The following is a 144,179-nucleotide window of genomic DNA, read 5'->3' on the forward strand; positions in this document are numbered from 1 at the left end:
GAAACTAAAGTGACCGTGACCTGAACCTGACACAACACTGGAAGTAGCCGGGGAGTGTTTCCTACGATGCCCTAGACACCACGCGCCAGCCGGAGATCTAACTACCCCTATCAGAGGAATATACAGGCCTGCCTTACCTCCAGAGATGAACCCCAAAAGGAGATAGCAGGCCCCCACAAATATTGACGGTGAGTCAAGAGGAAAAGACATACGTAGGATGAACAGCAGATTTAGCACAGTGAGGTCCGCTTACTAGATAGCAGAAGTACAGGAAAGAGTTACTTCACGGTCAACTTCAAAACACTACTCAAAAACACCATCCTGAAATTACTTTAAAACTCCAGTGACAACTCATGCCACTGGAGTGGCAATTTCAGTCCACGAGAGCTTCCAGCTGCAGAGAGTCACATTGCAGATAGCTGGACAAAAAATAACATTAACTAGGAACAAAATTCAACTTAGCTGAACTGGAACTTGAGGCAGGAGAATGCAACAGAATGCTACTGATACATTGTTGGCCGGCATCGGACCAGCAGCCAAGCAGCCTTAAATAGGAAACTCCCCTAATGGGTGTCAACAGGTGATCAAGGATAGAAGAAGGCAAATAAGTGGCAATACCATAAAACACCACCGGGGGAGCCCACAAACAGAATTCACAACAGTACCCCCCCCTTAAGGAGGGGGCACCGAACCCTCACCAGAACCACCAGGGCGATCTGGATGAGCACTATGGAATGCACGAACCAAATCAGGAGCATGAACATCAGATGCTGTCACCCAAGAATTATCCTCCTGACCATAGCCTTTCCACTTAACCAGATACTGAAGTTTCCGTCTGGAAACACGGGAGTCCAAGATCTTTTCTACCACATACTCCAACTCACCCTCAACCAGCACAGGAGCAGGAGGATCAGCAGACGGAACAACCGGCACCTCATACCTCCGCAATAATGACCGATGAAAAACATTATGAATAGTAAAAGATGCTGGGAGGTCCAAACGAAAGGACACAGGATTGAGAACCTCCAGAATCCTATAAGGGCCGATAAACCGAGGCTTAAACTTAGGAGACGAGACCTTCATAGGAACAAATCGAGAAGACAACCAAACCAGGTCCCCAACACAAAGACGAGGACCGACACGCCGATGACGATTAGTGAACTGTTGAGTCTTCTCCTGGGACAACTTCAGATTGTCCACAACCTGTCCCCAAATCTGATGCATTCTATCAACCACAGCATCTACTCCAGGACAATCCGAAGATTCCAATTGACCGGACGAAAAGCGAGGGTGAAACCCTGAATTACAAAAAAATGGAGAAACCAAAGTGGCAGAACTGGCCCGATTGTTAAGGGCAAACTCTGCCAATGGCAAAAAATCAAGCCAATCGTCCTGATCAGCGGACACAAAACACCTCAAGTAAGTCTCCAAGGTCTGATTAGTACGCTCAGTCTGGCCATTAGTCTGAGGATGGAATGCAGACGAAAACGACAAGTCGATGCCCATCCTGGCACAGAACGCCCGCCAAAATCTAGACACAAACTGAGTACCCCTGTCAGAAACTATATTCTCAGGAATACCATGCAAACGCACAACATTCTGAAAAAATAGAGGGACCAGCTCAGAGGAGGAGGGCAATTTGGGCAAAGGTACCAAGTGAACCATCTTGGAAAAACGGTCACACACCACCCAGATGACGGACATCCTACGAGAAACAGGAAGGTCAGAAATAAAGTCCATAGAGATGTGCGTCCAAGGCCTCTTAGGAATAGGCAAGGGCAACAACAACCCGCTGGCCCGGGAACAGCAGGGCTTAGCCCGAGCACAAACATCACAAGACTGCACAAAAATACGTACATCTCGAGACAAGGAAGGCCACCAGAAGGACCTAGACACCAGATCCCTGGTGCCAAAAATTCCAGGATGACCTGCCAACGCGGAAGAGTGAACCTCCGAAATAACTCTACTGGTCCAGTCATCAGGGACAAACAGTCTACCAGGCGGACAGCGATCAGGCCTATCCACCTGAAACTCCTGCAAAGAGCGCCGCAGGTCTGGGGAGACAGCTGACAATATCACCCCATCCTTCAGGATGCCAGTAGGTTCGGAATCACCAGGCGAGTCAGGCTCAAAACTCCTAGAGAGGGCATCCGCCCTCACATTCTTAGACCCAGGCAGATATGAGACCACAAAGTTAAATCGAGAGAAAAACAACGACCAGCGCGCCTGTCTAGGATTCAGACGCCTGGCTGACTCAAGATAAATTAGATTTTTGTGGTCAGTCAAGACCACCACCTGGTGTCTAGCACCCTCAAGCCAATGACGCCACTCCTCAAATGCCCACTTCATGGCCAAGAGCTCCCGATTTCCAACATCATAATTTCGCTCAGCGGGCGAAAACTTTCGAGAGAAAAACGCACATGGTCTCATCACTGAGCAGTCAGGACCTTTCTGCGACAAAACTGCACCTGCTCCGATCTCGGAAGCATCTACTTCAACCTGGAACGGGAGCGAAACATCAGGCTGGCGCAACACAGGAGCAGAAGAAAAGCGGCGCTTAAGCTCCCGAAAGGCCTCCACAGCCGCAGAGGACCAATTAGCAACATCAGCACCCTTCTTGGTCAAATCAGTCAAAGGTTTAGCAATGGCAGAAAAACCCGCTATGAATCGGCGATAGAAATTAGCAAATCCCAAGAATTTCTGAAGACTCTTTAGAGAAGTAGGTTGTATCCAATCACAAATAGCCTGAACCTTAACAGGGTCCATCTCCATAGATGAAGGGGAAAAAATATATCCCAGAAAGGAAATTCTCTGAACCCCAAAAATACACTTTGAGCCCTTCACAAAAAGAGAATTAGCTCGCAAAACCTGAAAAACTCTCCTGACCTGTTGAACATGAGATTCCCAGTCCTCCGAAAAAATCAAAATATCATCCAAATACACAATCATAAATTTATCCAGATATTCACGGAAAATATCGTGCATAAAGGACTGAAAAACGGAAGGGGTATTCGCGAGACCGAAAGGCATTACCAAATACTCAAAATGGCCTTCAGGCGTATTAAATGCGGTCTTCCACTCATCCCCCTGCTTAATCCGCACCAAATTATACGCACCACGTAGATCGATCTTAGTGAACCACTTCGCCCCCTTTATGCGAGCAAAAAGATCAGTCAGTAAAGGTAACGGGTACTGGTATTTAACAGTAATCTTATTCAGAAGTCGATAGTCGATACAAGGTCTCAATGAACCATCCTTTTTACCCACAAAGAAAAACCCTGCCCCCAATGGAGACAAAGAGGGGCGAATATGACCCTTTTCTAAAGATTCTCTGATATACTCCCGCATAGCAGTATGTTCAGGTACAGACAAATTAAACAAGCGACCCTTAGGAAATTTACTACCGGGAATCAACTCAATAGCGCAGTCACACTCTCTGTGAGGGGGGAGAGAATCAGTTTTAGGCTCCTGAAAGACATCATAAAAATCTGACAGAAATGCTGGGATCTCAGAGGGAGTAGATGAAGAAATGGGAACCAAAGGTGCATCCCCATGAATCCCCCGACATCCCCAACTCAGCACAGACATTGATCTCCAGTCCAAGACTGGATTATGAATTTGTAACCATGGTAATCCAAGTACTAATACGTCATGTAGATTATATAACACAAGGAAACGAATAATCTCCTGATGGTCTGGGGAAAGATGCATAGTCACTTGTGTCCAATATTGTGGTTTATTGCTAGCCAAAGGTGTAGAATCAATACCCTTTAAGGGAATAGAAACCTCCAGAGGCTCTAAATCAAACCCACAACGCTTGGCAAAGGACCAATCCAGGAGACTCAGAGCGGCGCCAGAATCCACATAAGCATCCACAGTAACAGATGATAAAGTACAAATCAATGTCACGGACAAAAGAAATTTAGACTGCAAGGTACCCATAGAAAAAGATTTATCAACCTTATTATCAACCTTCTTTATGCGTTTAGAGCATGCTGATATAACATGAGCTGGATCTCCACAATAGAAGCACAACCCATTTTTGCGCCTGTAATTCTGTCGTTCGCCTCTAGACAATACACTATCGCATTGCATATGCTCTGGTGCCTTTTCAGAGGTCACCGCCAAATGATGCACAGGTTTTTGCTCAGAAGATACCGCCATATGGTGCACAGGTTTTTGCTCAGAAGATACCGCCATATGGTGCACAGGTTTTTGCTCAAAAGATACCGCCATATGGTGCACAGATTTTTGCTCAGAAGATACCGCCATATGGTGCACAGATTTGCGCTCCCGTAAACGCCGATCAATCTGGATAGCCAATTTCATGGCATCATTCAGACCTGTAGGCACAGGGAACCCCACCATGACATCCTTCACGGCATCAGAGAGACCTTCTCTGAAATTAGCTGCTAGAGCGCACTCATTCCATTTAGTAAGTACCGACCATTTACGAAATTTCTGGCAGTATATCTCAGCTTCATCTTGCCCTTGGGAAAGAGCTATCAAGGCTTTCTCAGCCAAAATCTCTAAATTAGGTTCTTCATAAAGCAACCCCAAAGCCAGAAAAAACGCATCTACATTTAATAACGCAGGATCCCCTGGCGACAATGCAAATGCCCAACTTTGTGGGCAGGGCCGGCTCCAGGTTTTCATGGGCCCTTGGGCGACAGAACCTCAGTGGGCCCCCTTGTGGAGCAAATCATGTGGCGACAGTAAAACAGCAGGGACCACAGAGACCCAAATATTTTATTTAGAAAAAAACTATGTAAACTTTATAAAAACACTAGTGCAAAATAGAGAAAGTGCAATATATCAGGGAAACTTTTGATAAATTTGCTTCTCTGTAAGTTGTAAACTTCTAAACAAATTTAAACAATTTATGCCTTTTGCTAGATCTTTAACAGTAGTTACTTTTCTTAGGTGCTCCTTTAAACCTTTCTTCCCCATCTATTCCCTACCTACAAAAACTCCCCACTCTGTGTGCACCTGCAGTGTGGACCACTGACCCCAATATTTAATCAATTGTGTCATTGCTAGGATTACTCCCACCCCCCAAAATCCCACAGAAAGTAGTAATGCCCCTACTGTGCAACGACATGTATGGGCCTTTGAAGGATATAAATATATAAATACAATTGTAAATGCATTAATTTAAAAAAACCCACAATACTAAGTGCTATTTACATGAACTCTGTATTTACTGTCAGTGTACATGTAACACAGTGATCACTGGTGACATTATACACAGGAGCTCTGTATATAGTGTCAGTGTACAGGTAATACAGGGATCACCAGTGACATTATACACAGGAGCTCTGTAAAAAGTGCCAGTGTACAGGTAATACAGTGATCACCACTGCCAGTGACATTATATACAGGAGCTCTGTATATAGTATACAGTGTATAGTGTCAGTGCACAGGTAATACACTGACTCACCAGTGACGTCTCTAGCTGAAGTCCTTCATCTTTGCTTTTCTCATTCATGCAGCACAGACCGCCATCGCTTCTTCCAGCCAGGACTCGCCTCTGCATAAAAAAAACACAGTTATCTAGAGCACATTCCCCACTTTTTCCCTTTCTTCTACACTACACATCTGAATACAGAGGTCCACCCACAATCAATATATAATTGGTTATTATGCAACCTCATAGATTGCAAGCTTACGAGTCCCCCATCATGTGCAGTCCCCCTTACCTCCCACTTCATGTGCAGTCCTCCTTACCCCCACTTCATCATGTTCAGCCCAACTCCCCCACTTCATCATGTGCAGCCCAACTCCCCCACTTCATCATGTGCAGCCCAACTCCTCCTTCATCATGTGCAGTCCTCCTTAACCCCCAAATTCCATCATGTGCAGCCTCCTTTAACCCCCCAAATTCCGTCATGTGCAGCCTCCTTTAATCCCCCCAAATTCCACCATGTGCATCCTCCTTTAACCCCCAAAATTCCATCATGTGCAGCCTCCTTTAACCCCCCAAATTCCGTCATGTGCAGCCTCCTTTAACCCCCCAAATTCCACCATGTGCATCCTCCTTTAACCCCCCAAATTCCATCATGTGCAGCCTCCTTTAACCCCCAAATTCCATCATGTGCAGCCTCCTTTAACCCCCAAATTCCATCATGTGCAGCCTCCTTTAACCCCCCCAAATTCCATCATGTGCAGCCTCCTTTAACCCCCCCAAATTCCATCATGTGAAGCCTCCTTTAACCCCCCAAAATTCCGTCATGTGCAGCCTCCTTTAACCCCCCCAAGTTCCATCATGTGCTGCCTCCTTTAATCCCCCCAAACTCCATCATGTGCAGCCTCCTTTAACACCCCCAAATTCCATCATGTGCAGCCTCCTTTAACCCCCCAAATTCCATCATGTGCAGCCTCCTTTAACCCCCCAAATTCCGTCATGTGCAGCCTCCTTTAACCCCCCCAAGTTCCATCGTGTGCAGCCTCCTTTAATCCCCCCAAACTCCATCATGTGCAGCCTCCTTTAACCCCCCAAATTCCATCATGTGCAGCCTTCTTTATCCCCCCAAATTCCATCATGTGCAGCCACCTTTAACCCCCCAAATTCCATCATGTGCAGCCTCCTTTAACCCCCAAAACTCCATCATGTGCAGCCTCCTTTCACCCCTCCCCACTTCTTCATTTGCAGTTACCCACCATTTAATTTAAAAAAAAAAAAAAAAAAAAGGTTTTTTTATACTTACATCACCACTCGCTCCCTTGCAGCGCCTCTCCGCTAGCGTCCTGGCCGGGACATGTCGGCACGTGCGCGATGACGTCATCGCGCACGCCCGACACCTGACCCGGAAGCATAGAGAGATATCATGGAGCCTGGAGGGAGCAGGAGCTGTGCAGCCATCAAGCTGACAGCCGCGCACAAAGCTCCCGGACCCGGCGCGGACGTGTGCGCCGACTGTGACTGCTGCCGGCCGCTTCACAGTGCAGCGCACACGGCCGCGCACAATTTGATGCAGCTTTGCACACAATTTGCAGCTTTACAGCCACCACCAGGCGGCCGGCCCTGATCAGCTGCAGGGGGAGCGGCCCGGGGGGCATTTGCATCTTTGCAACCCGGCCCAGTCCGCCCCTGCTAGGGGGGCCCCCAGAAGTCAGGGGGCCCCGGCATCTGCCCGACCCTGCCGTCCGCTGACGCCGGCCCTGTTTGTGGGTCACCCCGCAATAGAGAAATAACAATTTTAACCTGTTGCGCAGGATCACCAGCAGAGTGAGATTTCAGAGACAAAAACAATTTACAATTCTCTCTGAAATTCAAAAAACGGGATCTGTCTCCGGTAAAAAATTCAGGCATAGGGATCTTAGGTTCAGACATTGGAGCACGTATAACAAAATCTTGTAAGTTCTGGACCTTTGAAGCCAGGTTATTCAGACCTGCAACCAAACTCTGTGGATCCATGATTCAAACAGGTGTAACCAAAGCCATTCAAAGATTAAGAGGAGAGGAAAAAAAAAAAAAGGCTGAAGACTGCAGTTTAAGCAAGGAGTACAAATAAGCACTAAGGTGCACTTTCCAAACACAGAAGGAAAAAAAAAACCTTTTCATATCCTTTCCTGCTTTAGTGCATAGTTTTAACACATGTTGGTCCAGCCAAACTCTTATGATTTTCCCAATGGCAGGGAAATCAAAAATAACAAACGGACTAGCTCTCGGGTGATGGAAACTAAAGTGACCGTGACCTGAACCTGACACAACACTGGAAGTAGCCGGGGAGTGTTTCCTACGATGCCCTAGACACCACGCGCCAGCCGGAGATCTAACTACCCCTATCAGAGGAATATACAGGCCTGCCTTACCTCCAGAGATGAACCCCAAAAGGAGATAGCAGGCCCCCACAAATATTGACAGTGAGTCAAGAGGAAAAGACATACGTAGGATGAACAGCAGATTTAGCACAGTGAGGTCCGCTTACTAGATAGCAGAAGTACAGGAAAGAGTTACTTCACGGTCAACTTCAAAACATTACTCAAAAACACCATCCTGAAATTACTTTAAAACTCCAGTGACAACTCATGCCACTGGAGTGGCAATTTCAGTCCACGAGAGCTTCCAGCTGCAGAGAGTCACATTGCAGATAGCTGGACAAAAAATAACATTAACTAGGAACAAAATTCAACTTAGCTGAACTGGAACTTGAGGCAGGAGAATGCAACAGAATGCTACTGATACATTGTTGGCCGGCATCGGACCAGCAGCCAAGCAGCCTTAAATAGGAAACTCCCCTAATGGGTGTCAACAGGTGATCAAGGATAGAAGAAGGCAAATAAGTGGCAATACCATAAAACACCACCGGGGGAGCCCACAAACAGAATTCACAACAGTTTGCGTTTAGTTGGACCATCATTTATTTTTCATCAGGACTATGACCCCAAACACACCTCCAGGCTGTGTAAGGGCTATTTGACCAAGAAGGAGAGTGATGGGGTGCTACGCCAGATGACCTGGCCTCCACAGTCACCAGACCTGAACCCAATCGAGATGGTTTGGGGTGAGCTGGACCGCAAAGTGAAGGCAAAAGGGCCAACAAGTGCTAAGCATCTCTGGGAACTCCCAAGATTGTTGGAAGACCATTCCTGGTGACTACTTCTTGAAGCTCATCAAGAGAATGCCAAGAGTGTGCAAAGCAGTCATCAAAGCAAAAGGTGGCGACTTTGAAGAAACTAGAATATAAGACATATTTTCAGTTGTTTCACACTTTTTTGTTAAGTACCGTATATAATTCCACATGTTAATTCATAGTTTTGATGCTTTCAGTGTGAATGTACAATTTTCATAGTCATGAAAATACGGAAAAATCTTTAAATGAGAAGATGTGCCCAAACTTTTGGTCTGTACTGTATATATACTGCTCAAAAAAATAAAGGGAACACTTAAACAACAGAATATAACTCCAAGTAAATCAAACTTCTGTGAAATCAAACTGTCCACTTAGGAAGCAACACTGTTTGACAATCAGTTTCACATGCTATTGTGCAAATGGAATAGACAACAGATGGAAATTATTGGTAATTATCAAGGGGCAACGTTTCTCCTTATGGAGAGTGACATACCATTTCTGGCTTGTCAAGGTAAGGAGGCTTATTCGCCGTGCAATGCTCCTCTGCGAAATTAAATATGCAAATTGCCTCTTCTGAGAAAAAGAGGACTTAACTCTATAGCGCCACCTGTTGGAAGTAGCGATCCTACAAGTCACAATCAACCCTTTAACGAGTCAATTATCAAGACACCCTCAATAAAGGAGTGGTTCTGCAGGTGGGGACCACAGACCACATCTCAGTACCAATGCTTTCTGGCTGATGTTTTGGTAACTTTTGAATGTTGGTTGTGCTTTCACACTCATGGTAGCACGAAACAGACTCTACAACCCACACAAGTGGCTCAGGTAGTGCAGCTCATCCAGGATGGCACATCAATGCGAGCTGTGGCAAGAAGGTTTGCTGTGTCTGTCAGCGTAGTGTCCAGAGGCTGGAGGTGCTACCAGGAGACAGGCCAGTACACCATGAGATGTGGAGGGGGCCATAGGAGGGCAACAACCCAGCAGCAGGACTGCTACCTCAGCCATTGTGCAAGGAGGAACAGGAGGAGCACTGTCAGAGCCCTGCAAAATGACCTCCAGCAGGCCACAAATGTACATGTGTCTGCAGAAATGGTTAGAAACTGACTCCATGAGGATGGTCTGAGTGCCCGATGTCCACAGATGGGGGTTGTGCTCACAGACCAACACCGTGCAGCACGCTTGGCATTTGCCACAGAACACCAGGATTGGCAAATTCACCACTGGCGCCCTGTGCTCCTCACAGATGAAAGCAGGTTCACACTGAGCACATGTGACAGACGTGACAGAGTCTGGAGATGCCGTGGAGAGCGATCTGCTGCCTGCAACATCCTTCAGCATGACCGGTTTGGCAGTGGGTCAGTAATGGTGTGGAGTGGCATTCCTTTGGAGGGCCGCACAGCCCTCCATGTGCTCGCCAGAGGTAGCCTGACTGCCATTAGGTACCGAGATGAGATCCTCAGACCCCTTGTGAGACCATATGCTGGTGCGGTTGCCCTGGGTTCCTCCTAATGCAGGACAATGCCAGACCTCATGTGGCTGGAGTGTGTCAACAGTTCCTGCAAGATGAAGGCATTGAAGCTATGGACTGGCCCGCCCGTTCCTCAGACCTGAATCCGATTGAGCACATCTGGGACATCATGTCTCGCTCCATCCACCAACGTCACGTTGCACCACAGAGTGTCCAGGAGTTGGCGGATGCTTTAGTCCAGGTCTGGGAGGAGATCCCTCAGGAGACCATCCGCCGACTCATTAGGAGCATGCCCAGGCATTGTAAGGCGGTCATACATGTACGTGGAGGCCACACACACTACTGAGCATCATTTCCTTCTTTTTAAGGCATTTCCACTGAAGTTGGATCAGCCTGCAATTTAGTTTTCCACTTTGATTTTTGAGTATCGTTCCAAATACAGACCTCCAATGGTTAATAGATTTCATTTCCATTGATGATTTTTGTGTGATCTTGTTGTCAGGACATTCAACTTTGTACAGAACAACGTATTCAATGAGAATATTTCATTCATTCAGATCTAGGATGTGTTATTTGAGTGTTCCCTTTTTTTTTTTGAGCAGTGTATATCTTCCTACATACAATATGTGCACGTGATGATAGTGTTATAATAAACCTTATACTTTACCACCATTAACATATTGAGAAACCCTAGGTCTATAGCACTCAGTTATTCTATAACTGCAAAAATGTTGCAACTTTTTAATATACTGTGCATTCATTTCCCATTTTGCTGCATTTCTGCTTGCCATCAGTGAATGGAAACATTTGTTCACATTAAGAAGCTAAAAATCCCCACTGACCTAGGGTCTCAAAATTTTGCCTATAATGAGCAAGTCGATTAAAGAGAACCTGACGTGTTGAAAATGACTGATAATGACATCTGATCTGCAGTTAGTGTGTTATAAAGCAAGAGGAGCGGATCACATATCTATTTGAAAAATGTCAGTAAAACTTGTATTCTTATTCATTGAAATCCCTGATGACATTTTTTCCTTGTCTGAAAGTGCATGGAGAGATAGCTGTCAATCACTGAGTAAGACCGCCCACTGGACTCCTATGCATACGAATCCCAGGGATTTCAATGCGAAATGAGATGGGATCTGCTGACAAAAAATAAAAGCATTTTGCTAATTTGTGAGCCATGTTTACACGGACTAATGATCGGGAGACGATGTTCTCACATGCGTTCGTGGTCCTTAAGAGTTTGTTACAGCATATTAGTATAGGCACTAGTGATGAGCGAACGTGCTGGGATAAGGTGTTTTCTGAGCATGCTCAAGTGCTAACAGAGTGACTTCGGAGTGCTCGAATAATATGTTCCGAGTCCCCGCGGCTGCATGTCTCAGGGCTGTTCCACCGCCACAACACATGCAGCGATTGCCTAACAAACAGGTATTGTGACTGTCGAACAGCGGCGAGACATGCAGACATATTTTTCGAGCACGCCGAAGACACTGTCAGCACCCGAGCATGCTCAGATAACACCTTATCCCAGCATGTTCGCTCATCACTAATAAGCAATCATTCCTGAGCAAAACACAGCAGCACAAATGTTTCTCAAGCCTTGACCTCAATGCTGATTGCTTTTGTTTGGGTTTCATTCATGCTTATGTTTTGTCGCAGTTTCTATAAAAAAAATAAGTGCTGTGTTTTGACACACTCGACAGACCCGCATCCCTCCGAAAGCTCTGAGTTCTGAGAACAGTCATGGGACTGCAGACTTGAACGTCAAGCCTGGATGACCCCTTTAAGGGCAGGCCATGTTCACATAAAGTTCTAAAAGAAACTGCTTCCGGAAACTCTCCTTTATTGTAGGAGTTTTTGTTTTCCTGAAATGGCTCCTTAAGACATTATAAACAGTTTTTATCTTTTTCCTGAAGCCTTCTTTGCAGCCTTTTAATTGGACAGTTTTCCTTTAGGATCTTCTTTTGAAAAAGTTACTTTTTTTAATCAATACCTCCTTAGGAAATAAAAAAGCTAAAAAAAACCTCCTCATATCCTCGTTTTTTTTCAGGAGGATTTTGGAGAGGATTAATTACAAAAAAAATAATTTAAGGTTTCCTAGGTTACGGAATTGCAATGTATCCGTAAATATCGGATTCCATACTGTCTCTGTGTGCCATCTGATTTTTTTATACACCCATAGACTTGCATGGAAAAATTGCTCATCTGCACTGCCCCATTTAATAACATTGGTGCTGTCCATTTTTTTCACGGCCAGTACTCGCACCGAAAGTGCGAGCCTTGAGGGCAAGGGATGAGGCTACAAAGAGGAGTATTTACTGCCAGAAGGATTTAAGAGGAACCACGAAACCGCGATACGCCTTCTCCGTCCCCCCTGCATCTGGAACAATTAGGACATAATAGAAGACGCGAGTTTCGAGCCATGATAAGCATTATAATCGTCAGATGATAAAATAATTCATGTAATCTAATCAGAAACACAAATTGCTTTTGGAAAATGCCTACTTGTAATTACCGTGCTCTATTTCCTTGATATTGTTGACTATTAAATAAACACGATTACAGTGAAACCTTTCCAGACCCCCTCTTAAAGGGTCAGTCTCATGTTCTTTAATTGGTAAAAAAAACTTAGCAATTTGTCTTGTATTAAAAATTGTCTTTGTTCTTGAGATACAGGAGATTTTTCATTGTAATTGTTTAGTAATACTTGTCTAGGACACTGGCCACCCCTGCAGTCTATCAGAAGTGGCCAGTTTACTAGGCAAAGAGCGCAGCGCTCGAAAGCTATTCCTACCAGAGCTTGTAAGCGCTGCTCTGAAATTGGACAGATCGCTGAATTCAGCCAGCCTGAATGATTCTGCATTCCTCCGATGTCAGTGTCAGAGCGCGCGGACTTTGTGCCAGCGGCGCTGCCATGGGCCCAAACGGTCATAACCTGTCGACACCTCTTGCGATTTGTAGTCCTGGTGTGATATCATCGCTGCAGTGTGACACATTCATGACAACAAATCAGAAGAGGAGCTGGGTAGGCTGGCAGGTAGGTGGTGACTCGTAGGCCTCTGCTCCGACAGACACAGACAGCTTACATGGCCGCTAGAACATGAGCTTAAAGATTGATTTGCACATTTCAAGTATTTACGGTCCAGCATCACATTGCCTGATCTAAATCCCCATCTATGCATGTACTGACACTGCGGTGGTCTAGTGCCTGCACATGCAGTGTCAGTGTGTGCAAGAGATTTATCATCATCATCCCCCTCCTGTGTATAGCGGCTGCTTGCTACATACAGGATCACAAAGCAGCGATGGCTAATGCTGAAAGGAGAAGATGAGAACACGCACAACGCAAGTGTGTGGGTGCTGTTATCTCCCTCTCCGGTGTGTAGCGGCTGCACGCTGCTTTATGATCCTGTATGCAGCGAGCAGCCGCTACACATAGGAGTGGTGGATAAGAGCACACACACTGACATGCAGAGGGCAAGTGTGACGGTGTCAGTGTGTGAGCGTTCTCTCTCTCTCCTGGCATCATTGGCTGCTTTATGATACTGTGTGCAGCGAGCGGCCGCTACACATAGGAGTTGTGGATAAGAGCACACACACTGACATGCAGAGGGTGAGTGTGATGGTGTCAGTGTGTGAGCGTTCTCTCTCTCTCCTAGCATCATTGGCTGCCCACTGCTTTGTGATACTGTGTGCATCGAGCGGCCGCTATACACAGGAGAGGTATGAGAACTCAGGCCCTGTACACACCAACACTGTGTGTACGCACTCGGCTTCTGCAGAGTCAGTATGTCCAGGTCTCGAGATTCAGATCAAGCAACAATCCAAATCAAATGCTATCAATCATCACTATGGTAATCGATGGGGTAGAACTGTGCACCGAGCACTTAGCAACACCAAGAGTGAACCGAAGACCCCTCATTTACATATCTAATAAAACTGTTTTCATACAATAAATTTACTCAAATCTACAGACCAGTATGATTTTTATAGTGACTAAGTCCCCTACATGAATATCTAAATTGTTCAATTTCAGTTTTAGGGATGACTGACCCCTTTAACACGCTGGCTGATCACTTTGTGTTCACCTTTAGTCATTTTATAGTTTGCAGCTTAATATGTTTTTTACAAGATGTAACTTCATAAAAGAGTCACTTTACTCATCCTGTACTTTCCCTAATTACAACCTGTATATGACCCAATGCAATCTGGAGTACGGTCACTACTCCGCAGCGCTGCACCAGTGAGGAGCAGTGTGAGGATCTCGTGCCTGTGCATGGCTCACCTCCTCCACGGGGATGACAAATCAGGATATTCCTTATCACACCGACCAGAGACCCCTATACAATGAAGTTAGGAGGTCTCGGTAGATGTTAGGACTGGTGGCAGCCAAGGTCGGAGGGCAGGACTGGCAGTGTCGCTCTCAGTTGTACTGTACCAGTCTAGGACCTTTTTGGGCACTGCTTGGTTCTTCAGAGGACAAGTCCCTGGGGGGCCCGATGTGTCGGATCTTAGAAGTCTTGTTTCTATAAGGAAACACAAACGGGCAGAAAGTGTGAATCATGTTCCCGGCCGCGGTAGAATTCTAGGACAAGGGCTGACTATATAGAGGAAAGGCAAACAAGTCAAAGTGCAGATGTGGAAAATGCATAGATATCTACGGCCCTCCTCCCCATCAATACACTAGTTGCATTAATGCCACTCGGGTGCCTACAGCTCCACGGTACAGAAGTATTGCCCTACGTACTGACTCCCACAATAAGGAACTTCACACTGCAAACAATAAGTGCAGGGTCGTGATGTAGGGGAACATTTATCTTTTTTCTCCAAAAAAGGCCCAAAATGCTAGGATCGCTGTGACTGTACAGTGGGTACGGAAAGTATTCAGACCCCTTTAAATTTTTCACTCTTTGTTTCATTGCAGCCATTTGGTAAATTCAATAAAGTTCATTTTTGTTCTCATTAATGTTCACTCTGCACCCCATCTTGACTGGAAAAAAAACAGAAATGTAGAAGCTTTTGCATATTTATTAAAAAAGAGAAACTGAAATATCACATGGTCATAAGTATTCAGCCCCTTTGCTCAGACACTCATTTAAGTCACATGTTGTCCATTTCCTTGTGATCCTCCTTGAGATGGTTCTACTCCTTCATTGGAGTCCAGCTGTGTCTAATTAAACTGATAGGACTTGATTTGGAAAGGCGCACACCTGTCTATATAAGACCTCACAGCTCACAGTGCATGTCAGACCAAACGAGAATCATGAGGTCAAAGGACCTGGCCAAGGAGCTCAGAGACAGAATTGTGGCAAGGCAAAGATCTGGCCAAGCTTACAACAGAATGTCTGCAGTACTCAAGGTTCCTAAGAGCACAGTGGACTCCATAATCCTTAAATGGAAGAAGTTTGGGACCACCAGAAGTCTTCCCAGACCTGGTCGTCCAAACTGAGCAATCATGGGAGAAGAGCCTTGGTGAGAAAGGTAAAGAAGAACCCCAAGATCACTGTGGCTGAGCTCCAGAGATGCAGTAGGGGCATGGGAGAAAGTTCCACAAAGTCAACTATCACTGCAGCCCTCCACCAGTCAGTCCTTAATGGCAGAGTGGCCCGACGGAAGCCTCTCCTCAGTGCAAGACATATGAAAGCCCGCATAGAGTTTGCTAAAAAAACACACGAATGACTCCCAGACTATGAGAACTAAGATTCTCTGGTCTGATGAGACGAAGATAGACCTTTTTTGGTGATAATTCTAAGCGGTATGTGTGGAGAAAACCAGGCACTGCTCATCACCTGCCCAATACAATCCCTACAGTGAAACATGGTGGTGGCAGCACCATGCTATGGGGGTGTTTTTCAGCTGCAGGCACAGGAAGACTTGGTTGTCTTTGAAGGAAACCTGAATGCGGCGAAGGACAGAGATATCCTGGATGAAGACCTCTTCCAGAGAGCTCTGGACCTCAGACTTGGCCGAAGGTTCCAACAAGACAAGGACCCTAAGCACACAGCTAACATAACCAAGGAGTGGCTTCAGAACAACTCTGTGACCATTCTGACTGGCCCAGCCAGAGCCCTGACCTAAACCCAACTGAGCATCTCTGAAGAGACCTGAAAATGGAGTACACCAACGTTCACCATCCAACCTGATGGAACTGGAGAGGATCTGCAAGGAAGAATGGCAGAGGATCCCCAAATCCAGGTGTGAAAAACTTGTTGCATCATTCCCAAGAAGACTCATGGCTGTACTAGCTCAAAAGGGGCTTTACCTCAATACTGAGCAAAGGGTCTGAATACTTATGACCTTGTGATATTTCAGATTTTCTTTTTTAATAAATTTGCAAAAATTTCTACATTTCTGTTTTTTTTTGCAGTCAAGATGGGGTGCAGAGTGTACATTAATGAGAAAAAAAATGAACTTTTTTAATTTACCAAATGGCTGCAATGAAACAAGGAGTGAAAAATGTAAAGGGGCCTGAATACTTTATGTACCCAGTGTATATACTGCTGATCGGTCCTTAGAAAAGGTCAATATCAAAATCGGTGACAGTCATCTCCCCAGCGATCGGCTGTTTGCAGCTCCCGCTGTGGCCGGATGTGCACAGTGTATGGAATAGTGGAATGCGGAACACCACGGCGCCGTACACTGTGTAGTGGCCACACACAGGTACTGCAGCTCAGTTCCCAATCACTTCAATAGGAGCCGAGCTGCAGTTCCTGAGAATGACCTCTACACATAGAGTCAAATGATGGTCACTCACTGATCTGATACTGATAGGCTATCCTAGGGGCGCAGTCAGGCGGCCGTATAAATCAAACGCAGTGCACGGACTGGCTGGCGACTCTCCCGACCCATGCGTGACAGCTTCCTGTATTTCTATCATGTTTGGGCCATGTCCGTGCACTGCATTCTAACCTCGGTCCGATTTATACGGCCGTCTGACTGCAGATTTGTGAATCCTCACAGTGCGCACAGTCAGGATTCTCCGATGCCGGGAGCGATTTGCATTCTTCTGGCCACATTCCGACTAGACATGTCCATTCTTCTGGCCACATTCCAACTAGACATGTCCATTCTTCTGGCCACATTCCGACTAGACATGTCCATTCTTCTGGCCACATTCCGACTAGACATGTCCATTCTTCTGGCCACATTCCGACTAGACATGTCCATTCTTCTGGCCACATTCCGACTAGACATGTCCATTCTTCTGGCCACATTCCGACTAGACATGTCCATTCTTCTGGCCACATTCCGACTAGACATGTCCATTCTTCTGGCCACATTCCGACTAGACATGTCCATTCTTCCGGCCACATTCCAACTAGACATGTCCATTCTTCCGGCCACATTCCGACTAGACATGTCCATTCTTCCGGCCACATTCCGACTAGACATGTCCATTCTTCTGGCCACATTCCGACTAGACATGTCCATTCTTCTGGCCACATTCTGACTAGACATGTCCATTCTTCTGGCCACATTCCGACTAGACATGTCCATTCTTCTGGCCTCATTCCGACTAGACATGTCCATTCTTCTGGCCACATTCCCACCACATGTCCATTCTTCTGGCCACATTCCCACTAGACATGTCCATTCTTCTGGCCACATTCCGACTAGACATGTCCATTCTTCTGGCCACATTCCAACTAGACATGTCCATTCTTCTGGCCTCATTCCGACTAGACATGTCCATTCTTCTGGCCACATTCAGACTACACATGTCCATTCTTCTGGCCACATTCCCACTAGACATGTCCATTCTTCTGGCCACATTCCGACTAGACATGTCCATTCTTCTGGCCACATTCCGACTAGACATGTCCATTCTTCTGGCCACATTCCGACTAGACATGTCCATTCTTCTGGCCACATTCCCACTAGACATGTCCATTCTTCTGGCCACATTCCCACTAGACATGTCCATTCTTCTGGCCACGTTCCGACTAGACATGTCCATTCTTCTGGCCACATTCCCACTAGACATGTCCATTCTTCTGGCCACATTCCCACTAGACATGTCCATTCTTCTGGCCACGTTCCGACTAGACATGTCCATTCTTCTGGCCACATTCCGACTAGACATGTCCATTTTTCTGGCCACATTCCGACATGTCCGGCCTAACTCAATTCACTTGTACTGAAAGAGGCCACACATGACTATTCAGTAAGTGACCACATGTATGAAAGTCGCACAATAGTGATTGCCTGGGAGTCGCACGATCCCGAGCACACCGCGTCCTGCTGCCTCAGCTGCTTCTCCTCCTCCTGCTCCTGCTCCTCCTCCCGCACGCAGGTGCGCTCCTCCCCGGCTCCCGCTGCTGACCTCACCGCCCCACCTTCCTGCTCCTCCCGCAGCCGCCGCCGGTGCCACAAGTTCTGCCGCTGCTGGTGACAGTTGTCCCGGCCCGGAGCTGGCACCGAGACCCCGCACAGCCGCAGCCATGTCCCGGGACCCGGAGGCCGTGGCCAGAATCACCGAGAACACCTACAAGGTGAGGCGGACCACTCTCCTCCTCCACTGCTGCGTGTCTGCTCAGGACCTGCTGGGAGTTGTAGTTCCCAATCTCAGACAAAACGCTATGCGGCTTGGTCAGGACACGCTGGGAGTTGTAGTTCATGCACACTTACCTTGACTTCCTGGGAGTTGTAGTTCTCCTGAGAAAGCATTTTGGAACATAAGCCGTATGGTTTAGCTGGGACTTGTAGTTTCTCTGCTGACGGGATTTAGTTTCTGGTGCTTGTAGCTCCCCTGTTTTTGTAGTCTGGGCATGATGGTGCTTGTAGTTCCTCTGGGCTTGGATTTGTTTTCAGGTTGGCTCTGAGCGTGCTGCCCTATGACTTATTACTCTAGGCAGGGGATGCTGGTTCTTGTAGTTCCTCTGCTGCTTTGCCTTGTTACCAGATTCTCTCAGTCTTTAGTCTAGAAATGATGGTGCTTGTAGTTCCCCTGCTGCTTTGCCTTATGTTGCCATATTGTCAGTCTTTAGTCTAGAAATGATGGTGCTTGTAGTTCCACCTGTGCTCCGGTATCTTCTTTCATGGTAATAATTTCAGTTGTGTTTGCTGAGACTTGTAGTACTTTCTAATTCTGAGTTTGTCTAGGCAGGGCATGCTGGTTCTTGTAGTTTCTGGGATTTGTAATATTTCTCTAGGACATATTTATGGCTGCTGCTCTAATGCTGAGAGTTGTAGTCCTACATGCTAATTCCGCCTATTGTCCCTATGGTCAGAGTTCCTCCATTGTTGCTGATACTTGTAGTCCTATATTATGTCAGTGTGTGAATGGTGACTTTCTATTGGCCAGAGGTGTGCTGATGCTTGTAGTTCCACTAGAGATCTACTTTAGAAACTAGCAAAACATGTGGGAGAACATTGCTGTCTGTATTTGGGGTATGCTGGATCTTGTAGTTCCTCACAAGACAGTAAATGCCTAGATTATATACACTAGTTACTTTGCATATGTCTGCAGTTTGTGGCTGTCGGGATGATGGGAGTTGTAGTGCCCAGCGCATGAAGAACTTTAGTTCCAGACCCCTGGTAAACACCATCCGAGGAGGGAGATCGATAATGTTATAGGAGCCAGGTGGGCAGAATGTGGGGTGTTAGTAGGTGGCGCCACTCTGAGTGTTGGCGCAGTAATGTAGAATTCGATGAAATTCCTTTTTATTGCTAGAAGATTGCAAGGGTTCTGGGAGCCGGACCCGTGATGATCCGCTCATCTCCTGGGGTTCTGGGAGCCGGACCCGTGATGATCCGCTCATCTCCTGGGGTTCTGGGAGCCGGACCCGTGATGATCCGCTCATCTCCTGGGGTTCTGGGAGCCGGACCTGTGATGATCCGCTCATCTCCTGGGGTTCTGGGAGCCGGACCTGTGATGATCCGCTCATCTCCTGGGGTTCTGGGAGCCGGACCTGTGATGATCTGCTCATCTCCTGGCGTTCGAGGAGCTGGACCTGTAGTGATCCGCTCATCTCCTGAGGTTCTAGGAGCTGGACCTGTAATGATCTGCTCATCTCCTGGGTTGTAGGTTTCGGACCTGTGATGATCCGCTCATCTCCAGGGTTCTAGCTTTCGGACCTGTGATGATCCGCTCATCTCCAGGGTTCTAGCTTTCGAACCTGTGATGATCCGCTCATCTCCAGGGTTCTAGCTTTCGGACCTGTGATGATCCACTCATCTCCAGGGTCCTAGGTTTCGGACCTGTGATGATCCGCTCATCTCCAGGGTTCTAGGTTTCGGACCTGTGATGATCCGCTCATCTCCAGGGTTCTAGGTTTTGGACCTGTGATGATCCGCTCATCTCCAGGGTTCTAGGTTTTGGACCTGTGATGACCCGCTCATCTCCTGGGGTTCTGGGAGCCAGGCTTGTGATGATCCACTCATCTCCAGGATTCTAGGTTTTGGACCTGTGATGATCTGCTCATCTCCAGGGTTCTAGGTTTCGGACCTGTGGTGATCCGCTCATCTCCAGGGTTCTAGGTTTTGGACCTGTGATGAATCCGTTCATCTCCAGGGTTCTAGGTTTCGGACCTGTGATGAATCCGTTCATCTCCAGGGTTCTAGGTTTCGGACCTGTGATGATCCGCTCATCTCCAGGGTTCTAGGTTTTGGACCTGTGATGATCCACTCATCTGGGGTTCTGGCCGCTGGGCCTGTGATGAACTTCTGATCTCCTGGGGTTCTAAGTTTCGGACCCGTGGTGATCGGCTGGCCTGTCTGTTGCACTGCTCCTATGTGTTACGTGTGATCTGTGATCAGTTTTTATTGATTGATACAATGTTGCTATTTACCCTGGAGCTAATTGAGGGCGACTCACTAATTCACCTTGTTGTCAGTGATCATCGGTTCCAGGATGAGCGATTGTTTACACCATCACACTACACACGATGAGTCACATATTATAACTGAGGCTTAAATGGATTCTCCAGGATTTTAAGTAAATGTAGCCAGCAGCGGGAAGGGTAAAAAACAAAAATAAATAATAATAAAAAAAAAATCCCCCCCCATTCAATCCCTGCAGCTCCAGCAGCAACGCTCCTCTGGGCGTCAGGTGATCGATGTGTCCTACCATGACATTCATTCATATGACTGCTGCAGCCAATCACTCAGCATGAGTGCTCAGACTAGTGATTGGCTGCAGGGGTCATGTGATGTCATCGCTGCCTGGAAGTAAACAGAGACCAGCTGTGGCCTTTGGAATATGTGCACATTGCCCTTTATTTGCCCGTTTCGCTCTGTGCCCGGCTGCCGGCCCTGACTTTAGATCAGCAGAAGCCGCGGGACAATAAAGGAAATGATATAAAGATTCCTGGGATTACGACCGATGTCACCGACAACCTGGATGTGAAAGCTGTAAAAACTATACATTTTACAACGCTGTGAATCATTATCTTTTTGCAATAATTTCCAGTGCATTCAGTTTGACAATTTTGCTTTTAATTCCTGTTTTGAAGATCTCTGCTCGCTGTCATAGAACGAGAAAAGTACAAAAAAAAAAAAAAAAAAAAAAAAAAAAAGAAACTTTGTATTTTCCCGAAAATTGATTCAAACCTGTGGCTAAAATTTTGTTTGAGTCTGTTCATACCTGCATTGGATCCTATATTGTGGAGTAGGTGTGTTATGCCAAGTGGGTGTGGCTCACAGGGTAATAATGCAGAGCAGCATAAGACACGCCCTCAGAGAATCCGGCGAGCCATGCCCCCTTGGCAAAGACCATAAAAATTAGCAAAGCTGGTCACTTTTGACCTGGTGACGGGTCCTTTTTTCTGTTAAGGTGGGCTGACGCCATTGCAGGGGGCTGCACCGCCTCCTCCTCCTGTATACAGCTATTGCCGGCCATTTTGACCTGTTGGACAGGGATCCCCGTTCTTCCGCTAGGAGAAGCTATCAGAAGTGGAACTCTCATCTTTATACACGGCAGAAGTGTCTGAAGTTGGAAAACTTTCTAATTCTAAGGATTACGCCTGGTAACATATGCCCTTGAAAATAAAATAGTCTACGTATTTGGCCCAGATCTATCGGCTTAATGGTAAACACGTTTACAAAGTGTTTTTTACCCTTTAACCTATAAAGCCGGGAAAATATGCGGGGATTATAGTCGTGGCATCCAATGCTCAGAGTAGATCGGCCATGTGTTCAAAGGGTCTTGGAAATATGGTCAGACTGGATCCCAGTGTCAGCCCTTATCCATAGGACAGGGAATAACTTCCCGATTGCTGGGTGTATGACCGCTGCTTGGGACCCCCACCAATCCCGAGAATGGGAGCTCTTGAATGGAGCGGTGTTTGACTGTGCTCACTGCCGCGCCATTCATTCTCTATGGGACTTGCGTAGATTGCAGCGTTTGGCTGGTCCTTTGGTGCTCTCTATTTGGTCCTTTGGCGCCCTCTGTTTGTCCCTTTTGGCGCCCTCTGTTTGTCCCTTTTGGCGCCCTCTGTTTGGCCCTTTTGGCGTCCTCTGTTTGGCCCTTTTGGCGCCCTCTGTTTTGGCCCTTTTGGCGCCCTCTGTTTTGGCCCTTTTGGCGCCCTCTGTTTTGGCCCTTTTGGCGCCCTCTGTTTTGGCCCTTTTGGCACCCTCTGTTTTGGCCCTTTTGGCGCCCTCTGTTTTGGCCCTTTTGGCGCCCTCTGTTTTGGCCCTTTTGGCGCCCTCTGTTTTGGCCCCTTTGGCGCTCTCTGTTTTGGCCCCTTTGGCGCTCTCTGTTTTGGCCCCTTTGGCGCCCTCTGTTTTGGCCCCTTTGGCGCCCTCTGTTTTGGCCCCTTTGGCGCCCTCTGTTTTGGCCCCTTTGGCGCCCTCTGTTTTGGCCCCTTTGGCGCCCTCTGTTTTGGCCCTTTGGTGCTCTCTGTTTTGGCCCTTTGGCGCTCTGTGCGGCCAGGCCTTTATTCAAGAGCCCTGGTTCTCAGGATCGGTGGGGTCCCAGCTGTTGATCCCCCAGCGATTTCCTATTCTATGGATAGCGGATAACTTCCAAACTTAATACAACCCCTTTTAAAAGAGCTTGTCCCATTTGGAGAACCCCCTTCTGATATTATTTTACCCCCCGGTCGTGTTTTTGTCATCAGCTCTTTGTGGTCAGACCTCTATTCTTCCACTGCAATGTGCAACCTGCTGTCTGCCTTATCGGCCTTTATTTACACTGGTTGTTCCTGGGCAAAGTCGCCTTGGAGTATTAAGGCCCCGTCTCACTTAGCGATTTACCAACGATCACGACCAGCGATATGACCTGGCCGTGATCGTTGGTAAGTCGCTGTGTGGTCGCTGGGGAGCTGTCACACAGACCGCTCTCCCCAGCGACCAACGATCAGGGGAACGAGTTCGGCATCGTTGAAACTGTCTTCAACGATGCCGAAGTCCCCCTGCAGCACCCGGGTAACCAGGGTAAACATCGGGTTACTAAGCGCAGGGCCGCGCTTAGTAACCCGATGTTTACCCTGGTTACCAAAAAAACAAACAGTACATACTCGCCTTTCGGTGTCCAGGTCCCTTGCCGTCTGCTTCCTGCTCTGACTGACTGAGCCGCCGTACACTGAGAGCAGAGCGCAGCGGTGACGTCACTGCTGTGCTCTCACTTCTCACTGTACGGCCGGCAGTCAGTGAGAGCAGGAAGCAGACGGCAAGGGACCTGACGGACATCAGAAGGCGAGTATGTATTGTTTGTTTTTTTTTACATTTACGCTGGTAACCAGGGTAAACATCGGGTTACTAAGCGCGGCCCTGCGCTTAGTAACCCGATGTTTACCCTGGTTACCAGTGAAGACATCGCTGGATCGGTGTCACACACACCGATTCAGCAATGTCAGCGGGACCTCAACGACCGAAAAAAGGTCCAGGCCATTCCGACACGACCAGCGATCTCGCAGCAGGGGCCTGATCGCTGGTACGTGTCACACATAGCGAGATCGCTACTGAGGTCGCTGTTGCGTCACAAAACTTGTGACTCAGCAGCGATCTCGCTAGCGATCTCGCTATGTGAGACGGGGCCTTTAGTCTGATAGTCGGGACTTGCTGAATCATCTAAAGGTACCTTCACACGAAACGACATCGCTAGCGATCCGTGACGTTGCAGCGTCCTCGCTAGCGATATCGTTTCGTTTGACACGCAGCAGCGATCAGAATCCTGCTGTGATGTCGCTGGTCGCTGAATAAAGTCCAGAACTTTATTTGGTCGTCCGATCGCTGTGTATCGTTGTGTTTGACACCAAAAGCAACGATACCAGCGATATTTTACACTGGTAACCAGGGTAAACATCGGGTAACTAAGCGCAGGGCCGCGCTTAGTAACCCGATGTTTACCCTGGTTACCAGCGTAAAAGTAAAAAAAACAAACAGTACATACTCACATGCGTCCTCCAGCGTCTGCTTCATCACACTGACTGAGCTCCGGTCCCTAAAGTGAAAGTGAAAGCACAGCGGTGACGTCACCGCTGTGCTGTTAGGGCCGGAGCTCAGTCAGTGTCAGGAAGCAGACGCTGGGGGCGCGCAGGTGAGTATGTACTGTTTGTTTTTTTTACTTTTACGCTGGTAACCAGGGTAAACATCGGGTCACTAAGCGCGGCCCTGCGCTTAGCAACCCGATGTTTACCCTGGTTACCCGGGGACCTCGGCATCGTTGGTCGCTGGAGAGTGGTCTGTGTGACAGCTCTCCAGCGATCAAACAGCGACGCTGCAGCGATCGGCATCGTTGTCGCTATCGCTGCAGCGTCGCTCCGTGTGAAGGTACCTTAAGGGTGCTGTGCAGAGGATGCCCCTTAGCTGCCGGCTAATCCCACACCCCCATCCCCATGTGCATGTCCACTCTGCTCGGCCAAGCATGGACTGCTGCCGGCACTGCTGATCTGGCATGTTGAAGTTCTAGATGCGTGACCCTTCTTATTGCCGTATTATGGAGACACTTCTTTGTAATGTGCCATGCAGTGAAGCATGTCACGATATGTATGAGATTGAAGGCCAAAGAAAATCCAGTATTTGTGGCCCCTTAGACTTCCAAGGGTGTCCTCTTACGGATCTGAACAGCTTACCGTAATGTTCTCAAAGGCATCTGTCACCAGGTTTTTGCTGCCCCATCGGAGAGCAGCATGTCCTGATTTCTGCAATGTGTCACTTACTTGTTGCCGCAGTTTTCATTAAATCGCTGTACTCTCTGCTGCAGATCTAGCGGTTCTCTGAATGCTGAGCTCTGTCTAACCCCCCCACACCTCTGATTGGCAGCTTTCTGCCTAGGCACAGTGCACACAGAAAGCTGGGAGTGATGTGGTGGGGGCGCGGTTGTTCTGATTTGTTCCAATATGGTGTCTGGTGACAACTGAAACTGCGATGGAAGGTCCCAATGGAGCCCCCAACACAGATGTTAGCTTGGCCTTAAGCCGCCATACACATTCGATAGCTGTCGCCCATGGCCAATCGTTTGGCCAGCCGCTATCTCCCCCGACTCTCCCATACACAGAAATACTCACTCAGCCAAGGAAGCCCCCATAATCTTGTCCTACACAAAGCCTCCTATCTAGGTGTGACCCATCTTGCCATTCATCCTGATCCCCCTGGTTCACGAAGTGCAAACATTCGAGAGGTACCTTTGTATATTTTGGGCTACTTCTGCAGCTTTGTGACCTAGTCTAGGCCTCAATGTATACATGGCCATGATGGCTTGTGTGAAGCTATAATGAGACGTGTATAGAAGTCTATGGACCCTACTGTTGTTCCTCATGGCTCCTGCGTCCTAGAACATTGTGATATGTCCCATTCGATACTTTATTATAGCAAAATAGAATTGAAAATCCTTATTCCCTTTTGCAATTTTGTTAAATCCCTGCAAAAAAATCTTTGCATGGCCACGTCATGTGAATGTTCCCTTAGGGCATGCAATAAATGCAATTTAATGATGCATAATTGAGAATCACCAGTGGAAACCGCAAATGTGTTCCGTGCAGAGCGTTAGGATGGAGGGAGGATTCCCTCGTAAATATACAATAGACCGTTTTATTGGAGTTTCCCTTTAATGATGGCTTTTCAGCACTGATTGGTGTAAATGAGTCTTCCTTCACATGATTCATGGATTGCCGCTGTCCATAATGTCAGTGTTTATGTAGATCATGGCCTCTCCATGGACGGCGCTACATGTCCAGTTACTTTGTGCAATTGTATTGTTATCCCCAATGATCAGGAATGAAGGTATGGCAATTTCTGCAATGAAATGCCGTCTATTTCTCCAGCTTTCTTAGAGCATCGGAGCGTCAAAGCTGTAAAATATCTGAATTTTATGATATTGGTATAAAATCCTGAGAATGGAGTTGATGCTCCATAGGGTTGTCCCAGGATTTAGAGCGTTATTCCCATCTCCTAGGATGGGGGATCCCACTGATCCTGAGAATTAAGGACTGACAGTGAAGTCTTCCTTGACCCATGGAGCCCTGGCCACCAGGTTATCCTGCAGCTGGCCCCGTTCACTTTATTGGACCATGCTGTAGTTCTCCTATAAGCGACTGATTGGGGATCCGCTGTATAAGGAAAACAATAGAAGGGTAAGCAGCGCTACATGCCCTTCATTCCCCCAGATCGGTGGGGTTACTAAGTCGGTAAACCAAACCTCCGACTCCTCAATTTCCATAGCTCCGACTCCCCCAAAATGAGCTTCGACTCCTGCCAGGCCTGTGGAGTCGGTAAGCCAAACCTCTGACTCTTCAATTTCCTTGACTCCGACTCCACTAAAAGGAGCTCCGACTCCTGCCAGGGCTGTGGAGTCAGTAAGCCAAACCTCTGACTCCTCAATTTCCATGACACCGACTCCAACTCTACCAAAGTGGGCTCCGACTCCACAACTCCCGACTCCACAGCCCTGGTTCCTAGAGGTCAGATCCTTGCTGAACATAGTGATGGCATATCATAGCAAGCATAGCGGTCCGACACCCAGCATCCCCACTGATTAGCCATTTCCGGCACTGGCGGCAGACTGGTATAAACTGTCTGTGGAGCCGTGTACTGAGTAGCGATTGTTCTTGGGTACTGAAGATCATATCCTATAATCTTCAATGGGAGCTGGGCTGCAGCCTGAGAAGGGCCACTACACCGTTACGGAGAGGTGCTGTTCTAGCCAGGGCTGTGGGGTCGTTAAGCCAAACCTCCAACTCCTCAATTTCCCTGACTACAACTCCGCAGCAGATTCATCTCCGCTAACAGCCCAGATCCTTAGATCGGGAACAGTGCAGATATTTATAGGACACTTCATAACTTTCCCAAATTATGAAAAATTTACAGCACATCCAGGATCGTACTACATTACCCAATTTATTATATATGTTCGGAGTCTGCCCATTTTATACCGACTCTGACTCCACAGCCCTGGTTCTAGCTTTGCACATTGTTTACATATGGTCAATGCCAGGTGTCCGATCCCCATCAGTCTGATATTGATGACCTATCCAAAGGTTTTGTATATCTAACCAATGAACAACCCTTTCAAAAGTCAAAAATGACCGTTCGAATCATCAAAACAGTTGAGTAGTTAAAAAAAAAAAATTCTGCTTAGATGTTTCCATCTTGGAAAGTTAGGTGGTAGCCGTCATGGCCAACTTTACCACTCGGACAGGGGTTGCCACCTGTATTTCCTAGACTTCTGGGATACGAAGTGACCTAGTCGCGCAAGACGAGATATATTTGTGTAATCAAAGTAAAAAGATCTGCCTCATGGGCTGGACACCACCGGTGGACGTCCATGGAGAGCACCACTGAAATGGACGACCTAGGACGCCTTGTTTTTCAGCAGAGAACCCAGCGCTTGGACCTCTGTCTCTCACAGCTTTGTAGCCATAAAACCTGATCTGTGGTTAAACCCTCCTAATCGCCTGACACAAGAAGCCGACTCTTACCAGCGACAGAGTATTCCGGGATTTCCCTGTGTATTAGGGTGGGTTCCATCTTCTGATCCAGACCATACTGCAAGCATTATACACATGGTGTTTGCCGCCCGGAGGCGATGAGTTATTTTGACTTTGCCTCTAATTATGGGGAAGCGTTGACTAATGTGGCTTTTCTTTATGTGGCAGTCTGTTGGTTTAAGACCTGGAAAGAGACTTTGGAAAAAAAAGGTCTTGTGTGCTATAATAAAGCCTGGATATTACTGTACAGTGGCGTGCAAACTAATACTGCCATTCAGAAGAATTCATATATACCACTTCTACAGGTCCTTCTCAAAAAATTAGCATATAGTGTTAAATTTCATTATTTACCATAATGTAATGATTACAATTAAACTTTCATATATTATAGATTCATTATCCACCAACTGAAATTTGTCAGGTCTTTTATTGTTTTAATACTGATGATTTTGGCCTACAGCTCCTGATAACCCAAAAAACCTGTCTCAATAAATTAGCATATTTCAACCGTCCAATCAAATAAAAGTGTTTTTTAATAACAAACAAAAAAACCATCAAATAATAATGTTCATTTATGCACTCAATACTTGGTCGGGAATCCTTTGGCAGAAATGACTGCTTCAATGCGGCGTGGCATGGAGGCAATCAGCCTGTGACACTGCTGAGATGTTATGGAGGCCCAGGATGCTTCAATAGCGGCCTTAAGCTCATCCAGAGTGTTGGGTCTGGCGTCTCTCAACTTTCTCTTCACAATATCCCACAGATTCTCTATGGGGTTCAGGTCAGGAGAGTTGGCAGGCCAATTGAGCACAGTAATACCATGGTCAGTAAACCATTTACCAGTGGTTTTGGCACTGTGAGCATGTGCCAGGAAGCATGAAGTGCTCCAAAATCTCCTGATAGCTAGCTGCATTGACCCTGCCCTTGATGAAACACAGTGGACCAGCACCAGCAGCTGACATGGCACCCCACACCATCACTGACTGGGTACTTGACACTGGACTTCAGGCATTTTGGCATTTCCTTCTCCCCAGTCTTCCTCCAGACTCTGGCACCTTGATTTCCGAATGACATGCAAAATTTGCTTTCATCAGAAAAAAGTACTTGGGACCACTTAGCAACAGTCCAGTGCTGCTTCTCTGTAGCCCAGGTCAGGCGCTTCTGCCGCTGTTTATGGTTCAAAAGTGGCTTTACCTGGGGAATGCGGCACCTGTAGCCCATTTCCTGCACACGCCTGTGCACGGTGGCTCTGGATGTTTCCACACCAGACTCAGTCCACTGCTTCCTCAGGTTCCCCAAGGTCTGGAATCGGTCCTTCTCCACAATCTTCCTCAGGTTCCGGTCACCTCTTCTCGTTGTACAGCGTTTTCTGCCACATTGTTTCCTTCCAACAGACTTACCATTGAGGTGCCTTGATACAGCACTCTGGGAACAGCCTATTTGTTGAGAAATTTCTTTCTGGGTCTTACCCTCTTGCTTGAGGGTGTCAATGATGGCCTCCTTGACATCTGTCAGGTCGCTAGTCTTACCCATGATGGGGGTTTTGAGTAATGAACCAGGCAGGGAGTTTTTAAAAGCCTCAGGTATCTTTTGCATGTGTTTAGAGTTAATTTGTTGATTCAGAAGATTAGGGTAATAGGTCGTTTAGAGAACCTTTTCTTGATATGCTAATTTATTGAGACAGGTTTTTTGGGTTATCAGGAGTTGTAGGCCAAAATCATCAGTATTAAAACAATAAAAGACCTGACAAATTTCAGTTGGTGGATAATGAATCTATAATATATGAAAGTTTAATTGTAATCATTACATTATGGTAAATAATGAAATTTAACACTATATGCTAATTTTTTGAGAAGGACCTGTATATGTGGAGAAAGCATTTAGGCTGCCTTGCACATGGCTGGAGGCTGGGTTCACATTGCGTTAATGTGTGCACGCTAACGGACAGCGTTGCACGGCGAAAATGTCGCAATTAACGCCGTGCAACGGGTCCGTTAGCGTGCCCATTGACAGCAATGTAAATTTCTCCTGCAGCGCATCACTAGCGCGTGCCTTTTTCGGCTCGCGCTAGTGATGTGCCGTTCTTCTGTGACGCGCCTCGGACGCTGCTTGCAGCGTCCGCGGCGCGCCCGAGGTCCGTTCCTCGCTAGTGCAGATCGGGGATCTGCGCTAGCGGGGACACCGAACGCGGACCCTAGGGAAGCATTGCGTTAGCGCAACCCGCTAGCGCTATGCGCTAAACGGATTGCCCTAACGCAATGTGAACCTAGCCTTATGTAGATTAATCTTCTAAAATTCTACCCTACTTTGTGGACTTCATACAGTCCATTGGAGCCTGTACAACAGTCTACAGAGGTCATGTGGCTCCAAAATGGCGAGCTGTACCGCCTCCATGCTCCGCCCTAGTGACTCCAGGCACCGCCCCACTGACTCGTGCCGCTTGATTGTTGGTTGGGATACACTGGCAGCATTGGTTGATCTGTGGTTGTCTGTTTGTCCTGCAAACCCTAACTTCTTAGTAATGTCCGCACTACTGTATAGAGCTGGCATGTCAGCATTCTGGAGGCATCTACTGGTACTTTTTTTGTTCTTTTTAAAAAAAATTCTCAATTTAAAGATCATGGGGTCATTTTTTTTTTAATTCCCAGATTTATATACTCTGTAAATTGGCCAAAAAGGTCTTAATTATAGTGGCTTTAGGTGGCATATTTAGTGGTCCAACCAAAGGAGACTATATGTCAATAGTATGGGTGACCTGACTTCTAACAGTGGGTCACAGAGAAGATCCGTCTCATCATCCATGGTGACGGACAAGTACCAAAAGTATTACCAAGTCCTTTTTACTGCATATTTACTGTGATCATGACAATGATTCGTGTCCTGGCCGTTCAGACTTGTCGTAGGAACGTTGGGTCAAATCACCACCAATTCCATTGTCGAGTCAAGGTCCCTAGGTGGAACTGGTCTGACATGTAATACATATGGGTGGGCTCCCGACTATGCCCTGATATAATGTCAGGAATGAAGGGTCCACCATGTAAAATTTCACCTAACTCCCCATCTATATGAGTAGCTTTAGGGTTAAGCAGCTCTCATGAGAAGCGAATGGGACATATGGGAACGGACCTGTTTCCCTATTGTTAGGTATAGGTGTGTCTCAGAAGTTGCAGGAAGGGCTCCTTCCACCATGGGCCGTCTCTGATCAGCCTCGCTTCGGTATACCTGTACATTCAGTCATCTGTTGTGACATTGCAGCCAGGTAATAGTTTTTTGCTGTCCAACCTGAGGCACACCTTCACTTTCTGCTGAAGACGTGTCCGCCCTTCTCCTCGCCTTTCTTCTTTCTTTACCTCATCATGATTCATCCAGCTATATAAAAAAAAAATCTGATCATTTTGTCAATATACTTTGGTTGTGTAAACTTAAAGTGAACTTGCCAATGTTGTACATTATCTGTGGACGGCACGGAATAGTGGAGAAGATGAGCTGATTGGTACGTAGGCTTGTTGGACAGATTCAGCAGAAGTCCTCATCCAGATGTATCAATGTTGGACATTATCCGTGGACGGCTCGGAATAGTGGAGAAGATGAGTGGAATGATACGTAAGCTTGTTGGACAGATTCAGCAGAAGTCCTCATCCAGACGTGGCAATGTTGGACATTATCCGTGGACGGCTCGGAATAGTGGAGAAGATGAGCTGATTGGTACGTAGGCTTGTTGGACAGATTCAGCAGAAGTCCTCATCCAGATGTATCAATGTTGGACATTATCCGTGGACGGCTCGGAATAGTGGAAAAGATGAGTGTAATGATACGTAAGCTTGTTGGACAGATTCAGCAGAAGTCCTCATCCAGACGTATCAATGTTGGACATTATCCGTGCATGGCTCGGAATAGTGGAGAAGATGAGTGGAATGATACGTAGGCTTGTTGGACAGATTCAGCAGAAGTCCTCATCCAGACGTATCAATGTTGGACATTATCCATGGATGGCACGGAATAGCAGAAAAGATGAGTGTAATGATACGTAAGCTTGTTGGACAGATTCAGCAGAAGTCCTCATCCAGACGTGGCAATGTTGGACATTATCCGTGGACGGCTCGGAATAGTGGAGAAGATGAGCAAAATGATGCATAGGCTTGTTGGACAGATTCAGCAGAAGTCCTCATCCAGACGTATCAATGTTGGACATTATCCGTGCACGGCTCGGAATAGTGGAGAAGATGAGTGGAATGATACGTAGGCTTGTTGGACAGATTCAGCAGAAGTCCTCATCCAGACGTATCAATGTTGGACATTATCCATGGATGGCACGGAATAGCAGAAAAGATGAGTGTAATGATACGTAAGCTTGTTGGACAGATTCAGCAGAAGTCCTCATCCAGACGTGGCAATGTTGGACATTATCCGTGGACGGCTCGGAATAGTGGAGAAGATGAGCAAAATGATGCAAGGCTTGTTGGACAGATTCAGCAGAAGTCCGCATCCAGATGTGTCAATGTTGGACATTATCCGTGGACGGCTCGGAATAGTGGAGGAGATGAGAGGAACGATGCGTAGGCATGTTGGACAGATTCAGCAGAAGTCCGCATCCAGACGTCCATACGGATACATAGAACGCGTGTTTGTGGTCCTCTATGAGTAGTCCACGTGTTCGTTTTTTATTTCTTCAGACCAAGTCCATACAGAAGAGTGGAGACTTGTTGGATATTGATCCAAGTGTTGGATCCAACTTGCCAATGCAAGTCTATAGTTCCTTGAAAAACTTGGTCAGCACTCTGATGCCATCCATGTACTGTCCGTTTTTCATGGACTTCCATATGAGAATCTTGAGAAACCTTCATCTTCCTTCAAGAAAAACGAACGGTAAAAACCTAACTCTGACATTCTGACCAAAAACACTGATGAAACTCGAATCGTTTTTTTGCCTACGAGAAAAATCGCCGGCGTGTGAATGAGCCCTGACTTGCATCTTATTGATCAGAATCAATGGTGTTTACATGAGCATGAGTCCAGTGGGTGGTCCTACTAGTAGATTGACAGCTGTCAATCATTGCATAGGACCGCCCATTGGACTCCTATTCATACGCGCACCAGGGAGGTCAATGAATAAAATGCAAATTGTACTATAACATTTCCCACACAAAGGTCGAACAATCTGATCGGCTCCTTTTGCATTAGAACATCCCGCCTGCAGATCAGAAACCATTTTCAACGTGGCTGATTCCCCTTTTAAGGATGCTTTAAGCTTAAAGTGGTTGTCTGCCCAAAACAAAAGATCAGGAGTATAATAAGAAATAATACTTGCCTTTCCTGTCCCCCAAATGATCTAATTCAAACGCTTCTTGGGTCCCCCACTGTTTTTTGTACTTTCGGCTTTACCTGGGTCATAAAAAGGGGTATTTCTTTCTCCAAGATGCTATCCCTATATGTAGTAGGTGTAATATCATACTAGTAAATGTCTCCAATTAGAAATATAGTATAGTTCTTCTGATTAGCTATGTCTTTCCTCATGTGCAGGCCATTGCAGTAGCCTAAGTATACATGGCTACGACCACTAGCAACTAGCTGTCATTATATGAGTTGGTCCTAACCATGGATTCCTATGAGGAAAAGTGACATAGCTAATCAGAAGAACTTGTACATGAAACGTCCTGAGGAGCGATGACTTCAGTGGGTTCTGTGGATTTTACATCAAGTGGATCCCTCCGATATATTTTGACTATAACGCTTCTTATAACGCTAGTGTCTTGGACACTACTTTTAAAAAGTCATTATCCGGTGATAAGGATGCCGTATGTCATGGCGGGTCGGTCGCCGAGTAAACAGATGTAACATGCTGAGTCTGATGCAAGGTTTTCTGTCAGCCGGAACCAGAAATGCCGGTATCGCTACCCACCCTTTTTCATCATGTGACATCACCAAATTTCTCCAGCGTACGTTGTCACCCCCCGGGCTATATTCATTGTTGCTAGGCAACAAACTAAACCTTTTTCTGTCTCAGAAGTGGCGTCACTGATTCTAAGCGTTTTTTGCCCTTTGGTCTCCTATGTAATATGTATTTAGTTTCCGGTCACGGGTCCGTTCCGTTTTTCCAATTCTCTGTTCCGTCAGTTTTGAAAATGGAGGCATTAATTACATTTACTACAATTAATTACAATCCAGATTATAGCTATGCTTGGATGAACAAGCAGCTGGGCCCCCGTGTGATAAGCCCATCATCAGGGGCCCCTTGTAGTCCAAAGCGTACAACCCCTTTAATTTCTATTGTGTTACACAAAAGAAACCATTTTGTTTCTCATGGCAACCAATCACGGTGCAGCTTTCATTTTACTAGAGCGGTTTAAAAAATGAAAGCTGCGCTGTGATTGGTCATTATGGACAACAGACAGTCTGATAAATGAGGCCCAAGTGTGTTCGCAACTGCAGACACTGGGGGTCCTAGATTTCTTAAAGATACATTACATGTGCAAAAGTATGTGCCCCTCCTCATTCCACCTATAGGAGGTTTTATGACCTCCCATTCCAGACCCTTAGTCATTAATATGGAGTTGCTGCTACAACAGCCTCCATTGTTCTGAGGAGAATTTCAGAGGTGTTGGTGGAGTCTTTGCCCATTCATCCAAATGGACATTTGTGAGGCGTAACTGATGCTGGAGGACAGGGCCGGGATCACAATCTCTGTTTTAGTTCATCCCAAATGTGTTGGATGGGGTCAGGGCTCAGGGGCAAGCCCACCATCTCCCCCCGCCATGCCTTTATGGACCTTGCGTTGTGCCATAGGCAAAGTCATGGGAAACAGAAAAAAGCCTTCACCAAACTGTTCACGCAGAGGTGGAAGCTACAAATGTCCCAAATGTCTCAGTATGGGGCTAAGGGCCTGAGGCCGACCCCTGAAAAAACAAGCCCATAGCATTATACATCCTCCACCAAAAGTTTACAGTGGGCACAATGCTGTCAGGCGGGTAACTATCTCATGGCATTTGCCAAACCCAGACTTGTTCACTAGATGCCAGATCAGAGAAGTGTGATCCATCACTCCACAGAAGTGATTTCCACATCTCCAAAGTCTAGTGACTCTGACGTGCATCATTGTGCTTGGTGATGTAAGGCTGCTGCTCTGACGTGAAGCTCCAGGCGGGGGCACAGTGTGATGTTAATACCAGGGGAGGCCTGTACTCTGCAGTTATGGAGTCAGCAGAGCGTTGGTGACTTTTCTGTACTCCGCTCCTCAGCACTCAGCCCCCGCTCTGTAACATTACGGGGTCTCCACTTTGTGGCCGAGTTGCTGCAGTTTCTTCCACGTCTCAATAATATCACTCACAGGTGATGGGGGAAGAAATGTCAGGAACAGACTTGTTAGACTGATGGCTCCTATTACAGGACCGCGCTGGTATCACTGAGCTCTGTACCACCAGCCATTCTGTCACAGGTTAGTAGAGGCAGACGGCATGGTGGGGGCTGGATGTTATACCCCAAGGGTGAGGGGGTGAGATGTAATACCCCAAGGCCGAGGGGTTTGGATGTTATAGCCCAAGGACAAAGAGGCCAGATGTAATACTCCAAGGACAAGGGGTTGGATGTTATACCCCAAGGCTGAGGGGTTCGAATGATATACAACAAGGGCGAGGGGCCCGGATGTTATACATCGGGGGCAAGGGAGGCTGGAGGCTGTACACCAGGGGGGTTGAGGGTGCCAGAGGTTATACACCCTGGGGGGTGAACAAGCCGACGCTTATATACCCAGTGGGCGAGGGGGCTGGTGGTTATACACCAGGGGGGATGAGGGCTCAAGAGATTATACACTCCTGGGGTTGGTGAAGGGCCGAAGGTTATAGACCCCGTGGGCGAGGGGGCTGGAGTTATACACCAGGGAGGTTGAGGATGCCAGAGGTTATACACCCTGGGGGTGAGAGGGTCGAAGGTTATATACCCAATAGGCGAGGGGGCTGGAGGTTATATACCAGGGGGGATGAGGGCACAGGAGATTATACACCCCGGGGGTTGGTGAGGGGGCCGAAGGTTATATACCCCGTGGGCGAGGGAGCTGGAGGTTATACACCAGGGGGGTTGAGGATGCCTGAGGTTATACACCCTGGGGGTGAGAGGGCCGAAGGTTATATACCCAGTGGGTGAGGGGGCTGGAGTTATACACCAGGGGGTTGAGGATGCCTGAGGTTATACACCCTGGGGGTGAGAGGGCCGAAGGTTATATACCCAGTGGGTGAGGGGGCTGGAGGTTATACACCAGGGGGTTGAGGATGCCTGAGGTTATACACCCTGGGGGTGAGAGGGCCGAAGGTTATATACCCAGTGGGTGAGGGGGCTGGAGTTATACACCAGGGGGTTGAGGATGCCTGAGGTTATACACCCTGGGGGTGAGAGGGCCGAAGGTTATATACCCAGTGGGTGAGGGGGCTGGAGGTTATACACCAGGGAGGTTGAGGGTGCCCGAGGTTATATACCTTGGGGGGTGAGAGGGCCGAAGGTTATATACCCGGTGGGCGAAGGTGGCCGAAGATTATACAACCGGGGGAGGCGATTGGGTCGGAGGCTATGGGAATAAATGTGGAACCTGAGCTCTGTAATTAAAGGCTGTGTCCTAATATTTTGGCACTGTGGTATAACACCTCGAAAAATGGAGTCTGATCCTGTAATTTTTATTGGACTTCTTAAATAGTGTCATGGACTAGTTGAATGATGGCCGAACGCTATAGCTATGAAATCAAACTAAAAGCTAAACTTATGGCTGGAAATTTCCAGACTTGTCCCTCTCTGATTAGTTCCAGAACACCCCCCTCTTCTCCCTCGGGGGTCACTGCCAAATGTCTTGAAACCAGATTCTGTGAAACACATTTGCAGATTTCTGTTGATCCTTCTGAGGTCATCTTGGAAATCTGGCTCGCTTGAGACGAAAAACAAGTTGTGCTACCTGAACCAAATCTTTCGCAATTTAGAATTGCCGTTCACTTCAGACTTGAATGTTCCCAGAGACCTTTTTTTTTTTTTTTTTTTCTTCTTCTTTTTTTGTTTTTGTATAATAAACAATAAAATGGAATTTCCTTTCTCAGCATTTCCAGAAATTAGAGTCCTAGTCATGGCTCGTGGCATTGAGCTACCTGCAGTGAATCTCCAGGCGTCCGTGCTGCTAACAACCTGCGAGCCCAAAACAAAAAAGAACAAACACATCTATCATTGCCTTGGAAAAAGTACTGGCCCAAAATGAAAAACTTATGCCACTATGTAATATCCATGTTTTTATTTGTGTTATTTGTTGCCTTTTTTGAGACAAATTTTCCAAAATGGCAAACGTCATTCGTGAATTTTTATTGGTCTTTACCTGAGTCTTTAATGTTTTTTTTTGTGAGCAGCATAATGTAGAGACGGAGATCCTGATTCCAGCAATTTGTCACTTACTGGGCAACTTGCTGTAGTTTTGATGCAATTAAGATTTATAGATTTATCTCTGCTGAACTAGTAAACCTAGAACCAAAAGAATCTCAATAGGATATGGGCAAGATCACTACTGTGAAAATACATAAAAGTACACAATGACTACCAGTAAAAGATAAATGCCCAAAAAGAACCAAAAATGAGAAAAAAAGCGGGGTATTAATGCAAATATGTAATTTTATTGCACACATAAATGTACAGACACAAGGTGCATGATGAGGTGAGACAACCAAAGACTGTCGGCAGTATGGAAACAATGTGCCAACTAAGAGAAAAATGAAAGAACTGTGTGGTCACCGGTGTAGCAGCACTTGGCGCAATGGAAATATATGCGCCACAATACCGCACCAATCTGATAAGGATGCAGAGCAATATAAATAATGGCTGTGGTGAAAAATAGCTAGCAATGGAATCTTAGGAGCATGCTGGACACCAAAATTAACGGAACTAATACCACAAGTGAAAACGAGATATATGAATCGTCCACCATGAACAGCCAAAAAGATAGTTACGTCATATTACCTTCAGACATGGTGCGGATGATGTGCTGGAACGCCGGTAAACCACACAGAGGCCTCGACGCGCGTTTCACCGTCAGGAGGCGAACTAGTAAACCTGTAGTCCTCCATATTCCTGAGTTCTGTATAACCCCGCCTTTACCATTGATTGGAAATTTTCTGCCTATACACAGTGCACACAGAGAACTGCCAATCAGTGATGTGGGCGGGGTTATACAGAGCTCCAGAGAGCAGAGAAAACAGAGATTTTATCGAAACTACAGCAAGTCCCCCAGTAAGTGACACATCGCTGGAATCAGGTTCTCTGTCCCTACATTATGCTAGTCTCAGATGGGTGAGTAAAAATCCGCTGAGACTCTCTTTTTAAGCTTTTTTGGAATGGGTCCGCTCCAAAACACACCTGAAAAATTGCTCAGGAAATGCTTAAGACTCTTCCTAGTCATTTCTATTATAAAACCCCTTAGTTCTTCACATTTTCAGGCTTTTAAATGTTTTTTAATCACTTCAGATTTCCAAAACCCTAAGCAGTTTACAAGAAGTGACCGGCCATTCTCTGGACATTTTCCTCTAAGTCAATTGGAAGGATATTTAAAAAAAAACAACAAAAAAAACCTTTTAAGATTCCTTTTTGTAAGCATTTTAAGGTCACAAAATGACCTTTATTTCTCTGACTAATGTAATTTTTTTTTTAAAATTTGAAGATCATTTATCGAAAACTCCAAAGAAAAACATTAAGGAAATTCTTCAGCGGTAAAAAAAAAAAGCCAATTCAACCTGAAACTCATGGTTTTGCCTACCTGAAAAAAAAACCTCATGTGAAAAAACTGTAAATTGCACCTCATTACGGGAATCGGAGCCGACAATGACAGCTCGACTATACTTTCCATGCGGATGGCTATCCCAATATCTATGGCCACCATTACAAAGAGTCGACACTTGGTTTTCTTAGTTCTGTCATTAATCATTTCTTAAACATTGACTCCATTTCTCATCTTTTATCTTAATCTTATTTCCTCAGTGATTTCTTAAGGTACCTTCACACGAAATGACTTTACAACGAGAACGACAACGATCCGTGACGTTGCAGCGTCCTGGATAGCGATATCGTTGTGTTTGACACGCAGCAGCGATCTGGATCCTGCTGTGATATCGCTGGTCGGAGCTAGAAGTCCAGAACTTTATTTGGTCGTCAGATCGGCGTGTATCGTCGTGTGTGACAGCAAAAGCAACGATGCCAGCAATGTTAAACATGGAGCTAACGACCTGTGAGAACGATAAGTGCGTCACCGCTACGTCACAGGATCGCTCCTGCGTCGTTCTGGAGCTGCTGTGTTTGACATCTCTACAGCGATGTAAACAGCGACGCTGCAGCGATCAGATCGTTGTCGTTCTCGTTGTAGAGTCGTTTCGTGTGAAGGTACCTTAAATCAGCGCGGTGTGGGATAGTAGATAAGAATCGGCTGTACGGCACGTATTGGCTAATACTCCTGATGAAGTGAGGTGGAGATGACAAATGTCTTATAACTGGCAGATATACAGAAATTGCTTAAAGGGGTTGTAGCAAGTTTTTCAGTTATCCTTTATCAGTAGGATATCTCTTCCAGAGAAAACTGAATGCTATACTCGGCTGTCTTCGACAGTCACACAGTGAATAAATGGAATGGAGGTGAGCATGCTCGACCGTTACTCCGTTTAGACAGGGCTTTGCAGAGACCTCTTTTAGGGATTGCTGGAGTAGGTTTGGGAGCTCTTTTAGGGATTGCTGGAGCAGGTTTGGGCCCTCTTCTAGGGATTGCTGGAGCAGGTTTGGGCCCTCTTCTAGGGATTGCTGGAGCAGGTTTGGGACCTCTTCTAGGGATTGCTGGAGCAGGTGTGGGAACTCTTCTAGGGATTGCTGAAGCAGGTTTGGGCCCTCTTCTAGGGATTGCTGGAGCAGGTTTGGGCCCTCTTCTAGGGATTGCTGGAGCAGGTTTGGGCCCTCTTCTAGGGATTGCTGGAGCAGGTTTGGGCCCTCTTCTAGGGATTGCTGGAGCAGGTTTGGGCCCTCTTCTAGGGATTGCTGGAGCAGGTTTGGGCCCTCTTCTAGGGAGTGCTGGAGCAGGTTTGGGCCCTCTTCTAGGGATTGCTGGAGCAGGTTTGGGACCTCTTCTAGGGATTGCTGGAGCAGGTGTGGGAACTCTTCTAGGGAGTGCTGGAGCAGGTTTGGGCTCTCTTCTAGGGAGTGCTGGAGCAGGTTTGGGCCCTCTTCTAGGGATCAATCACAAGGGATCTCGGGATCAATTTGTAGAAGGTAATCTGTCACCAGGTATTTCCTGCTCTATCTAAGAGTAGTGCAATGCCGGGGCAGAGACCCTGATTCTATTGATGTCACTTACTGAGATGCTTGCTGCTGTTCCGATAAAATCACTTTGATTTCCTTCAGATTTAGCAGTTCTCTGAATACTGAGCTCTGTTTATAGGTTGGGGCGAAGTTACAAGGAGCTCCTAAATATGGAGGACTACGTGACAGCAGGTTTACTAGTCCTCTAGTAATATTTGATTTAACTTTATCAGTACTACAGCAAAAAGCCCAGTAAGTGATACATCGCTGGAATCAGGGTCCCTGTCTTCTACTTAACGCTCTTCTCTGATTAGGAGTCCAAAACCTACTCACAGATTTCCTTAAAAACCATTGTGTGCAGCTCCGTATATCAGGCGTAGTTTGAAGACTGTTAATTGTAAGGACAATCTGGAGTAGCCACAATCCATACAGTAGTACCCTATGGTAATCGGCCAGAGATTTAAGCAACCCCTTCAATGATGAGGTGTGTCATTGGGGAATCATTTTCTTATGTATGACCTGAATCGTTTACATGCACTGACCATTAGGCTATGTTCACACGTTGCGTTTTTGCTGCTTTTTTTTTTCTGCAGGTAAAACCTGCTCCTGGCAGTAAAGAAGCTGCTTACAAAATGCAGATTTTGCTGTTGCGCTTTTGCTGTTGCTTTTTTTACTGCCGCTTTTTTTACTGCTTGGAACATTGTTGCCAAATTATAAGGACCCCATGCAGTGTTAAGCCCACCAGTAATACCATGCGGACTGTGTGCTGCCAAACAGTAGTTATGAAATTAGGAACCTGGAATCAAGTGTCATACATGGCGCCATGTACATTGTGAGGACACTAGTGCGAATAATACAGTGCTGACCCTGGTGAGAAGAGTCCATCTTTGGATGCCGAGGCCATAATGAACAAGTATATGTATGAACCCGTCATTTTGATGCCAGCCTCCTAGGACCTCTCGTAAGACAATAGGAGAGGAGAGGTCCTCTTACAGAAAGCATAGACTGCCATATGATTGCTTATTCCACGGCTCTCGCACTACAATAAAAGCCGTCTCGTTTTACCCCGTGGGCTCCTTTGAAGAGGAAGTCTGAGAGATCCCATTTTACTATTTTGCAAATATGTTGCATTCATGATGTCGGGCATTGAATGTATTTGCATTCGGAGAATTTTCGGCTTGTGATGGTGAAGTCTCGGTGCAAAAATCTTCAGCCGTTCCTACTTCAATTTGTGTGATCCTTTGACTATGATAGAGAATGAGCACACAAATTTATGGAGGGGATGAGAGGGAAGAACTGTTGGCCAAAGAGCTTTCAACGAAGCTGGAAAATCGGGAATTCAAGACCACCGTTTAAGATTTATGACTTTTTTTATGCATTTTTTTGGCACGGGTTTTGTAGCGCCAAAAACACAATATTTTGCTACACACACATTTTTTTTTTTTTTTAATTATTAAAATCGCACCAAAACCACTCTGGAAAAAAAGTTTCGAAAAATGCAACTACAATGTGTTTGTTCTTCCAAAATCGCAACCAAGAATATATACCGGTATGTTAGAGGCAGTTGTTAGATGTGGATTTTTCAGCCAGAAAAATTCATGATAAAAAAAAAGTTATGGTAATTGTGAACATACCCTTGCACAGAAATCCTGGAGTATGTACACACTTCGTTTCTTAAACCCAGGTGGACCCCATAAGTTTTCCAAGCAGTGGATGCTTTAGGAATCTTTTTGCTTAAAAAAAACTGTAGCAAAACTCTCTAAATGAAGTTTGGGACGTCTTAATGACATCTTTCAGAAACCTGAAGCAGTTAAGACATTCAAAAGCCGAACATGTGCACGGCGAGTCGTCTTTACATAGAAATGCATGTGTTCATTTCTTTTTCATATTCCGCCTGAAAAAGTCGTAGAGTAAATAGTTTTTCAAAGCGTTTTTGGAGTCTTTTAACTATGTTTTTGGAGAGGAAACTGATCAGAACCTCCCCAAGTTTTTATTTAAGGAGGATTTGAAGAGCGTCATCTCGTTTATTTTGATTCAAGGTCTTCTCAAAATACTCCATGTGCACTTAGCCACTGAGCAGAAACTTGGCGGAACATTTTCAGATCTCAAAACTACTAAAAAAAAAGCTTTGAGTTTCAGCTCTGAAAACATGGTAAAATAGTCTAATAAGGTCTTTAAAATAGGTTTTTGAAACAGGACAGCCCCTTTTCAAGTAAAAAACTATAAATACGATATATATATATATATATATATATATATATATATATATATATATATATATACATATATACATATATACATACATACATACATACATACATACATACATACATACATATATATGTATATATATATATATATATATATATATACACATACACACACATACACACACACACACACACACACACACACACACACACACACACACACACACACACACACACACACATTTTGTTTTTGTCTTAGTTTTCCATAAGTCGGCCATTTGTGAACAGCTGTCCTGTATGTATGTTGCTATATATACACACTGCTGTATAACACCTGCCCATATGTTTGTTTTTCCTATAGAAATATTGGTGCGCTACTGAGCGATGCTCTTGGGTCTCGCTGAACAGACTGCAGGCTGTGTGCCGATAGCGGTTTGAAAAGTGCAGTTGACTTTCCTCACTGCTTCTACCCTTCTTTCACAGTAATGCGGCATTCTGTATGTTTAACCCCATGACCCTACATATACATCATGTGTGAGTGTGAAAGAGCATTTTGTATCAGCGCCTTTAGCTTTTCGGGTAATATGATGCATAAGGGTCCAAGAATGTTAATGGTCACAAGTTGGGAGTTCCAGAAAGTTAAGCTAAAAATAATCTGAGGCTTTAGTCATGTCGGTCTTTTTTTTTATTTTTTATTATTATTTCCAAAAATGTTGTCACATCGGTCTGTGGGCTGTTAGGCTGCAATACCAAACACGACCTGTACACAGGTATGACGCCGTTTGTATAAATAAGTAAGCAGTCTTGTTTTTTTTCTAAGGCTGGCGCTACACACTGACTTTGGGTCACATTAGCCTATAATCTCGGTGTACCGCGGGTGGATTGGGTTGCGACCACGACAAACAAGTCTGGAAACAAATCCAATGCAGCAGTGGCACAGAGCAATCCTTGGCAATGTGTGTCATCTTAATCCCGGGCAACTCCGAAATGGACAGGTTAGGTTACTTTTAGTTTAGGTCTAAATCCCAGGAAACCAGGTAATGGCTGAGCTTAAAATTTGTGGGTTTATCTATAGACGTTTCTGGAAATTCATGTGGTTTGGCGCTAATGATGTTGACTATCGTCGCGCAAAAAGACTCATTGGACCACGTCTGTAGTCCACCGTACATGAGCCTACAAACCTTCTGTCCACTGAGATCCCTGGCGCCCCTCTTGGCGTCACGCCATGCCTACTAATCTGAAGAGGCGCTGGGAATGCCGCCAACTAGGAGGAGGTTCGCCATGGCCGCAGGGGCTTGTTACTCAACTCCAATGGCGACTGGCTAACTATTTTGTCCACTAAGCGCCAACATTGTGGCACTGATTTGTCTCCTACTAAGTGAAGTCCTTGTCTACTTGCAGAGATATCTTTTGATTTCTTTTCTGATTTTGCGGAAGGTCCACCAGTGAATCTCCATTGTATATCAGCTTTTCCATACAGAATCTGCATTACGGCGATTATTTGGCTGAATATCAGTGGATTTGATGAGGATTTTGGAGCGTAATCCATACCCGAATCCTTACCAGATCCTGAATGTGTGAAGGTATTCTAATTCTACTATTGTCCTTTGGGTTCGTAGACCTCTTCTCCATTGAAAAGGGCCAAATTCTCTTTTCATGTTTGTGGGTTTGTGTTGAATTACAAAAGTAATGATCATTTGACAAATTACAAAAAACGAAAAAATTCTTCTAAGCACGTAATGTTGAAACCTCAAAAGCAAGGCATGGACATAAAGTAAGGAACATATCTTAAGAGCGTATAATAAGCTCTTGGTATGCCAGGTATGATAAGGATGAGGAATGGAATATGTAAGCAAAATTTATGGCTTCCCCTTTGCTCCCTTTTACGTTTATGTTGCGACTTTAGAGAATTTTTAACTTTGTTTCTACCTATTTTAAGCATATAGCGAAGGTTCTCAAGCTATATTGCCCCATGCGGTCCACAGCAACACATGCGAAGCTCCTGCAATACATTTTGTTCCCAAAGTGGTGATGTAGGTGGGCCTAATCTCCTGAAAAATAAGGTCAGGTGGGGCCATAAGCTTTTAAGAACAGCTGATATTATCTAATAGATTTTGTAGACTTGATGAGGCTGATGTACTGCTAATCCATATCACAATGGCTGTGTGATTATTTCTCAAGGTTTAAGCTCAGTCTCTGCTCTGTTCACCTAGCTTGATTGACAGCTCCTCAGTGTCCCTCCGACCTGTTGAGAACTCTCACTACTCCGGACAAGCTGCAGCTGTAAATTAGGCTGGGTGGGCAGAGCCTGAATACATTTGAACTCATTCTTTAGCTGGACTCATAAAATGCTCATGATTATACAACCATTTTGCTTTATGTAGTAAGTACACCAGTCTCATCAGGTCTAGAGATCTATTTCTGGTGACAGATCCGCATGAAAATTCATTGACTGGAGAAGTCTTTAACAGGTTTCAATTTTATGTCCTACCTTACTGTCGTTTACATGATTGCAAAATTTTGAAGAACTACTCAGGCCATTATAGAGGGGCGTGCCTCCAGGAGGGGTGGAAAGGATCCATCTGGTTTCCATTACTTTTGAGGACAAAAATAGTGCAGCTTCCCTGATAATGGTCGGTGGGGACCACCCATCACCCTTTTAATTTGTTGTGTGACTGCTTCGTCATGGCTTCCCTTATAAACTGAAGCTCGGTGTTATTGTGAACCGACCCTTTTAGCCAGATAGGTCCTGCAGATGTATGTGACAAGTATGCTTGGAGTTTGGACAGCGGTTGCTTCAGCTTGGGAGATGGACATCTATGTAAAGCATTGCACTTGTCCTGGCTGAGGCAGGGAAAATTTGCAGTAAGAGTTTAGTTTTCCTGCAGCGCTCCCAAAGGGGAAAGAAAGTATTACACCGTTCTCATTGAAGTGAAAGGTCCCGAGTCCTCCACGGTGAGAGGTGCTGATTGTAGGCCCTCTCTGCTCTATTAGAATAAGATCTTGAATGAAGAGACCTTTAAAATGTTCTAACTAAATGTCAGTTCTTAATGCGACAACCCCATGCGCTCCCTGTTGGTGCAAGATGGTACAACGTGTGAAGAGCACGTGGTTCTTCGCAAAGCTTTGTCTCCATTTGAGCGGACCACCAAACACACCCAAATTCCAATGGGACCATGTTGCTTTCTTGACTAACCTAAACACTAAGCCTTAAGTGAATCTGTCACCCGACTTTTGCTACCCCATCCTAAAGCAGCATGATTCCAGAACAGAAATTCTGATGCCAGTGATGTCACTTACTGGGCTGCTTGCTACAGCTTTGATAAAATCTTAGTTTTTTCTATTTCAAATCTAGCAGTTCACTGAATGCTGAGCTCTGTATAACTCCCCCCCCCCCCCCACACACTACTGATTGGTATGTTTCTGTATACACTGTGCATAGGCAGAAAGCTGCCATTCCATGATGGTGGCTGGGTTATACAGAGCTCATGAATATGGAGGACTATTTATTGGTCCTATAGTGATTTTTAAATCAGTTTTATCAGTGGGATATTATCAAAACTACTGCAAACAGACCAGTAAGTGAAACATTGCTGGTATTGGGGTCTCTGCCCCTACTTTATGCTACTCTCACAATAGGTGAGCAAAACCTGGTGACTGATTCCCTTTAAGTGACCAAGATAGATGTGGTTGGACCGGTAGCAGGAGGCAACTTATAATTATTTCTAGATTAAAGATTACTAGGGTGGCATTAATCAAAATGAGCGTACTCCAACAACCAGACAAAGACTGCGTTAGATGGGAATTCTACCGCTTAGCTGCTCTTACTGCAAAGAACCCTCTGCTATATTGAGAAGTAAACCAGTGGCCTTCATACTGTTTTGAAGATAGAAAAAAATTCCACAGGACGAGCCTTTGTATTATCTTCTGTGATCTATGCAGAGACTAATGGTTACAGTAAATACTTTCTATGTATAGCACTGGTAGAATGTAGTAGTCAAGACTGCCTTCTCGATACTCCACCAGGAACTTGTAGACCACTCATGAGACAATAATGAGGAAGTATCACCTGCATTCCTTAAGATCCGGCAATTCCTCACCTACACTTACATGTATTTCTTGTTTGCTAAGTGTTCGGACACCTGCTCTATGTAGTCATACCACGAATGTCCTGACTCGTGGAACATCTAATTGGCCAAAGTTTTCATGTGTGGTACTTTAGACCGTCAATGTCAAGTGGCTGAAGGACACATTGGTCAAGTATGTGTATCTGTCGTGTTATAGATGTGGTATGGTCCACCACGTAGAGTCCTAACCATGAGATGCTTCCCATTGAGGCTTTACTCTTCATTCGAGTGGTTTACTATGCTGCCATAGAACTTTTTAATGGCGTTTATATAGCCCCTTCAGTGAGGAAGAGAATTTGATCTCTAGCACAATCTCTCTCATGTAGAAATCCTGAAAGTTAATATTGACCCTTTAATGAGCTTTGCCACATCACTTAGGATAAGACACCAAACTAGAAGCCCCATTTGCAGACACGTGTTTCTGGGTGTTTGCTCCTCCTCAGTGCAAAGCAGGAAATCTGATTTGGCTAGATGAGACTTCTGAATGGGTTCTAAGGGGGGCCTTTTTACCTTTTGGAGAGTGCCAAGACAATGTAAGGTGACTTTGCATATTAAAATCAATGGGTTGTCTGTGTAATATAGGACAGAACAAGTCCTATAGAGCGAAACACCCAATATCAGTAGGGATGAGGTCATCCTAGACTCTATAATAGCGGAATGGACTTCTTCTATGGCACATGTAATATCTAGCTTTAAACATGGCTGAGGAGTCGGTAAGCCAAACCGCCTACTCCTCAATTTCCATGACTCCGGCTTCACCAAAATGGGCTTCAACTCCATGACTCCGACTCCACAGCCCTGTCAGTCGGTAAGCCGAACATCCGCCCCTGGACTCCTCAATTTCCATGACTCTGACTTCACCAAAGTGTGCTACGACTCCACAGCCCTGGCTTTAAATAGGCTTTCCGGCCTTATAGTGATGACCTACCGGGATCTGATCTGGCAGGTCTTAAATCTAGTTCTGGTCAGCTGTGGTCAACTTCTAGTCTCTTGGCCAGAAGCTGATGTACAGTTCTCGGCAGCAGATGCTATACGTTAAATAGAGGTGTGCTGTTTACATCCGACCGCTACTGGAGCTGATAACAGATCAGTGGGGGTGTCGGATGGTTAGATTCCAACCGATCTGATATTGATGACTTGAGTTGGTGTGAATTTCTTCGCACATCCCGTTCCATCGGCCACGAAAGAGGTGTAAGACCGCTAGACGAGAGATGGAGTACCTCCTCTTACTCGGTAACGTCGGCAGATCTCCTGTTGACCAGCCGGCCGGGCGTGATGTGACTTGCGTGACACTCCGCAACGATGACGTCGCACCGAGCTGGCTATTCAAAAGAAGTCACTGGATGGTATGCGCCGGTATTCTGTCTCCCATCCATGACTGATGGAATAGGATGTGCAAATTGATTCGTACCAACTCTATTGTTGGCTTATCTTGAGAATAGCTCCTCAGCATCATAAGTCCAGAAAAAAAACCCTTTATTTTGCTCATACACTCTTTCCCTCAACTCCCACATGCGAAATTGAAAATATTTAATCCTTCAACATCTTCTGTCTGGAGAGTCAGGACATCTCCTTTCACATTGGATTGTCAGGCAGTCCCTCTAAATTTGAAGCTTTGCTCAACTTTGATTTGCAAACCTTTCCCCAGAAATAGCGCTACTGCTGTCTATGGCTGTGTCTGGTATTGCAGCTTGGCATCATACTTTTTTTATATATATATATATATATATATATATATATATATATATATATATATATATATATATATATATATATATATATATATTATATATATATTTCGACAACATACTATGGAGGACAGCTATGTGCATTTTTGGACTTGTTCTCATGTACATTTCCTCTTAACTCTTACAGAATGTTATGGATCAATTCAACCCTGGGTTAAGAAACCTTGTTAATTTGGGAAGAAACTATGAAAAGGCAGTGTCTGGTAAGTCTTCTTTATGGCTATCAATGTTTTGTATTTAGATTATAGATGGTGAAGCTGATTTATATAGCAGCTAGCTTACTGTAGCTTGTATTCAATTATCCAACAAGCTGAGTGAGTATATTGATCCTATATTGATGAATAATGAGCGATCATGTATTGCTAGTCATATTACCGATCATTTAATGATGGCCTATCCTATGTTGATGGCCCATTACTGATCCTATGTTGATGGGCAGCACGGTGGCGCAGTGGTTAGCACAGCAGCCTTGCAGCGCTGGAGTCCTGGGTTCTAATCCCACCTTGGACAACATCTGCAAAGAGTTTGTATGTTCTCTCCGTGTTTGCGTGGGTTTCCTCCGGGCACTCCGGTTTCCTCCCACATTCCAAAGACATACTGATAGGGAATTTAGATTGTGAGCCCCATTGGGGACAGTGATGATAATGTGTGCAAAAACTGTAAAGCGCTGCGTAATATGTTAGCGCTATATAAAAAAAAATAAAGAAAGAAATAAAGATGGCCCATTACTGATCCTATGTTGATGGCCCATTACTGATCCTATGTTGATGGCCCATTACTGATCCTATGTTGATGGCCCATTACTGATCCTATGTTGATGGCCGTTTACTGATCCTATGTTGATGGCCCATTACTGATCCTATGTTGATGGCCCATTACTGATCCTATATTGATGGCCCATTACTGATCCTATATTGATGGCCCATTACTGATCCTATATTGATGGCCCATTACTGATCCGGCATTGATGGCCCAATGTTAATCTTATATTGATGGCCCATTACTGATCCTATGTTGTTGGCCCATTACTGATCCTATATTGATGGCCCATTACCAATCCTATATTGATGGCCCATTACTGATCCGGTATTGATGGCCCATTGTTAATCTTGTATTGACGGCCCAATACTGATACTATATTGATGGCCCATTACTGATCCTATATTGATGGCCCAATGCCGATTCTATATTGACGGCCCAATGCCGATCCTACTGTATATTGATTAGTTGTTCCCAAAGATGAGGAAATGAATTTGCAGATCCCTGATCCAGCTTCCACAGCAGTATTCCGTGGCTGCTGGATCAGAGTCCTGAAAACTGCCTTCTAGCTGCTGGATTCTCTAGTATCTCTTCTCATTAGTAGGGCCGGAGGGACTTCATCTTTCAACTTGACGCATGCTTGAAGTTGCACCAGACCTACTAATCAGAAGAGTTGCTGGGGTTATCAGCGGATATGAGGTGGCATGCAAGGCGGCCACTGGATCATGGTCCTATAAATCGATTACAAATCATAAATTAAACATTTATTACTGATCAGGTATTGATTGCCTATTTCTGATCAGATACTGAAGGCCTTCCATTTATTGATGATTAATACATAAGATGGTCTGTTACAGAGCATACATTAAGGCTATGTGCACACGTTGAGGATTTCTTGCAGAAAATTCCTGAGAAAAACCTGAAATTTTCTGCAAAAAATCTGCATGCGTTTTTGACGCGTTTTTTTCCGGACATTTCCCAATGCATTTTATAGTGGGAAATCCGCCAAAAAAACGCAAAATTAATGAACATGCTGCGTTTTTTTACCACGATGCATTTTTTTTGCGGGAAAAACCGCATCATGTGCACAAAAATTGCGGAATTCATTCTAAATGATGGGATGCATATTGTATGCTGTTTTTGTGTGGTTTTATAGCGTTTTTATCGTGAAAAAACAGCGAAAAATCAGCAACGTGTGCACACAGCCTAATGACTTACTACCGACTGTGTATTGATGGCCTAAGCCAGAAGTCCCCAACGTTTCTGACCTTGAGAGCCACATCCAGCCTTGAGAGAGGGTCGTGAGCCACATTCAGCTCCCGCCCCCTCACAATAATGGGAACCAAAGCGTTTCCACAAAAAATCAATCACCCAAAAGCAGTATACAAGGATCCATGAGTTCCTATAATACCCTCATTCAGTGTTCTCCTATAAAGCACTCCCAAGACACTGTCACCTCCAGCTTCAAACATCTCTTCTGATAGGTGGGGTCATCTTGTCTCCAGCGTACCATACTTAATTCATCTCAAAACCCCTAAGACCAGTATATGTGCATCCAGATCTGCTCTTTTGTGCAGGGCTGTTCACAAAATTTACCATTTTCAGATGTGCTCTTCATAACTGTTTGCCAGCTTGATGCAATAGCTCCAGGTGTAGCAGACAGCCACGAGCCACAATTTATGGGACCGTGAGCCGCATGTGGCTCCCGAGCTACAGGTTGGGGACCCCTGGCCTAAGCTAATGTAAGATCCTGGAAAACTACTATACTCCTTATTCGAAGCGGTAAGCTCGTTGTTAGTATTTTTGAAGAATCACAATCAGTTAATCTAGCCCCGGCTTACCTAGAGCCGTAATGATCTGTGACTAAGGCTCTTCCTCTGTGCTTTGCATATCTTTCAGGTATTGCAGTATGATATTGTCTATGTGGAACATCCAATTTTCATATTTTTGCTTATGGATTAGGCCTTAACCCCATCTCTGCTTCACAAGCAGCATAGCAACATTTTAGGAACAGAAAAATATTTCAAGCAAATAAGATAAATGTAAAAACAAAAAACGGAATATTAAGGAGAGCAGCTGGAATAAAGTAAGGGCAAAGACTGGCCTCATTTGCCCTGGCTACAGGTCCTCTTTAAAGGGTTTTTTCTCTCTTAGATATTTATGCCTTAATATCCCGATTGGTGCGAGTCCAAGAGTTGGGATAATGGACGTCCTGTAATTCTTATTTACTAATTCACAGTTCTTTGTAGTCCTTTTTCTCCATTAAATGGGAACTATCGTCATAAAAGTTATACTAATAAAATTAGGTTTTAGTGTTTTAAATTTATTTTAATTCATTTTTGGCTTTTTTTGTGTTTTAATATATAGATATCACAATTTGTATTAACAATAAATAACAGAAGTCTTGCTTCTTGCGCTTTTTCACACTGGCTACTACAGCTTTTTTAGGCTCATACTTCTTGTTTCAGGAAACAATACATGTACTTAGCCATGTCCTATTCCAACCCTATCTTTTGAATTGATGTGTCTAATGTGTGCGCGCAAAGGTCATTGTGAAGGGTGTGAAAGCAGGGACAGATGTGACATCAGGTATTTTGAGTGGTGGATCCTGTGTTATCAGCTGTGTATAGAGGTGTTACCTGTCATTGTAATCCTGCCTCGGATAAGAAAATTCCTGTAAACTCTTCCTGAAATGACAGGATATACCATATACCAATCTAAAAAGCACCTGTAGCTAATTTTGGATATTGCAAGATTAATAAATATCGTGAAATTGAAATAAAAAACACAAAAAGTCATTTAAAAAAAAAAAAAAATATATATATATATATATATATATGTAGCAGAAAAACCTTATTTTAAAAAGGTCACTTTCGGATAAAAGCTTGCGTTGGGACCTGGACTGATTTATCGAGCAGTTATGATGTATTTTAAGGGTAATTCATAAATGCCGAGGACTGGAAATCCCTTTAAAATAAGTTTCCGGTGATCATCAGATCTAGGTGTATGTAGGGTTATTGCTGACACCAATGATCCAAGTAATGTCCCTTTTACAAGGCAGACTGCTATCATAACCGGGCGCCCCTGTTCTTCAACAATGATAAGTGTCCTGATAACCAGGAATATTTGTATATATGCAGTTTACAAGCGTCCATTAAAATAGGATAACGTTTACTTGATAGCCAAATTCATTTTATTTAGACATCTCCACCCAGGACATGCTAATAAGTGTTATAAAAAGAGAAGGTCACTTGGCTCAGACTGTCTCTCTGCCAAATTAAAGGATCGGACGTTGGAATTCCGACAACTGGATCCTTCTCTCCCGACGTCATCTGCCAGGGTAGAGTCTCGATACCCCATACACAGTAGACTGTTGTCCGATCCTGACGTTCTTCCAAATGTATTCTTATGTGTACAGGGGCCCTAAGACCGGCCATTCACCTTGGTGGATACCTAAGAACATTCGTCCGACTACTATCTCTTCCCACCCTTCCACAAACATGTCCACTCTGCTTGGCCGAGCATGCATGTGATCTCCGTAGAAGTGCTACCAGAGACATCTAGCGGCAACTTATCTCACAGAAAGCAAAAGGATCAGCCAGTGAAGATCCTGTTGCCTGATCCTTATCTCCCTTGAGGTCTGCTTCCGAAGCTAAGGAAATCCGGAGGGTCTCATACTCCATAAATTATTGGTCAGACTGATGAATATAGGACAGCCGTATGACGTGGCATGGCTTCTAAAGCTGGCACAAGGCTGGAGGTAGAAAAAAAGAAGATTCCCCTTTAGACCCAAAACTTGTGGTCAAAACGGAAAGAGCTTAATAAAGCCGCTCTGCATAATTGATGGCATCCTGTGCTCTCAGATAGGTAGCGGCATGAAATGTGATGTGCGGTATCAAGTACCGAAAGCGCGCACTGCACATAGATTAAGTGTACAGAGCTTCTCACCAGGACTTTCTAAAATAGCCATCTACAGATCCTTATTGTCTGGGGGCTCTTTAGGAGAATTTTGCTTACCGCCTTTTGTTTAGGTTACGCACTTTATACTAATTGGATGGTTTTAGATTTTTAGTACTATGAATTTAATTGTGATCTTTACTGAAGGTTGCAAAAGTCAAGCTATCTCTTTCTATGTACCAGCGAGATCGCCACAGATTTTCTTTCCAAGATTCAGACAGCCACAGATGCAATATTACTTAAAGGGAACCGGTCACCCCCAAAATCGATGATGAGGTAAGCCCACCGTCATCAGAGGCTTATCTACAACATTCTGTAATGCTGTAGATAAGCCCCCGATGTAACCTGAAAGAGGAGAAAGAGAGGTTAGATTATACTCACCGGAGCGGACCTGAGACACCCATCGGAGCTGGTCCGCCCCTGGGTGAGTATAATCTAATGTCTTTTTCTCCTCTTTCAGGTAACATCGGGGGCTTATCTACAGCATTACAGAATGCTGTAGATAAGCCCCTGAGGACGGTGGGCTTAGCTCACCGTCGATTTTGGGGGTGACAGGTTCCCTTTAACCATGAAAAAAAACATTGATAAAGCTTATACACTATCTGGAGAAAAGTATTGGAGCACCTCCACATTACACCTTCAGGAGGTTTTATGACCTTCCATCCTAAATTCATAGCTATTAACATGGAGTTGGTCCCTTCAGTTTCCACTCTTCTGGGAAGGCTTTGTGGGAGATTTTGGATTGGAGGGGCCTGTGAGAATTTTTGCTTAATAATTTAGAAGAACATTTGTGAGGTCGGACACTGATGGTGGATGAGGATGAGAGGGCCATCAATCTAGGATCAGTAATGGGCCATCAATCTAGGATCAGTAATGGGCCATCAATCTAGGATCAGTAATGGGCCATCAATATAGGATCAGTAATGGGCCATTCTAGTTCATCCCAAAGGTGTTTCGATGGGGTTGAGGGATGGGCTCTTTGCAGTCGGTCATGTTCTTGTGCATTAGTCAGCCATAGGTCACAGAAAAGGACCTTCCTCAAATTGTTCTCATTAAAGTGGAAGCATTAATTTGTCTAAAATGTCTTGTTAAGCCAAATAATAATAATCTTAATAATCTTTATTTTTTATATAGCACTAACATATTCCGCAGCGCTTTACAGTTTGCACACATTATCATCACTGTCCCCGTTGGTGCTCACAATCTAAATTCCCTATCAGTATGTCTTTGGAATGTGGGAGGAAACTGGAGAACCCGGAGGAAACCCACGCAAACACAGAGAGAACATACAAACTCTTTGCAGATGTTGTCCTTGGTGGGGTTTGATCCCAGGACTCCAGCGCTGCAAGGCTGCGGTGCTAACCACTGCGCCACCGTGCTGCCCAAAGCCAAAGCATTGATTTCCTTTCACTGGCACAAAGGAGCTGTGATTAACTGCTGAAAAACAACTCCAAAGCAGTACTTCAACTCTGTATTGTGCCACATGTAATTAAACAGGTAATGTTCTTCTGCGATTTGCCAAACATAGACTCATTCAACAGATGCCAGACAGAGAAGCCTGAATTGTTACTCCACAGAACACATTTCCACTGCTCTGGAGACCATTGGTGGCGGCTTTACACCACTTCATCCAACACTTAGCATTGTGCTTGGTGATGTAAGGCTGCATGCAGCTTCTCAGCCGTGGAAACCCATGCCATGGTGCTCCAAGTGCACAGTTTTTGTACAATTTATAATACCAAAGGAAGTTTGGACTCTGCAGTCATGGAGTCAGCAGAGTGTAGTTGACTTTCATGCCCTTTGCCAGACTGTTATATCTTGCTGGTGAATACTTTCATGCCAAAAACTGTTTAATTGGTGGAGAAAGGTTGAACTTGAAGAACCTAGGTCTTTTTTCAACCTATGTGACCTTTTGCCTTCATCCATTCGTCTAGATACTTGTTCACAGTTGTTGAAGAAACTCTACAGGAGGTTTTTCCAAACATCTTTGAGAACTAACCACAGATCTTTTGTGGATGTCGGCTTTTGCGAATCCTTCTGTCTCCTCGTGTACTTCCAGGCTCTCCATAATGTTGAAATCAGGACTCTGTAAGGCCGTATCACTGCTTCCAGTACTTGTTCTTTACACTGAAGAGACTCCTTAATGACATTTTCTGTATGTTTGGGGTCGTTGTCCTGCTGGAAATTAAATTTGGAGCCAATCAGACGTCTCCCTCATTGTACTACATAAAATAAGTATCTGCCTATATCTCTCAGCATTGAGGACATCATTAATCCTCACCATATCCCCAGCTCCATTTGCTGGAATGCAGCCCCAAATTATCAAGTACCGGTACCCTCCACCATGCTACAGTGTTGCCTGCAGACCCTCATTATTGTAACGCTGTCCAGCCTTCTGTTATAACCAAATATTTCACATTTTAGCTTTGTCCTGATCACCTGCTGCCAGTTTTTATGTTTTTGTGCGTAGTTGAGTCACTTTGCCCTTGTTTCCATGTTGAAGGTCTGGTTTTTTTACAGCAATTTTTTGATGAAGATCACTTCTGGCCAGACTTCTTTGAAGAGTAGTTTTGTTGGCCAACCACTGCGTCTACGGTCCTAGAAACACACCCCAGTTTCTATGTTTTGGTGCCTAGTTGAGTCCAGGGCTGTGGAGTCGGAGTCCATTTTGGTGGAGTTGGAGTTGGTGTCATGGAAATTGAGGAGTCGGAGGTTTGGCTTACCGACTCCATAGCCCTGATTGAGTCACCTGCCCTTGTTTCCATGTCGAAGGTCTGGTTTTTGACCGCAATTTTTTGGTGAATATCACTTTTGGCCAGACGTCTCTGAACAGTAGTTTCATTGGCCAACCACTGCGTCCATGGTCCTAGAAACGCACCCCAGTTTCTATGTTTTGGTGCCTAGTTGAGTCACCTGCCATTGTTTCCATGTCGAGGGTCTGGTGTTTTTACCTCAATTTTTTGGTGAAGTTCATTTCCGGCCAGACTTGCCTAAACCTTAGTTTCTTTGGCCAACCACTGTGTCTATGGTCCTCAACGTTGCTCATTTCCTGGTGTCCTCAATGCTGAGAAATACTTGCAGATGCTTCTCCATCATGCAGTATCATCAGGGAGGGAGACATACAGGATATAAAGCCAATGTCTTTTACGGGAACCCTAAACTGCCACCATGTCTGTATAGCAACCTTTCCCTACGTTCTAAGAAGCCCCTTTATATGGCTTAGCGATGTTCCCTAGGTTTACATATTCTACACTTCTCGGCATGACATCCTTGGTTTTATGTAAATGTCTCATCGGTCTGTGCACCTAGGCAGACCATATTTATTTTTCCACCTGTAATTCTGGATGTCTTCCAAAATTGCAGGTTTGCATTATATGTGCTGAACACAAATGATAGATTTTACATAAAGTATACATATATATGAGGCAAAAGAATGTTTTACGTAGCCTGGATTTATCCCAACGAGTGCACCATAGATCACCTTACTGACCACACGGCTCCAGCTGTTGTGGATTGCCAAAAAAATGATTTGTCCATGGTGACAATCTGATTGTATGGATATCTCATCCATTGGTCTGAAAGTTTTTGGATATATGTAGGTTATCTGAGCTGAATTATACCAGTTCGAATAACTCTACCCCCTTCTTTACCAGCGAAGATGAAGGCTTTATGGAGGAAGCTAGTCCGTTACCCTCTGATTTAGCATTTTGGGCAATGTACTTAGTGGGTGCAATTCCACTTCCTTGTCGAGACCCACGTATACTGACTGTAGATGTAGAAAATGCAATCTATTTGTAAAAATATTGGGTTCTAAGTGTGAATGGGGGAGAAATAGATTTAGGGATTGTGATTGCCTTTCATAAAATGTGGATTTTATTTTTCAGCTTAGGGCTCATCTAAGGTTAATAGAAAAAAAATTGGAGTCCGACTCAACAGGACTGGAATTTCCTTTTGCTTTTATTTTTCAAAAGAAGATATATGGTGCATACAAAAGAAAAATGTACATGGTCGACATGACCCAGTCGACGCATTTCGACTGCACTAGGCAGTCTTACTCATGAAAATTCAGTCCCGTTGAGCCGGACTCCAATTTTTTCTATTATGCTTGATGTGAGGCCGGTGTCTGAGCCCCAGGTGGATGAGCGTAGAGCAACTGGGTGAGCTGGAATCAAGTTTCTATCACAGCTAAGGTTTTTGACACTGACCAATCCAAGTTTTTCCAGTTTTAGAAATTGTTTCTTTGTTGGAATTTTTTTTTTTTTTTTACTGAAACAGTTTTGAAGACTTCTGTAGGATTTTTTTTCAGCTTTTTGTTTATGATTGTCTAACTTGGAACAAATTCCTCAAGGATCCACTGTAGAAAACGGACATTCACTTTTTTTTTTTTTTTTTATTTCTCCCACCAGGCGTTCTTTCAATACGCAATACGTCTTCAGAAAAAAAAACCTCTAAAACCTTCTCAAGTAGGTTTCCTGTAGAAAAAAAATAGGTTGCATTATCTAAGTGTTTTTGAGAATTATTTTGGAGCTGGTCTGATTAAAAAAAAAAAGAAAAAAAAAATATCCTTTTGTAGCCTCATACTATTGATGTTGGGAATTCATCTTATCATTCAGGGTAGCGCATCCTGGAAAATTGGTGCAGCATGAGAAAATTCTTCTAGACAGGACCGGGATGTAGATAAGTCTTACCTTGGCTTTAAATAGGAACATTTTATTTTCCTGGAGGATTTTTTTGTTTTCAGCTTTGAACAAGATATCTTCTCATGTATTGAATTAACTATTGTCATTTTGAAGCCTAAGGCAAGTGATGGACTATAGGAATAATGGCTGCCTGTTGTGCCTATGGTATTAGAAGAGGAAGCATTTCCCTTTCATTATCACAGTGCCTGTATATCGAACTTTGTTTTATTTTATTGCGTTTTATCCGCCTGTTAAATGTTTTACGGCTACAGCGCGGATTGTAATGTCTGCTGTAAGAATCATATGATCAATCCTGGGAAAGTGAATGGACCGCAGGCTGCATCCCTTCTGCGGTCCTAGTGACAGGTAATGTATCTGAGCATATGCATAATGCAGCATCACCAAGCGTGCAGAGGTTTCCTCTCCTGATTTTGCATTGTGTTTCCTTTTGACCTGACATTGAAGGTCATTTTTTACATACAAAGCCCGACATACTTGAAGAAGAGAAAAGTGCAACTTTGCTTCCATCGTCTGTTACTAGACTGGTTTGGGAGACACTGACTTGATGGTAGAACAACTCGAAAACTAAGGCAGGAAAAAGCCGCTTTTTACCCTGGTCCTCAATGTTGAGTCCTCCATGGATCTCCAGAATGGCGGAAGCCGGTAAAACAAAAACTTTTGAGGATGGGCTTCTTTTCTTTAAACATGATCCTCGAAGCCTGGGCCCCATTGTTTAGCCCACCTGTAATTCAGATTCCTCGTGTTTAAGTGGTTTGCACTTCCTTAGGGCTAGACTCGAGATGTTCTGGTTCACGGTGTAGTCCGCTGGGTTGATCTGCAGCTGTCCCCCCTGTCCTATGCTTCATGTGCGTGGCGGCTGTAACTCGTTAGGTACATGACTGCTGAGCGGAGCAATCCTCAGGTTATTGAGATGTCACGTTGTAAAGTCACCATTTAATACATCTAGAGAATGTTAAAAATTTATAGGCGATATCCTAAAAAAATAAAAAATAAATACATTTTTTTATTTCTAGGAATGTCTATGGGCTGTATCTAGTATTGCTGTTAAATCACCATTTCACATGTTGATTATGATGATATTATTGTTATTATTATTATTATTGCACCATTTATTCCATAGCGCTTTACATGTGTTAAATGGTTATTCCCAAAATATTAAGTGATTCCTCATCCATAGGATAGGCCATAATTTACTGGTCGCCAGAGGACCTGTTTTAGAGAATTGGGCTCAACCGATCCCTATCTTGAAAAAAGTGGAGGTGTGCATGCTCAACCTCCACCTTTTCCGGCAGTCCCATAAACCTTGAATGAAGCGGAGTGCTGCTCTCGGCTATTTCCAGCACTCCTATAGACATTTGATGGTGTGGTCGTCAATCGCGTGCTCCTCCACTATGTGTAAAATGTGAATCTGCAGAACTGGGTTCCAGAGCCCCCAATCTCACGATCAGGCCCTGAATGATCAGGAAATAATCCCTGAACCACAGGATAAGGGATAACTTACTATCCGGGTATGACCTTTTAAGTCTGTTGAGACTGTTGAGTCTGTTAAGAATGTTAAGTTTATCAGCATAGCTGTTCGAAACAATAGGTCAAAGGGACTCTGGGGTCTGCAGGGATCCCACCGCTACCGATCATAAGTCTATGGCATATTCTAGTGTTATCCAATAACATCAGAGAGGCATTTTGTTGGGCCTATTTCTAGCCAAAAACGAGAACCCATCAACTATATAAAAGTCGCTGAGCACTAGTCTGTCACCGTTCACACAGACTGAACAAACCATATGGGCCCTGCATAATCGCTAGTATGATCATTCTGTCCCCTTGTGGTATGTCCATCATCAGCAGTGCATTCTCTAACACGGGGCAATGTGCTGCCGACAGTTGTAATTTCATATAAACCCTTGATGTAGGTGTCGGGAACATTCCCCGTTTGTATACTGTAAACTGAGCCTGATCCTAGCCCCGGGCCCTGACTACACAGCAGCCTGTGGCTACCCTCTCCAGGATCGCCGATCCCACCTTGCAGAAAGCCGCGTGCCTATGTGACCAGACAACTGCTTCTTGATTTCGGCTGTATGAGTGTGATCCTTCTGTCGCTGCTTCTGAGGACTCTTATCGGCCCCCTTGAACGTGGCTACACACCTGATACTGACCGGAGCGGCTGCCATTATGGCCAGCTCGTAGCTATGAATCCATACAGGGTTTAATGGAGTTCTGGATTCTTTACTATAAGTAATTTGTACATTGAACGTGGTCAAGGATTGATATTTTGGATCCAGTCTGACTTTGCTTTTTTTTTTTTTTTTTGCAGCAATGGTACAAGCAGGAAAAGCTTATTATGACGGAGTGGCCAAGATAGGAGAAATGTCCCGAGTCTCTCCGGTCTCTAAGGATCTGGGTAAGTCATTTTTGTGAGGACTCTTACCCATTCACATGTAGCGTTTGTGTAAGTCAGAAAGGGACCTGGTGGGTGATCGTACTTGCTGCGTCTCTTCTGCACTCCAATCCGGGAAGAAACCTAACCATACCCATCCGTAGGCTTGCTACGTTTCGCTCCGTAGGCTTGCTAGAGATCGCTGTGCTGTATTGCATAGGCCTATTGAAATAAATGGCCAGTCCACCAGAGTGAGTGCCATGGCTAGCAGTTCTTGCCGCTTTGGCTCTTGGTAAGGGTCCAAGCAAAGTGCAAAGCCGTCAACATATTGATGACCCTAAACTGCTATATAGGGGGCTGGAAAGACATTTCATGACCTATCAATGTTCAGCAGCAGTAAAAAAAGAATACCGAATAAAAAAAACCACTTGTGCAAAATAATTTCCAAGTTTGACATTTCTTTGCCGAAAATAGTGGATGACACAGACGCCATAATAAATTGAGATCGCAAGACGCTTGCCAGCTGGAAAAAAAACAAAAAAAAACGCCCAGCAGACGCTTGTCAAATTACTCACAAATGGCACCTTTTTATTATTGCTGCTATGTCTGAAACGTCTCATTATCGCCCCCCTTCCTTCCTATATAACGGTTTAGGGCAGGGGTGGACAATTAATTTTACCAAGGGGCCACATTAGAGACTATGACTGTTGTGGAGGGCGATCCAATAGGCTGAAATTGATGCTGCAAAATTGAGCATGCTGACAACCCCCTGTATACAGTATGAGCCCATACATAGCCCCCTATATACAGTATGAGAATGCACATTGGCACCTTATATAAAGTATGAGCCCACACAGTCCCCCTATATACAGTATGAGCCCATACATAGCCCCTATATACAGTATGAGCCCACAGTCCCCTATATACAGTTTGAGCCCATACATAGCCCCTATATACAGTATGAGCATGCACAGAGGCACCTTATATAAGGTATGAGCCCACACAGTCCCCCTATATACAGTATGAGCCCATACATAGCACCTATATACAGTATGAGCCCACAGTCCCCCTATATACAGTATGAACCCATACGTAGCCCCTATATACTGTATGAGCATGCAGAGGCCCCTTATATACAGTATGAGCCAAGACAGTCCCCCTATATACAGTATGAGCCCATACATGACCCCTATATACAGTGTGAGCCCATACGTAGCCCCCTATATACAGTATGAGCCCATACATGACCCCTATATACAGTGTGAGCCCATACATGGCCCCCTATATACAGTATGAGCCCATATGTAGCTTCCTATATACAGTATGAGCCCATACGTAGCCCCATATAGTGAGCCCATACGTAGCCCCTATATACAGTATGAGCCCATACGTAGCCCCTATATACAGTATGAGCCCATACGTAGCCCCTATATACAGTATGAGCCCATACGTAGCCCCTATATACAGTATGAGCCCATACGTAGCCCCTATATACAGTATGAGCCCATACGTAGCCCCCATATACAGTGAGCCCATACGTAGCCCCTATATACAGTATGATCCCATACGTAGCCCCTATATACAGTATGAGCCCATACGTAGCCGCTATATACAGTATGAGCCCATACGTAGCCCCCATATAGTGAGCCCATACGTAGCCCCTATATACAGTATGAGCCCATACATAGCCCCTATATACAGTATGAGCCCATACGTAGCCACTATATACAGTATGAGCCCATACGTAGCCCCTATATACAGTATGAGCCCACAGGCCCCCTATATACAGTATGAGCCCATACATGGCCCCCTATATACAGTATGAGCCCACAGGCCCCCTATATACAGTATGAGCCCATACATGGCCCCCTATATACAGTATGAGCCCATACGTAGCCCCCTATATACAGTATGAGCCCATACATAGCCCCCTATATACAGTATGAGCATGCACATAGGATGAGGATGCGGATAGCGGTGAAATTGGGACTCCGGGTGGGGAAGTTTGGCCGCATGGTGCGATTCGTAGACCAGTGTTTTCATCCCTTCGGCCGTGTCAGTCTGCAGGCCCATTGATGGGGCCGGGTGTGACCTGGGGGGCCGCCCTTTGCCCAGATCTGGCTTTGGGTGTTAATAATTGGTGACCAGTTCCCTTCAGTCCCCGGTAGATTTTCTAGCAGTGAATCTGATCATGCGACTATAACTCCTAGGTACTGTTCTGGCTTAAGGTGTGGCTGGGAGCAAACAGAATAGTGCAAACATTAGGAGGCCGTAAATCTGTGTGCTGGGTTGTGTCACTCAGACTTAAAGGGCCGGACATTTATCAGATGGAGGAAAAAAGTAACATCCAAGGTTATAGAGAAGTGGACCCTGTATGATGGGTCAGCTGCTGCGGATTGTATATATGGCCTGGAGCGTCTTCCTATAGGGGTAAGAGAAGCCGAACCTGTAGCCATGAGGTCGCCTGCAACCTTCTGTGCTAAACAGGGTTTTTTTCGTCAGACGACCCCTTGTAAAGGTTTTTTATTACCAGGTTGTTTTCAAACCCATTTGAGAACAGCATGCTGAAGGGGCAGAGACCTGGATTCCAGCAATGTGTCACTTACTGGGCTGCTTGCTGCAGTTTTGATAAAATCACTGTTTTGTCTCCTGCAGATCTACCATTCTTTTTTGTACAACTCCTCCCACACAACTGATTTGCGGCTTTCTGCCTATGCACAGTACAATCAGTAGTGTGGGCGGGGTCATACAGAGCTCGACATCAAAACAGTGAATTTAATCAGCTACAGCAAATAGCCTAGTAAATTAAACATCACTGGAATTGGGGCCTATGCAAGCAACATGCTGGTTTCAGATGGAGGAGCAGAAACCTGGTGACAGATTTAAGTGGACATTGATAGATAATTGACAGATTCTGTGATGTCAGAGAAGAAGGGTGCAGTGTCTGTTATTGGGAAATACGTCATCTACAGAGAAGTCACAATCCGTCCATAGACGGCAAAGGGGAAGAGAAGGGTATAAGATCTGATGGTGATAATAATGCGGAAATGGCTCCATGAATGGTGAGCAGGTGGTGTCCTCGTGATGGACGACTCCGGGCACACCTCACTTGAGCCTAATTATTAGTGGGTGGAGAGGGGGGTGGTCCTAGTGTCAGAGGTGGGCTAGGGCGAAATGGCGACATGCCGCGCAATAGCAATTCTTAGTACAGTCAAGCGACAAAAACAGAAGTCAAGTTTCAGACAAGGGGCGTTGAAGTGTACGGGGGTAACAACACCATAGGCAGACAAGGGGCGTCAAAGTGTACGGGGGTAACAACACCATAGGCAGACAAGGGGCGTCAAAGTGTACGGGGGTAACAACACCATAGGCAGACAAGGGGCGTCGAAGTGTACGGGGGTAACAACACCATAGGCAGACAAGGGGCGTCGAAGTGTACGGGGTAACAACACCATAGGCAGACAAGGGGCATCTAAGTGTACGGGGGTAACAACACCATAGGCAGACAAGGGGCGTCGAAGTGTACGGGGGTAACAACACCATAGGCAGACAAGGGGCGTCGAAGTGTACGGGGTAACAACACCATAGGCAGACAAGGGGCATCTAAGTGTACGGGGGTAACAACACCATAGGCAGACAAGGGGCGTCGAAGTGTACGGGGGTAACAACACCATAGGCAGACAAGGGGCGTCGAAGTGTACGGGGGTAACAACACCATAGGCAGACAAGGGGCGTCGAAGTGTACGGGGGTAACAACACCATAGGCAGACAAGGGGCGTCGAAGTGTACGGGGGTAACAACACCATAGGAAATCATTACACGCAATGTGTGGATTGGATTTATCAGCGTTGCATGTATACATATCCCTATATAAAATATATATAGATACAGTGCCTCAAAAAAGTCTACCCCATGAACTTTTCCACATTTCTACACGTTACATCCCGCAAATTTAAATGTCTTTTTATTGGGATTGTATGATATATCAATACAAAGTAGCAAATATTTATGAAATGTAAAGGAAATGATTAGTTATAAGCGAATGAGCTGGGATAAGATGTTATCTGAGCATGCTCTGGTGTTAACGAAGTGTCTTCAGCGTGCTCGGAAAAATATGTTTGAGTCCCCGCGGCTGTTCGACAGTCTCAACACATGCATGGATTCCCTAACAAACAGACAATCGCTGCATGTGTCGAGGCTGTCGAACAGCTGCGGGGACTCGAACATAATATTCGAGCACGCCGAAGACACTTGGTTAACACCCGAGCATACTCAGATAACACCTTATCCCAGCACGTTTCCTCATCACAAGAAATGATACATGGGTTCACGAAAAACTAGTTAGAAATGTCTTTTAGGGAGATAAAACTAATTTAGGGTATAAGAGCTCCATGGAATTATTTTTTTTTATGTAATAGTTTTTATGTACGGTAATTGTTTAGTATCTGGTAGTTGGATATCGATGTGTAGTCGGCTTTCTCGATTATTGAGTATTCTTGCACGGTAAAATGGCTTCTTGTAAAGTAACCTATGATTTCTTAATTTTTTAATTTACGAATAAGCAAGGGATTGCTCCAGTGTTAGGGCTGATCTCCCCGCAGTGAAGCATGAGAACTCTCCATGACATTCTGTGATCAGCGTTGCCTTTCTGCGGACAAAATTAACTTCTTAAATTAAGCAGAAGACGAATCCATCGGGTACAAAACCGGTATCTCTAGTGAGATGAGCCAAGATATGTGACATGTAGCCGGCCAAGATTGTTGAGCTTTACAGGGTGATTTACAGTCACCTGATCTATAGAACCTGCAACCATGAACAATAGGCAAGTTATTTTTCAATTTATTCACGGCAACTTTTAGGAAGTGGCTTCTCAGGAACCGAACTTTCTTGAAGGATCACAATTGCAACATTGTATCTATCACTGTCAGTGTGGTCACATTGTGGCACACAGCATAACGCAACCATGATGAGACTTTTGCCCAGAAACCAAACCTAATGATTTTTTATTCGCAGGTCACACTTGACCTTGCCATCCAGGAACCAAAATTATTTTGGTTGCAAGATTTGATCTTTTTTTTTGTCTTTTTTTTTTTTTTCTCCTTTTTTTTTTTTTTTTTTCTCTTTCTCTTTTTTTCTTTTTCCCTCTTTTTTTTTTCCTTTTTTTTCCTCTTTTTTTTTTTCCTTTTTTTTTTTTCCTCTTCTTTTTTTCCTCTGTTTTCCCCCTTTTTTTCCTTTTTTTTTTTCTCGCATGTTATTGCTGATTAGGTCCTGCAGAACCCATTGCAGATACGTTTTTTTTTTCTTTTTGCTTAACAATGTTATCACTGCAGTAAAAAAAATCAATTTTAGGGTAGGCACACTGCTTGTGTATCCACACAAAGGCCTGTGAGGGTCCCAGTCACGATGCACTCAGATATTGCTGTGATAATTTCCCTTTTCCCTTGTGTAGATTCTTTCTCTCCACTGCATCTCTTTTCAGTCATTAAATTCATGCAGCTGGCTTTGCCCCGCCCAGCCCCAGTTGATTGACAGGTCTCTCCCCATGTACACACATTATAAATGATATTCTTCTTCATTACAGGCATATTGTACTGATACATAGTTATACTCCTCTGTATACCTGTATATTAGTAGTAAAATAAAAGTCGAGATTTTTTTTATTGTCTTTCAAACTTACTAACAAGATAATGAAAAGAAATTACAAAAATCAAATTTTTTTAATACAATTTTTAAAAATGTCACAAACTACCGTAATAAGTAACATGGACATGTTTGGAATACCCATAAATGTAACCCCTTTTACCATAGTGAGAATTTTATTTATGATTTGTTTTATTTTTTTCCAAAATCCATAAAAAGTTAATACAATTTGAACTTTTTCTTACTTGTTTAGCAAAAAGGTACTTGAACAAATTACATATTGCCTCTCAAAAAAACAAGACTTCATAGGGCTTGTTCACATGACACGTTTTTTGCCATGGAGAAGCAGCGTTTTACAGTAACAGCAAAGTGAATTTTTCTGAAATCTCACGCACATGATGCCTATTTTTTACTTGCAGATTTGAACCATCAAAGCGTTTTTGTTTTATTTGTCGTATCTGCAGCTTGTCAATTTAATTTTTTCAGCATCTTTCATTCATTCAATGCATTCAAACATTCGGTTTTCTTGCCGACACTGACATCTGACCTGAGACCCCCACCGATCCTGACATAGAAGGGTCTGCAGTGCTGATTAAACAGGTGCTCCCTGCACAATGGCGCCCCCGGCTACTTGGCAGGGAACTGCAGCCACAGTGTGTTGACATACAAGGGGCAATTCTGCCATTCCCTACAGTAGATTTAGAGGTACAGTATGGATCTGGGTGTTGTAATATGGATCCATTAAACACAAACAGATCATTTTTAGTATGTTGACCTCCTCCTTATTCAGCGACGTACAATCGCTAGTTAATAATTACTATACGAGTGTAACCTGAGGTTAATGTTAATTTCCACATCAGCATTTTCCTTGTGCGCCCTGCACTTTAGGGTCACTGGCCAACTACGGGACCATGAGCAATTAGTGTGTTAAGTCAATATCTAAACATGGCTCCAAACAGAGTTTAACAGTAAAGTGAACCTCAGATAAAGAAATCCCATTTGTCTCCTGTTCTTGGAAGGTCGGTTGGGAACAAGGAAAAAATGATAATGGTTTTCCGGAGAAGGACCCTTACACACTAAAAGTTGACCAATCCACCACTTTTGGCAGGAACGGTCAATAACATTATTGGCCATTCCTGCTAAAATTGGTAGATTGGTCAACTTTGTAATAGGTATTTTTTCCTCTGTTGCCAGCATACATTGCTCCTACCATTGTCCAATGGGTTTTTTTTTTTTTACCCCGAACCGATAACACAACTCTCTGTTGTACCTGTATACCATCTAACACACTCGGAGAGCAGAGGACAGCCGACAGCACACCTCTCTGTTATACCTGTATACCATCTAACTTTGGAGAGCAGAGACAAAAACTCAGCCCCATTTCTGCTTCTCTGCTGCCACAGACTGATTGCGCTCAACAACAGGCAGTAGACCGCACGTTACAAAGAATGGAGACGCCTTGTCATGGCATTTTGGGGGATTTTTCGGAGTAAGACAACAACCTTTTTAGATAAAGCGATCTGTAGATTTCCAATATCAAACACAGTCCAAGAGTGGCACTTTTCCCAGAGGAACCAAAGTGAAAAGTAATAGAGTTTTCTTCTTCTGATATGGATTTTGAAGCAGAATCCTCTTCAAAATACTTAACAAAAACCGCTGCGTGTATCGGCACCCTAAAATTTGGGATCTTACTCCATCCTTATGTAGACATCTGTATTTTATCAGTAGTGAAATGTGTTGTGCTGCTATCATCAGACTTCCTATCCAGACTTATGATGTGTCCTTTTATTGAGCTGTGAGAAGCTGGATACATCATGGCAGGTCCTTCTTGTGCAATTTCCGATGTAATGTTAGAAAATCTACAATAAATCTTGTGCAAGGGCCTTTTAATACGGAGTTTCATCTACTGATTTGTTTTTATGTGAGCGAATTGTATACCAGAACTTAGACCATTCCGCGCCATCGATCAGATGATTAGGAAATCTCTCTTTTTATCAAACCTCCACAAATGTCATATTTTAAAAGATTAATGTTGGAAATAGGAACATTTTGTAATCGGAAAATAATATAGAGAATGAAAAACAAGAAGAGGGACGCAGTCGGAGAAATCATGAGACTGAGGACCTGAACAGAAGACGGGACGTTCTGGTCAGATCCTCCTCATCTGGCCCCCAATCCATCATGATCATATTTTCAAGTTCTCCTAAACGTTCATTGTAGAATATTTTCTTGTAATTCCTTTGAACTGAATGTTAATGGACAAGTAAATATGAAACTAGGCTTTGATAGGCAAAGAATATCCTCTGGTTATTGCCGAGAACCAGTGGCAGCCGAAAGATGTTGACTAGTGATGACCGCATGTCCTCGTTACTTGAGTTTGCCGAGTGTGCTTGGGTATGCACCGAATATCGTGGGTGCTCGAGTGAGATGTTCACGTCCCCTCCGTACACTGGCAATACCCACATGTTGTTTTGTTGTCTAACTCCGACTCCTCAATTTCCATGACTCCGACTCCACCAAAATGGACTCCAACTCCACAGCCATGACAGGGCTGTGGAGTCGGTAAGCCAAAACCTTGCGACTCCATCTCCTTAATTTCCATGACTCCGACTCCACAACCCTGATACAAACATCTCAGTCGAGCACCCTCGGCAAACTCAAGAAACGAGCACTTGAGATCATCGCTAATGTTGACTGATTGACTTAATAGTGTGTGACCAGCATTGATGACCCCTGTTTTGTAGAAGTATTGGCGACATATTTCAGCGTATAGCCAAATTAGTTACTTTGGTAGATTCTACACACTTTGGCCATGAGGATGGTCCGATACAGAGACCTCCAAGTATTAACTGAGAATTGCCTAGTAGAATATTTGACAAGACTATAAAGGGGTTATCTTGTACAAAAAACATTGGTAATCTATCTACAAGACTAGCAATAAAGGCCCAATTGCTGGGGTCCAATGGCCGGAAGCCCTACAAATTATCACAAGAAGGTAGATCCTGTGTTCCTCGTATAAATGGATTGTCGGTGCACAAGCATCACCTTCTTTCTGTTCACAGATTAGGGGAATGGTGATCACTGCCAGTCCCATAGATACAATGTGAATAGAGCCAAGATCACCTGGCACTCGGGGACTCATGTTCTCATCATCGGTGGAGAGGCCCAGTGGGCAAACCACCAGTGAACATTTATTACCGTTCCTATAAGTAGGGGATAAATGTTGATGGTGGGGTAACCAATTCAAGCTGATCATTCATAGATGGCACCCAAACCCACTAAAAGGCAATATCTATGGGGGGGCCAGCCTGATCTCTGACCGTCAGGATCCAGTATACTGCTTTGATGGCCAGTCCAATCCTGGGGTGTACCAGTACCCAGTACTATGCACCGTACTCAGTGGGAGGAATACTACAAAATTGCATAACTTTGTATAATCCTTCAGTCATGTTAACTAGTCGGTGACTAACTGGTTTCAATTGCTTCACCTCTATCAATCACGACTTTCAGTTGCTTTGGTGTCACACGTGGAGGAAAATGTGTACTCTCTATAATTTACTCGGTTTGGTCCATGGGCTTAATTGTTTTACTCCTCTACGAGAAGTTGTAAATTTAATTATTTCATTTATTTTTTTATCTGCAATGGTAAACTAAAGGGATTGTCCAACATTAGCAAAAAAAAGAATATGGATATTGCCTCTTGAGAGAGGAAGAGGACGTCAACTCTATAGCGCCACCTATTGGAAGTCACTATACTACAAGTCACTATCAACCCTTTAACTGGCCTTGAAATGTGACTTGGGACAAAAGCCAAATCGTAATGTCAATTTGCAGACACGTGTTTCGGTGTGTTGCTCCTCATCAGTGCAAAGTATGAGAATTGATTTGGCTAAGAGGTAATGTTTCGGAGAGTGACCTACCGGCTCTGGCATGCCAAGCGTTCAAGTCCTCTGCCTCTCTGAAGAGGCAATTTGCATAATGAATTTCACAGAGGAGCATTGCACTGCGAATAAGCCTCCTCACCTTGGCATGCCAGAGCCGGTATGTCACTCTCCGTAAAGAGAAACGTTACCAAGAAAAGGAGATTTATTTTTTTCAGAAACAGCACCACTCTTTGGCGATGGACTGAGACTAGAACTACATCTCCTACCCATCCAAGCTACAAACTACACACAGCCCATGGAAGTTATTGGTGCTGTTTATTAAATAGATGTGAACTTTCTTTTGTAATCTCAGGATATGCACTTTAGTTTTCATACCTAGCGAGTCCAAACTTCATACTTTTTTCTTCTCTCCATCTGTGAAATAATGTGAAAAATTACTGCGGCACGATGGGTGTGTAAATTCAGTGTCTACACCTTCTAAGACTTCTTATGGTAAAATGGGAGTAAAGTGAAGTCCTGCAGCGCCGCTCCCCGAAGTCCTGCAGCGCCGCTCCCCGAAGTCCTGCAGCGCCGCTCCCCGAAGTCCTGCTGTCATGTCCCACGACTTGAGAAATCATTTAATGTTTGCATTGTTTGTGTTCCATCCTTTCTTTCTAGGCAGAAGTTTGCCTTTCCCTTTATTTTGTCCCAACTCTCTCACTGTAGTCCTGTGATGTATGTTTGTTCACGCCCTTATTCTCCATTTTGTCATCATCACCATATCTGTATGCATCCTACTGCATGTACTCTGTTGAATATTCCTTTTTACCTGCTACTTTCATCATAATACAAGAATTTCGGTTAAAGCAATCCTCTTTTCCTGGAGTCTTCTTACATGAGATCGTGGCTGAGTTAAGCTATCTGATAAATCGGTATGAACGTGAGTACAGGTCAATACGGAAGCGCCCAAAAGAATAGGTCTATCCAGGCACCACTGCGTTCTACATACCCATGAGTCAGAATAGTAAAAAGGAATAACCTGCCTTCAGAGACAGTAACTCAAGGTCTGTGCTGAACCTCAGTGGAAAAGGACATTTCCCAGATACACAGTAACCCAGTTCCCAGCCAGACCCCAGCGTGCATAGAAGCACACACTGCAGATAAACAGTGAGAAGTATAACCCTCATCATCCACTCATCCTGCCTGCAAACAAATCATGTCTGAAGCGAGGTATACAATGTCCCTACCAGACTTACAAACACAGGAAAGAGACCTAGATCCCCATCCACCAGCTAGTGAAAGAGGAAAACGTACAGTTAAACCTACATGGAAAGTCATGGAGAATTTAGAGACTGAAAAATGTGTTGTATATAGTGATGTGTCTTCACTATGGGAGAAAGTGCTGAGTCACATAGACACTGTATCAAGGCCTGCTTCTCATGAGTTACCACTAGAGGGAGTCCTAGAACAATTATGCACAGCATACCAAAGGTATATGGAGAAGACTGACCAATACATTATTCTCCTGAAGAAACTGAATCTGCCAGAGACTTTAAAAGAATTGCAAAGTTTCCAGCAGCTTAATTCTGAAAGGGACTGCACCGTACGTGACATTAAAACCAAGATAGAGGCTAAAATTGCACGGACACCAGATGCATCATCTCGCTCATCCAAATCGTCTAAGCACTCAAAACGCTCATCTAGGTCAAGTTCATCAAAATATTCCACTCTCAGCCAGCAGCTTATAAGGGCACGTGCTAAGGCAGAAACGTCTAAGATACAAGCAACCTTTGCGCAAAGGAGAGCAGAAATGGATGCAGCCACAGCACAAAAGAGAGCAGAAATGGATGCAGCCACAGCACAAAAGAGAGCAGAAATGGAGGCAGCCACAGCACAAAAGAGAGCAGAAATGGAGGCAGCCACAGCACAAAAGAGAGCAGAAATGGATGCGGATGCAGCACGCAAGGAAGCTCTGGAGAAGGAATGTGAGCACGCAACAGCCATGGCGGAGTTAAGGATCCTGGAGCGAGCTATCAGTGGGAGTCAAAGAGACAGCATCAGTTTGTGTGAAGTGGAGGCGGAGGACCCTATTGAACGCACAAGAGACTACGTGCTAAGCCAAAATGGCGAACAGCAGATCATCACTAACACTTCTGATGGCGTTCATGCTTCTCCAGGACACCAGGATGCCGATCAACTTACAGAACCCTACACTCAAGGTCAGTACAATGCTCCCAAACTTGAACTTCCTTCGTATTCCAGTATGCGCCAAGACCCTGCATCTCATCAAACTCCACAGGCTATTATCTACACGCAACCCAATATACCGGCAGGTCATTATACTCTCGACAACCGCACAGTACCAGCTCCGCATGTAGCAGAGACTATACCCACCAAACCGGTTGCTGGACTAAATGCATATGCCACTCCATACTTACCCACATTTCAAGGCCAAGACGTCTCCACTCCTATGTACAACACCGCTCAGCCCACATTCGTGCATCCTAAGTCAGAAAGAACAGACATGTCCGACTTCGCAAGGTACATGATTCGCCGCGAACTTACTAAAACCGGTCTCACAAGGTTTGACGACCAACCTGAAAATTACAGAGGTTGGAAAAATGCCTTTAGAACCGTAACTAGTGACCTCGGCATCACTGCTGCCGAAGAGCTGGACCTGCTAATCAGATGGCTAGGACCACAATCCACCGAGCGTGTCAAGAGACTCAGGTCTGTACATATCAGTAATCCAATGGCTGGTCTCATGGCTGCATGGGAAAGACTAGAGAAAAACTTTGGCAGTCCAGAAGCCATAGAGGACGCACTGTTCAAGCGATTACAGAGTTTTCCAAAGATATCAAGCAAGGACAGTTCAAAGTTCCTAGAGCTCAGTGACTTGCTGTTAGAGCTCCAGCTGGCCAAGGCAGACACCCACCTACCTGGCCTCAGCTACCTGGACACTGCTCGTGGAGTAAATCCCATTATCTCCAAGCTACCGTACAACGTGCAAGAAAGGTGGACTACACTAGGGTCAAAATACAAGAAAGACCATCAAGTGTCATTTCCTCCATTCTCCTACTTCTGTGAGTTTATAAAAGACGTGGCAGAGCGCAAGAACGACCCAAGCTTTTCTTACCAAGAATCCAGTGGCCCAGCTTCACCTCCTTCTAAATACGTCAGCGCACGCTCGAACGACAGAAACCGCAGAGGTCCAGTGTCAGTGAAGAAGACGGATATTCTTCCCTTACCAACACCAGCCCCAGACAAGAGTAACAAAGGTGAAAAGATAGAGAACCCAAATCGTGAATGTCCCATCCACAAGAAGCCACATCCCTTAAAAAAGTGCATCGGCTTCAGGAAGAAACCGCTCCAGGAACGCAAGGAGCTTCTAAAGAGGTTCGGGGTATGCTACAGATGTTGTGCTTCTACTGAACACCTTGCTAAAGACTGTAAAACTACAATTAAGTGCATGGAGTGTGACAGTGAGGACCACGTACAAGCACTCCACCCATTCCGTCCTGACTCTACACTTACTCCTTCCCCCACCACGAGCCATGGCGGGGAGGACGCAGCTCAAACTGCAAGCCATACCACAATATCTTCTTCATGCACAGAAGTCTGCGGAGAAGACCTCTGGGACAAGTCCTGTGCGAAGATTTGCCTGGTGAACGTATATCCCAACGGTCACCCAGAGAAAGCCGTGAAGGTGTACGTCCTTCTGGATGATCAGAGCAACCGATCACTTGCAAGGTCAGAACTCTTTGATATGTTTAACTTAAAGGGAAATGCCTACCCTTACACCTTAGGTACCTGCAGTGGTGTTACAGAGGTTTATGGGAGAAGGGCCAGTGGTCTTACAGCGACATCTCTCGAGAACACCGTCGAGATACCGTTACCTACACTGGTCGAGTGCAACCAGATTCCATCCAATCGAGAAGAGATCCCAACGCCAGAGGCTGCTCTTCATCACCAACATCTCAAGGGGATAGCAAACAAGATACCAGCCCTCAACAACAGTGCAGATATCCTGATTCTGCTTGGCAGAGACATTCTCCGGCTGCACAAGGTGCGTCAGCAAATTAATGGACCACACGATGCACCATTTGCCCAACGCTTAGATCTAGGCTGGGTAATCATAGGCAATGTTTGCATACACAAGATGAAGAGACCTAACAACATCTCCTCTTACAAGACACACATCTTGTCAAATGGTCGCAGCACCCATTTCCAACCATGCCCACATCACTACTGGGTGAAAGAGAAAGTGAGCAACACCAAGTGGCAACAGGAATCCTTCAACAACATGAACACACTCCAGTCCTGGGAAGAAAACCTCGGGTCATCAGTGTTCGATTCCACAAGTAATGACAACAAGTTGGCACCCACAAGGGAAGATAAAGAATTTATAAAGGTTATGGATAAAGAATTTGTTCAAGACGACTCCAACAGTTGGGTAGCTCCTTTACCCTTTCGTTTCCCAAGAGTGAGGTTGCCGAACAACCTGCAGCAAGCAACTGCAAGGTTCTCATCCTTAAAGCGTACCCTAAAGAGGAAACCAGAGATGGAGAAGCATTTCATTGACTTTATGCAGAACATCTTTGACAGAAATCATGCTGAACCTGCGCCACCACTGAGGGAGGGAGAAGAATGTTGGTATCTTCCATCCTTTGGTGTCTATCACCCTCGCAAGCCTAATCAGATCAGAGTGGTGTTTGACTCCAGTGCTCAGTTTGAAGGCCTCTCTCTCAATAACCTGCTCCTAACTGGGCCCAACCTGAACAACAGCCTCCTTGGAGTATTGATCCGCTTCAGACAAGAACCTGTTGCCATAATGGCCGACATTCAGCAGATGTTTCATTGCTTCATTGTGAAAGAAGACAACAGAAACTATCTTAGGTTCCTATGGCACAAGGACAACAACGTCAACAATCAGGTCATAGACTACCGGATGAAGGTCCATGTCTTCGGCAACAGTCCCTCACCTGCTGTGGCGATCTATGGACTGAGACGGACAGCCCAGGAAGGTGAGAGAGAGTACGGTTCCGATGCTCGGCAATTTGTAGAGAAGAACTTCTACGTGGACGATGGGCTCAAGTCCTTGCCCACAAGCGAAGATGCAATTGACCTACTCTCCAGGACACAGGAAATGCTATCCACATCAAACCTCAGACTCCACAAGATTATCTCTAACAGTCAAGAGGTAATGAACGCGTTTCCATCTGAGGACCGTGCCTCAAACCTAAAGGACCTCAACTTGGGTTCCGATGTTCCTCCAACACAGCGCAGCCTTGGTCTACTGTGGGATATCAAACGGGACACCTTCACTTTCCAAGTGTCACCCTATGACAAACCCTTTACCAAACGAGGAGTCCTATCTGTCATAAATAGCATCTATGATCCTCTCGGGTTTGTAGCACCCATCACTATTCAAGGCAAGATACTGTTAAGACAGCTTACGGCCGAGAACACGGATTGGGACACCCCGCTCCCAACTCAGAAACAGCAAAGGTGGGAGGCGTGGAAGAAGTCTCTGAAGTTCTTAGAGCAACTCCAAGTCCCAGGTTGTTATTCTCCAAGATCACCTTTGACTGCAATCAGAAGAGAAGTTCATATTTTCTCTGACGCATCTACAGAAGCCATAGCCGCAGTAGCTTATCTGATGACCTTAGGAGCTAACAAGGTACACTGTGGTTTCATCCTGGGTAAAGCCAAGTTAACTCCAAAGCCTGCACACTCTGTACCCAGACTCGAGCTTTGCGCTGCGATATTGGCAGTAGAAATTGCTGAAGTTGTACAAGACGTAATGAACGCGTTTCCATCTGAGGACCACGCCACAAACCTAAAGGACCTCAACTTGGGTTCTGATGTTTCTCCAGCCACACTTCTCACACAGAAGATTGGAGCTGCTACAGTTCCGCCTGGGAACTTCGATAATAAGGACATTTACAGACGTCAGTGGAGGCAAGTACAACACCTGGCTAACGTGTTTTGGCATCGATGGAAGACCAAATATTTACACTTGCTTCAAAACCGTCACAAATGGCAGACGCCCAGTCCCAATCTCCAAGAAGGAGACCTTGTTCTCATAAAGGACAAAGAGGCTCATCGTAATGACTGGCCAATGGGACTTATCACCAAAGTCCTACCCGGTGAGGACGGAAAGACTCGTAAGGTAGAAGTTAAGGTGACAAAAGGGGGCTCTACCCGAACCTTCTTCCGCCCGGTCACTGAACTCGTGCTGCTTCTACGAAAGGAGGACATCACATGAACTGAACATGCTCCTGGACGTTGTTCACGGCGGGGAGCATTCCTCCTCATTCCCCAGTTTATTGAATGTTGACATTTTCCATTGGATTGAACCCTTAACATTCCCATTGGATTCTGGGTTGGTGGAAGAGTTTGCATGTTTGCGGCTTCCCCAATCTGAAGATGGGTTTTATATACTTGAACTTATCTTTCGGTGTGATCTACGGGTCAACAACAACGAGTTGGACTTAAAAATCTTTTATGTTTTATTATTGCATGCACGTTTTTCTTCCTCTTGTTTTTTCAGGTTCGAACGACTTCGAAAAATTACGGACATCGTGAAATCCAAGGATTTCAGACGGGGAGTGTCATGTCCCACGACTTGAGAAATCATTTAATGTTTGCATTGTTTGTGTTCCATCCTTTCTTTCTAGGCAGAAGTTTGCCTTTCCCTTTATTTTGTCCCAACTCTCTCACTGTAGTCCTGTGATGTATGTTTGTTCACGCCCTTATTCTCCATTTTGTCATCATCACCATATCTGTATGCATCCTACTGCATGTACTCTGTTGAATATTCCTTTTTACCTGCTACTTTCATCATAATACAAGAATTTCGGTTAAAGCAATCCTCTTTTCCTGGAGTCTTCTTACATGAGATCGTGGCTGAGTTAAGCTATCTGATAAATCGGTATGAACGTGAGTACAGGTCAATACGGAAGCGCCCAAAAGAATAGGTCTATCCAGGCACCACTGCGTTCTACATACCCATGAGTCAGAATACCTGCAGCGCCGCTCCCCGAAGTCCTGCAGCGCCGCTCCCCGAAGTCCTGCAGCGCCGCTCCCCGAAGTCCTGCAGCGCCGCTCCCCGAAGTCCTGCAGCGCCGCTCCCCGAAGTCCTGCAGCGCCGCTCCCCGAAGTCCTGCAGCGCCGCTCCCCGAAGTCCTGCAGCGCCGCTCCCCGAAGTCCTGCAGCGCCGCTCCCCGAAGTCCTGCAGCGCCGCTCCCCGAAGTCCTGCAGCGCCGCTCCCCGAAGTCCTGCAGCGCCGCTCCCTGAAGTCCTGCAGCGCCGCTCCCCGAAGTCCTGCAGCGCCGCTCCCCGAAGTCCTGCAGCGCCGCTCCCCGAAGTCCTGCAGCGCTGCTACCCCCCTGCAATGATCTGTGCTGAATGACTACCTCGGCTCTGCTACATTTCTATTTACATTCTACATTCTATTTGTAATGTTTCTCCTTGTTTGCACTCGTTTGGTTACTTCCCCTTTAATTACAATAGACCTTTTTTTTGTTCTGGAAGTCTGAAGTGCGGGCTCGTCAGGAGCCCTGTAATGTGGTGATAACGTAGGTGGGTGGCTATAAAGTTCACCCTGGGTGTGTGCTCCGTGTCTATAGTTACCCAATAACAATATTCTGTTAGGCAATCATGCGCTGAGCCCAATCAGAGCAGATAATGGCCGAAGCAATCCCCGAAGTTTCCAGCCTTTTATTGTGTCTTGCTGAAATGGCTTTTGTTTGCCTACAATTCTTGTTAGTGGAGTAAATAGGGCCAAGGCAAACATTGCATTTATGCCTTTACAGGACCCGAGAGGAGACCTATGGACGGCTCCTCCTGTCGTCTTGAAACGTGTCTAATGTTTTTAATTTTGTTTTGAATTGGTGTAGTACCATCTATGGCCTGTAGGGATCACTGTCACCTTTGGCTGGAATTTGTAGGACATCTCTGTACTAGTCGATTACCCCCGATATTAGGGGGTAATCCGACTGTAGGATATTAAGCAACAATTTTGTCTCAGATGAATCCTTTAAGCAAGTCGTACAGAACTTACAAGCTGTTTCTGATAGAGCTTGTAAGCGCTGCGCTGAAGCAGACAGGATGTGGCTCACTTCAGTTCCCCTACGTTCCTCCAATGCCTCTGCGTACTGCACAGGTCATGCCGCTTTATCTGTCAATCAAGCAAGAGCACACCGCCTCCCCAGCAGAGGGGATGCCTGGAGGTTCTCCTAAGGGAGCTGAGACCACCCCCATAATGAGTCCTGTCTATGACGCTACCCAATCAGTGCCGACTGCCTGAGATGATGTAGTGACACCCCCTGTTGGCGAGGAATGGGAACACACAATCGACAAATTATTTATGCATTTGTAAGAGAAATAACAGAGGAATAAAACAAGTTAAGTAGTTTTTAAATTGTCCGCTACTCAGACAACCCCCTTTTGAATCCCTATGTTTCCTCCCATTAAAAAAAAATAAAAAAAAATGCTGTTGACATCTGGAAGAAGTGAGCGCTGCGGCAGCAGTTATGTCTGTATGAAACCAGCGCTGATCGGCAGCAGTGATTGCATGACATAATGTCATGCAATCCCTGGGAGAGCCAGTACCAATACCACTGGAATGGTGCCGGCACCGTAGATCAGTAATGGTGTTATTATTTTACTGGAGAGGATACAGGAGGATTGAGAAGAGGTTCCCGAGTAGTTGACAACCCTATTAAAGACACACTCCCCCCCCCCCCCCCCCCCCTTCAAAAAATAAAAATAAAATCACCATCTGTGGATGTCTGTTATTTTTTACAAGCCAGTGCAATGTTTTTTTCAGCCTGCGCCTGTTGCCGGACCTGTATGGCTGGGTTCTGATCACTCGGGTGAAGCCATACGCTGTATCCTCCACACCATACGGTCACATCTGGCGGTGAGCCCTGGTGGACAGATGGTGCCCAGCTCGTGGCGCTGGTAATGTGGACGCTGTGCAGGGACAGAGTCAATATTTGCTCCGTCTTGCAGCATAAACAGTATTTAGTTCTCACAAAAGTTCACAGGATCCGATCGCAACAGTCACAATCCCTGGCTGACAGAGAATGGGCTCTAAGGGATTCGTTTTCGTTTTGTGATCGCCCATTTAACTTTTCGGGGGTTTACTAAATCCGGTATTTAAAGGGCCGAACAGAATTTGTCTAATTCTCTAGAGATTTTTGTGATCAAATAAAGTTATGACTCTCGGAATACAGCAATGAAAAAATGGCTTTTTTTCCTTTTAAGGTTTTTTCCCAAAATCACAAGTTTGGTAAATTGATGATCTCTGAGGGTCCGATCTCAGTGATGAGGCTTTGGAACCACGATAATGGGATTCTTCAGAGCCCCGTCTTACATGGAGTGGAGATGTTACTTCTCGGCCCTCCCTCATTTATCTCTATGGGACCGCCATAGAAAGCAGAATACAGCGCTTGGCTTTTTTCGGCAGTCCCATCCGCTCTACGGGATCCGATTATCTGGTTCTGAGTTCTGTCCTCACCATTGTTGCACGTCATAGAGGTTGGACCCCCAGCAATCAGCAAGGTATCCACAATCCTTTAGATAGGGGATAGCTTCTCATTTTGGGAAATCCCCTTTAATGAGTTATTGTGTTTTTGTATTAAAGTAAACCAAAATTCCTTAAAGGGAGTCCGTCGGTAGGATCACCCATCTTAAGCCGTCTTCATGGGTATAGGCCGAGCACTCCTGTAATCTCACTGTGGACATGTCTAGAGGCAGCTGATCCTCTGACACCATCCATCCATCACCAACATCCGATGGCCCTACTGAGGGCTGAGACGACTTATCTAATGTGTTTGGAGGTCTTAAAGGGAATCCGTCAGTAGGATCAACCCTCCTAAACTATCTATATGGGCATGTAGGTCATAAGAAGATGAATAAAATGATACCTTGATATCTGCGATCCAATGTCTTGTTCCGGAGCAATCCACATTTTTCTAAATTTGTAAATGAGCTGTTAAGATCTACGGGTGGGACATGGATCTCCCTGAGAATCAACCTTCAGAGGCATTACCATTGCGGACATATAGAGCATGAAAGCAGACTGTCAGTCATTACATGTCTCACGCTGGTAAAGCCCCCTTATATGTAAAATAAGCTCTGGAGGCAGATTCTCAGGGATTTCTGTGTCTTGCCCATAGATCTTAACAGCTCATTTACATATTAGGATAATTGTGGATTTCTCCGGTATAAGACATCTGATCACAGATATCAAGTTATAATTTTGTTCAACTTTCCATGACCTACGTGCCCATATAGAAGGTTAGGAGGGTCGATCCTACTGACAGATTCCCTTTAAGGCCTCCAAAGACATTAGATAAGTTGTCCCAGCCCTCTGTAGGACCATCTGATGTTTTGGGAGGCCTAGTCCTTTTGGTATCAGAGGAGAGGCTGCCTTTAAAAATGCCCACAGTGAGATCCCAGGAATGCTCGGCCTCGCCACGTGTGCATGTTGTTCTGGAGGAATAGCTGAAGGTATCTCAATCAGTTAGGTGACTATTCAGCAGTGGAACATATTGTAACCCTCTGCTTAAAATGTTAATCTGATGAAAGATTTTAATTCCCTTGGTGACTCCTTAAGCTGATTATGTGCTGGAGCTGCTCCGTTGTGATCCACGGGGGATGTACTGTATATGTATTTCTAACCCTACAGCACCCTTAGTACTGTAGCGTACGCCTATCTTTGAAGGGATCCAGGCTTCTTGTTGCTCTCGTACAATAGTTGTCTCCGGAGATATTTTCTTTGATTTCTTCTGAATAGCCTGACGAATCCCGGCATCTAGTTTTTCATGCTGAGAATATTCCATAGAGAGAGATCGTGTAGACTTGTGACTCTGCATTATGGTTTGGGGAAGATACCGGACTTTGTTTGAGGGGTCGGGGTTACTCTGGTTCCTTATTGAACCATTGTTTGATCACAATTTTGCTAGTCTTCAGCATGGGTTTGGCAGATGAACAGTGGTGAATACTGACATTGAGATGTTTAATTGTGCAATTGGGTTGAAAGAGATTTAATTACTGTAGACTATGGGGGGAAAAATACAAATCCAGGTGTATGGAGGCACAAGCGGAAAATGATAACCACTAAACAATAAGGGAACAATTGGGCTTACAGAGCATGGAATTGGGTAAAAGAAAATCTATCTTTCTCACATTTCTCTCTAACAATCCTATATGATGATATGGCGATTGTCCGGATTAACTGTCAGCTGATCACGACAGTTCCAGATCTTTGTTGGACAGGTTAACAGCCTCTGGATATAAGCAAAGGGGCTTCCGTTCACTGACTGAAAGCAGAGATCTTGAAACAGTTGGGGAAGTAATGCCCAAAGTTTATAGGAATGTTTCCTGACTTTTCTGTTTACAATGAGGAAGCGTTATTTACATTATAGTGGAAAAAAACTTGAACATTTTGGTGGGCAGGGTACTTGTGCCTAGTTAGCTGTCCTTGTCTGGTGGGCAGATTTATCGTACCTAGTTAGCTGTCCTCGCTGTCTGGTGGGCAGGATACTTGTGCCTAGTTAGCTGTCCTCCCTGTCTGGTGGGCAGGATACTTGTGCCTAGTTAGCTGTCCTCCCTGTCTGGTGGGCATGGTACTTGTGCCTAGTTAGCTGTCCTCCCTGTCTGGTGGGCAGGGTACTTGTGCCTAGTTAGCTGTCCTCCCTGTCTGGTGGGCAGGATACCTTTGCCTAGTTAGCTGTCCTCCCTGTCTGGTGGGCAGGATACTTGTGCCTAGTTAGCTGTCCTCGCTGTCTGGTGAGCAGGACACTTGTGCCTAGTTAGCTGTCCTCCCTGTCTGGTGGGCAGGGTACTTGTGCCTAGCTAGCTGTCCTCCCTGTCTGGTGGGCAGGATACTTGTGCCTAGCTAGCTGTCCTCCCTGTCTTGTGGGCAGGATACTTGTGCCTAGCTAGCTGTCCACCCTGTCTGGTGGGCAGGATACTTGTGCCTAGCTAGCTGTCCTCCCTGTCTGGTGGGCAGGATACTTGTGCCTAGTTAGCTGTCCTCCCTGTCTGGTGGGCATGGTACTTGTGCCTAGTTAGCTGTCCTCCCTGTCTGGTGAGCAGGATACTTGTGCCTAGTTAGCTGTCCTCCCTGTCTGGTGAGCAGGATACTTGTGCCTAGTTAGCTGTCCTCCCTGTCTGGTGAGCAGGATACTTGTGCCTAGTTAGCTGTCCTCGCTGTCTGGTGAGCAGGACACTTGTGCCTAGTTAGCTGTCCTCCCTGTTTGGTGGGCAGGATACTTGTGCCTAGTTATCTGTCCTCCCTGTCTGGTGAGCAGGATACTTGTGCCTAGTTAGCTGTCTTCGTTGTCTGGTGGGCAGGATACTTGTGCCTAGTTAGCTGTCCTCGCTGTCTGGTGGGCAGGATACTTGTGCCTAGTTAGCTGTCCTCGCTGTCTGGTGGGCAGGATACTTGTGCCTGGTTGGCTGTCCTTGCTATCTGGTGGGCAGGATACTTGTGCCTAGTTGGCTGTCCTCGCTGTCTGGTGGTGTAATAATTATAGGGGATAACTCAGGAGACTCTTTGTGTGGAACAAGACAACTACAAGACACAGTTTTATAAGTGGTAAAGTCTATATTCTCACACGGTGATTCAAACAGGAGCAGAGAGAAACTCAAGTCCACAACACTTGGTGCAAATAATAAACGCAGCTTAGCAGTCTATAGGAAACTTCAGAAAAAAATGCAATCAAGCAGAAAGTCTATGAAGCACAATTATTCTTGAGGATACTTGACACGAATAAATCCTTGACTTAGTCCAGACCCAGATAGATATGCTTATAAGGCAGTTCAAATCATATCTTAGCTCAACCAGGGAGGCCTGGTTAATAGTCTCAGGTTATTGCAAAGCAGCAACAGCTTACATGTCCAGCAAATGCAGATGGAAGTAAACACGAACAGCAGATGAAGGAGGATTACTGGAAACTGGTGTATGCAGCAGGAACTCAGAGCAGAATAGCAGGATCACCACACAGGTTCACAGGAGCAGGTGTATAGCCAGGGAGTGATCAGAGGTCAGTAGCTGGATGCAAGGCAGAATACTCTAGCACAGACTGAAGGCTGGGGTGGAGTTTTATAGCAGGAAGACACAGTGCACATGAGACCAAAGACGCCATCTTGGAAAAGGGCAGTAATGCACAAAAGGTAAAAAATGTTCAGAGTCCTGACAGGTGGGCAGGGTACTTGTACCTAGTTAGCTGTCCTTCTCCCTGTCTGGTGGGCAGGGTTCTTGTGCCTAGTTAGCTGTCCTCCTTGTCTGGAGGGCAGGGTACTTGTGCCTAGTTGGCTGTGCTCGCTGTCTGGTGGGCAGGGTACTTGTGCCTAGTTAGCTGTCCTCACTGTCTGGTGGGCAGGATACTTGTGCCTAGTTAGCTGTCCTCCTTGTCTGGTGGGCAGGGTACTTGTGCCTAGTTGGCTGTCCTCGCTGTCTGGTGGGCAGGGTTCTTGTGCCTAGTTAGGTGTCCTCCTTGTCTGGTGGGCAGGGTACTTGTGCCTAGTTAGCTGTCCTCCCTATTTGGTGGGCAGGGTTCTTGTGCCTAGTTAGCTGTCCTCCCTGTCTGGTGGGTAGGATACTTGTGCCTAGTTAGCTGTCCTCCCTGTCTGGTGGGCAGGATACTTGTGCTTAGTTGGCTGTCCTCGCTGTCTGGCTTGCAGAGTTCTCGTGCCTAGTTTATCCTCGCTGCCAGAATTCATGATATTAATACTATTACATCTTGGTAAAGCATTTTTTTGTCTTTATTTTCATCTGCCCCATTACCCTCCATACATGTGAACTCCACGTCCCTTCTTGTTTGAGGAATGCTTAGTGCATAGTTGAGACGGTGCCAGTCACAACTTTCCGCACTTACAACGGTCCAATTCAACATTTACCTTCCGCCATTGGCATAACTATCCTCTATTGATCACCGTGCAGTTTTGTGGTTTGGCTGCATTGGTGTTCGTCTGTGTCTGTCTTAAAGGGGTTGCTCACTTTTGGATTTTTCTGTTTAGTCGCCCCAAAAATAAGCTGATCACAGGTTTTCCTACTGCTGGTACGCCCAGGAATCTGCTGTATTTCACTGGAGAACTTGTAGCAAGTGCTCAGTTCTCTTACAGCACCACTGCATGGCAAATTGAGCATTACTTAAATCTCAGTAAACTGTCCAGTTAGTGCATGTACATGCCGTGTCCCCCAAAGTAGAGGACGCTCTTTATAAACACAATCTGATGCAAGGGTTTGTTTTGTTTTTGTTTTTTGATGAGAAGGCAACAGCTGTTGGCACAGTTATTAGAAAATGGAAGAAACACAAGATGACTGTCAATCTTCCTCAGTCTGGGGCTCCATGGATGATCTCGCCTCGTGATGTAAGGAGGATTCTGAGAACGGTCAGGAATCTGCCCAGAACTACACGGGAGGATCAGTACAATGACCTGAAGAAAGCTGGGACCACAGTCTCAAACATTACCGTTAGTAACACAATACACCATCAAAGACTAAAATCCTGCATGGCACACAAGGTCCCCCTGCTCACACCAGCACTTGTCCAGGACTGTTTGAAGTTTGCCAGTGATCATCTGTAGGATCCAGAGGAGGCATGGGAGAAGGTCGTGTGTGCTCAGATTAGACCAAAATTGAACTTTTTGCTATCAACTCTACTCACTGTGTTTGGAGAAAGAAGGAGTACCATCCCATCCGTGAAGCATGGTGGGGGAAACCTCATACTTTGGGGGTGCTTTTCTGCAAAGTAGACAGGACTGCATCGTATTGAATGGAGGATGGATAGGGTCATGTATTGCGAGATTTTGGCCAACAACCTCCTTTGCTCACTAAGAACATTGAAGATGGGTCGTGGCTGGGTCTTCCAGCATGACAATAACCCAAAACACACAGCCAGGGCAACTAAGGAGTGGCTCCGTAAGAAGCATTTCAAGGTCCTGGAGTGGCCTAACCAGTCCCCAGACCTGAACCCGATAGAAAATCTTTGGAGAGAACTGAAACTCAATATTGCCCAGCGACAGCCCCGAAACCTGAAAGATCTGGAGAAGATCTGAAGTAGGGGGCCAAAATCCCTGCTGCAGTGTGTGCAAACTTGGTCAAGAACTACAGGAAATGTCTGACCTCTGTAATTGCGAACAAAGGCTTTGGTGCCAAATATTAACCCCTTTCTGCCAGCTGACGGAATAGTACGTCAGCTGGCAAGATCCCCTGCTTTGAGGTGGGCTCCGGCGGTGAGCCCACCTCAAAGCCGCGACATGTCAGCTGTTTTGTACAGCTGACATATGAGCGCGAGTGGAATCGCGATCCGCTTGCGCCCATTAACTAGTTAAATGCTGCCGTCAAACGCTGACAGCGGCATTTAACTAGCGCTCCCGGCCGTGCTGCCGGAACTGCTCGCACCGCTGACCCCCATCACATGATCGGGGGTCATCGGTGCATTGCCATAACAACCAGAGGTCTCCTTGAGACCTCTATGGTTGTTGATGGCCGATTGCTTTGAGCGCCACCCTGTGGTCGGCGTTCAAAGCAACCCTGCATTTCTGCTACATAGAAGTGATCTGTGCTTCACCTCTATGTAGCAGAGCCGATCGTGTAGTGCATGCTTCTAGCCTCCTATGGAGGCTATTGAAGCATGCCAAAATTTAAAAAAAAAAAGTGTTTAAAAATATAAAAAAAATAAAAAATATATAAAAGTTCAAATCACCCCCCTTTCGCCCCAATCAAAATAAAACAATTAAAATAAAAACAAACCTACACATATTTGGTAGCGCCGCGTTCAGAATCGCCCGATCTATCAATAAAAACAAAGGATTAACCTGATCGCGTATGGCGAATGGCGTAGCGAGAAAAAAAATCAAAACGCCAAAATTATGTTTTTTTGGTCGCCGCAACATTGCATTAAAATGCAATAACGGGCGATCAAAAGAAATGGTATCATTAAAAGCGCCAGCTCGGCATGCAAAACATAAGCCCTCACCCGACCCCAGATCACGAAAATTGGAGACGCTACGGGTATCGGAAAATGGCGCAATTTTTAAATTTTTTTTTACCACTTAGATAAAAGAGAACCTAGACATGTTTGGTGTCTATGAACTCATAATGACCTGGAGAATCATAATGGCAGCTCAGTTTTAGCATTTAGTGAACCTAGCAAAAAAGCCAAGCAAAAAACAAGTGTGAGATTGCACTTTTTTTTGCAATTTCATCGCTCTTGGAATTTTTTTCCCGTTTTCTGTTACACGGCATGGTAAAACCAATGGTGTCGTTCAAAAGTACATCTCGTCCCGCAAAAAATAAGCCCTCACATGGCCAGATTGACGGAAAAGTAAAAAAGTTATGGCTCTGGGAAGGAGGGGAGCGAAAAACGAAAACGAAAAAAGCTCCGGGGGTGAAGGGGTTAAGTTCTGTTTTCCTATTGTATCAAATACTTATTTCATGCAATAAAATGCAAATAAATAATATAAAAATCATACAATGGGATTATTGGGATTTTGTTTTAGATTCTGTCTCTCACAGTTGAAGTGTACCTACGATAAAAATTACAGCCCTCTCCATTCTCTGTAGGTGCGAAAACTTTCAAAATTGGCAGTGTCAAATAATATCCCCACTGTATATATTCCAGTTATATGGTTGTGAAGGTGTTAAAGGGGTTTCCCATAAAAGACTTGGATATTTATCTTCTTTCGTGTGGTAGGTGATTAAGGGCAGAGGTTCACATTAGACGTTTATCCCTGTCGCGTTTTAAAAAAGTTTGAGAGTAAAGCCTTGCTTGCTGAGACTTGTAGTCTTACAACCAAACTGTTGCACTGATCGTATGAAGCAGCTGATCATCCCAGCGCCAGCAGGTTCTTGAATATTCATCGTGCATTCAGCGGCAATGGAAAAATACATAATGGGTTAAACAAGCCAAGAAGCGGCAGAGCCAGTGTGTGCGGCTGCACTTCCCGGTTGCTCGGTTTGTGGAGGTCACACCTTTCACTTTTCTACAGAAAAAGAGCAACTAAAAATAAACCTCACATGGGAGATGAGGTTTAAGTCACATCTTATTCTTGTCGAGGAATGTGAGACATCCGTATGGGTATATGGCCTCTGCACATGAGTGTCATACACACCTAGTGACACTGTCCCGGCTCTGCTACATGGAGAAAAATAATTATAATAATAATGCAAAGGAAAAAAACATAATAATAATACAAAAGAAAAAACGTAATAATGCAATGGAAAAAAACATAATACAAAGAAAAAACAATAATGCAAATGGTGAAAAAATATAATGATAATGCAAAGGAAAAAAAAACAATAATAATGCAAAGGAAAAAAAAACAATAATAATGCAAAGGAATAAAACATAATAATGCAAAGGAAAAAAACAATAAAAATGCAAAGGAAAAAAACAATGATAATGCAAAGGAAAAAAACAATAATAATGCTAAGGAAAAAAAATAATAATAATGCAAAGGAAAAAAACAATAATAATGCTAAGGAAAAAAAATTATAATGCAAAGAAAAAAACATAATGGCCAGTGTGAAAATTGCAAGATTTCTATTTTTTTTTTTTTATTTTTAATACGGATTGCACTATGAAGAAAATAAAAAAAAACATTTAACACACACCTGATTTAGTCAAAGAGCCACTTTTTGATTGCTTTCTTTTATTTTACAAACGATTAGGCAGATTTCAGACGTCCGTGTCACAGTCCGAACACGGACCTCGATGTGCGGATTATACTAGGACCCGTGATGCACAAAGTGCATTCAGCTTAAGGCTTTGTTCGCACAGAGGGTTTTTTTTTGAACAGTTCAAAAGGAGTTTTACAAGTGGCAAGCGCTTCAAAAATGTTCATTGTTTTGGAGGCTTTGAAGAGTTTTTGATGTTTTTGGAAGAGGTGGGGGTTTTTTCTACTTTTTTTTTTTGCAGCCTTTCGATTGCACAGCGCTTAGATGCTTCAAAGACGTTCCATGCACTTTCTTTTGTTTTGTTAAAGCGGGGAAAAAACACTCTGAACATAAGAGCAAAGAGCGTTTACAATCAAAATGAATAGGGAAAGTTTTTCTAATGCGTTTTAAGCATTTTTTTTTAATTTGTTATTTTTAGGTGCTATTAGGTGTCGGATGATCCAAAAACTCCATGTGCACATAGCCTAAAGTGGTAACAACCCTCCAGGAAAAGAAGAAATATAACTGCAGGATCAGACTACACAAGATTTGTTTGTAGTCTGTAGCCATAGAGACACATAGGGCTGTATACACAAAACAGCTAGACGGTTTTTAATCCAAAGTATTTGCAGAGCTTTGTTTGGTTTTTGTTTGTTTGTTTTTTTGTTTGTTTGTTTGTTTTGTTTGTTTTTTGTTTGTCTTAAAGTTTGTGAGCATTAGGAGAGTAAATTAAAATATTTGCCAGAGTGTATGTATACTGCAGGATTCCAGCCTAGGGATATAGAAGTGCCTGACTACTGCATGTTAAACTATTGTTCTGGTGGTGAATAAGGCGAGCAACGAGCCACTGGTAGCTATTGAAATATGAACTACGTGGAATTTCCCTGGACATATTTACAGAATATCAAAAGAACAATGAGAGCAAATAGTTTAGTTTATTGTTGTTCTCAGATAAGCGAGGACGACTGATTTATGTGCTTCTTCTTTACAGGTCAGGTCCTCCTGGAAATCTCCAGTGTACACAAAAAGATGAACGACAGCCTAGAAGAAAACGTGAGTATCCGCTTCTTACAATTATAAGACGTATGTAGTAGTAACACTCTGCTCATAAATCGGATCAGTCTGGATTAGGACCTGCTGAGGGTAGTAGTGATTGCCGAGCTGTAGTCCCATATGTTTGAAGCATAGAATTCAGCCCGGGATTGTTGCTGTGCTTGGTACATGCACCTCTAAACCCCTACAAGGGAAATGTAGAAAGTGACCTATTGTTGTAATCAGGTTTGTGTATTTTTTTTATATATTTTTGGCAGTTTTTCTCTTTTTTTTAAAAAATAAAAACAGCGTGCAATTTTCACACCTACCACTGAGGCTTTTTTTAGACTTTAACTTCCTGTTGGTTCAGGAAACAACACATGTGCAGTGTCTCTGAACGGTAGAATAATGTACCACAACTCTATAGTCTGCTAAATCTTTCCTAAGGTCTTTTGCCGTCAAGCAGGGGGTTCTGATTTGCCTCTCCAATAATCCTAAGAGCAGCTCTCACTGAAATTTTGCTTGGTCTTCCAGACCTTATCTTGACCTCAACTGTTCCTTGTAACTGCCATTTCTTAATTACATTTCGAACTCGGGAAAGGGCAACTTGAAAATGCTTTGCAATCTTCTTATAGCCTTCTCCTGGTTTGTGGACCTCCACTATTTTCATTTTCAGAGTGCTAGGCAGCTGCTTAGAAGAACCCATGGCCGCTGTTTTTTTGGCACAAGGTTAAAGGAGTCTGGGTTTTTTCATAAAGCTGGGAAATTTGCATCACCTGGCCTTTCCTAATGATAGTGAACAAGCCATAACCCTAACAGGCTAATTAAGGTCTGAAACCTTGGTCAAAGTTATCTTAGCACATGCATCTCCAAGGGTGCTTAAACATTTGCATCAGCCCATTTTCGTTTTTGTAATTCAGAAAATGTGTCATCTTTAACTTTAGGCCTTTTAGAGATCATTTCATCTTCAACTTGCTATACTGTTCACAATAACAGTAGGTTTGACCAAGGGTGCCCAAACTTTTATGTGCCACTGTACATAGCCACATTGTCAGACACAAAAGAACAGGAAGTCTAAAATAGTAGTGATTTATTTTTACTTAATTTTTTAAAAATAAAGATCATGATATGAAAAAGAAATGCTATTGTTGTTTTATTTTAAATACATGTAACACAAAAACCTGATAAAAACCATAGGTAATTTTCCAATAATAGCTTCCATTTAACCTCTTCCCAACGTATAACATACTATTACGTCATATATTGGGTCCCTGTCAGTGATGCAAACTCATCACTCATCACTGTTACACAGCCATCATCTGCCTCTAACAGCAGCGAGTGGAGCTGAGCTCCGTCTGCTGCTGTTAACCACTTAAATGTCTCTGTCAATCTCTGACAGCGGCGTTCAAAGTGTGCCATCCAGGGTGCTGATGGGTAGCTATGACCCCCTTTCCTGCCATGATGGTGCGCTTATGAAGACCATTCACTTTCTTTTTCCCCTTTGTTTATTTTCTTAATTTAATTTTTTTACTTTTCATATTTTGTATCGGCTAATTTGTAAAATTAGTTGATACAAAAAATGTGTATTTTCTTAATTTTGGTCTATTAAAATATCAATTTAATTTAATTTGTCAAGAGAAAAAAATTGTTGAACCACCAGAATTGCAATTTTTTTCGGTTGCCGCAAAAAAAAAAAAAAAAAAAATTAAAAAACTATAAAAACTTATCAACCTCAAAAATGGCATCAAGAAAAGGGTCAAGTCGCCACTCAAAAATCAAGTCACATTGCAGGGCTCAGAAAATGGTGATGCAAGGGATTTATTTTTTTTTTTTCATGAATTTCTGAAAAATAATTTTCACCACCTCATTTAAGGAGAAATAAAAACCATTCTGGCTCTTAAAAGAAGGGAAGGAAGAAATGAAAGTGCAAAAAATGGAAAATGCCTGGTCGGGACAGGGGGGTTAATAACCACCCATTATCCTTTGATGCCTGGTTGCTGCAGCAGGTCTTCAGTCCACAGCTGACACATTTTGGCGTCGATCCTGGAAGGAGGAGATCTGTAACTTTCTTGGAGCCGGCTTTCTCCATAGGAGTTATTGGAGGGTGCTCGGATTCCGGCTTATTTAACCCTTTGATCATCACGATCTGTGGTCACAACTTGACCGAAGAGACTTCCTCCAAGTTTGTTGGGTCACCTGGCTTCCTGATGATGTGATCGGAGGCTGGGGGGTCTTCAGGGCTTTCTCCATACCATAAAGTGCTTTTTCTTACATCTGTACTTTTATGATAGCGATACATACAGGTATATAACGCCAGTAATCGTTGTTCTTACAGTTCCGGAAGTTCCACCGAGAAATAATCGTAGAGTTAGAAAGGAAGACGGAACAAGACGTGAAGTATATGAATGTAAGTACATCTGGATCAGGGTAAATCGATGCATTTTTAAGCATCAGAATGTGGAGATCAAGGATCTGAAAGCTAAAGAAGTAATAGCCGGTTTGCCTCCGCCGTTCCCATATCTGGAATTTCACAGTGCTGATACATAGATGATGGCAGCAGCCGGCGCCATTCTCTATTTTATTATGTATTGATTTACTTTCTGTTACTTACGAGATAACGTCTTTTTCCTTTTCCTGTTCTGTTTACAAGTAATAAACTAAATTCGGATATGTTGCATTCCTGTTTCAAACAGAAGCAGAGGGGGCGCCATTGATTTATACAGGGTCCGTCCAGGATTTCCGTTTGCCGCTTAGTTTTAGAACCGAAGAAAAAAAAGTCTACATGTTCTCAAACACGGACAACAAATGGAAACCGCAGGGACCCAGTATAAATCAGTGGGGCTCCTAATACTCCTGCTTGGGGCAGGAACGCAACAGATTATAGTTCCGTTTTGATCAGATAAACGGAACAGATAAACAGAAAGGATACAAGGCCGAGCTCTACATAAGGGTGACTATATTACCCCTATATAGGTTCAGTACCCGTATGGACATATTGATGCTTCCGAAGTCTGGTTCCCTTCATCGATGCAGGCTTAGGAGGTGAACCTGCCTCATTTCAACAGATGATAGCTGTCTTACACAGCCAGCATGTGCCCCTAAGAGCAGAAAGCGAAGCGGAGATGCACCTGCTGCTGTTAACCACTTACATGCTGCTGTCGATATCTGACAGCGGCACTTATAGTGTGTAATCCTGGGGACAGGTCGTTCCTCGATCCCATGTTTCCCTCGATCCCACAACATTCTGCGGCTGCACTCGGTGAACGCGAGATCTTGCCCTTTGCATTAACCCAGCGCTGCCGCGATGGTTGTTAAGCTGTTAACAAATGGAAACCACTGCAATGATGTTGCCGTTCCTCCATCATTTAGTAAAGTATGTGGCAGCTCTGGGTTTGTGCAAAGGACAAGATCTCCCTCTCACTCTGCATGCCGGGATCCCACAACGTGGAGATTTGAGGCCTGGCTTTTGCATAAAGTTGGGAACTTTCGGTGGGGGTGGGGGGCACTAGGCCGCTCATATTTTTTTAAGAAGGCCTGGGAACTTTCTGATATACCGTGGAGGTAACTTAACGGTCTTGATAAATTCCATCCAATAAGCCAAAAAGCTGTTGCGCTTTGAGCTTGCCTAGATTTTACACAAAGTTAAAAATCACAATCCCTAACCTTGCAATATTCACACTGGCCAAGGAGGCCATTTTGAACTCCAGTCTCCTGTTCCTCATTCGACTTGTTCCCTTTATTCAGGCTTCTCCACTTATTCTTACTGACGTCGTTTATTTTCCTGCCAGGCGACTCTGAAGCGATACCAGACGGAGCACAAAAATAAAGTGGACTCTCTGGAGAAATCTCAGGCAGAACTAAAGAAGCTCAGGAGGAAAAGTCAAGGGGTTAGAAATGCTACAAAGTATGACCTGAAGGAAACAGAGGTTTGTGTTCACGGGGAGTTTTATGTGGTTTTCCGAACTATACAGCCCCAAGAGTAGAGGGGGATCTCGGATTCTTCTATTCACCAGCGTAAAGACTGGCTGCAAAGAAGGGCCTCTTGCTGGAGGACCCACCATGCCCATGCTACATTTTATTTGCGCTGTGGTAGTGCTACAGGAGAAGGGACCACCGCAGGGCAAATGACTAATAACATCAGGGACCTCCTGTAAAGTCTCAATAAAGGGATCTTTTTTTTTTTTTGTTAGTCATTTGTAAAGAAGTTGTTTGAGAGACTATGGGTTCAAAGGTACAAAAAAATTTGAAAACCTCCGGTGTTCCCATCTCCAAGATCCTATCCCAATATGTAGTAGGTGTAATTATAATAATTTTAGCAAATGCCTACAATTAAAAATGTAGTATAGTTCTACTGATTCGCCATGTCGCCAGGGCTGTAGAGTCGGTAAGCCAAACCTCCAGCTCCTCAGTTTCCATGACATCAACTCCGACTCCACCAAAATGGGCTCCAACTCCACGACTCTGACTCCACAGCCCTGCATGTCGCTTACCCCATGTGCAGGGCATTGCAGTAGCTTATGTATCCATGGTTATGACCACTCATATAGTGTTAGTGGTCGTAACTATGGAAACGCTAAGCTACTTCAATGCCCTGCACATGGGGCATTGACATAGCAAATCAGGAGAACTATACTGTTTTTGTAATTGGAGTTAATTTCTAATATTATTGCACACACTACATATTGGGATCTTGGAGGTGGGAATAAGGCTACGTTCCCACGTTAAGCTTTTGGCGAGTTTTTGCTGTTGCAGACTTTCTACACCCATTAAGTTAGTTGCATTTTTTTTTTTTTAAATACGCAGCATGAAAAACTCACCAAAAACTCCTCAGGGGAACGTAGCCTAAGAAAGAAATCTTTACATTTTCTCATGTAATGCCTTTGTCCTGCTATTCTCCTTCTACACAATGATTAAGGAAGGTTGTTTGGCAGCAGATTAAGGAAGTGAGTTTTACGTGGGCAATGTCCTTGGCAGGTTTCTACATCACGTAAAAGGTTGACTGCTCAGACAAGGTCAGGACTAGACGGCAGACCGAGGTGCTCATCCAAGAAAAACTAGGCTTGAATTCCCCTGGGAAACTAAGCCTAATCATGGGGTGCACATAGGTAGCAAATGATACATTTTTGGGGTGCACGTGAAACCCTTCACGGATTACACGAATCCAAAGCTATTTGAGTAATAGAGATTACGTCCCCCAACTTTTTGCAGGTCACGAGCTACTTTCAATCAGATGTTCAGAATTTCCCAAAATGTATGGATTCTAACAAAAACTAATTTTTGGCAATTCAGTTTGTGCAAATCCAGCAAAATGGCAGCCAGTAGAAGTTCATACTGCCTTAGCTCTCTCACCTGCCCCTGATGCCGCAACTTCCCGCCATTACTCCGTCGCTTGCCTAGGTTTCCCCTCTGCCGCCAGTTACCGGCACTTCCAGTGGCCTTCCGGACTATGACATGTGCCGCCCCACCTGACCCACGTTGAGGCCAAGCTTGTGCCGGAAGTGTTGGCCTACAGTGAAGAGGAGACCGGAGTGGGGGCCTGGGAAACCAGCGGGGACCTCTCAGGGGCTAGGTGACCATGAAATTTTGTTTTATTTTTTTCTTAAATACCCCTTCCCAGATCATCTCTCTGGCAGTCGGAGTTAATTTGATTTGCGTTGAACATATTTGACGTGAATCGAATTTCCCACCCGATTTTGGGCAAATCTGTCGAATTCTGGCTGAATCGCACATCTTTAGTACCTTCTCAAGGAGATATTTGATGCCGGGAGAAATCCCTCGTTGAGAGAGACTCCGCGTCCGTAATCCGATGATGACCCTGATTTGTGCTGCCTATTTGCAGTCCATTATGTGGACTTGCCGATCAACCTCATTTAAAGGGTCTAATTCCTGTGGGTAACTAGAATCGGCATAGAGGCCACCTAAGGGTACGTGTCACTTGTTGAAGTCCTTCTCAGATATTCGTAGGAAGGTCAATGAGGACTTCCCGTAGGAGTCGGTTTTAGTTATTACACTATTCTAACTTATGAATTCATTGTTCATTTCTGCTTCTTTTCCTTATGTCCCAGTATGTGGAGACCATCACTTCCCGTCAGAACGACATCCAGAAGTTTATGGCTGAAGGCTGCAGAGAAGCGTTGCTGGAGGAGAAGCGGCGCTTCTGTTTTCTGGTGGACAAGCATTGTAATTTTTCGAATTATCTCAATTACTTCCACATACAGGTGAGATTACAGATGGGATTGCGTTAGAGGTAACAGGCTTAGCTGGAAGCTTCTGGCCTGGATCCCAAAGTCTCTCCACCTACCTGGGGACCCTGAATGTGATCATGAAAATCCTACCAATGGGGTGAAACATCACAAATCCAAATCCAAAAAACATATAGTTTTATTGATACATAAAAATAAAAACAGTAAAAAAAAAAAATGACCGGGGGGGGGGGGGTCATACACAATGAAAATTCACAAGAGAATGGGTGTAATATAAATTACAACATTATATTCCCGGAGTTAAATTTTTAGTTCTGTGTATAAATATGGTAGCCGGGTCATTAAAAAATGCAAATAAATGTGAAATGGACAAGCAAGTATAGGAGACTTTCAATAGGCAAAATGCCATATAAATAACACAGGAAAAGATGTATAAAAGATGGGTGTAGTATAAATAAGTTATATTCCCTGAATAGGATTTATTGATCTGTATAAAGACATGAACACAAGATCATGGGAAATAGAAATAAATACCAAATGGAAAAAGTGGTAAATGTAAAAGATCCTCAGTACATATCAAAAGCAGACATGCCATATAATAGGGGATAACATAAGAAAAGGTGACCCCAGGACTCCGACGTACGTTTCGCCAGGTGGCTTTCTCAAGGAGTCATTCCTTGTCCATAGTCACTATAAAAAGTCAACTAATTTTTTTCGGCACAAGAGGCCCAGCTTTTGGGGCCAAAAGTGAGAGAACATGTATTGGACATCAGTGCAGCACAGTCTACCAGATATCGAGTCTTTGCGATCTCTACCTAAAGCTTGTCCACATCTGCAATGAATCGCTACATCCTGCACTAATTGAGGCCAAATGGATTTTTAGGTGAAACGCTTAATCACCGATCCCACATCATATCTCCAGATACTGTAACAGAAGATCGTTGCTGGCATCCTCTTATTAACCAACATGCCAGATGATTTTTCGTCTCTGGCATGGACATTGGCTTCATTGGAAGCGCTCCCGCGGTGCCTTGTCAGGCGGGCGCTCTCCTCCTGCCATGTCCATAGATTATGCCAGCAGAGTTGGCTAAGAAACCACTACACCTATTAATTATGCACAGGAAAAGCTTAATAAATCTAATTCCATTGTTTCTTATTGCTTTGATGTGGACTTTCAAGAAATGTCATTTAAGCTTTTGTTCTTTTTTTTTTTTTCTCTCTTTAGTCTACTGATTTGCTCACGTCTAAAATCCCGAAGTGGCAGGAAACGTGCAGCGATGTCGCCCAAGTGCCGGATACCATCATCAATAATATTAAAGAAGTTAGGACTCCAGGATCCACTCCGATATCCGGTACCCCCGAACCTTCTCCACTCATGGACAAGAAGGCACTGGTACGATACCAAGGACTACATGATGACTTCTCCCTATTCTTTATTATTGTGCTGTTCTGATCGGTGGTGCTCAAGATGGTGGTGATACATAGCTGTGAGCCCTATGCTCGTTCAGTTATTCCTTCCCTCTTGTACATGCTGAGTATCAGTGCGTCCTGCCAACTTTTCTGGTGGCGGCTTATCTTCCTTGAGAACAAAAGGATTGGTCATGTTGAAATTCAACCACTGGAGGATACTCATTCCCTTGTCATCTGCCATCGCGGAAAGTCACCTCCACACTCCATTACATGGTTGGCTAGTCCCACCAAAATTCACATGTTGGGTCAACATTACCCTGTATGTGTGGCAAAGTTTAGGCTGCTGTCTGCCTTTACTTTCCATTTTATGTACTTTATTTTTTTTTGTCTTAGATGGCGGGAGACTATGACTCAATCTCTAGGAACACATTATTGAAGGTGCCCCCGGCTCCACCATCCAGTCGGGCACAGACGAGCCCCTTGGTTGACATGTTCAACAACCCAGCAGTCACTCCAAAGGTGACTTACGACAGGCCCAAGTCATCACTAGGTGAGCGAGGAGAACAAACTCCCAATGGTGAAAAGGTGTTAAATATGATTTACCGGTAGTTAGAATCTTCAAGATTTGTGCTTGTTGTCGTTGTGTCCTGAATCTGCTTTGCGCACGTATGAGAAAAGAGCCCGACATGTCATCGTCTTCATTCTCTTCTTGACAGCAGAGAGCACAGATGACGGCGTCCTGCCTCGCTCCATGTCCGTCGCTACAGGATTGAACCTCATGAAAAAGCCAAAAGTCCGAACCATTTTCCCACACCAAGGAAACGGCAAGACGCTGCTGAGCTTCCAGCAGGGAGACATCATCACTCTTCTTATACCAGAGGAGAAGGACGGCTGGCAGTATGGGGAGCACGACGCTACCAAGCTGTAAGTATAGATTTGTGCAGTCCGCTAGATCAGCACCTGAGCATCCAGAAATCTGGGGGGAAAAAGCAAAATAACACTTGGAGTGCGGGTTCCTAGCAACGCACAACACGAATACCAATAAAGTGAGTACAACACCAAAAAATTATCCATATATACCACTTATATTAGTTCAATCCATGTTAGTTCTGTTATAATTAGCGCGGTGATTATCCTTAATTATTATTAAGCAGCTTTTCCCCACTAACAGGTTACACACAGAACCTGTTTTAATCACCAGCAGTGTTTTTTTTTTTTCAGTTTTCTTTCAAACCCTAGCATGGAGCGCCAGTGTACAATTCTTCTACATACGAATATTCATTTCTGGTATAGCTAGCACAGTAGTTACAGCCGCAGCTCCTGGCTTCCAGCGTACATGCTACTTACCTTTCCTGTGTGCCCTCGCTGCATCTCCTTCCGGTGCCAGTCTTCCAGCCGAGCGATCACGTGTTCCCTGCTCATTAAGGTAATGAATATTCACCCCTCTCCTCTCCCATATTCGTGGAGTGAATATTCATTACTTTAATGAGCGGGGACACGTGATCGCTCAGCCGGAAGAGCTGCTAGCGCCAGAACGAGATGCAGCGACGGCACGCAGGGAAGGTAAGTAGAATGTGGTTTTTTTGTTGTTGTTTTTTTTTATAGGAACCATGCATACAGGGACAGGGAGCCATGCATACCAGGATAGGGATGAGGAGATAATGCATGCCCTGCTTATACTCGAGTCAATAAGTTTTCCCAATTTTTTGTGGCAAAATTAGGTGCTTTGGCTTATACTCGAGTATATACGGTAATTTGTTCCCCATGGGCAGAGGGTAATAAGTGGCTGCCAGGCACATCTGGTGGTGGCTTATCACCAGGGAAGAGAAGCCTGGAATGTCATACCCGATCCTTCTCGCTCTCATCAGTAAGGAGGCCCCGTACGATCCTGATCACACTGCAGGTTTGTCCGAGGATTTCTGTGATCCTACAAATGAGGAGGAGGAAGGAGAATCCTACGGTTCCGAAGTTTTGATAATTTGGTATCTCTGGAGATGACGGATTATCAGGATTTTACGATTTTATTTATAAAATGTTTTGTCGTCATTGTAAAGCTTAGTTCATGTTCATATTTTTTTTTTCTTGTTGTTTCCAGCAAAGGATGGTTCCCCTCATCATATGCCAGACCGCTAGAAGAGAACGGAAAAGAATCCACACAAGTGCCAAGGTGGGGACGGAGATGTGCCATGTGGTTCACGGTTTCTCTTACTGACCCAACTCAAGCAAGTTAGACTTTAGAATAATATGCGCGGCCTTGTTTTACACAACCACAAGCCCTGGCGCAAAACATTTGGCGTCACGTTAAATAATATACAGACCCAACGACACACCTAGAACATGCAAACCCCGAGGACATGGCGCGTAGCCAGGTTGTGTGGCAGTCAGAACAGGAGCGCAGCAGCCGGCACGGTGGTGAAATAATGGCGGTGTACTGTGCTGTGCGTCAGACATGAACACGACCTAATGGGAGGGTGAAAGTGTCGGACCCCAGAGTAAACGAATGCTAACGTATCTGTGTCCTCCTCTCCTGCAGTCTGACTCCCAGCCCCGCTCCGGTGAGAAGTCTCAGTACGGCCAATCTACTCGACAGAAGGGACATGGTCCTTCCTGAGCCTGACTACTTAGAGTCCTCTTCATTTAGGGAGGCTCCAGCTACCTTCACCCCATCTATTGCCAAAGAAACTACCCTCGCCGCAAGTAACGGATCACCAGTAAGTGGAGTCTGTCCTCCGCCACTGCAAAAACTCTACTGTTTTGAGTCATGGGGAGTTCATTGGAGACCGATTCAGGAACCAATATTTTGTTAAGGATTTTTTAGCAGAGTTCAGACGTCTGGATTTCAGTCCGCAATGCACAGACTGGCCACAGGTTTCCCGACCCGAGTGCGACCGTCTCCTAGAAATATATGAAGCGGTCATGCCTGGGTCGGGAGACCCACAGCGAGTCCGTGCAGTGCAGTCAGTGATTAGACCGAGATCCGCGGACGTCTGCATGAGACCTTATTCTGTTCCTGAAGTGTGAGATCTTAGCTGCCTCTGGACCCCCCCCAACAACTATAAACCCCCAGGATGGTCCTCGTATTACTCTTCAGTGACGTTGTAAAGCGACATTGTTCAGTTAGCAGCTGCATGGGATCATGTAGGAGCCAGGGAGCTAGCTATCAGACACGGCCAGACTCCTCATAGAGAAGGCAGAGATGTCTTTTGGCCGTCTCTGCCTTCCCTATGAATGTATACACAGCACTGTACAAACACTATGTATACGTTTAGGAAGTAGTAACAGCTGGGGAGAAAGTGAGAACTGCTAGGTCCTAGGAGAACCCAGTCAGGTGGAATTAGCCCTGTAACTGGGGCTAATATATCAACTACCTGTTACATGGGAAATAGAATATATATTTAAAAAAATATTAATCTATTATATAATATTAAATATTAATAAAATATTAATATTATTAGTAATCCGCCATACTGTTCCAGAGACATAGGCTTTTTTGTTTCCTGCCCATTTTTTGGATTCCGGAGTACAGGTGCTGCCCTCTGCTGTTCATCCTTGGAATTACAAGCTACATTTTGCTTATTTATCACCCACATCCCCCCCTGCATGCGGGGCAAGAAATGAGCAACAAACCACTTAAAATACCTCACATACTAGCTGCGTAGATATGTGAATTATTCAGCTAAAGCAATATTAAGTGACTTGGCAGCTTTTTATTCTGCAAGTTTCAGGATAACAATATCAGGAAGCCTGACATCTTAGTATATGGCTGCCCCAGATACAGAAATCAGCAGCTCTTCAGACCTGCCGGGAAGGGCTGAGAGCATTGTTCTCCTGTTTTATCGCTGCGGGTGAGGTCAGCTTGCCCTTGATTGTCAGGAGCGCACCGATGCGCATTGAAGAGGAACGCCGCAGATGGGAAGATGTCTTCATGTATTACCAGCACAATAGCCGAGAACTGTACCAAGGGGAGTACACAAGATGTATAGTGTCCTAGAGGGAGGAGTGAAGGTAAACCGGAGCCTATAGAAGTGTCCGGCACTACAGTGTTCCCGAATGCTGGAGATAAGCCCCTGATGCCGGTGGGCTTAGCTCATCTTCGATTTTGGGTTGACAGGTTCCCTTTAAATAATAGCACTGTGCGACTCTGGAATAAGGGAAAGACAAATTACACAAATGTTAAGAAAGCTTGGCTCATTAGGAACCAGCCCCAATCCTCTCCACAGACGCAGGAGTCACCTGACTGTTCGGCAGGTCACAGGTGTAAGGAGGTCATGGTCATATGAAAGGAGGGCGCAGAGGTTATTGCACACTGCTGACATCTAGTGGCCACTTCTGTGTATTGTCAGTAACAGTGCTAAGGATTATGTATTGCTTAGGATTTCTAGATTATCTATCATTTTTATATTTACACGATGTGATCGGTCATAGTACATACAGTGTAGAATTCATTTTCTAACTTTTTTTTTTTTCTCAACGAACAGAAACCAACACCAAATGGAGTTATGAAACACCCATTTTTGAGGTATGACATTAATGTTTTTATTTCTGGAGGAGTATGCCAATTTGGACTAAGGGAAGGAAGGAGGATGGGATGGAGGGAGGATGGGATGGAGGGAGGATGGGATGGAGGGAGGATGGGATGGAGGGAGGATGGGATGGAGGGAGGATGGGATGAAAGGAGGATGGGATGGAAGAAGGATGGGATGGAAGAAGGATGGGATGGAAGGAGGATGGGATGGAAGGAGGATGGGATGGAAGGAGGATGGGATGGAAGGAGGATGGGATGGAAGGAGGATGGGATGGAAGGAGGATGGGATGGAAGGAGGATGGGATGGAAGGAGGATGGGATGGAAGGAGGATGGGATGGAAGGAGGATGGGATGGAAGGAGGATGGGATGGAAGGAGGATGGGATGGAAGGAGGATGGGATGGAGGGATGGAAGGAGGATAAGATGGAGGGATGGAAGGAGGATGGGATGGAAGGGGGATGAGAAGGAGGATGGGATAGGGGAATGGAAGGAGGATGGAATAGGGGGATGGAAGGAGGATGAGATGGGGAAATGGAAGGAGGATGGGGGAATGGAAGGAGGATGAGATGGAGGGATGGAAGGAGGATAAGATGGAGGGATGGAAGGAGGATGGGATGGAAGGGGGATGGGATAGGGGAATGGAAGGAGGATGGAATAGGGGATGGAAGGAGGATGGGGGAATGGAAGGAGGATGGGATGGGGGATGGAAGGAGGATGAGATGGAGGGATGGAAGGAGTATGAGATGGGGGGAATGGAAGGAGGATGGGATGGAAGGGGGATGAGAAGGAGGATGGAATAGGGGAATGGAAGGAGGATGGAATAGGGGAATGGAAGGAGGATGGAATAGGGGAATGGAAGGAGGATGGGGGAATGGAAGGAGGATGGGATGGGGGATGGAAGAAGGTGAGATGGGGGATGGAAGGAGGATGAGATGGAGGGATGGAAGGAGGATGAGATGGGGGGAATGGAAGGAGCATGGGATGGGGGAATGGAAGGAGGATGGGGGAATGGAAGGAGGATGGGATGGGGGATGGAAGAAGGTGAGATGGGGGATGGAAGGAGGATGAGATGGAGGGATGGAAGGAGGATGAGATGGGGGGGAATGGAAGGAGGATGGGATGGGGGAATGGAAGGAGGATGGGATGGGGGAATGGAAGGAGGATGGGATGGGGGAATGGAAGGAGGATGGGGGAATGGAAGGAGGATGGGGGAATGGAAGGAGGATGGGGGAATGGAAGGAGGATGGGGGAATGGAAGGAGGATGGGATGGGGGATGGAAGGAGGATGGGATGGAGGGATGGAAGGAGTATGAGGTGGGGGGAATGGAAGGAGGATGGGATGGGGGATGGAAGGAGGATGGGATGGGGGAATGGAAGGAGGATGGGGGAATGGAAGGAGGATGGGATGGGGGATGGAAGGAGGATGGGATGGGGGAATGGAAGGAGGATGGGATGGAGGATGGAAGGAGGATGGAGGGATGGAAGGAGGATGGGATGGAGAGATGGAAGGAGGATGAGATGGGGGGATGGAAGGAGGATGGGATGGGGGGATGGAAGGAGGATGGGATGGGGGAATGGAAGGAGGATGAGATGGAGGGATGGAAGGAGGATGGGATGGGGGAATGGAAGGAGGATGAGATGGAGGGATGGAAGGGGGATGAGGTGGAGGGATGGAAGGGGGATGGGATGGTGGATGGAAGGAGGATGGGATGGGGAATGGAAGGGGGATGAGATGGGGGAATGGAAGGAGGATGAGATGGAGGGATGAAAGGAGGATGGGATGGAGGGATGGGAATGGGGCATGAGATGGAGGGATGGAAGGAGGATGGGATGGAAAGAGGGCAAGAGTGGATGAACACATGGGTTGGGGCAAGAGTGCAGGAATGGATGGAAAGTGGGGGGGCAAGAGTGTAGGGACAGACTGATAGTGTGTTGGACGGACTGTCAGATATTGGAATGGATCGTTGTTGAGAGAGACAGATGGTTGGTGAATTTGATGGAGGTGAGGATTGGATAGATGATATGAAGACCTTTCTTTTCTAAACCTTCCCTTCATGTATGACCTTTTCTTTGTGCAGTGCCTGTACCAAGTGATCCAATATATTTTGTTAGTGAACTACAATCTCAGGAGCCAGGTGGCACAGATTATGTGGCACAGATTATGTGGCACTGTATACTTGGTCCATCTAGTTTACCTTCTTGTTCTGTACAGCCATACATGACAGAAAGGTAGTAAACTAGATGGAGAGTGGAGGGACGGCTGGACGGATGGATGGGTTAGTGGGATATTTTGCGCTGTTACTAAATAACGCAGAACATTGCAGTGTGCGTCTCCCATCATATAGCTCCCGGCAGCCTCCCTTTATCTCCCTGGGTGTCCTCTGACGTACAGCACTGTGAGTGTAATTACCATACGGTATATACCATCCTTTACATCTGTCTGCTGCTGATATTTATATATGGCCCTGTGTCTGGACGCCCGTCCCCAGTTCCAGCTTTAGGCACAGATTGACGCTGCGTCTTGTTCTTCACATTATTTTAATTCTTTTAGAACATGATCTATTTTCTTTTATTGCAGTGGGGAAAACCCGTTTGCTACTGTCAAGCTGCGCCCCACCGTGACCAATGATCGATCGGCACCGGCTCTACGATGAGCTGAATCCGTTAATTTAATTTTAATTATTTTTCTGTATCCTCTGTTATGTAAAATAATTTCTCTCTTCCCATTTTTGTTTTTGATCTTTGAAATGATTTGAGCATCTTCATCCGGAACAAAAAAAAACACAAAAAAAAAAAAAAAGGTCTACACGATACGATCGATAAAAGGGAGCGGCGTGTTTGATTGAGGACTCTTACTTGTCGTGCTGGTTGCCAATGTTATTGAGCAGGAATAATTATTGCAGTAAATGGGTTTATGGACAAAGAACTGTCTTCATTGTTAGCACTTTGCTCGCATGTCACAATATCAAGCTTTATGAAATAATGAGGTTGGACAGGGACCCGATTTCGCCTTTGGAAAGTGTTCTTACGGCTTGTACCTGTAATGCTGCAAATATTTTGCTTTTCTAACACTTCACTCACATCCAAAGATAGATTTTACATTTGCATTGGCTATTTCGTAGCCCTAACTTCACATCTAACAGTAACCCCCTGCTTGTGCAGTGTCTTGACAGATCATATGCTATTGATTTTCAATTCAACAGTGTAGTCTTTGCATCGGACACAAAGGGGTTGTCCAGCCTTGGGTGCTGTAACTGCAGACTTGTGAATCCTCGCAGCGAGCACACTGCACACTGTCAGGATTCTCCAGGTACGGACGGGTGTGTGTATGCGATTTTGCATAGTCCCAGCAACATTCTGACGACTTAGCCGGCCTCGCTCTGTTCACTTGTATTGAGCGATGTCGTCCTTGTCTATTCACAGAGAATCCTAACTGTACCCACACTGCGCACTGTGAGCATTCACAAGTCCGCAGTCACATAGTGTCTGCAGACTTGCACCTTAAGACTGAACCACCCCTTTAAAATAACGCTCCATATTTTAATAATTGGCAATAAGGAGCGACTAGGGGTGATGTAATGTAAAATAGCCATCACTGCTAGCACTCCAAGGGTTTGTTCACACTTTGCATTTTTGCTGCAGTTTTTTCAATGTGTTTATTTTTTTGTTGGGGGGGACGCAGTATTTTACAGAAGCAGCAAAATCTAAAAGGATGGGGATTTTTTGTTGTTTTTTTGGGCAGTTTCAGCCAATGACAACAGAGCAGGAAGTGATGTCACAGGGCGTGGCAACTTCTGCTGCTCAGTAGTAACATGCAGCAGGAGTTATCATTACCTGTAGTGTCAAACACCTTGTCTTGAAGGGAATCTGTTTCCAGTTTTTTTTTTTCTACCTCCTCTCAGAACAGAATAATGTAGGGACAGAGACCCCGATTCCAACGATGTACCACTTACTAGGCTACTTCCTATAGTTTGGATAAAATCACTGTTTTATCTGCTGTAGATTAACCAGTTCTCTGAATGCTTAGCTCTGTATAACCCCACCCACACCACTGATTGGCTGCTTTCTGCTTATGCACAGGATTCCCCAAAAAAGCTGCCAATCTGAGATGGGGGAGTGGTTTCACTACCTGTCAGCAGGTTTATCAGTGTTAATATCCTGCTGGAAAAATAGTCTTCTTATAAAAACTACAGAACGCAGCCCAGTAAGTGACACATCCCTGCAATCAGGGTCTTCGCCCCTACATCATGCTGCTCTCAGATTAGGTAGAAAAAAACCTGGTGACAGATTCTCTTTAAAGATCTAGTTTACGGAGTGAAAAAATAATAACTGACCTTGTATATGACACAAAGCTGGAAGCTCACTGTTAAAAAATGAAGGGAAAAAAAAAGAAATCCTTAAATACTTATTAAGCTAAGGGTTGTTCCTGTTAAAACGGGACTGATTCCATCCAACCAGCAGAATTATGATTGTAGCTCTGAAAGTGACAGGATGTAACTCAGGACACTAGAAGTATATTAAATGCTAAGTAGTTTTACTTTTTATATCTGTTTGTATCTGTAAAATGATGTTTGAGTGAACATGTACCCGGGAAATCTATGCAGTCTGTATTGGGTAGATTAACTCCATCAGTGACCTTATATTTCATTCTCCTTTTTCTGGACACAACCTCTGTGTGTCTAGTCTGTGATATATTATCTCTGGTTAGGTTTGAGCCTCCAATTTATTTTTAATGTGTATCCATTTGAATGGATCTTGGTGGTGCAGCACTACCGCTGTCCACTAATATCAATGGTGCCTTTTTCATATATAAGGCCCTCGGGGAAAGCGATGCTTAAGGCAAATGATGCTTACAGCAAATGATCCGATCAAGCCTGTGTGTGCTGCCGAGTTCGACCCAGGACTGTACATGTAGCTGTTACACACACTGATCTGGTGACCATAGTGTCGGCTTTGTTCTGGTTTCCCAGAGTCATTTAGTTATTGTCCATATTAAGGATGAAAATTTGAGTTGTTCATTTGTCCTGACCGTACAAACCAAATGCACATATACCGCAAGGCCTGTATAGGCTTATGTCACGATCTGCAGAGTGTGATTTTTCCTATTATGTATTTATCTTCTCCGTTATTACAATATATACATATTGGCAAATAATGATGTTACTTTCATATAAGGTCTGCAGCCTGCAGCTCCCCCACTGGTGGGAGGCTGCAACTTCCAGCATCTCAGCCTGCGGCGGTTCAGACTCACAACAGTGAGAGCCGCAGGGTGCAGACCACTTACATACACCATCTTCTTTCAGTGTTTTAACGCTTCCACATTTGGCAATGAGTTGGTTAAGTTATTTTGATTGTTATGTTACTGATAACAATAAATGCCTTTATATAAAGATATATATATGTAAGTATATGCAAAAAAAACTGTGACTTCATAAAAAGGAATGTATGTTTCTTTGAATGAAATCAGAAAACACTTGGCTGTAAGATCTCTGAAAAAAATAAATATTCTCGTATAAAAGTGACTTCTGTCCATGTTCAATGATCGTTACACTTCTGTCATCACATCCACCCCGACTTATGTTTTATCCAAACTCACTAAGAACTATTTATCCCCTTTTTTATGGAAGAATCTGGGAACATATTAAGGATTTTAACCCCAATATTCAATCATTAGGTTGGCAAGAAGAAGAGAATTGGAAGAAAGCACAACTACAACACCAGACTACACTAGGTTTGTTTGTAGTCTGTTACCATAGAGACAGAAAAACAAATTGCTTATTTTGAAAGCCGTTACCTTTTATTATTATTATAGCGCCTTTTATTCCATGGCACTTTACATGTGAGAAGGGGTGCACATAATAAAAAACAAGTACAGTAATCTTAAACAACACAGGTCACAACTGGTACAGGAGGAGAGAGGACCTTGCCCGCGAGGGATCACAACTAGTGATGAGCGAGTATACTTGTTGCTCAGGTGGTCTCCGAGTATTTGTGACGGCTCAAGGGTTTTTTAGTTCAGCTAGACAGGCTGAATACATGTGGGAATTCCCTAGCAACCAGGCAACCCCCACAGGTACTCAGCCTGGCTAGCAGCTGTAAATCATGCAGCTGAGTCAACAAAAGCTAAATCTCTGAGCAGTCACAAATACTCAGAGGCCACCCGAGCAACGAGTATGCTCGCTCATCACTAATCACAACCTACAAGGGATGGGTGAGGATACAGTAGGTGAGGGTGGAGCTGGTCGTGCAGCGGTTTGGTATATCGGTGGTTGGTTGTAGGCTTGTCGGAAGAGGTGGGTCTTCAGGTTCCCTTTGAAGGTTTCTATGGTAGGTGCGAGTCTGATATGTTTGGGTAGAGCGTTCCAGAATAGGTGGGATGCGCGGGAGAAATTTTGTATTCGATTGTGGGAAGAGGGGAGTCGAGAAGGAGATCTTGTGAAGATCGGAGGTCCAATGATCTGTAATACCGGACACAGTCAATGGAAAAGCATATATAAAGAGATCTATCTATACCGTTGTAGATCTGTTCTCATCGAACAAATTGCAAAATCGTATGACAACCTTGTTCAAATGCAGTTTCAGTAGTGACTTCCTCCGAGCCATCAATCTCAAGATTAAAGCTGTTTTTCGATGCTGCTCACTTCTTCATGGAGAACTGTGCCAACGAGCCTTACAAGCCCACTCGCGGGTATTGTCCACATGACTTGTTCATTAGAACAGGACACAAGCCCGATAAATGGCCATCATGCACTCATCCCAGAAGATGTTGAAGGTCATCAGCCCTGTTCCCTTCCAATGCGTAAGGGAAACATGCCGGATAACCACTTGTCTACAATAGAGTCATGGAAGGTTAGATGGGAAAAAAATTAACTACTTTTAAAGGACCGTTGTAATTTTTTTTCATCCCCCAGATCTCCAGAGATTATGAGGCTACCGAGTGTACCTCTCAGGATTCATTGCAGCATGTTCACTTCCCGTCTGGGGCCAGATGTTGAATACCATTGACAACGTTAGATCCTGAATGCGCTGCTGGCAGTTGGGTATCAGGAAAGGACGAATGTTCTCACTGATCTCCTCGTATTACAAAGTGAGACCTCTGATGAATGATGGTTGGAAAAGACACAACTAATGATGATACAGGACCTATTCACAGTGGATTCTTGGTGCCCAAGGTGCAAATGACCATTCCCTCAGCAATAGTATTAGCCAAGTAGTAGGCATCCTAGGGAACTTTTTTTTTTTTTTAATTTTGGGAAAAATTGGTCATACAGCTGCCAGAAAAGGACATAAATTCAATAAACATCACAGAAAAGAAACCAGCCTTACCAACATCAGGTCAGATTATCAATGCACTGCAGGAGGTAGCAGGTCCCCATGATACAGACAGGGGCAGCACAGGTGAAAGATACTGATGCAAACAGCCTCTCACAAACCTACCAATTCTTGGAGGGGGTGGTTGTGTAGTATTAAACATGAACCCAGCTGGAGCTTGTATAGGACCCCAGTCACACTGATATGTGTGATGCACAGTGTCTGGCTTACATCCTATTGATGATGCCCATACTATTAGATCAGGCGGCTGCCCAGCACTATATTAGCGCACCCCACAAAACTGACGCCACAATTGACCCAACCAACACTAAAGGGCCTGGCTGCATCCTGCAAAAATTGGGAAAATGTGCAATAAAAAATAATGTATATATTTTGGCCAAAATATGCAAGCTCGCAACCCATGTCAAGGGTCCTCATATTTGAGTCCTGATACTAAAATTGAAAACTGCTGCCAGAAAAGGACAAAAATTCCCAAAACACAAAAAAAAATAATTAATCACCTGTGCTGCTCCTGCCTTCATCATGGGGGTCTGGTGCATCATATTTGTAATCTGAAAAATCACATGTCCTATCAGATGGTGACTATTCCTATAAATCACTGGCGACAGTGGTGATGTTAGTGAGTTAGGTGTCAGTCATGCACCTATTTCTACTCAATAGCCAGGTTTCCCTCTTTTCTCCTAGTTCCTCCGCCCTTTGCTGTGCATTATGTCAGGCATCATAATGTAACACCCCAGGTAACCGGTTGTTACAGTGATAATGCCTTCCTTTCGGGGAGGGTAATGTCATGTTTGGAGGCAAGGAGGATTCCTTTTACCAGGTAACGCATCTACATGCAACACATTCTGAATCCAGGCCAGAAGGGGGAGCTCTGAACCCGGATTCAGGGAAGCTTCCCCCAGATACATATTCTGGTCTGGAGGAGGAGTTAGGGAGTCTGTTGGAGGGAGAGAGGAGTGAGAGCAGAGAGTGGGGCCGTGCAGCCACGTGTGAGCTGCAGCTCCAGGAGCAATGCAACCAGGCAACCCCCACATGTACTTATGCTGGCTAACAGATGTAAATCATTCAGCTGTGGCAAGAAAAACGAAATCTCTGAGCACTAAAAAATACTCGGAGGACCCCCGAGCATGCTCGAGAAATCTCGAGTAACGAGTATATTTGCTCATCACTAAAGATAACCTGAAGGGTTGGAATGTTAGTGAGTATCTGAGGAACAAAGCACAGGAGAAGGAAGGAGCTTAGAGGTGAACTGTGACCAGGCACCCTCTGAGCTGGAGCGCGGGAACCGGGCACCAGGAGCCCGAGGTTGTGTTGAACACTAGGTCGCACAGCAGAACCGGAGGACAAAGGACTTTATGTGATTTGTCCGCACCCACACCTGAAGGTGCAGCAGTACACGAAGAGCCCGGGTCATGATAGAGGCCCTGTAAATAGGCTCACACTGCCCATCTTATGGGTAACTGTCCCAGGACAGGAGAGAGAGGACTTTACCAGAAAGCCACAGGCAGTAAGGACCTCGCATATGAGTGCGAGTAGGAAGGCTTACGAACCTCACCTGGAAGAGGGATCCACCTTTGCCTCCAGGCCGGCCGGACCATATCCCCACCTGTTACTGGTACCCTGGACTGTGACCTGATACCACCAGTAAACCAGGTAAAGACGGTACAAACTTGTGTCCTCCGTTTATTTGCTGGCATTCACCACCCTTGCCATACACCTTGGGAGCTCTGGGGACTCTGCTTCACCTGTGGGAATGGTCACCATTTTTGCTGCAGTAACATCACCCCAGAGGACCCCTTTAAGCAGCATCGGTCACCTCTGACCGAGAACCACAGGTGGCATCGCAAATTTTTACCACCTAAAAACTCCCTTTAAAAACTATCCCTTTTACTTTGGCGCCCAGGGCCACGGACCAAGTTGCTGCCACCGTGACCTCCCCTTTAATTGCAACCGGACCCGGTACCGAGTACCCCTAGGCCCTGGCGGCCGTCTCAATAACTTGACAGGTGCTCCTCAACGACCTTGTCATCCAAGGCCTTTTAAGGTTGATTAGACTCACTTGGTATCTCGGTATTTAGTCAATCTTGTGTCCAGATACCATTTGGAGTTTACCACCTTCCAGATTTTTTCAGCTACAATCTTCTCTGCAATTTCCTGTGTGTCTGCATCTACTTCTCTATCTGTTGATTTAACCCATTGTCTGCTTTAAGAATTGCCAGCTGTTATCAAGAGACTGTTCACATTACCTGCAATCATCCCTGTGAGCTCCTGTGGTTTATGCAATCTGTATTTACTTCTCCTCAGAACTGACGATTAACCTATCGATTATTACCTGCAGATTAACCCATCGTCTTCTGTATGCATTACGAACTGGCATCGATACAGTTCACATTACACCGCAATTACCTCTGTAAAACTGCTGTGGGTTCTACAACCTACATCTACAGCCTTGTTTAGGCCTACCATTTAACCCTTCATCTACTCTCTTTTCTACATCTCTGGCTCTGTGGCTTCCTGTGTTTCCTGCTCTGCTTGCTTACCTGCCATCCATCATAGCCCATTGGTCCCATCCCCCCAACACTCTGATATTGCCCTCAGTCTGTATGACGCTAGGTAAGTGAATGCTGTGGTCAGTGATTAGCTGAAGTGGTTTTGCGCTGGTGCAATGTAAGTACAGACCAGCAGAGAACAACCAGTAGAATTGATTTGGGAGGGGGAATGCGAGTCAGATTTTAACTGCGTTGAATCACAGACAAGCTGGAGGAGGCAGAGTGATTCTCTGGACAATGTTCTGCTGAGAAATACTCCGTCCTGGAACTCATATGGATGTTACTTTGACACATATCAACTACCCAACATTCTGCGAACCAAGTGCCCACCTTCATGGCAGCGGAGTTCCTTGGGCCTTTGGAGATAATATCCCTGGTCACCTTCTGGGTTGTTTCAAAGTCTAAGTTCTGACTAAATGGTCCAAACTAGTTTAGCTGTTATTTCTGTATAGAAGAGATTTAGCTTTTGACCATCCTCTTGTGAATGGCACTGTAGACTGAGACAGGAGAGGCATTGTGGCTTGGACACTAAATGATGGTGTGGCCTGATCAGAACAAGGTCTCTCATATCTGTTTTGTGTGGTCTAAGTTTTCTGCATTCACATAACCTAGTTGGGAAATAAATGTAAAGGCTTCTATGGCCTAAGACAGCAAGGAGAGGCCATTGTCTGCACTGGAAGACCAAAGCGAGCGCACATGTCTCATGAATACATAATCAAGACAGTCCATACTATACTGTTATTGATAATTGCCTGCTTCCTGTATAGCAGTGAGGTTGCATTTGTTATTGATAACTGCTTACTAGGGTTGAGCGACTTTGACTTTTTTAGGGTCGAGTCATGTTTCGCGAAACCCGACTATTTGAAAAGTCGAGTCGGACGAAATCGGCCGATTACTGCGAAAAGTCGGGGATCGGCCAGAACACGAAACCCTATGCACGTCAATGGAGCAAATATCTCTCTCTCTCTCTCTCCCCCTCCGTCCCAGCACAGAAAATCTCGTGTTGCACATTGCAAATCCCTACTGCGCACAAGCGATAAAATGGCGATAGGCGTTCACTCCCCTAAGACCTATGTCATCACTCTACCCACGCTCCTTCATTGGCTGAAAAAATGGCGCTAAACGCGTCATACGAAACGCGACTTTGGCGCCAAGATCGCGTACTGCATGGCCGACCCCACACAGGGATCAGGTCGGGTTTCATGAGACGCCGACTTTGCCAAAAGTCGGCGACTTATGAAAATGACCGATCCGTTTCGCTCAACCCTACTGCTTACTATTAAAATTAGACTGTTTCTGTTACTCTTCTACCTTCAAACTCTGTGCCTGGTAGAGGTATAGCCACCAAGTGCTATGCTTTCTATCAGTGCAACTACCAAGCTGTATGGCTCCTAGTGGTGTAACCACTAAGCGCTATGCTTTCTAGTAGTGCAACCACCAAGCTCTATGCCTCCTAGTGGTGTAACCACCAACTGCTAGGCTTTCTAACAGTGCAACCACCAAGCTCTATACCTCCTAGTGGTGTAACCACCAAGCGCTATGCTTTCTAGTAGTGCAACCACCAAGCTCTATGCCTCCTAGTGGTGTAACCACCAACTGCTAGGCTTTCTAACAGTGCAACCACCAAGCTCTATACCTCCTAGTGGTGTAACCACCAAGCGCTATGCTTTCTAGTAGTGCAACCACCAAGCTCTATGGCTCCTAGTGGTGTAACCACCAACTGCTAGGCTTTCTAACAGTGCAACCACCAAGCTCTATACCTCCTAGTGGTGTAACCACCAAGCGCTATGCTTTCTAGTAGTGCAACCACCAAGCTCTATGCCTCCTAGTGGTGTAACCACCAACTGCTAGGCTTTCTAACAGTGCAACCACCAAGCTCTATACCTCCTAGTGGTGTAACCACCAAGCGCTATGCTTTCTAGTAGTGCAACCACCAAGCTCTATGGCTCCTAGTGGTGTAACCACTAAGCGCTATGCTTTCTAGTAGTGCAACCACCAAGCTCTATGGCTCCTAGTGGTGTAACCACTAAGCGCTATGCTTTCTAGTAGTGCAACCACCAAGCTCTATGGCTCCTAGTGGTGTAACCACTAAGCGCTATGCTTTCTAGTAGTGCAACCACCAAGCTCTATGGCTCCTAGTGGTGTAACCACTAAGCGCTATGCTTTCTAGTAGTGCAACCACCAAGCTCTATGGCTCCTAGTGGTGTAACCACTAAGCGCTATGCTTTCTAGCAGTGCAACCATCAAGCTCTATGGATCCTAGTGGTGTAACCACTAAGCGCTATGCTTTCTAGTAGTGCAACCACCAAGCTCTATGCCTCCTAGTGGTGTAACCACCAAGCGCTATGCTTTCTAGTATTGCAACCACCAAGCTCTATGGCTCCTAGTGGTGTAACCACCAAGCGCTATGCTTTCTAACAGTGCAACCACCAAGCTCTATGCCTCCTAGTGGTATAACCACCAAGCGCTATGCTTTCTAGTAGTGCAACCACCAAGCTCTATGCCTCCTAGTGGTGTAACCACCAAGTGCTATTCTTTCTAACAGTGCAACCACCAAGCTCTATACCTCCTAGTGGTGTAACCACCAAGCGCTATGCTTTCTAGTAGTGCAACCACCAAGCTCTATGGCTCCTAGTGGTGTAACCACCAAGCGCTATGCTTTCTATTAGTGCAACCACCAAGCTCTATGCATCCTAGTGATGTAACCACCAAGTGCTATGCTTTCTAACAGTGCAACCACCAAGCTCTATGCCTCCTAGTGGTATAACCGCCAAATGCTATGCTTTCTAGTAGTGCAACAACCAAGCTCTATACCTCCTAGTGGTGTAACCACCAAGCACGATGCTTTCTAGTAGTGCAACCACCAAGCTCTATGCCTCCTAGTGGTGTAACCACCAAGCGCTATGCTTTCTAGTAGTGCAACCACCAAGCTCTATGCCTCCTAGTGGTGGAACCACCAAGTGCTATGCTTTATAACAGTGCAACCACCAAGCTCTATGCCATCTAGTGGTGTAACCACCAAGTGCTATGCTTTCTATCAGCGCAACCACCAAGCTCTCTGGCTCCTAGTGGTATAGCCGCCAAGTACTATGCTTTCTAGTTGTGCAACCACCAAGCTCTATGCCTCTTAGTGGTATAACCAAGTGCTATGCTTTCTTGTAGTGTAACCACCAAGCTCTATGCCTCCTAGAGGTATAGCCGCCAAGTGCTATGCTTTCTAGCAATGTAAATAACAAGCTTTCTGCCTCCTAGTAGAGTACTATCAAGTTATTTGCTGCTTAGTAGCATAACCACCAAGTTCTGTGCCTCCTAGTAGTATACATATCAAGCTTTGTAGCATAACCACCAAGCTCTATGCTTCCTGGTAATATAATATACGTATCAAGCTTTGTGCCTCCTAATAACATACGTATCAAGCTTTATGCCTCCTAGTAGTGTTGCCACCAACCTTTGTGCCTCCTAGTAGCATACCCAACAAGCTTTGTGACATCTACTGATGGAATTACCAATCTTTGTGCTTCCAAGATCAATGGCTCCTAATAGTGTAATCACCACGTTTATAGACTGTTATGTTACCGCAAAGCTCAGGAAGTTATTGTAAGTAAAGTCCATCAATGGTGAAGGTTGATGGGGGACCCTGGAAATAAATTTTGGTGAGGTCCCTACTGTACTTCTAGGAACCAGGACCTATATGATTACCTGTCACAGCAGCATTTAGGAAAGGTTGTAAATCTGCCAAGTTTTGTAGCAATAATCCCTAATCATACATCACTTGATTAATTTGTCAATCCTAAATTGGGGAAAGGAAGTAAAATCCACTGTGTGAGTTGTACAAGTTTCCTAATGGCTTGTGCAGAATAATCTATTGCTATATATGAGGCTGAAGATTCGGAAAGTCTGTCGGCTACAAAATGCTTCCAGTGAGTGCGCCTCGCTATCTCAAAGTAAATTTGGCAACTTTTTCTTGGAAATATTTTAATCAGATAATGTGACGTGTGAATCTACCACTTGCTCTGCTGGTAACAGAAACACAACAGACGGCCAGAGGAACATATGGAGCTTTCTTCATCGCTTCCCTCCATAACCTGGCCAGAATGAATATCCTGCTCCTTACAACATCTGTGTTCTTCGTTCTTGCTATTGGTGCAGCTCAGGAAGAAAAATCAGGGATTGGACCTAAACCGAAGAAATACAAAGCCCCCAAAATCAAGGAAGACCATCATGTCCTTGTCCTCACAAGTTCCAACTTTGCTCGTGCCCTGAACGAAAATAAGTATTTATTGGTGAAATTCTGTAAGTAGAATGGGATTATTCTATTTTTTTTTTAACAATTGTATTACAAAGAATTGTAATGTTCTTATTTCATAGTTTCTGAAAAATCTAATTTGCTGTTGTCTTGCTAACCAGTAAACAGAATACAGACTGCTGTAAAAACTGACTGTATTCTGCTGATGGTGTCTAAATGACAGCTGAGGAAAACCACTTCTGCCAATCTTTTTAAAGGGGATATATACGACTGAAGAAGGGTAACAGCGCCACTATGGTGTTTTTACTGTGTAGCTGAATTCTATTGATTGGGACTGAGCTGCAATACCTGACAAGGGCTGTGTACAGGAGTGGCGCTGTGTGTGGTGGGTCAGGAGGGAGGTAACTCTCAGGGCGCATTCTGACGTCTTTACGAATCGGTCCGATATCAGACCGTGCATGGACTGGTCGTGGCTCTCCCGACCCGAGTGTTATAGCTTCATGTATTTCTATGAAACTGTCATTCTCGGGTCAAGAGACGCTCGACCAGTCTGATCTCAGACCAATTTGTATGGACAGAAAAAAAAATCAAAGGTATAAACTGGTGTGCATGCAACGTGTAAGCTCACGTTCACACTAGCCACTAAACAGAAAAAAGCGAACAACAAAACATAATGATTAAATACCCTGTAGTAAATAAATAGCAATAGTGCATGAAAATAATATACATGTTTTTTGATAAAAAAAAAAAAATTTGAAAGCCATCCCACCTCATCATGGTGACCATAACTGGGCCATTCCTAACTCTAATATTAAAAACCTTACTGTTTGTCCAGTGACATGCATGTGGACAAGGACTGAGCCCAAATAGTGGACACACAGCCTAGAGAGACCACATCAATAATGCCCAGCTCAAAAGAAAGTTAGGACTCCCCCAGTTACGGTCATCGTGACGAGGTAGGATGGCTTTCACATTTTTATTTTTTTTTTTAATCAAAAAACATGTTAATCATTATGTTTTTGTCTTTGTTGTTTTAGATTTGTGTGGACGTCTGAATGTGCCGTTAAATAGGGAAAATGCTAATAATGCAACTCCCTAGTACAGTTGTAGGTAGAGATTGAGAAAAAAAATTGTCACAGATGAGATACAGCCCTATAGTTTGGCAATTTCCATCTATCCTATTCGGAAGTCGCATTCTACAGCCATAGAAAGTAAATGTTCTCAACCATATAATACATGGATGGACTCCCTGGTCTGGCCTATTAGATGGGGGGACGCAGGATCTAACTTCTGTACTGCCCCTTTAAATATAAAAAAAAATTCACAGATTTTGTATAGGATCACTGTGATTTGTATATTCATTCATAATGTTCTGCACAAATCATGATCGTCCACGTGCATGATCTTAAAATGCCGCTCATACAAATATTTATCCAGGTCTTTATTGTAGTATTTGCTCGTGCGATAAGAGTCCCGTTAATAATAATGTTATTATAATGCCTTGATGTTCTCTCCTTGTCTGACCTTGACTGTCTCCGCTCATTGACCTCAGGAACCTGATTCTGCTGCTCCGTCTAATACATAAATGTCTTATTTTCTAAATAATTTAACTTTTCCAGAACTTTTTAGATCACACAAATTCCATGTATTCCTATGCAACTTTGTCATTTATGGGCGTCAGGGCCATGTTAATTTGTGGGCTCATGTGATTGGGACCATAAATGGAAACTGGTTTGTATACCATGGATTGGTTTGTGTTTATGGGCAGAGGTTGACCCATTTAAGGCCGGGATCATAGCACATTTGTGGCTCCATAGGAAGGTCAGATTTAGCCCTCACTGCACAATGAGGCCGACATCATCTCTCCATAGCCCTTTCGGCCTCTGTTCTGGTTGTGTCCATTCTACAAAAGTAGTTGTCTGCTTGAAAAGATGGACACCACTAAAACGGAGACCAAAAGTGATTCCATCAGTGCTTCATCGGGGTCCTATCTGAATCCTGTTTCTCGGGTATTTTGACAGAAAACCCCAATGGAGTCCGGAGATGCTACATTGCCGGTAATCCAGGAGGTACAATGCTGTACGCACTCATTCAGCACACCGTGCATGTATAGAAAGTGCAGCAAGGACCTCCAGAGACATTCCATGCTTCCCCCAAATAACACAGGGTCTTATATTATATTTTGCGCCGAAAGATGGGTGAGGGCTTATTTTCAGGGGATGGCTTATTTTTTTCCATGAACAACAATCGTCATTTATTCTTGAACAAAAAAAAATTACATTTGATAAAATATATGAGGGGCGATCCAAAAATAATGATAATCAATACTAAACACAATGAATAGAGTAAAAAAAAAATTATTTTTCTACATAGTCTCCTAACAAGTCTATACATTTAGTCCATCTCTTTTCTAAACTCAGAATTCCCTTCGAAAAAAATTCTTGATCTTGACCCTCAAAAAAATCCCCAACAGTGGTTATCACATCGCTATTGTCGTCAAATTTCTTGCCCCGGAGGTGTTCCTTGAGCCGAGGAAAGAGAAAGAAGTCACTGGGGGCTAGATCTGGCAAATAGGGGGGGGGGGGGTGTTCCACTAATTCAAAGCCCGCTTCTTGAATGGTAGCCATGGCAACTGCAGCTTTGTGAGCCGGCGCGTTGTCTTGGTGAAACAGCACTCCAGCCAGCAGTTTGCCGCGCCTTTTCTCCTTGATAGCCTCCCGCAATCTTCTTATTTGTTCTGCGTAGTAGGAGCCCATAATAGTGGCTCCCTTCTCCAAATAGTCCACCATAATAATTCCTTCAGCATCCCAAAAAACGGACACCATAACCTTCTCTGCTGAGCTTGACACTTTGAATTTCTTCGGCGTCGGTTCGTCGGCTCGTTTCCATGTCATCGACTGTTGTTTAGTTTCGGGATCAAAGTGGTGGATCCAGGTCTCGTCCATGGTCAAAAAACGTGACAAAAAATTGTCCTTGTCTGCTTGGAACTTTTCGAGATTTGCTATTGAAATGTCAACTCGTTTCTTCTTTTGCTCGTCGGTTAACATTTTTGGCACCCAACGCGCGGAGACCTTTCTCATATGCAATTCTTTTGCAAGGATTCTTTGAATACTGCCATATGAGATCCCTGTGACCTCAGCTACATGCCTGATAGTCACTCTTCGATCTGCCAATACAACTTCAACTTTTTTCACGTTTTCTTCATTGAGGGACGTGGATGGGCGTCCTTCACGATGTTCATCTTCCGTCGATGATCTTCCCAGCTTCAATTCCTTGGCCCAGCGTGCAACTGTGGAATATGGAGGAGAAGAGTCCCCCAATGTTTCCACCAAGTCGCTGTGTATGTCTTTGGTAGTCATTTTTTTCAAGCAGAGGTATTTGATGACAGCTCTGAGCTCGTTTTTTTCCATTTTGATGTTCACTCCTCGGCAGTTCATATTCAAATGAATGTAGCTCCCGGGAATCGTGGTCTATTTAAGTGATTTTTTTTCCTGGACTAGTGGGTACCTAAGGCTACTTTCACACTAGCGTTAACTGCATTACGTCGCAAATGCGTCGTTTTGCCAAAAAAACGCATCCTGCAAAAGTGCTTGCAGGATGCGTTTTTTCTGCATTGACTAACATTAGAGACGCATTTGCGACGCAATGACACACGTCGCAACCGTCCTGCGACGGTTGCGCCGTGCTGTTGCGGACCGTCGGGAGCAAAAAACTTTACATGTAACCCGACGTTACATTACATTTACATTTGCTCCCGACGGTCCGCCCCCACCTCCCCGCACTTCCCCGCACCTCACAATGGGGCAGCGGATGCGCTGGAAAAATGCATCCGCTGCCCCCGTTGTGCGGCGGAGACAACGCTAGCGTCGGGGACCTCGGCCCGACGCACGGCGACGGGCCAAGCCCGACGCTAGTGTGAAAGTAGCCTAAGAGAGAAGAAAACATTTTATTTTAATTTCTGTGTGCAATAGAAATAACCGATTATCATTACTTTTGGTTCGCCCCTCGTAATCATGTCATCACACACACACACACAGAGTACATACATACACGTGTATACACACACTGCACATACACATGTATACACACACTGCACATACGCATGTATACACACACACTGCACATACACATGTATACACACTGCACATACACATGTATACACACACACATGTATACACACACTGCACATACACATGTATACACACACTGCACATACACATGTATACACACTGCACATACACATGTATACACACACACATGTATACACACACTGCACATACACATGTATACACACTGCACATACACATGTATACACACACTGCACATATACATGTATATATACACACACTGCACATACATATGTATATAAACACACTGCACATACACGTGTATACACACACTGCGCATACACATGTATACACACACTGCGCATACACATGTATACACACACTGCACATACACGTGTACACACACTGCACATACACGTGTATACACACACACTGCACATACACATGTATACACACACACTGCACATACACATGTATACACACACACTGCACATACACATGTATACACACACTGCACATACACATGTATACACACACTGCACATACACGTGTACACACACTGCACATACACGTGTATACACACACACTGCACATACACATGTATATACACACTGCACAGACACATGTATACACACACACTGCACATACACATGTATATACACACACTGCACATACACATGTATATACACACACTGCACATACACATGTATACACACACTGCACATACACATGTATACACACACTGCACATACACATGTATACACACACTGCACATACACATGTATACACACACTGCACATACACCTGTATATACACACACTGCACATACACATGTATACACACACTGCACATACACCTGTATATACACACACTGCACATACACATGTATACACACACTGCACATACACATGTATACACACACTGCACATATACATGTGTATACACACACTGCACAGACACGTGTATACACACACTGCGCATACACATGTATACACACTGCACATACACATGTATACACACACTGCACATATACATGTATACTCACACTGCACATACACATGTATACTCACACTGCACATACACCTGTATATACACACACTGCGCATACACCTGTATATACTGTACCTGTACAGTGCAGGTGAGGGGGATGGATTAACTACAGTTTAACATTTTAGTAATCCATTTTTGATTATTGGTGACTCTCACATTGCCTATTTTAGACATTGCTCTGTCTGCACCTTCACAGACAGTGAAGGAAGAGTTCTCTGTAGCTGCAGCACATCTCAAAGAAGAAACTGCAGATATAAGATTTGGTCAAGTGGACATCACTGTGGAGAAGACTCTTGGGAAAGAATTTGAAATTAAGGAGTTTCCGACTTTTAAACTTTTTGTAAATGGCGATAGGAAGAATCCAACAGAGTGCAAAGGTTTGTGAGTAACTGGGCACATAACATGGGGGACCAGTCCTCAGGGGCAATCATGGAGTTCAGATAAGGAGGTTGTCTACATATCATAGCGCAAATAACACCAGTTACCTAGGTATAGTTAAAGGGGTTGTTCAAAACTTACATATTGATGATCTGCTTAGATAGGGTATCGGTCGGGGTCCCACACTGGTCATCCCCTTTGATCAGCAGCCATAGCAGGAGATGGATACGGCTGATCTGTGGGAGTGCAAGACTCCCTTCTGACCGGATATTTATGACCTATCCTCTTTAATAAGTAATCATTCTATGTCAAGAGTTTAAAGGATTAATCCATGTACAGCCTTTCGCCTTCCCACAGCATACGTCACAAATGTATGGTCGCTGGGGGGTCCCACCATCGGGACGTCCACTGATCACAAGAGTTGGGGTACCATATCCCCAGTGGGAATTGAGAGGTGGTCAGTGCTACCACTCCATTCACTGGAGAGTCCTTCTCACTCTGGACCTGTAGTAGTTGGTATCAGGGCTGTGAAGTCAGTAAGCCAAACCTCTGACTCCGACTCCTCAATTTCCATGACACCGACTCCACCAAAATGGCTCCGACTCCACAGCCCTGCCAGTTCTCCTACTCCTCAATTTTCATGACTCCGTCTCCAACAAAATGGGCTCCGACTCCACGACTGACTCCACAGCCCTGATTGGAATGTAGGACCACATCTATGCAGACAGGAATGAAGGACCTATGTTCCTTCTTCTGCGTGTAGATGATAAATATTGTTCATGGTCCAACCCCATTCTTTTATACTTGTAGGCGTTAGAACGGCCTCTGCCTTCGTGACGTGGATAAACAGACGGATGGGACCCAGTTCAACGTTAATTAACAGCACGGACCATTTTGAGACCTTCATTCAGTCAGACAAAGTCTCTGTGGTTGGATTCTTGAAGGTAACAAACATATAAATGTGCCCTGAACGGATAAACTCCCCAACATAAATTGGCGCCCGGTGGTGGAGGAGACCTCTACTGAGCACGAGACGTCGTAAGATATCTTCCTCAATGCCGACACTGTAAGGAGCAGCGGGTCCTTGTGTGGATATAGCCCTATAGTCAGGAGTTTTTCCTTCATCAAGTCTCATATGTATTGTTATATGTTGGGTTGATAGTTGTTCATAAATTAATATAAAATCTTGTTTTTCATCCTTAACGTTGTATGAAATGGTTGCAGGATCCCGGCAGTAGTTTTGCGGATCATTTTTCAGAAGCGTCAAGAGATGTCCCAGAGTTTCCATTCGGTGTTGTAACCAATGAAGATGTTCTGCTACATGTTGGGATAACCCTGAATATGGCTGCAGTGTACAAGAGGGTAAGGAATGACCTCCCAAATGCTCTAGGAAAACGCTCTAGGGACTTGAAGCTGTGATCATCCAATCGCCTGTGCTATATGTGCCTGTGTATAGTAGAAATCATGGTCTCCTATGAACGTCGGCCACGAGCCGGCATTCACAGGAATATCGTAATGACAGGCACGGAGTCATCAGCAGACGCCCAGCTCTCTTGACAACCCAACGACGCCCCTCAATCACATGACAGGGGTGCAGATGGGCGGAATGTATGACGCGCTTCCTGCCGGCGCATGTAAATTCCCGTTGTCCATGATTGACAGTGGGATTTAACTGGTTAACAGCCATGGGTGGATCATATGATGACTGATTAAAGCAGTCATCATGTGCAGGGAAAGATATGTGCTTGGAGTGGTGCCCGCATCAAAGGCAGGGACAGGACCTTTGACGTATATATACGTCAAATGTCACTAAAGGGTTAAAAAAACCAGCACACCATGTTGAACCTAGAATGACCTATTGTAAAAAGCTGGATAGTCACCATCGGACGGCTGTAATGCAATATTTGTGTTCCCTTCTATGGAAGGATAACCCAGTCCACTATCTGATATCAGAAGAAGAAATTGAAAACAAAGTGGATCTAGTGCGATTAATCCGGACGTACATCATGGATGTGGTAACGGAGTATAACCTGGAGGTGAGTCAAGAGACGAAAACTACAACATAATTTAATAGGACCAGAAATGTTACTTTTGCAGATTTCGCTGATGCGTCGTGTACCCATTTCGTATTTTCCAGACGTCTGTGACTATATTCGATGTCCCCATAAATAATCACATCCTTCTCTTTGCATCGAAAACATCCGAGGAGTTTAGTGCAATGTATGAAAGTTATGAATCCGCTGCGCTGGAGTTCAGAGGAAAGGTTTGGACTTTTATAAGGTTTTTGTATCACTTTCACAATGACATAAAACAATAAAAACAGATTATTGTATTAATGCGCTTTATACAATTCTAGCCACCAGGTGGCAGCAGCAGCAGCACAGTCACTGATTGCCAATGCTGCAGTGGGATCAATAAGTAAGAATCCGAAAACACGATTTTATGTCTGATGTATTTATGATCGGTCCTCACTTTTTGGCTAATAAAAACTTGCACAACCACAACAAGGAAACCTAATTCTGTCCTGATAAGGTTTAGATTATGTAAAGCAATTTTTGTTTTTGTGGGGTTTTTTTTCTCTAACTTCTTCCAGGCGCCATAGCTTTTTTTTTTTTTTTTTTTAATTCTTCCCTCCACATAGTCCCATGAGTGTTTATTTTTGTAGAGACGAGTTATAGTTTTGAATTGTCCCATTCATTTTACCATGTAATGGACTGTAAAGTATAAAATTAAAATGCCCCCCCCCCAAAAAAAAAAAAAAAAGAAAGAAAATGCAACTTTTTTTAATTTTTAAACTGGAAAAAGAAGGGCAAACTAAACTTTAAAAAAAAAAAAATTATATTTGTGAAAATAATTGTTTAATTATTTACCTTGTCTTTTAGTGTTCCATATATGGGGGACTAAGGGGTAACGCTTCTCCTTGTGGAGAGTGACAAGCCAAGCCTGGCATGTCAGAGTGAGGAGACATAAAGGCCATGCATGCTCCTCTGGGAAATTAAATATGCAAATAGTCTCTTTAGAGAGGAATAGGACTAGAACTCTAGCGCCACCTATTGGAAGCACCAATCCTAAAGGTCAATATTGACTTTTTAACGAGCCTTGCGATGTGATTTAGGATAAAAGCCAAGCCAGAATTTCAATTTGTAGAAAAGGTGTTTCAGGGGTTTTGCCCCTCATCAGTGCAAAGTATGATATCTGATTTGGCTAGGTGAGAGGCTCTGGACTGTGGTCTAAGGAGTAACGTTTCTCCTTGTAAAGAGTGACAAGCCAAGCCTGGCATGTCAGTGAGGAGACTTATAAGCCATGCGTGCTCCTCTGGGAAATTTAAATATGCAAATTGTCTCTTTAGAGAGGACGAGGACTAGAACTCTAGCGCCACCTATTGGAAGCTGCGATTGTAAAAGTCAATCGACTCTTTAACGAGATTATTACAAAAATTGGAGCATTTTGCCCCAGAATACCAAGTGAGAGGAGACTCAATCAAGTAATTATGATGAAAAATTTTATTGACTCACATAAAAAGGGGGTAAATACAACAATAGTGACAAAAATGAATACAATTGGTGAAGACCAGTCAACACAGACCATCATAAATAGCATATATCAAAAATGTAGGTAAGGTTACAAACATCCATACTATAGGGCATAGAGAGTATATTACTGCACAAAAATACTCAGAGACTCGCACACTGACAAGCAAGTCAAACATAGGTGGTGGAGTTGTCAGAGGGTCCTATTTTGTACAAGGTGACCGTGTACTGATATATTGGGACTGTGAAACCCCATAATACCTACAGCAGGACAGTCAGGTAAAATGTCCTGAACAAGGCTATATGTGGAATAAAGTTACCCAAACTAATTGGATGCATAAAGTTCCCTTGATAGTGCTATAGCGAAATGCTTACCCATGTGTGAATGGGATAATGGTGGATGTGAATGCCGCAGCCCCGACGCGTGTTTTCGCGTGATGGTCTTCCTCGGGTTGGGGAAGGGAGGGCTGATTGTAAAAGTCAATATCGACTCTTTAACGAGCCTTGCAATATGATTTGAGATAAAAGCCAAACCAGAATCTCAGTTTGCAGACATGGTGTTTCGGGATGTTCCCTCTCATCAGTGCAAAGTATGAGATCTGATTTGACTAGGTGAGGGGCTCTGGATTGGGGTCACAGGGGTAATGTTTCTCCTTGTGGAGAGTGACAAGCCAAGCCTGGCATGTCCGAGTGAGGAGACATATGCATGCATGCTCCTCTGGGAAATTAAATATGCAAATTTAGTAAAAAATAGCGATAATGACATTCTCCTATAAAGTCCAACCTTCCGCTGAGCTTCATAGGAGAATGAAGACGATGCCAGCGAAGATGCTACACTCCAATAACACTTCTTTCTTATTCGTCCACCAGATTGTATTTGTAGTGGTTGACACAGATGAAACCCGTAATGGACGAATCTTTGAATATTTCCGAATCACAGAGGTGGACGTCCCAGCAGTTCGCATTCTAAACTTGACAAGTGACATTAAATACAGGATGCCAGCGGATGACGTCACTTTTGAAAATATCAGAAGTTTTTGCCAACGTTATTTGGATGGAAAAGCCAAGGTAATGTATATTCGGCTCCTGAAAGGCCAGTATGGAGGCCCTCTCCAAAAATATAGACTGCAACTCTCCATTTATTATATATTTTGTTTCGGGACTATAGCGCAGGATGTCTAGTTTACAGCCTGAGACATGTTTTATATATTTGTTCTACCATCACAGTTGCCATGTGGTGAACAAGCCTGATTGCTGCAGTTTATGTACTTTTATTGCTATACTATTGGCCTACTAGTGGTACTGAATAATATGTCGTTATGCGCTCAGGACCGTTTGGTCACATGATCCCTCTTGTACATGAACTAAATTTGATATAGTATATTGCTACTTTATCTGTTTCCCTGGGATCCATTACATGTTTTCATGCTAGCTGTAGATCAGTCACCACGTAGCCTCTACATTGCCCTCCAAACAGTATTATGGCCCCCTAGACAGCCCTACTCTAAAAATCATATAATGGCCCCCACATAGCCCTCCAAATATCATGATGTGCCCGCGTAGCCCTCCAAATAGTATTATGTGCCCCACATTATGCATGTACCTATCACAACTAGGACCAGGAATAATCTGTAAAACTAGAAAAAATGCAGTATATAGGGATAACCAAAATGGGATAAAAAAATACCCAAAGGTAACGATCGGTCAGCTAATATGAAATATAAATTGACCACTATCGTCAATGTAAATCAATAATCACAATGCAGGGTATCACAAAGATAAAACATACTAGATATTGCTAAATATATAACATGTGGCCATCTTGTAACATGGTCCACATACTGAAAAGGTTATAAAGATTCCTTCAAAATCAAGTAGCCAGAAAAAAAATAACATAGGTCATAAAATATTCATCAGTCCACATGATGTGCCTCAACGCGTTTCGCCTCTAGAAAGTAGGTTCACCTGGCGGCTGCTCTTTAAGGGTGCAAAATATAATGAGTTGAAATCCTGCTGATAGTCTGAAGCTCAGCACAACTAGAACGATCTAGTGACGTCACCGCACTGAGACGTCAAACCTCAGAAGTGCATGGAGAAGGATGGAGGAGGGAGCTGATGTCCTCCCTCTGCCATCATTGTTTTCAACTGTATCAGCATCCAGGATGCCGATACAGTCGAAAGTGCAATATTAGGCGTGGGGAGCCCATAAGAGGCAGCGAGGTCTTCTACAATTGGTGGTGCGCCACTGGCTATAGGCCCCTTCTGCAACCCCAAACCATCAAGGATGCAGGAACTGTGCGCCGATAACAAGCTGGATGGTCCCTCTCCTCTCGAGTCCACAGGACGCGGCGTTCATGACTTCAGTAGAGAATTCAGTTCTGCCTGAGTCCACTATACATGAGTATTAGCTTCGAGAAGACTCAGCGTTTCGCTTTGTGTTGATATATTAAGGATATATGAAATAATATACACATTTATGGGTTGCACGGTGAACTTTATTCACAGAGAATTATTTCTGGAAGTATTCCTAATCCTGTGCAGTGATTTGCGCTACCGAATCGTGCATGTTTTTATTACGGTGTCGCCTGAAGCCCAGTAAATCATGAACATCAACCTTGTATCCTTGTGCACATGGGTTTCTCCAGAATCTCTGAATCGTTTGCTGATATTATGTATTGTCGTTGGTGGGATATTCATAATTATGCAATTTTATGATGAAGAACATTTTTCTGAAAGTGTTCCACAATTTTTAGACTCCGATGATCACAGATTGGTGAACCTCTGACTAGCTTTGCTTCTGAGAGACTCTGCCTCTCTAACATGTCCTTTTTATAATATGGTCATGTGACTTACGGTAGTTAACAATTGACTCTCCAATTGTTTTTCATTATTACCTGTTACTTTTCCTGCCTTTTTTTTCCCTTTTGAGATGTTTTACTGCCATCAATTTCTAAATGGTTAATTTTTAATGGAAAAATGTCTCTCAACTTCTGATCTGTGTTCTGTTGTGAATAAGATATAACTATAGGAGTTTTCCAAATCATTGCATTCTTGTTTTTTTTATATATTTTATACAGTGTCCCAAATTTTTTTGGGAATTGGGGTTGTCCATTACAGCTAGGTATCGATCTAATGCTTGACAAAGAGGAATTTGAGGAATATTCTACCTCCTAGACCCCACTATTGTAGCTTTCCCAAGATTATGGAGTCAAGAAAAACTTTAATGAGGCCATAAACCAGACTATCTTTTAGAGTAGTACATTATTCATTGTGCTATCGTAAATGTGCTTTATGATTGATCACTCGTGCTTATTTAATTTTTTTTTCTCAATTTAGCCCCAAAGAGATAGTGAAGATATCCCAAAGGATTGGGATAAACATTCCGTAAAAGTTCTGGTGGGGAAAAATTTCAATAAAGTGGCTTTCAATAAATCGAGCAATGTATTTGTCATGTTCTGTAAGTATGAATTGATCTTATTTGTCATTATTTGTATAGCGTTAATCATTAATCATACATTAAAAGGCTGAACAAAATACTTGACCTCGTAGCCTTAAATAAAGTAGACTGTGTGCACAATTATTGGGTAAATTTGTATTTTTGCTGAACTACAGTTCTGCTGGTCAATCCAAAAGGTTAATACGACTGAAACCTGATAATTGAAGAAAGTAAGAGCGAGGATTTTTCTTTCTTAGCAGAATATTTTTGTGTGCAAAATTATTGGGCAACTATTGGTGTGCAGAATTATTATGCAACTAAATGAAAAACGTAAATTTTCCCTTCTCATTTGTTTATTTTTAGCTTTTATACTGAGAATAAAAACCAATTCAAAATGCATAAAAAAAAATAGCATTGACCAATATAACTAATGGAAAAAAAGAAAGGAAAAAGGTTTACTAGCTTACCACATATGGTCCAGTGTGCACGGAACACCAGGATCCAACTGCTCGTGAAAAATGTAAGAAGACAAAAAAGGGAAAGTGTCGAGCTCCTGGCTAACATTTGTAGAAAATCTTTATTTCATTCAAAAATAAAATGGGAAAAATTGGTCCCAAGATAGACAGCACGAGAAACCAGCGAAGGTTTTAAAAGAAAAATATTTAGAATTGAGAGTCCTCAGTGGTTGATACCTTTTAATGGCTAACTGAAAAGATGGTAACAAACTGCAAGCTTTCGAGACTACTCAGGTCTCTTCATCAGGCAAAGACTAAAACAAATTCTGAAGAATCACATATCTATGCACAACATAGTATAGAGAAAAAAAAAAAGGGGGGAAAAAACCATGGATAAGCCAGGTGACATGAAGAAGAATTACCATGGGTGATAAACGGTTACGTCCATAAATATTGGGCCAATTCTTAGATAAGGATTGTTTTATTGTCCTGTGATTAGGGTCTCTGTTGTTATGACCCCACATGGTCTGATGGGCAAGTTCCTTAAGGTACCGTCACACTAAGCGACGCTGCAGCGATACAGACAACGATGCCGATCGCTGCAGCGTCGCTGTTTGGTCGCTGGAGAGCTGTCACACAGACCGCTCTCCAGCGACCAACGATGCCGAGGTCCCTGGGTAACCAGGGTAAACATCGGGTTGCTAAGCGCAGGGCCGCGCTTAGTAACCCGATGTTTACCCTGGTTACCAGTGTAAAATGTAAAAAAACAAACAGTACATACTCACCTTCGCGTCCCCCGGTGTCCGCTTCCTGCACTGACTGAGCGCCGGCCCTAACAGCAGAGCGGTGACGTCACCGCTGTGCTGTGCTTTCACTTTACGGCCGGCGCTCAGTCAGTGCAGGAAGCGGACAGCGGGGGACGCGAAAGTGAGTATGTACTGTTTGTTTTTTTACATTTTACACTGGTAACCAGGGTAAACATCAGGTTACTAAGCGCGGCCCTGCGCTTAGTAACCCGATATTTACCCTGGTTACCAGTGTAAAACATCGCTGGTATCGTTGCTTTTGCTGTCAAACACAACGATACACGGCGATCGGACGACCAAATAAAGTTCTGGACTTTAATCAACAACCAGCGACATCACAGCAGGATCCTGATCGCTGCTGCCTGTCACACTCAACGATATCGCTAGCCAGGACGCTGCAACGTCACGGATCGCTAGCGATATCGTTTAGTGTGACGGTACCTTTAGTTGATGTAAAAAGACATAAATCCGTGTGACACATTCATTCCTGCAGTTAGAGTGTCAAAGGTCGTCATCAGTTTATATTCCCAGACTCTTCTGTCTCTCTGTGTTTTGAAGTTCAAATTCAAAACAGCTGACATGTGCCAGGAAAAATGTGGGCTCAGCACCAAAGGAAAGGATTCCAACGTGGGTGTACTATTACGCCCAACGTTGGAAAGGGATTAAATAACAGTTGTAAGCTCCATCCATGGAGTCTGTCAGTTTCTTAATCTGTTATAGTAACATAGTAACATAGTTAGCAAGGCTGAAAAAAGACATTTGTCCATCCAGTTCAGCCTATATTCCATCAGAATAAATCCCCAGATCTACGTCCTTCTAAAGAACCTAATAACTGTATATAGTAACATAGTTAGCAAGGCCGAAAGTTGATGTTGATGGTCATCTTTTGGGCAGCACCAACCACAGCCCCAGACAGGGATCAGAGAGGTGACAGTTTTTCTTCACTAAAAATCTCCTATTTAAGACAGGCCAACAAGTTCTCAGTAGGGTTTAAGTCCGGTGAAGAATGGGGCAGTGTCATTATTCTTTCATATTTAAGGCCTTTACTGGTAGCCTAGCATTTGAAGACTTTGATGCTGCGATGAAACAATGTCTTGAAGAAAATTATTTTTTTTGAAAGATTCAGACTTTTTCCTGTACCACTGATTAAAGAAAGTGTCATCTAAAACCTGGCAGTAGGTTTCAAAGTTGATTATGAGTCCATCTTGAACCTGAGAAGGTCAAACTAGCTCATCTTTAATAATAGTAGGCCAAAACTGTACTCCACCTCCACCTTGCTGATATCTTAGTGGAAGTGGAGGTCTGTGCCCTTTACTGATCCTGCCACGGCCCATCCATCTGGTCTGTCAAGAGTTGCTCTCATCTTATCAGTCCATAAAAACTCTGATTGATCTATCTTTAGATATCTCTTGGTCCAGTCTTTGTTTCCACTTCTGTGTCTTGCTCAGTGGTGGTAGGGTCTCAGCCCTCCTTACCTCTGCCATGTCTCTGAACACCTTGTGCTTCTGTGTCTTGCTCAGTGGTGGTTGGGTTTCTTCCTTCCTTACCTCGGCTGTGTCTCTGAGCTCTGAGCACCTTGTACTTCTGTGTCTTGCTTAGTGGTGGTCCGGTTTCTTCCTTCCTTACCTCGGCCGTGTCTCTGAGCACTGAGCACCTTGTACTCCTGTGTCTTGCTCAGTAGTGGTCAGGTTTCTTCCTTCCTTACCTCGGCCATGTCTCTGAGCACCTTGTACTTCTATGTCTTGCTCAGTGGTGGTTGGGTTTCTTCCTTCCTTACTAGTGTTGAGCATTCCGATACAGTGAATATCGGCCGATACCCGATATTTGCAGTATCGGAATTCCGATACCGAGTTCCAAAATTTTTGCGTAATCGGAATCGGGATCCATATTCATGTAAAAAATAAAGAATAAAAATTAAAAATATGGATATACTCACCCACCGACGGCCCCTGGCTCTCAGCGGTGCAACCGGCAGCCTCCGTTCCTAAGAATGCAGTGAGTGTAGGACCTGTGATGATGTCGCGGTCTTGCGATTGGCCGCGTGACCGCTCATGTGACTGCTCACGTGACCGCAAAGTCATCGAAGGTCCTTCACTCTGCATTCTTAGGAACGAAGGCAGACGCTTGCAGCGGTGACAGCCAGGGGCCGTCCGAGGGTGAGTATATCCATATTTTTTATTTTTATTCTTTATTTTTTACATGAATATGGATCCCAGGGCCTGAAGGAGAGTTTCCCCTCCTTCACACCCTGGGAACCATCCAAGATCGCTCCCTATTACGTTCTGATATTTGTGTCCCATTGACTTGTATTGGTGTCGGGTATCGGTATCGGCGATGTCCGATATTTTTTGGATATCGGCCGATCCAATCTGATACCGATACTTTCAAATATCGGAAGGTATCGCTCAACACTATTCCTTACCTTGGCTGTGTCTCTGAGCACTGAGCACCTTATACTTCTGTGTCTTGCTTAGTGGTGTTCGGGTTTCATCCTTCCTTACCTCGGCCATGTCTCTGAGCACCTTGCACTTCTGTGTCTTGCTCAGTGGTGTTGGGGTTTCATCCTTCCTTACCTTGGCCGTGTCTCTGAACACCTTGTACTTCTGTGTCTTGCTCAGTGGTGGTTGGGTTTCTTCCTTCCTTACCTCGGCCATGTCTCTGAGCACCTTGCACTTCTGTGTCTTGCTCAGTGGTGTTCGGGTTTCATCCTTCCTTACCTCGGCCGTGTCTCTGAACACCTTGTACTTCTGTGTCTTGCTCAGTGGTGGTTGGGTTTCTTCCTTCCTTACCTCGGCCATGTCTCTGAGCACCTTGTACTTCTGTGTCTTGCTCAGTGGTGGTCCGGTTTCTTCCTTCCTTACCTCGGCGGTGTCTCTGAGCACCTTGTACTTCTGTGTCTTTCTCAGTGGTGGTCTGGTTTCTTCCTTACCTCGGCCATGTCTCTGAGCACCTTGCACTTCTGTGTCTTGCTCAGTGGTGGTTGGGTTTCTTCCTTCCTTACCTCGGCCATGTCTCTGAGCACCTTGTACTTCAGTGTCTTGCTCAGTGGTGTTCGGGTTTCATCCTTCCTTACCTCGGCGGTGTCTCTGAGCACCTTGTACTTCTGTGTCTTTCTCAGTGGTGGTCTGGTTTCTTCCTTACCTCGGCCATGTCACTGAGCACCTTGTACTTCTGTGTCTTGCTCAGTGGTGTTCGGGTTTCATCCTTCCTTACCTCGGCCATGTCTCTGAGCACTGAACATCTTATACTTTTGGGCCTCCGGAGAGGTTGCAGTTCTGAAATATGACGGCACTGGAGGATAATGGCTTGCGTTTAATTCTTCTCACATCTTTGACAGTTAATGTGCGTCTTTTTTTCTCAACACGTTTTTTACGACCCTGTTGACTGTATGCAACAAAACTTTTAATGGTTCTGTGATCATGGCCCAATAATTTAGCAATTGTAAGAGTCCTGAGTCAGTTAAATCTCTTTTTTTTGCCCGAGGAGATCAAGCTGCCTAATAATTCTGCCCACCTTGATAAAGGTTGTTGTATCCTTAGGTGCACCCTCATCATTACACAAATACACATCACCTGATCTGCTTCATCCAATCAGCATTCACGGTTATACAACATGAAGGAGGAACATCGACTTCCTATTATTGAATATGGAAATAGTTGACTGTTCTGATAGATGAAACAATTTATCTAGAATTTTTTACATTAATTTTGGAAGCAATACCCTCCACATTTAACAATGCGCCTGATAATACTTTACTACCACCTTGTTTTCCAATTGTTACTACATTTTAAAAGATATGGCTTTTCTATGACAAACCGTAAAATAACCCCAAAGTTTGTTTTCCTACAGATGCTCCTTGGTCTAAACCATGTAAAGAACTTTTTCCTGTATGGGAAGAATTAGGGAGAAGGTACCTAAGTAATAATAATGTGACAATCGCTAAAATAGACTGCACCGCCAACGATGTTCAACTTATGGTGCTGGATCGCTACCCTCATTTTCGATTCTTCCCTGCTGGATCAGATACCAAGGTATTCAAAATACAATATAGCAAAAAAACAAATAGTGGTATTTCTTATGGCCTTGGTAATGGGGCGTGGCTCAAGGAATTATAATGAAGAGCAGCCCACAGACACGCCCCTGAGGATCCTCTGAGACACGCTCACATTTAAAAGACCATTTAAGTTAGCTCTAAACAAAAAGGCAGATTGTAAAAATGAAAGAAAATACATAATATTCAGGGGAGCACCTGGAGTAAAATGAGAACAAACACTCAAACAAACACAGATCCTCTTAAAAGCATACCTGTACTTTCAGGTAACTTTTCAGAACAACCTGTCCTGTGTGTCTCCATGCAGAATTATACCATTATGTGACTTGTATCTGGGGTTGCCAACCTACTTTTACAATTTTTTTCTGGATAACTAAAAAAAAAAAACATTGACTGCCATACATTTTTCCAAAGATAAACAAACCTCCCTTTCAAAAATCACATGTCACACCCGCAACATAATGGCCCCCAAAAAAAAAAAAAGAAATAAGAATTAAAAGGATAGATTGCGTAGAGCGTATATAATGTTAGGACGATACATTCACTGTGAGGTATGCTGTGATGTTGTATATAGACATTGCCACTACAGCTCTAGATGTGACTGGAGTATAAGATTTCATGTAACAGCAGACATGTCGGCCTCTATTGCCCCTGAATCACAGGGGTCCCTGACAGTTATATTACAATATACAATGGGTATTCAGACCCCTTTAAAGTTTTCACTCTTTGTTTCATTGCAGCCATTTGGTAAATTCAAAAAAGTTAATTTTTGTTTTCATTAATGAACACTCTGCACCCCATCTTGACTGAAAAAAAACAGAAATGTAGAAATTTTTGCAAATTTATTAAAAAAGAAAAACTGAAATATCACATGGTCATAAGTATTCAGACTCTTTGCTCAGACACTCATATTTAAGTCACATGATGTCCATTTCCTTGTGATCCTCCTTGAGATTGTTCTACTCCTTCATTGGAGTCCATCTGTGTGTAATTAAACTGATAGGACTTGATTTGGAAAGGCGCACACCTGACTATGTAAGACCTCACAGCCCACAGTGCATGTCAGACCAAATGAGAATCATGAGGCCAAAGGACCTGGCCAAGGAGCTCAGAGACAGAATTATCCCCTTGGTCAGGTCTCATCTGGAATACTGCGTCCAGTTCTGGGCACCACATTTTAAAAAAGACATTGTAAACCTGGGGCAAGTTCAGAGAAGAGCTACCAGGATGGTGAGCGGACTGCAAACTATGTCCTACGTGGAACAGTTCAAGTATCTGAAAATGTTTCGCTTGCAAAAAAGAAGGTGAAGAGGAGACCTAATAGCTGTCTACAAATATCTGAAGGGCTGTCACAGTGTAGAGGGATCATCATTATTCTCATTTACACATGGAAACACAAGAAACAATGGAATGAAACTGAAAGGGAGAAGATACAGATTAGATATTAGAAAAAAATTTTGACAGATAGGGTGATCAATGAGTGGAACACACTCTACGAGAGGTGGTGAGTTCTCCTTCAATGGAAATCTTCAAACAGAGGATGGACAGACATCTGTCTGAGATGGTTTAGTGAATCCTGTATTGAGCAGAAAGTTGGACTCGACGACCCTGGAGGTCGCTTCCAACTCTAACATTCTATGATTCTATGAAGCCTCCCGTATACAGCACACACAGACCTGAGGACCTCTTGTGGCCATCATCCTCCCATATTAATAACCTTTTGAATATCCTCAAGCAAAAGATCTAGGAGTGTGGGAGGCAGTTCACATCAAAACAGCAGCTCTGGGGGCTATTCTGACAGTCTGCAAAGACCTTCAAGTGGAATCTATCCCAAAAACTGACAGGTTTACTGGAGGTAAGAATTGTGAAGGTGTCATCAAAGAAGGGGTCCTACATAAACATGTAACTTGGCCTCGTAAGATGTTTTTGGATGAAAAAGCTTATGATTTCAGTAAATGTGGCCTCTTTATGCTGCAAATTCAACAAATGACCTTTTTCAGTTCTTTACAACCTATAAAATGTTTTGAAACTCTGTTGTGTATAATAATCTCAGGTTTTTTTTGTGGTTTTGAAAAAAAAATCCTGACCCGTTTGCATCGACCGTTTAGTAAAATCAGAGAAAAATAGCATTTGCATAATAATTTGGAACGCGGTGTATATTTTGTCCATGTCCGATGCTTTCTATATTGGCGACTGTATCTTCATGAAATTTTTCTTCTCCTGAAGTCTGTTAGATACACCGGGAAGAAGACTATCGAAGCATTTACAGATTTCTTGGAAATTGAGTTGAGCTCTTCAAATATGGAAGAAGAGGTAAAATATTATTTTACTGACTTACTATAAGTGAGGACAATAGCAAAAAAAAAAACCTCCTTCTTGTAGGGCTGCCGTGCAGGAATGAGGAAACATACAATCCTGTGGCAGGAGTTTTGAAGATCTTAATCCCATTATTTATGTCATGTGAACCCAATCTTTGTATTTTTATGGTGTATTCGATCGGAAGATCAAGTTCTAAATTTATGCAAACTGTTTCCTCGTTCTCTGCACGGCAGCGCGATAAGAGGAGGAGTTCTCTATTGTGTTCATTGTAATTTGGGTAATGGGATACACCACCCTGTCACGACCAGATCACAACTTTCTGAGCCTGCAGCTGTAACAATTTCAAGTCGAGTCTAGAAGTCATAATATTGCTTTGTGTGTTACAAATGGAGGACTTAAATAGATTAGAAATAGTGATGAGTAAGGTTGGACTGGCCCACCACAGAATCGGAGAATTCTCCGGTGGGCCTGACTTCTCCTTCAGGAGTGGAAACCTTGCAGATGCTTTTGCGCTCTTGAGTGGAGAAGATGGGCCTTCAGAATCAAATTATCTGGTGGGCCTAATGTTCTTCAATCTGACACTGGTGATGAGCAAGGTTGGACTGGCCCACCACAGATCTGAGAATTCTCCAGTGGGCCTGACTTCTCCTTCAGGAGTGGAAACCTTGCAGCCGCTTTTGGGCTCTTGAGTGGAGAAGATGGGCCTTCAGAACCAAATTATCTGGCGGGCCTAATGTTCTTCAATCTGACACCGGTGATGAGCAAACGTGCTCAGATAAGGTGTTATCTTACATCTACAGCCTGTGATATATTACTACTACAAGCATTTACTATACTATTTACCTATAGTTTGGAATTATTGTATTTTATGTTGAGTGTCCAAACAAATGTGCGGCCCATGATGGGATGCAATGTGTGTTACCAAATTTACACCATGTCAAGTGGAAAATGTTGGCACATTCCCTTTATTAGATGCCATATATTGGACATCAAGCGGCCATCCATAGGCTCCCATGGTAAACAAAAACCTATGCATTTAGCAGATGCGCTATGTTACTTGATGGCTGTGACAGATGCCAAGTGTCGGCCATCCAGTGGAATAAAGTACAGATGTTAAACCATTTTTTTGAATTGTGTTGTTATGCATTTTGTCATAATACCTTTTCGAAACAATCCAAAAAAAAGTACATGGCAAGTGTATACTTTTTTAGCAAGGGTGATGAATGGCTAACAGTTGGCATCTGTCACAGCGCTCTAGTAAAATAGTGTATCCGTTAAATGCTTAGATTTCTTTTTATAGCAGAGCAACACTGGAGAGGTGCTACTAACGTTAGTTCTCTGCCCCTAGTCTTATACTTACCAGTCGCCATCCTCATCTGTCCCGGTGTCGCTCCTCTTGGTCTCCAGCAGTTTGTGACCTGACGGATCGCTCCAGTATTTGTTGGGCGTTCTGGAAGCCACAACTCAATGACTCAATGTAAGTCTATGAGAACCAGAGTGAGGCCAGAACGAGGGGCTCACGGACATGCATTGAGAACTTGTGACCATTACTTTTGACTTCCGGTCAGTCCAAAGTTGTGATCGGAGCTGCGCCGCGAAAAGCTGAAGATGGCAGCTGGTAAGTATAAGACTTGGGTCAGGAAACTTAGTATAGTAGCACACTCCAACGCTGAAGTAAAAAAACAAAAACGTTGGAGTGGTTCTTTAATATGGGAGCCTATGAATGGCCATTTGATGTCCCATACATGGCACCCATTGAAGGGAAACTGTCAGCAGGATTTCACAACCCAAACTATTTATATGTACATGTAGATCTTTCAAAGACAAGTCCAGCGATATCTTTACATGACCGGTCCGTTCCTCCGTTACTGACAAATCAGGGTTTGAATTTATATGCAAGTGAGGCTGAAGATCTATTTGTAGATTTGAAGCCTCCTCCACTCAAGCTTTATTTCCCACTCAGCACCGCCTCCTTCTGTTTGACTGATGGCTCCTTTGCCGTGTCGGCTGACAACCCTACGATCTGTAATGTTTTTGTTCTTCTGTCCATTTCAGGAAACATCTTCATCAACAGAGACATCAAATGAAGCCAACGAGAAGCAGGTGAAAGAAGAACTGTAAGAGCGGATGCTTCCTCTGTCCGTGACCCAAGTCTTCCAAGAAACTCTACATTATTTGGCTGCTTTATTACTGAATAAATGGTTTGTCCAACACCCAAAATTCCTGATTCCAGCCTGTGGGTCTACATTTGTTGGTATTCTTGATCATATGTAGCTATAGGGGTCAAAATAGTTCCCTGTGGGAACCTCAACACATCAACTGTATCCAGTCGGAGACCGAACCTGGGCACGGAAACCTGTCCCACCATTCACCCTTAGGTGCTATTTCAGGACTTTGCTGGGCCAAACACAGCTCAGGTCACAAGCCAGAAAAAATGTATGACCTTCAGTACATTGCTGGATTCCACATGAAATGGAAGTAAAGTGAGTATTCAATCTCTTTTTTTTTTTTCCATTAAATTTTTTTGGGGCACTGTTGCAGTAGAGAGACATGATACCCTTGGGGGCACTTTGGTCCAATTAGCTTTGTGACCATTATGATGAAGCACAATATTAAAGGGGGCACTCAGGCACACTTATTTTTGGGGGCCACTATAGGGCAATTGTGGGCATATTCTGACAGGGATACCTTTGAGGTCATTGTGACGAAGCACTGTTATTATGGTGGCCCCCTGAAAACGTTAGATTTGGGAGTCCTGTAGGGGAGTACTATAATTATGGGGTTACTAAGGGCCAACTACTATTGTGGCCATTATACCGAAGCACTGTTGAACTGTTACTTTTTGGGGGCATTATAGGGGAACACTATAACTATGGGAGCACTATGACCGTTATTTTGAGGGGACAGTTGTCGAACATAATTACTATGAGGGGACTCTGCACAGTTACATTGGGGGCACTAGTACTATTAACAGTATTTTGGATTGTATACCTAATGGAGGGATGGGGTGCGGGCATTGAAGAGATGCACTAGTACTGTTGGGGTCACCCTGGTTAGCAAAATTATTTTTGTGGCCATTATTACTGTCAGGGACATAATCTACTTTCTACATTGTTTTCTGGACACTTACACTGGTGGTCCATATTACTCTAAGGGACACCATTTGATTGGCACATTATTTTGGATTAACACAATAAGGGGTGAATTTATCAAAAAGGAAAATATTTAAGTCGGTTTTGTTGGAAGATTATTAACCTTTATTTGCTCCATATTTATAAAAATATTGTGCGATATTTAAGAAACTTAACACATCTTTAACTATAACACATATTTGTGTGCCGCCTAATAAATTTAAACAATTTTGGAGATAAAAGTGAATGTAAAACTGTGCTGCCGAGAATCCAATATACAATAGGAGACCAGATGCAGTATGGATGCAGTTTTGTCCACTCATTTCGAGGTGATCATCAGGACAAACCACAATGAACAATTAACAAATAAAACCGCATCCATACTGCGTCTGCTCCCCTACTGTATATTGGAATCTCGACTTTCATCTCCAAGTTTGCTTACTATCTCTTTGGTGGATCTGCAGTAGCCGTCTTTGCTTACAAGCTGTGACAACACAGCATCTGTTCTTAATTAGGCCAGAGGTATTTTTCTTTGGTTGGTCAAGAGACATAAGCCATTGTTTATATGAGTCTGAAAGTTGACTCTTGTTGTAGATTGAATTGATGTTGGTGAATTGTTGAATGGCTGCTGTTTACCTATTATATCAGATCCTATAGTTTATTGTGATGCTATCCTTGGAGGAGAGGCATGCAGGCTCATTGAACAATCAATGTTTGCTAATATGTTGATTACCCATTGTATAAGTGCTTGTAGCTTGTTGACCTGCAAACAGTGAAAGACAAACTATGCCAATTAATTACTCAAACAATGAAAGTTGACCTCATCTCACCTTCCCCCTGACCTGTGGATGATGGCCTGAAGGACAGATGTGGGTATAAAAAGGAACTGTTATCCTTCTGCAGAAAGACTCTACAGAAGAGCAGCCACCATGGCTCCAACTGGAGGGATACAGATTTGAGACACTTTACAATAAGTCAGCTTAAGAGACCACAGCCCCAGCTAGAGGAATACAGATCTGATCCAGTGACCCTCACTGAACACATGGAGACGTTTGGTGAAGCCAGATTGTGATGATCTGGTCACTTGGCCCTATGTAGATGTTCGGAGCACCCAGCCAGGTTGGGACAATCAGGTCCCCTGGCCACATACCCCAATGGACTTTCAGCTTCCTAAGCTGGTCGTTACCTCCTCTCTGTGGGTGCCTGCCAAAAGCGGGGTGCCACTGGTGCGGGTAGTCAGCCCTGGAAGCCCTGAAGTCACAGCTGCTCTAATCTGGCGAGCCAGCGGAAGGGTGATACTCTGTCATTTGCACCATCCTATGTTCTTGCTGGGACTGTACTATATGTTATTGTCTATTGGTGGTTCAATAAAGTATTGCCACACTGTTTCAACCTCACACTATGTTGTCTGAGTAGTATTGTGCCCACTGGGGAAGGAGTGTGGGAGTTCAGTGGGATGAACCCTGGTCCATGTGGTCTTTCTAAAGACAGCCGAGCCAGCGGACGAGAGTACCCACTAACCCTTGTGTCTCCACACAAGCTAACAAAGGGGTGATTTTCACAGCCAACCCAGGTGAGCAAATCTCATTTTACTCTTTCTTTTATAATCCGGATAAGACCCATGGCGCTTATTCTTATTCCAGTTTTTATCTACACAAGGTCCTAATTAATTTGTAGCTCCCACGCGACATCACAAGAAATCTGCTCTTCTGTTGCGTAAATTATGATAAATTTGCTGGCCATTCTTTGCCATGCTAATACAGCTAATCAGCCAAGAAGATGTCATAGTTAACCAAAATTAGTATAAAAAAGGCAAAAGATGCCACATTTTGTGCAATTACAGGTAAGACAAAATTTTGGCAAAAAAAGTTTGATAAATCGGGTTCTTAGTGCTGAATCTCCAATTTCTACACCGCCTCCTTATTAAAATGAGAAATTTTTCAAAAGTCGCATTTGACAGTGCTGACCTATTTCCCAAGCTAATAAAAAAGTAAACCAAAATGCAATACAATATAAGTTGCAACATTTTAACAGCAACAGAACATTGTGCAAAAGCCTTGTTAAAGAGGATCTGTCCCTTTCTAAAAAAAAATTGATTTAAATAGCACGAAAAATCCCTGAGCTCCCGTCATCCTGACACTCTTTTCCATTTTGCGTAGAGTCCCTCCATTGCAGAGATATTCACATTTGTTGCTTTTAGAGTACAGTATGTGAAATCTCTGTTGGCAGCGATTTAGTCCTTTCCATAGACCTTCATATGAACGTCACGTGTAGGAAGGTTACATACATCAGTGCTCTGTGTTTGCTTTCTAAAGTATGATTCCAACTTCTGCTGGTGCTTGCGATGTGGTGGGAACTTAGCCCATGGCCCAAATTATGGATAAGGTTTAAATTGATAACACTGTACACAATTGGAGACACACACTGATTCCATGGCGTGACATTACATGCCACAGGAGCTGACAGGTAAGGTATATTTGGTATGATCGATGTACATGTATAAGAAAAAGTACATGGCACTGCTACTCAATTCCTCCCAATACCACCACGTGAATTTCAAGCTGCTATGCCTAATGAGCCTGCAAGTGGACACTCGGGTGCACAAACTGTGAGTCCATAGTATTCCAAAGCAAAGAAAAAATAGAAGTGCACTCACCGGTCCTAAATGCAACAGTCCTTTAATCAAAACATGTGCAGGTACAGAGGACCTGTTGAAGCGCAACAGCGCAAAACGGCAGTCGTCCTTCTGTTCCACGTTCTCCCTCTGTACCTGCACATGTTTTGATTAAAGGACTGTTGCATTTAGGACCGGTGAGTGCACTTCTTTTTTTTCTTTGCTTTGGAATATTTCGTATGATAAATGCTCTTCTGGCCAAAAATTTCCAGACACATTCAAAATCTTGTAAAAAAAAAACTTTCCCAGAAGAGTGGAAACTGTTTATAGCCTCAAAGGAGGATCCAACTCTATATTAATGGCTATAAGGGCAGTCAGAGGGCTGTATAAATCGGACCGAGATTGGAACACAGTCCTCAAACTGGCCAGCGGCTCTCCCTACCCAACTGTGACATCTACATGTATTTCTATGCAGCTGGCACGCTTGGGTCTGTAGGGCCGCTGGCCAGTCCGTTCACAGCGTTCTGATCTTGGTCTGATTTATAGGCCGTCTGACTGCGCCCTAACAGTGACAGTAGCTCTTTCAGATCTTATAGCATTGCCTCTTACATTTCTTGGAGTCAAATCAAATTTCTTTGGTGCCCAATGCAAATGGAGCGCCCCCAGACGCAGGGCCGCAGGGCACTCGGTACCGGGCCTCTCTGTCTCAGTTCTGGGGTTGTCACGGTGGCTAGACCCGGTCCGTGACCCTACTAAGGGGCGTCCAATGAAAGATGTAAGTGGTGGTGCAAGTCGCGATGAATAACGAGGACACAGGTTTGCAGTCTCTTTACCTCTTTACTGAAGGCTTCAAGGTCCTCAATCCAGAGTACGGTTAACAGGGCTGCAAGAGACCGGCCGGTCCGATGGCACCTCCAGAGTTCCCTTTGCAGGTGGAAATCTGTGCCTACCTTCTAGCGCCTGTGTGTTGTAGTACTTCCCTGCTGAGCACCACGGGATAGTCCTCACAACTGTTGTGTCTGTTTCTGATGTTATTTCCCACAACTTATGTCTGTTCTGATCTTCTTCTCCGTCCCCCAGATGATTTGGATAGGACGCACCCGTATGACGGGAAGGCCTGGAGTTCTTCCGGGACCCTAGCGTCGCCCCTCTCCCACAGTTGCCCCTATGTCTTCTTAGGTGATTTTTGGTGAGACAGCCAACCTAAAATCAATTGTCCTGCCTCTGTTTGAAGTATTGCTTGGAGTCTAATACTTCCTCGGCGTTCTGGCCACCGGCTACGCGCCTCAGTAGGATGTTGCCTCGATCTTACAGCACGACTCCTACTGGTGTTATCTCCTTTTTGCTTTGATCTTGTTTCTCACTCTCCACAATAAACCTCGCTTCTTGTCCTTTCTTGAGATACCGCCGCGATGTAGTGCAGGCGCGGTTCCTTAACGTTCTTTCCTGTTTGCAAGGCCTCTGTCAGGATCCCACCCCTGACAGGGACCCCCCTGAATCTTCCCCTGCAACACCCTCTGCCACAGGATGTTGCTTGGTTCCAACCCAGTCAGCTTTCTTCCTAACTTTCTATCTAACCCCCAGTTTTACCAGATTGTGAGGAGTGGCCTAATACATAGCGCCCTTAGCTCCCCCTGGAGGCCAGACTGTGAAGTGTATTGGTGTCTGTGATACCTGGTCAGGTGAACTCCTTCAGTGCCATCAGACGTACCATCACTCCCCTTAGCGGCGGAGCATCAGTACTGCAACGACCAGGACTCTGGGGAGCTGCACTCCCCCCCGGTTAAATCCAGTACTCCTGGACTGGGAAGAAAACAACAATACATGTCAGCAAAAGACATACAAATTTTGAAATGCAGTAAACCAATAACAAGTGAAAGTAACAATGCTTCCCTTTATGGGAGGTGAGGACTCTTGAACGTTACAAACATGGTTAAATATCTTAAATAACACACTATAAATAACTTCTATTACCCAGCCGGGTATTCTACTGAGTGCAAATTCTGAACAATAATTTAACTTTGCCTCTAAGGACGTGTAAGCTGAATCCACTAAAGGCCTATAATAAAACTTCTAAAATATAAATTAACCTTTCTTCATCTTTCTTCCCTAAGTGCAATATTTTCTTTTTACTCTCTGATTGTCTCATGCAGGACCGCCTGTCTATCTGCCCAGGCCTACTGCCTCTTTTCTTAGTACAGTATCATTGAGCCATCTCTCTATGGCTCCTAGGAGGACTCACTCACTAACCCCTACGGGTTCACTCTCCTGTCCTCGTTCTCTAACACATTATTAAACATTTTCTATGATCAACTAACTGATTACATATAACTTTTCTATGTAAAACATTATTTCTATCTATTCTCTTTCAAGGCGACATTGTATCTTAAATACAACTAACAAACATTCCCTTTAAGAGGGAGCCAAGTCTCTTTAAGGTGGTGCAGCTACTCATGCTGCAAGTCCGTGTAGGTAGGAACTCCAATGCTGTCCCAGGAACAGTTTCTTTGCAAAGAGTTCTCTTTGTTGTAAAACCAGTAGAGGGCACCCTTAAGAGGGTGCGAACTATTTACAAAACAGTTTGTGAATCATTCACCGTCCATGATTCGGTAGTCTTTAAAACAGTGATGAACCAATCAAAAACGCAAAATAGGGATCCCGGGTCAACTAAGCGATCCCTTTAAGAGATAACCCTGGTCGGGTTATAGCAGCAGGAAAAACAGAAAAAGACGAACAGTTAACTATATACATTCTCGTGGTTCCGAGGTTTATCCTCACAGAAGGTTACACTGCATCAATTGGTGACGGACACTCGCCGGCCGGGGAGGTTGTGGTCCCCTATCCCCGGCGGATGCAGTATCAGTATGATTAGTTGGTCTCCCAGACACGGCCAGACCACCCGGTGTCTGGATTCGAATATCGGCTGTGGTTGCAAGTTCAGTGGCAGCAAAAATACACACCGTGGCAACAGTAGTGGTGTTGGTCAAATCCAGGTTGGTCATCAGCGGGACAACAGGTGGCGCCACTACCGGCTCACACCGTTGGACGTCTTGAGCGCACCACCCCTGCGCGCTCTGGTGGCGGGTGTAGGTCACCTGGTCCCCTTTACATGGTAGCTGATTGTCATATCGATTGCGGGATGGAGTCTTCACATTGTAGCTGGTAAAGAAGATGTCAGTCGGTAGTCCCGGGTTCCTGTATAGAGCCCCAACCCCGCTTTGGGTGGAAGGCTAGTACAGTCCCCTGCCTGACCGGGTTCCTCCTGTTGTGTTCAGTCTTTGAACTCTGTACTCTCGGTGGGTCATTTGGTTCTGTCTCCCTTCGGTTTTGCCATTGTCGAATTAAGCATTGTTTATACTGTTCCCAGGTGAGCGCAGCAATGCTTGAGGCCCTCCTGCCTGGCCCCATCTGGCCCGACCCGTGGGGTGTCCCATTGGAAGGTCACCCCCTCTGAGCTCACATCTAGCTGTTCCCCCATCGTAGTTGGTAGCGGAGGCACCAGCTTCTCCATAGTGCCTGGGGTCAGTATCACTAGCTCAGCGGTGAAAACTCGGTTATTGTCGGGCTGGGGAGCAGTCACGGGAGCAGGGTCGGTCGGGGGAACAGGAACGCTTTCCATACCTGCGCCTGATGTGATTCCACCGATGCCGATCCGTTCCGTTGACGAGGACACTGGAATCGGCTGCAGCCCAGACCGCGGTTCCTCCAGGGCGGCCTCCTGGCATGGCTCCACTCCCCATTGCTTCGCATCGGCTGGCTCCGTGGTCGGGATAGGTGGA

The 144,179-nt window shown here is 44.5% G+C and overlaps 2 protein-coding genes across 3 annotated transcripts; both read left to right on the top strand.

Annotated features, from left to right (window-relative positions):
- Positions 1-18,262: 18,262 nt before the first annotated feature.
- On the top strand, positions 18,263-103,330 carry BAIAP2L1 (BAR/IMD domain containing adaptor protein 2 like 1). 2 transcript variants are annotated; one of them, XM_077274911.1, is made up of 14 exons: positions 18,263-18,542; positions 48,421-48,496; positions 60,021-60,107; positions 88,258-88,319; positions 90,634-90,705; positions 92,087-92,224; positions 94,364-94,516; positions 95,727-95,894; positions 96,305-96,461; positions 96,631-96,835; positions 98,007-98,078; positions 98,445-98,622; positions 100,390-100,430; positions 103,015-103,330. In XM_077274911.1, exons 1-14 carry the CDS (start codon positions 18,492-18,494, stop codon positions 103,088-103,090), a joined length of 1,536 nt encoding a protein of 511 aa, XP_077131026.1. In that variant the 5' UTR covers positions 18,263-18,491; the 3' UTR covers positions 103,091-103,330. The 2 variants fall into 2 exon arrangements, with proteins under 2 accessions (XP_077131026.1, XP_077131027.1); XM_077274912.1 differs by having other exon boundaries at positions 18,345-18,542; positions 96,628-96,835.
- Positions 103,331-114,349: 11,019 nt separating this feature from the next.
- PDILT (protein disulfide isomerase like, testis expressed) lies at positions 114,350-136,871 on the top strand. Its single transcript, XM_077274921.1, has 11 exons — positions 114,350-114,610; positions 119,851-120,057; positions 120,869-121,002; positions 121,283-121,420; positions 121,984-122,094; positions 122,196-122,321; positions 124,459-124,656; positions 126,925-127,045; positions 132,135-132,316; positions 134,563-134,649; positions 136,711-136,871. The coding sequence occupies exons 1-11, from the start codon at positions 114,412-114,414 to the stop codon at positions 136,774-136,776; spliced, it is 1,569 nt and encodes a 522-aa protein (XP_077131036.1). The 5' UTR covers positions 114,350-114,411; the 3' UTR covers positions 136,777-136,871.
- Positions 136,872-144,179: the final 7,308 nt, after the last annotated feature.

Source organism: Ranitomeya variabilis, chromosome 7, assembly GCF_051348905.1.
Source record: "Ranitomeya variabilis isolate aRanVar5 chromosome 7, aRanVar5.hap1, whole genome shotgun sequence".
In the NCBI taxonomy this organism is placed as follows: Eukaryota; Metazoa; Chordata; class Amphibia; order Anura; family Dendrobatidae; genus Ranitomeya; species Ranitomeya variabilis.

What these genes read in the sequence shown, in the direction of transcription:
- PDILT (XM_077274921.1), top strand. Translation starts at nt 114,412, where the DNA reads ATGAATATCCTGCTCCTTACAACATCTGTGTTCTTCGTTCTTGCTATT. An exon ending in CGCTGGAGTTCAGAGGAAAG is followed by an intron (nt 122,322 to 124,458) that starts GTTTGGACTTTT and finishes TTCGTCCACCAG; the next exon opens with ATTGTATTTGTAGTGGTTGA. An exon ending in CTGCTGGATCAGATACCAAG is followed by an intron (nt 132,317 to 134,562) that starts GTATTCAAAATA and finishes CTTCTCCTGAAG; the next exon opens with TCTGTTAGATACACCGGGAA.
- BAIAP2L1 (XM_077274912.1), top strand. Translation starts at nt 18,492, where the DNA reads ATGTCCCGGGACCCGGAGGCCGTGGCCAGAATCACCGAGAACACCTAC. An exon ending in AAGACGTGAAGTATATGAAT is followed by an intron (nt 90,706 to 92,086) that starts GTAAGTACATCT and finishes TTTTCCTGCCAG; the next exon opens with GCGACTCTGAAGCGATACCA. An exon ending in ATGACCTGAAGGAAACAGAG is followed by an intron (nt 92,225 to 94,363) that starts GTTTGTGTTCAC and finishes CTTATGTCCCAG; the next exon opens with TATGTGGAGACCATCACTTC.